Source organism: Camellia sinensis, chromosome 1, assembly GCF_055761805.1.
Source record: "Camellia sinensis isolate YWXY chromosome 1, ASM5576180v1, whole genome shotgun sequence".
Lineage (NCBI taxonomy): Eukaryota > Viridiplantae > Streptophyta > Magnoliopsida > Ericales > Theaceae > Camellia > Camellia sinensis.
Genome location: NC_138961.1, coordinates 231300307 through 231444485, shown reverse-complemented (window position 1 = coordinate 231444485; position 144179 = coordinate 231300307). Strand labels below are relative to the sequence as shown.

At 36.7% G+C, this 144179-nt stretch overlaps 6 protein-coding genes across 34 annotated transcripts in view; 2 read left to right on the top strand and 4 right to left on the bottom strand.

Annotated features, from left to right (window-relative positions):
• LOC114286217 (DNA-directed RNA polymerase 2, chloroplastic/mitochondrial) overlaps positions 1–8562 on the top strand; it is an 11449-nt gene extending 2887 nt beyond the window's left edge. Inside the window, exons 5-19 of one of the 2 annotated variants that reach the window (XM_028229341.2) lie at positions 1–18; positions 995–1112; positions 1264–1377; positions 1509–1640; positions 1725–2141; positions 2606–2656; positions 3210–3280; positions 3404–3488; positions 4622–4774; positions 5628–5702; positions 5904–5993; positions 6108–6155; positions 6702–6816; positions 6901–7004; positions 7635–8562. The exon at positions 1–18 is cut by the window's left edge and continues 41 nt beyond it. In XM_028229341.2, the coding sequence (XP_028085142.2) occupies positions 1–18; positions 995–1112; positions 1264–1377; positions 1509–1640; positions 1725–2141; positions 2606–2656; positions 3210–3280; positions 3404–3488; positions 4622–4774; positions 5628–5702; positions 5904–5993; positions 6108–6155; positions 6702–6816; positions 6901–7004; positions 7635–7745 (1702 nt within the window). In that variant the 3' untranslated portion in view covers positions 7746–8562. Of the gene's footprint in view, positions 19–994; positions 1113–1263; positions 1378–1508; positions 1641–1724; positions 2142–2605; positions 2657–3209; positions 3281–3403; positions 3489–4621; positions 4775–5627; positions 5703–5894; positions 5994–6107; positions 6156–6701; positions 6817–6900; positions 7005–7634 lie in introns of both variants that reach the window. The other variant, XM_028229339.2, reaches the window with a different exon arrangement.
• Positions 8563–9017: 455 nt separating this feature from the next.
• On the bottom strand, positions 9018–23782 carry LOC114286218 (SMAD/FHA domain-containing protein). Its single transcript, XM_028229342.2, has 12 exons — positions 23079–23782; positions 22332–22417; positions 16587–16666; positions 16207–16262; positions 15007–15055; positions 13654–13800; positions 12733–12828; positions 11932–12045; positions 11655–11788; positions 11086–11327; positions 9382–10179; positions 9018–9269 (listed from the first exon to the last, which is right to left on the bottom strand). Exons 1-12 carry the CDS (start codon positions 23483–23485, stop codon positions 9220–9222), a joined length of 2259 nt encoding a protein of 752 aa, XP_028085143.2. The 5' UTR covers positions 23486–23782; the 3' UTR covers positions 9018–9219.
• A 4095-nt stretch (positions 23783–27877) lies between these two features.
• LOC114286214 (uncharacterized) lies at positions 27878–46894 on the bottom strand. 21 transcript variants are annotated; one of them, XM_082897764.1, is made up of 10 exons: positions 45281–45600; positions 44250–44291; positions 44106–44147; positions 40434–40947; positions 40183–40303; positions 31910–31968; positions 30770–30885; positions 29829–29965; positions 28537–29091; positions 27878–28312 (listed from the first exon to the last, which is right to left on the bottom strand). In XM_082897764.1, exons 1-4 carry the CDS (start codon positions 45452–45454, stop codon positions 40696–40698), a joined length of 510 nt encoding a protein of 169 aa, XP_082753890.1. In that variant the 5' UTR covers positions 45455–45600; the 3' UTR covers positions 27878–28312; positions 28537–29091; positions 29829–29965; positions 30770–30885; positions 31910–31968; positions 40183–40303; positions 40434–40695. The 21 variants fall into 21 exon arrangements, with proteins under 21 accessions (XP_082753890.1, XP_082753891.1, XP_082753908.1 ...); XM_082897765.1 differs by having other exon boundaries at positions 29829–29952; XM_082897782.1 differs by having other exon boundaries at positions 28537–28951; positions 29829–29952.
• A 145-nt stretch (positions 46895–47039) lies between these two features.
• On the bottom strand, positions 47040–50996 carry LOC114263655 (biogenesis of lysosome-related organelles complex 1 subunit 2). Its single transcript, XM_028204240.2, has 2 exons — positions 49436–50996; positions 47040–47518 (listed from the first exon to the last, which is right to left on the bottom strand). The coding sequence occupies exons 1-2, from the start codon at positions 49532–49534 to the stop codon at positions 47252–47254; spliced, it is 366 nt and encodes a 121-aa protein (XP_028060041.2). The 5' UTR covers positions 49535–50996; the 3' UTR covers positions 47040–47251.
• Positions 50997–53186: 2190 nt separating this feature from the next.
• LOC114286211 (uncharacterized) lies at positions 53187–71726 on the top strand. 6 transcript variants are annotated; one of them, XM_028229314.2, is made up of 18 exons: positions 53275–53512; positions 53884–53995; positions 56931–57078; positions 57293–57338; positions 57449–57521; positions 57605–57662; positions 58583–58678; positions 59664–59781; positions 59856–60122; positions 61090–61191; positions 61362–61719; positions 61817–61930; positions 63244–63866; positions 63963–64159; positions 64605–64827; positions 66019–66138; positions 67300–68073; positions 68443–71726. In XM_028229314.2, exons 1-18 carry the CDS (start codon positions 53417–53419, stop codon positions 71506–71508), a joined length of 6591 nt encoding a protein of 2196 aa, XP_028085115.2. In that variant the 5' UTR covers positions 53275–53416; the 3' UTR covers positions 71509–71726. The 6 variants fall into 6 exon arrangements, with proteins under 6 accessions (XP_028085118.2, XP_082753853.1, XP_082753846.1 ...); XM_082897724.1 differs by lacking the exon at positions 53275–53512 and adding an exon at positions 53722–53752; XM_028229317.2 differs by lacking the exon at positions 53884–53995 and having other exon boundaries at positions 53187–53512; positions 56960–57078.
• A 1138-nt stretch (positions 71727–72864) lies between these two features.
• On the bottom strand, positions 72865–78063 carry LOC114286213 (amino acid transporter AVT6A). 3 transcript variants are annotated; one of them, XM_028229325.2, is made up of 6 exons: positions 77849–78063; positions 76382–76885; positions 76059–76211; positions 75314–75517; positions 74232–74697; positions 72865–73305 (listed from the first exon to the last, which is right to left on the bottom strand). In XM_028229325.2, the coding sequence occupies exons 2-6, from the start codon at positions 76815–76817 to the stop codon at positions 73167–73169; spliced, it is 1398 nt and encodes a 465-aa protein (XP_028085126.2). In that variant the 5' UTR covers positions 76818–76885; positions 77849–78063; the 3' UTR covers positions 72865–73166. The 3 variants fall into 3 exon arrangements, with proteins under 3 accessions (XP_028085126.2, XP_028085124.2, XP_028085125.2); XM_028229323.2 differs by having other exon boundaries at positions 77525–78048; XM_028229324.2 differs by having other exon boundaries at positions 77754–78048.
• Positions 78064–144179: the final 66116 nt, after the last annotated feature.

Sequence of the window (144179 nt, the reverse complement as noted above, 5' to 3'; positions counted from 1 at the left end):
TCCAGTCAAGTGGACAGGGTTTGTAATTTAATTTTTTATGCTCTTTAATTTTTGTTTCATTTTAATTGGACTTCTCATGCTTTGATTAATCTTTAGTCAGATTTGGATTAGTTGATTGAGCTACTTGCAATGGTGCGCAAAAGCTTTTAATTTTTTTTTTTCTTTTTTCTTTTAATCTGGTGAAGCAAAATCAATTCTTGCCTAGGAAAGCTTCTTGGGGCACAACCATATATCACACACAAGTTTTTGAAGCTTTTTCACAGTTTTTTGTATGCCTTTAGTACCCCTGATCAAATAACTATTCTGCGCTTCTCTTTTACATTGCTGTAAGTGGAATACTCAGATCATATCTGCTTCAAACTTAAGTAACTGCCATGATTGTCTTAATTTGGTTACTCTATATATATGGTCATGCAAGTGGGTTACTAGAGGGTACCAAGCTAGACACTTCCTTATTGTCATAGGTGCAGGAAACATTTATCTAATTTAGTTACTAGTTAGATGCATAGGGAAGTAACAACAATAATTCAAGTAAACATTCTTCAACTTTACTAGAAAACTAGCCTTAGTGTCATAAGTGCACACAAAAATTCCATGGTAGGCTAAGTAATGATCCAGCCAGTTTGGATGTAGAATGAGAGAGTAACAGCTGACAGCAAGGTAAGCATACTTGAACAACTAAGTTCAAAAAATTATTATTATTATTTTTGTCTCATTCGTGATAAAAAGGCAGAGAGTGAATAAATAACAATATCAACAATATCCTCAACTTTAAGAGACTACTCCAGTCTTTGGTTAATGTTTTCGTTGTGTTCATTGTGATTGAAGATGGATGGTCTAGTGTAGTAATTACAATGCAACTTCTTCTAATTAAACTAAATGGTTTACCAAAGTAGTTTTTAAGTTTTCAACATGCTTCTTACGTATTCTTTGAAGAAGTAGCCTGGTTTAGAGTCTACATTCTTTTGGGTTTTATGATATTGCCCTTGTGCAGTTTTGACAAGGGAGCACACTTATTCTTACCATCTTATGTCATGCGCACACATGGAGCAAGACAACAACGTGACGTGGTGACGAGGGTCCCTAGGAAGCAACTAGAACCAGTTTTCGAGGTTTGAGAATATATTTATTTTACATTTAATGTGATTTCATAGTTTTATGCAGAAGTTGTTTTTAGCCATCATCTTTAGAAATGATTTTTTTTTTTTTTTTGATAAATAAATAGAAATGATTTTGTAATCATTTTGTTAACAAACTGACCAGGCCCTGGATACACTTGGGAGTAATAAATGGAGGGTAAACAATAAGGTTCTTAATGTTGTGGATAGAATATGGTCCAGTGGAGGTCGTCTTGCTCACTTGGTTGACCGCAATGACGTGCGTATCTTTGTATCTCTATCTTAAAAGTTTCATCATACTCCACTTGTCATTTTTGCTTTTCCCCAACTAATTTATGCCATGAGGGGTTTTCATTCATTGGAAAAAATTAAGTAAATGTTTTACTACAGATCCCTTTGCCGGAGAAACCAGATACGGAAGATGAAGCACTGCTCAGGAAGTGGAGGTGGAAAGTTAAATCTGTGAAAAAGGACAATAGGGAGAGACATTCGCAGCGGTGCGATGTAGAGCTTAAATTTGCTGTAAGATCAATTTCACTTTCTGTAAGGTTGTAAACACAACACATTCAAGTTGGACCATGACAACTCTTCTTGGTTGGCGAGCAGGTAGCACGGAAAATGAAAGATGAAGAAGGTTTCTTCTACCCTCACAACCTTGACTTTCGAGGTCGTGCGTACCCCATGCATCCGTACTTAAACCACCTTGGTTCAGATGTGTGTCGTGGTATTCTGGAATTTGCAGAGGGACGTCCTCTTGGAAAGTCAGGGATACGCTGGCTAAAGATTCACTTGGCTAATCTTTTTGCTGGTGGTGTGGACAAACTATCACTTGAGGATCGAATAGCATTTACTGAAAATCACTTGGATGATATATTTGACTCTTCAGACCAACCTCTAGAAGGAAGGCGCTGGTGGTTAAAAGCAGAAGACCCATTTCAGTTCTTGGCTGTGTGCATTAATCTCTCTGAGGCTCTGAGAAGCTCATCTCCTGAAACAACCATGTCTCACATTCCTGTGCACCAGGTAGTACTTTTATAGAATGCACTAAATTTTAGTCTTTTATTATTTAAGGTTTTGTTTTGATCAAATTTAAGTCACTTTGGAGAATAACAGCAAATAAAGTAATGTGTTTTCTGGAAGTATGAATTCCAACCATTTTACTTGTAAAATTGAAATTTTTAATAAATAGAAAAGATCAACATGGTGTTCTGGCCAGAAGGTTTTCTGCCCTATCTAAGAATAAAGTAGATAAGTTTATATAATGAAATAATCTTGTTTTATAGGACCTTTTTTAGTTGATTGCTATGTTAAACAGAAAATGTGTGACCTGCAACTTTAAAACTGTTTATGTATACACTGTACTTGCCGTTCAAGCTATTCCTCACATATAGCTGTCATTATGAGTGTACAATATTTTTCAAATAGCTTGTTCTGAGGTTATTGTCTTCCTTTCTCTCTCTTTTTGACTCTTTCACTTGATTTTCTAGGACGGTTCCTGCAATGGTTTACAGCATTATGCCGCCCTTGGAAGAGACAAGGTACTAAGCTTTTTCTTTTGTTGCGAGTAAGCATTGGGTTGTTTTTTCACTTCTCATATATGGCAACCCACAAACCCGATCCATTTATTAGTACCACCTGTTCCCTGACTACCTGAAGTGACAGTCCAGAGATATTAAGTACTTGAAAACTTGGGAAAAGATGGCTCATATGCTATGTTGGCACTTTAAATTTGGGGTGTTGCGAACACGTTCGCTTTGCTATGATAGGACTTGAACCCACTCTCTTATGCTTGATAGGTTGTTTTGTTCACTTCACCAATCAATCAACAATCCCATAAGCTTTTAATAACTGTATAAGAAGCTGAGACCATTAGTTATGAAAGTTCGTTAAATATTCATTGCTTTTACGAAATTTAGCAACAGTTACAAACAAAGTAAATGGAGAAATATAGCCAGAGAAATGTCATCTTTCATTTCATTGGAGCTAAGAAAAAATGTAAACTTTTTATCCATTCATGACCCCCAAAAAAAAAAATTTGTTTCCTGTTTTGTTGCCTATCTCTGGCTTCTCTGATGGATTTTTTTCTTTCAGTTGGGAGCAACTGCTGTCAATTTGGTTGCTGGAGAAAAACCTGCTGATGTTTACTCAGGAATAGCTGCTAGGTAAGTAGCTTTTTCACAATGCAAGAAGCTTATATCTTTTCGTTCAGGTTTTATAGATATTAACAGAGTTAAATCACCTCAGTTGACAATTGCATGTTAAAAAATGCCATATTTGCCATGCAGAGTTCTAGATATAATGAGGAAAGATGCTCAGAAAGATCCTGAAGTATTTCCAGATGCACTGCGTGCAAGGCTTTTAATCAATCAGGTTGGTACCACTACCACGTCTACTATGACTACTAATCATTATTAGTGAAGTAAATTACATTGACCTCCTTGAGGTTTCCAGCCATTTCCTTGTGTTTTTGAAATATGCCCTCTCTTACTTACATCTAACATAACATTATGTATATACCTCCCCCCTGTTGACATACCATCAATGAGAATGATGGAAAAAGATAATGTCATCACTTTGTTAATTTGTAATGCCAATTTTACCCTTATTCAGTCAATGCAAGCAGACATTGTCAGGTATACCCACACCACTTGTCAAAGGAAAATATGATACTACTACAAAATTCATTTATGCCACATCCCATGAGAAAAAGGGAAATATGATACTACTACCAAATTTAATTTAATTGAGCATCTCTCTCTCTCTCTCTCTCTCTCTCATTTGAAACCCAGCTGCAGTGATTGAACCCAAACACCATAATCCACCACCCCGACACAGAGAGAGATAGAGAGCAAGGTTGAAGAAAGCAACAGAAACCTTGCTTTGTGACGAGTTGCTTGTTTCTCTCTCTTATTTTTGTCTTTTATTTTTTTTGGTTTGGTTTTGGTTTTTTGATTGCTTCTTTCTCTGTATTGTTCTTGTCATCACTGAATCTAGCTGATCAATAAACTTCCAATCAATATTCATTTTGTGTTAAGGGCTGTTAGCCGACCATTATGATAGGGGAGGTTTGTGTAATTTGGGAAACCTGAGAGAAGCTCTTTCTATTCGTTTAATACCTTACAGGTTAGTGGGAACAGTACTTATTAGGGTCCACAAGACCCAACAGGAAGTACTCTCTAAACCAAAAGAACAAAGATCTCAGCATTGATTTCTTTGACTTTGTGAGTGGGAAGCACCACCCATTCCTTTCCCTCAACCACATAAGACAAATAGATGCCACATCCCAAACAGCTTGAACTCTTCTCTGGGAGCAATCCTTACTCCGAATGCCCAACATATTAGACACTGTCATTTACTTAGTATGCTATTTTTATTTACTTAAATAAAACCGGTGATATTCTTCACTGTGCTTTTCTCACTGCACATTGACATCTTTCTTAATTATCCCAATAGTTAGTTATTTTCTATGAGTGACGTTGGACTGATAAGTGGCAATAATCTAGGTGGACAGGAAATTAGTGAAGCAGACAGTGATGACATCAGTGTATGGTGTAACTTACATTGGTGCTCGGGATCAGATCAAGAGAAGGTTGAAGGAACGTAATGCCATCGCAGATGATACAGAGCTCTTTGGTGCAGCCTGTTATGCTGCAAAAGTAAGGGCAGGATCATTGACAGTTCTTCAGTCTTGCATCTATTTATAGAGCATAACATTTGCTCCATGGAATAGCCTTTTGTATGCAATGCATTTTGTGTATATTAACATCAGACTGGACCAAGCATGGACACGGACAGGTGACATGACCCCGACAAGACGACACGGAAATTTTCAAAAAATATAGGACATGTGCAAAATATATAATTTTGTATATTTATTATATGACATATAAGAATAAAGAATTATTAAATGTCATAAATATGATTAAATAATTCAAAGATAATAATTTTTAAAGTCTAAAAGAGGAGAATAGGTGTAAATTGATGTTTTTTTTACCTTTTATCTTTGGGTTTCATGTTGTTTTATTCATACTTATAATGTGTTTCATGTGTGTCTAAGAAGTAGACACGTGTTTCTCAAGTGTATGAAGCACTTCCAAATATAGAAAATTTTTGAAATAGTTGGACATGTTTGGATGTGTGTCTAACAGGTGTCGTGTCATGTCATGTCAAAACCTTCTTAAAAGTGTCCATGCTCAACAATTTTTTGTGGGATCCTTGTTTTCTCAAGTCATCTGTCTCATGGATTCACACATGCCAGATGTCAATTTTAAGTAGCCAATAAAACAAGAAAGTCACATGTCCTCATGTTAGGAAAAATTTAAATAGACTATAACTTGGACTGTAGCAGGGGCAGGTTGCTAATTTGATGCATCATGTATGCCATGCGTAATAGCATGGGAGGTTTTTCTTTTCCAATGTCAGTCCAATAAAGACAACTCATATTTACGTGGATTCATTCATGTAGCTTTAATTTCATCGTAAGAATATTCTTCTTTTCTGGTTGAGCAGATCACATTGACTGCATTGGGAGAGATGTTTCAAGCTGCTCGTAGTATCATGGGCTGGCTCGGTGACTGTGCAAAGGTGGTACCATATCCTCTATAATCACTTTTGATTGCTGTAATAACATGTTAAATATACATCAGTACATGGCAATTATTCTGAAGGAATTTGATTTGTTTTATTTCTTGGCCCTTTTTTCTTTCCTTAATTTGAGGACTCAGATTTGATTATTCCTGCCTCTTGCTCCTTGGAACTTTAATGTTTATTGATTAGTGTGAACAGATTATTGCGTCTGAAAATGAGCCAGTGCAGTGGACAACTCCACTTGGACTTCCTGTTGTGCAGCCTTACCGTAAACTAGGAAGACATCTTGTGAGTGTTAAATTTTGAAGGCACATATCTGTTGTCAATATCCTTTTACCATTTTTGACAAACCATGAAATCATTTTCATGTTGGTAAGCTTCTATTCATTGTTTTGTATGTAGGTTAAGACTTCTCTTCAGGTTTTGACACTTCAGCGTGAAACAGAAACGGTAATTCTACCTATCTTGTCAAGTTTTCTGCTATCCTATTAATGTTCTTCAGTGTTAGTATCCAACCTAGGCTTATTTATTAGTATGTTACATGGACTCTTCTGAATATTTGAAGTACCATGTCGGACACTTGACACTTATGCAAAGGTATGGGATGTGTCCTACATGTGTAGTTGGCCGTTCACAGTAATTCAAGTGTACGTTTACCATAAAACTATACATACATGAATGCATTGTGGCATATTGTGAACACCATTTTACCGTAGAAAATAAAATAAATATTTTGCCACGTTCCTGTATCCTTGGGCATGGGAATTAGATGAATTTGGATAACTTAATACAGTACATGTACCCAATAACCGTACCCGAGTCCATGTAACATAGTATTACAAATGAATTGCATGCTAAAGTGATATATTTTAGCCTTTGGGATAGCTTCATCTCCAGCTTCGAGTTTATCTTTTTGTGACTAATATTTTCAATGCAAAAATTGTTAGTTTTCTAGACCCAAAATCTCAACCTTAGTGGTTCTCACTACTATTACAGATCATGGTCAAGAGGCAGAGGACAGCTTTTCCACCAAATTTTGTTCACTCCCTTGATGGTTCGCATATGATGATGACTGCAGTTGCCTGCAAAAAAGCAGGCTTAAACTTTGCAGGTTCTTTTAATGCTTCCCTTTTGTTTCAAAATTCCTCTCTCTCTCTCTCTCTCTCTCTCTCTCTCATTGTTTTATTTGTTGCAGGGGTTCATGATTCATATTGGACACATGCTTGTGATGTGGATGAAATGAACAGGATATTACGAGAGAAGTTTGTGGAACTCTATGAAACACCAATATTGGAGAATGTATGTTACACTGCCTTCACTTCTGAAATGCTTCATTTAGATTTTGGTAGGAGGCGCTTTATATAGTTGAATATCGTCAATAACCTCAAGAATTGGTGATCTCTAAATTTACACATTTAGAGCTTGTCAATTTCTCCTCAAATATTCAATTGACGCTTTTTTTATTAGGAAAAAAAAGAAAAAAGAAAAAGAAAAAGTTGATGGGAATTTAAATACAGTCAAATTGGTTCATAATATTAACTACATTCATATATATTCTAAATGTGTGAAATACCCATACCCATCCAATGTGTCTAATTGGTCATGCACCCTGTACACGTCAATAATTGAGTTGACTTCATAAAAATTCACATTATTCATAAAATACTCTCTATGGCTTTATAATATTTAGAAATATGAATATTGTCCTTAGACATAGGAATTGGAAATCCAACTGACACTACACATCAGTATAATGGATGGTTTAGTGTATATTCCGACTCCAAAGCAATCAGTAAACCCCATTTAGATTATATTTCTGAAGTAACAAGTGTTTTACTACTCTGCAAAACTAAGTTGCTTTAAATGTTGAAATATAGTGTTATATACTTAGCCGCAGCTGATCTGAATTGTTGTACCTTTGTGTAACAGTTGTTGGAGAGCTTTCAGAAGTCTTTCCCCACATTATCTTTTCCCCCCTTGCCCGAACGGGGAGACTTTGATCTCAAAGATGTATTAGAGTCACCCTACTTCTTCAACTGATCTGAACCAAAAGCAACTCCTTCTCTTACTTGTACAGTGACATGGTGACTTTGATCTGAGAGATACACTACGGTCACCCTACTACTACTGATCTGAACCAAAACCTACTCTTCCTCTTACGTATACTGTGACATGGTGCCTCTGTGCATGTTTCACTGTCTCTGGTCTTTCTGTTTGCTACCGTATATGGGCATGGCAAAGTAAGAGGGCAATCTCTGCTTATAATCTGGTAGCAGACTTGAGGCATGGATTGTTTGAGCATTGAGATGATCTCTCCAAGGTACAATACTACTATATACACAATTCAATCTGCAGCTGCAAGCTCCAGTTTTCCCAGTACAGTCAACAAAGAGATTCTTTAGCGGTGCGTGCCTGCTCTGAGATGGTTTAGAAGATTTTCTGAAGTAGATTCATTGTGCAAGAAGCTTCAAGAGGTTGCCAATGTACAATTTTGCAACAGTACACATTCTTCCTCAGCGAATCATGTCTTCGAACATGAAGGATATTAAGCTTTCCAATGGATACAGATCTATAGAATCGGGCTGACAGGAGAAACGCTGAAAGTTGCAGAACCCATTCAGGATAGCTGACCTTGCATACACAGATGAATTACAATTTATTGTCTCATGAGGGGTTTTTGTGTGAAGTATGGTCCATATGGCTCACTAATTGTAATATTATATGCTTCTCCTATCATGTAAATTTGTGTTAGTATTATGTTAATTGAAATTAATAGTTTCGGTAATGCAATTGTTGCCAGCAACATTATGTATTAGTATTATGTTTTGAAAAAAAAAAATTCTCATTTAAACTGCAATGAAATGAAGAGCATACACAATCTTTTCAACCCCTTCCACTCTATAGGTCTGCACATCTTTTGGGGCACTCAGTCAACGTAAGTTACTAGCCAACCAGGAGCTAAATCAGATTGATGAGGAAACCTATTTAAACAACTCTACCAAGAATAAGTAATCAGACGTAAGCAGAAATTTTTATTCAGTGGAGCTCTAGGTATAAAATGTCCAAGCTTAATTCTAAATATAAAATGTTCAAGCTTAATTCTAAAACTCATTTGATCAGAATAAATTTTTATTATGTGTGGAGTTCTAGGTATAAAATGTTCAAGCTTAATTCAAAAAATCATTTCATCAGAATAAAATGCTGTGGGCGGAGCTCTAAATGTAAATGCAATGACAATTTAGTTCCGCAGAAAAGCTAAAAACACAGCACAAAACATAATTCTCGTCGGTCATCATGATCAACACAATGAGCTGAAGAAAAATTGTGAAATATATACACTAAGCGAACAATAGTTCTAAACATCAAAGTTCACAGCCTAATAACTCTGACGAGTGATAATTGGCATAAAAGCCGATACACCAAAAAACTCATTTTTATACACAGTAACCAAGTACAACAACTAAGCGGCATATAACCCTCCCTTATAGGAATTCCTTCCTCTGATGCCGAGATTTCAGTAACCAAAACGATCATTTAGTGAAGTCCGTCCATCGCCTGATTGTCCTGGATGAAGCATCACAAATATTTGATCAGCAACAATAACATTAAAAATAAATAAATAATAATAAAAACTCACAATAAAGTGATAATCAATAAACCAAAGACAGTAGTTCACCTTTAGGAGGCACCCAGGATTCATAATCCATTTTACTGTCAAGAAATGAAGGTCTCTCTGGTCCAAGCACTCCTTTCGGCATTTTATCGTCTTCAATGTTATGTCCTGCCTCATCATCAGCTGCGTGGTACCCTCTTTTATGTTTCAATAACAGTGCCACAGCATCTTCTGCCCCGATTTCATTTCCAACTGATGAAATTGTCGACTGTTCAGAAGCATTGGTTTCACTGACATTAGCCTTCTCAACATGCTTTCGCTTCCTTATTATTAGACCTGGGGCTGCATTTTCAAGCCCCAAATCCACATTCACTTGGGCACCATCTTGATTTTCCAGAACCTTCTTTCTGTCTTTATAGTCGACAAACTGATCAGACTCCTGCATATCCACCAGGGCTTCTTGATGGGTCTCTTTTGTCTCCACGGTCTGTACAGCCCCAAGCCATTGGGGCTTAACAACAGTATAAACAGTAGTTTTGCTTTCTGTTGCATCAACTACAACCTCATCTACCTCCTGCTTCTTGCACGATTCCATTGTCACATCAGTAGTTACCTGTTTCTTAACAGAGACGCGCACTGATTTTTCTGAGTTGATTTTTTTACTCGGCTCCGATGGAGTTTGCTTCAAACTTGCAGAACTGGAGACTTTGGACGGATTAGGTTTTGGATCTTGTGATTTTGATTCCCTTTTCCTAGCAGCTTCTCCAGCTGGGTCGGCAATCTTCAGCAAGTAGAGTATCCTGCTCAATTCTGACTGAAGAGTCGCCAACTCCTTCTGAAGCTGCTCAGTTTTATCGTGCACTGGCATTTGATAATACAGGAAATAAGCAAAAAGAAAAAATAATAATAATTAAAAGAAAAGAGTCCTACTGATTTTGCTGAAGACTGGGATATTCTGCAATCAGGAAATAAATAAAAGCTCGGATGAATTTCAAACAAACAAACATGCACAGGCCCAACATCGGTCAACGCAGAGTTTAACCAATAGAAGGGCATCTATTCTTAGAATCATAAAGCAGTCGTTACCCTTGTTGAGAATCATTGTGGCTCTTTTGGTGGTTGGGATCTATTTCATTGTACTCTTTTTTCTTTTTTTTCTTTTTTTTCTGGATATGTAAGTAAAATTGTAGGACTGCTGCGTTTTATTCTTCACTTCCATGACAACTTTTCTTCTACGCTGTGTTTGGTTCATCAATTTGAGGAGGCATTTGAAAATGGAAAAGGAAAGGGAAAGGGAAAATGTAAGTGAAATGTGAATAAAATATAACTATATTTCACCTACGGTTCACATACCTTTTCTCTTTTCATTTCCAAATCACTCCCTAAATCCATGAACCAAACACAGCCTTAAGCATTTTCACTAAGAGGAAACATTTATCATCCTTCTTCACCCCTCTATGCTCTCGTTTCTCTTCAATATTCTTCTCATTTTTATCAAAATAAAATAAAATGGTGCTGCCTTGGATATTCATTTCAACTTACTAAATATACTGTGTTTTAACATTTAAAGTAGAATTTGTAATTTAAAAGGAGGATGAAATTGGATGGATGAACAGAGCAGTGAGTTTCATCAATTTCCCAACAAGTTCTGATAAGCCTTGCCAGAGTTTCTTATATCATATGCCCTCTTAAAATCTCAAAAATGGTAGATTTAAATGTCAAATGAACAAGATATCCTGAGAATATATCACCAATAGAATGGCTCACCTAGTTGAGATGATAAATCAGACATGTAGGCATCTAGTGCGTCTCCAGCATCAGTTAGAACTTCATTTTCTGATGCTATTCTATCCTTCTCCTCCAAAAGCAACTTTTTCTTCTCTTCCATTTCTGTAATGATGGCATCTTTCTTGTCAAGTAGTGTATCAGCTGTTTCAATTGACTGGTTTTCACCACCCTTACGGTTGGAAGTCTTTTTCTTTGTCCGGTCATAGAACTCATCATCATCACTGGACAGTTAGAAATGCATAGTATGGAGTTTAAGCAATTCCAAAGCAATAAGTTCATAACATTATATATTGATTTTTTAGCGAAATTGTAAGTCTTATATATATCGTTGCTTAGGCATGAATTTTTAAGAGTCATAGAGACATCCAATATATGAAAGAACCATCTGGGTGGGTTCACAAGAAATTTTAAGATAATGACAATGAATTGGATAGCAAATTAAGTAATCATGTAATATTTTAGTTTATTTATATGTTTAGCATTTCTTAAATGTACGTTTTCATTTTCCACAAAAAAAAAAAAAAAAGATGTTTGCAATTATCAGGTACCTCAAATATTCTTCTTCATCTTCTTCTCTTGCTCCTTTCTTCTTAGTGTTGGGCATCCTTCCAATACATGCACCTAAGCTTTCTCGGATGCTTTCATTTAGAGTCTCTTCCAAGTTTTCAAGCTCCTCCATAACCTGAGAAAATTCTGACATTAATTACCAAAAATAAAGAGAATAATATAAAAAAACTATGCTAGATTCCTTGATGAAGAGAACTTATACTGTAATACACCACGGCAAGACTAGAGAAAAACCACTCTCTCGTGTTGACATTGTACCTGAGATATTCTCTGTTCATTCCGAGCGATCTGAGTCTGTTGCCCCTGTGTCAACCCACCTTGAGAAATATCCTTAACACGAATAGCATCTATTTCTTTCTTCATGTTAGCAATCTGTAGCCAGATAACATAGCATAAACTGTAAAATTTATAATGGAAGGCAGAATGATGGAAAACTGGCATTGACCAAATTTCAAAAATTAAAACATAATAATAAATAATTTCCATAGTAGGTAAAAATCAGATGAGTCAATTTGGAACCACCAATGGAAAAGAACATAGCATGGTGATTTATTCAACTTTTTATCACTTTCCCATTTAATATCACTGATGCATTATGACTTCTGCAATCCATGGCAGTGATTGACATTAACAAAAACCATAGTCAACTATGTTCCCAACTGCCACATAATTGGAACTCCACTAAACAAGACAGAAAATACATGAGAATGTCTCAAAAAAAAATAAAAGCAGCCAGATAATAAACAAATAAAATAAAATAAAATAAAAAAACAATAACAAGGACACAAATTGACTCAAAAGTTCTGTGAAGGTTCAACCAGATAAAAACAAAATATTTGGCATTATTTACACAAAGCAATTGCTCTCTGACTCAAACCCACACTTCCACTCTTCGCCGCCCAAGCTTCTACAGTTGCACCAGAATATGTGAAATTAAATAACTTCAAAGTTAAATTTGAAAACACGAGATTAAAAGCAATAAAGAGATCCAAGACATTAAAAAATTGCCTGTGTTAAAGAATCCATTAGTAGAAAATGATTAAAAAGAAAGACACTTACCTTCTCAAGTCTTTTTATAACTTTATCACGTGTTTTTTCCTGCTTCTCTGTAAGCTGCCCCTTGAAGTTTTGCCAAGTTATTTCATCAACATCATCCTAAATATCCAAGGCCACTTTGATTAGTAGGATAAATAGACAAGATTTTCTTTAATTTTATTTCCCATGAGAAAAGAATTTTTTTTTTTTTTTTTATGATGACCAAAATTTTATTAACAAAAATGCCATAGAGGGGAGCTTAACCATGTACAAAAAGCCAAAGCCTTACATCCACTGGCAGATACAAATCACATATAAACTACAGAAAAACAAAACTGAGAAAGGATAGTTGTTTGAGCTAAAATGGGTAACTCCTCAAAAGAACTCAAATTACGCTCCCTTCAAACTATCCACAATAAACCTAACCCAACAAGCAGGGAATTACCCATGGCCTTTCCACAGATTAGGCTCCCCATCGGCTTCTCAGTGCAGAGCTACTCTGACTATAGTAAGGCCAGTAATATGAAACAGGCCTATTTGCAACAAGACCCAAGTAATGGCCTTGTCCCCACACAAAGACACCACCTCAAGGTCTACCCCCTCTTACTTTTTTATTTGGGGGGGAGGAAGAGTCTTTCAACTTGTACAGTATTGTTTCTCATTTTAAAGAACATCCAAATCAAGTTCCTTGTTGTCCCTGCAAAAATAGTCATCAGTACCAAAATTGGTTTACAACTCACTGCCTGCTTCTTATGTATATAGTCGAATTTTTCCCTCCTCAAAGCTAAGGAATGAATTGGCACTCAGATATTAATGGAAGCCATGTTCAGAAAAGAACAAACTCATAGCATTTCCGCAATTCTTGGAGAACCATTAACATGCAAAACTACATGTACACAGCTGAAGAAGGTTTCCTAAAGTTGAAATGATAAAAAGTGTGCAAACCTCAGTTTCTTCTATAGCATCGTCACGCATTCCCCAAGATATACCATCAGCACGAGAGGCTTCAAGTTTTGCTCGTAAAAGTGAAGCTTCCATATCTTGCATCTCATCTCGCATCTTTGCATTTCTGATTTTCTTCAAGTCACTTTCCTTCAATACAAGCCACACAATAAGCTGTTACATTGGAAAATATGCACATGCACAAGCACGCACACAAACCCACAAAAATGTATGCACAGTAGTAGTAGTAGTAGTAGTAGTAGTAGTAGTAATAATAATGTTAGCCAGAGTTTTACACAAAAGGTCAAGCATTCAAAATTTCCTGTTTTTGTTCTCAGCATAAATACAAAATTTGTTGCTGTAATACTTACAATTTACAAATGTAACAAAGGGAAGACAAAAAAGTGAGTTCAGGATTCAGATGAACCGAACAATCCTTGTCATAAATGGTCTATGGAACGGTCACTAAAAGATGGAGTTCAGCATGCTGAATTCTTTTCCAGATTATTATGATGACAGTAGTTTACAGTTTTCAGATGGCAAGTACCCTTCAAACTAAAAACACTCTCGTATGCTTCCTAGACTATTATGCCACCCATCCTAACATGCCTCGGTTCTCATGGAGGAGGAGTAGCTTAAGAGAGATTTTAAGTGTAGGAGTTTGAAGAAGTTTAGCTCATCTGGAAAATCATTGTATGAATACATCAAGACAGACTCTTCATCTTACAGAAAAAGCCTGGATGGTAGCATAAAAAATTTGTGGGCCACATTGCCAAACTATCATGTCTCTCATTATAGTACTTATTTTTTGTTATCAACAAAAGTGGAAGCTTATGAGATATTTATCCATTAGAAATAAAGACAGATCTAAGAAGAAATATATTCATAGTAAGAATGTGAAAGCACGAAACAATTTTAAAAAAAAAGGGAATATGCTTATTTTAGAGCATAAATCAAACTGCATGGCACAAAATATATTTGTAACTAGCGAAGTGTGGGGTACAAGAATCAGAAGGTTAGGCTCCTGCCAAACGAATCTCATGACTCATGGTCTAAAAGAGTCATCAAATATGATAATGACATAATAACACAGATGATTGATTGTCATCCATTGAACTGATGATTTCTTATAGGATTAGAAGATGCATGGATTTATTTGACAGATATGGGGAATACCTTGTTGGTTAATCAAACAAAATTGGAGGGTAAAGAAACTAGTGTGTACGGTGGTGAACATATATGATTATCTTATTCAACTACCAAATCTCAATAAAACACCAATCATATATAGATACCAAAAAGGTCAAACAAAACAAAGCAGAAGAAGAAAAAAAAGTGGTGATACAACAGTCTCACCAGTGGCATCAACTCAGATGGTCCTTGGAATATGTGTAATCGAGACGAGCTGTACAAAAAAACAAACAATGAGCAACAACAGAAAGTATACACATCAAAAGCATACAAATTATGATTGCACAAGAATCTTAAGACCTTAACTAATAACTTTATTTCTTCCCAAGAATCTAGCATGCCCTCAATATAAACAAATATATATATATATATATGGAGAGAGAGAGAGAGAGAGAGAGAGAGAGAGAGAGATGATATTTGAAAGGAACACTCAACAGAGTGACCAAACAAAATTCAAATATGAAGCAATTCTCCAAAGAGGTGGTGCAGAGGAGTAATTGCAGTCAGGTGTTAGTGATGAAGACCTGTGACTAAAAATAAATGGAACCTCAAGACTTGTATGTGAAAAGCTTTATATAAAAAATAAAAATAAAAACAAAAAATTCAGATCTCTTGATTATCTACATAATCAAAAGGCAATGGCAGTACTTTCACCCCCAACCTATGAAGCACATATACCTCTCTGGAGGTCACGTACCGATATCCGACGCGTCCGACAAGCTGGAAGAATCAGACACATGGGGATACGCTGAATAGCATACCCAAGGTTGATAAATTTGATGAGAATAATATTTGGCAGAAAATAAATATATAATATTAGAAAAATGGAATATTATAAATATATAAAATTATATGTTTTGCACATTGCCCGCATGTCACATCCTACTTTTTTTGAAAACTTACGTTGTCACTAAACTCTTTCAAACGGCTATTTTCTATGCCCAGCAAGCAGCAAGTTAATTTTGTGTCATGGTGAACAGGATGATTAATTTCATATTAAACAACAAAACTCCTGAAGTATACAATTAATGATGTCATCAGGAAAAAATGTCTAACTTTAAATTTTACATAATAACATACAGTATACATGCTTCTGGATGTATAGTTCATACAGTCTTTGTTTCAAGTGTTCCTTTGTGGCAGTATTCTTTTTACTAATTTTTTTGCTTATCAAATAAAGAACACATAGTAGATATCAAACATGTTATGACTTCCTGGATTGTCGTCACCTAATCTGTGGGATGGATCACCTAGTACATTAAAAATAAAGATAAACAGTGAAAAATATGAAAGAATATTTGTCAAGGAAAATATGGCTGGGCAACTAGCATGAAAGAAAATGAGGAAATTGCAACAATTACTTACTGGCCAAATCGAATCACATCACCGACACGCAACTGTACATAAACCTTTTTCTTCACCTAATAAATTGGCATTGTCAATCCATCAGGAAAAATTATGCCTCAAATTCATAATTGTTGGTATATGGTACAACAAATAGATAATAATTTTTACAACATAAACACTAAATGGTGGTACCATTAATAGATAATAATTTTCATTACATAACCATTCTCGGGTTGCAATTATTTGTTCAGTGAAAAGGATAGCAAATATTAAGCTATTCAAAGATATAAGGTTCAATGGTCTTTTTTTTTTTTTAGGCATCAAATGAATATGCTTTGAATGAAAAATAATGCCATGCATTTGAACATATGCTAACTTGAGTAAACAAATCAAGATACCTGATTCTTGTTTACAAAGGTCCCATGTGTACTACCGAGATCATAAAGATAAGCGTCTGCATTTCTCTTGAACTGAAGAACTAGCAAAGAGGGAAACATTTGATCAAATAACAAAATGAAAATCGTTCACATCATTAACTAACTATTGCAAGTTTCCAAAGACTTTATATTTGTTGTGTAACAGAATGAAAATCAAATAACAATAATGTAATCCATAAATCATGTACATAAGTAACCAACCATTTGATCTTCATATTAACAAAAACGATATTTCATGCATCAAAAATAGTATATTGCCAAGCACAACCAAGCTATAATAATGGCTCAGGTTGACAATAGAAACTTAAAACTCTCCATCAATAAGAAATTTGTATGTATTATACATAACTAAGATGGCCAAAGTATCAATCAATTCTACACAAAAAATAAGTTCTTGCTCAAGACACTACGTGTATTGCCATGAGTAATTTTCCTGTAATGGAATGATTTTTCAAAAAACATTGATCTCCTCAATTAATAGAAAAGAGACATAATACTGCAATATTGTGCAAGCAAGGAAACATTTTTGGGTTCTAGCTGTCACATATATAGCAGAAGCCCTCAAAAAAAAATATTGTAAACCAATGCACATGGCTGCCACTTAAGGGTCTGGGAGATGTAGCGATCCCGATTTTGACCCGGTCAGCTCACCGAAAGCAAAAATGCAAAATGCATTCAAAATTGCTTACGAGAAAATGTATTTCACGCTCGAGCGGACCATGTTATATTAGTCCATAAGGAGAGATTTCAGATCACTTTTTCAGTTCTCTCTCTCTAAAACTCTCCAAAATTTCCAGATCTAGAGCTTCTCTCTCTAGAAGTCATCTTCTCTCTTTGATTCCTCCAAATCCGTTGGGAGTTAGGCCTCGTTTGGGAACAGGCTAATTTAGTAATTTTTTGGCTATTTGGCTAAAAAGATAGCTAAAAAAAATTCTATATTTGGGATGACTTTTTGGCTAATTACGAAAAGATGTGCAAAAAGTAGAGAGAAAAGAGAATCTTTGACTTTTTTGTATGAATTGTTGGCTTTTTAGCTAATTTTAGTAACTTTTTGACTTTTAGGCTAAAAAGATAAGTTCCCAAACGGGGTCTTAGACCGAAGTTCTTCATCAAAGTTGTGTAACTTCTCGAGAGTTTCGTTGTGTGCGGTGGAAATCGAGTTTCGACACCGTAAACTTTGGGGTTTCATCTCATTTCTTCTTCAAAACTTGAAATAAAGATTTCTTGAATTTTATATATATATTTTTGCAAGATCTATATGATTTTCGAAATCATCTTTCGATAGCTTTGAAAATTGATTGTTGATTCAAGAAGTTGAACGATTTTGAAAGTGAGTTTGTCTCTTATTCTTTTAAAATGATCTTGTGGGTTTTAATCTTCATTAATTGAAGAAAAGATGATTTTGAAAAATTTTCTTTAAAAAGATTTGAGTTGTATAATTTTGGTGAGAAAACCTAGAATTTGAGAATTTTTTTTAGAGACTGAAAATCCATGAATGATATTGTTATATTTATTTTGTATGTCAAAATAAATGGATGTTTGAAAAATCTCTTATTTATATTTATATAAATGATGAATTTCAGGAAATATGAGAATTATTGTTCATTTTGGAAATTATTGTTCAAAACATTAAAATAGTCTTGAAATGACTAATTGTTGAGGATACTTGAGAAGAGAGAATTGTGTTATTTCTTAGATGATGAATTGGAATAACAATATTTATATTCATCTTGTGTTATTGGCATATCAATTCATTTGATTACATTAAATTTTGAAAGTTGATTTAAAAACTTACATTGAGAAAAGAATGTTGAGAAACAAGTTTTCATGAAATAATTTTGGGGTAAATACGTTGGTAAGTCTTGATAGGTGGTGTAGATGATATTGAATAAGTTGGCCTGAGAGTCCGGGGTGAAAGACCGAAAATCCGCGTGGATAAGTGTCGAGCCTTCCGGTTAATACCGGTAAAAATGACAATTTGGTAGTACTTGTATAGTCTACTTGCAGACACCGACCTAAGGATTACCAGAGTCGTATTTACTGCCCTTGAAATAAATTGTTAAGTTTTGAACAATTGAAATTGCATGACATCATTGAGCATGATGCTTTTCAAAAGATAAAAATGTGATTTATTTTCAAAAGAGGCATAGCATGGCATGTGCATTTCACCTCTTGAAACTTGTATAAAATGTATATACTTTGTTAAGGATTTCCTACTATGCTTTATGCTCACCCTACGGGATTTTGTGCAAGAAAAGATGTGGTAATGGCGCTTAACTAAAGGCGAGGAAATGTGTGTTGAGAGTACGAGACTCTCATTTTGCTGTGACTCTGTGTGTAAGCCAAGGACTGTATGTGTGTGGATTTGAATAACCGTTTTGTGTAACCAGACTCAAGCCTTAAAAGCTTGTAAACCCTTGGGGGTGGTTATTTGTTTATTTACTTGTTGTTGGATTAATGTATTGTTGCATGAAGAACTATTGTATCATATAATGTAAGTTTGGAGATTTATATTCGGTTTTCCTTGAAAGAGTCATGATTGTTGTATTATCATTTGGGCTATAAATTTGGAGCGTTACAGGAGAGGTAGTAGCTAGACAGCCTTCCCTCCAGTTTGTGTATGATGGTGTCTAGGATGACTGGTATTGAGGTGATCTAGGAAGATGGTAGGCACGCACTTAGCTGTTAAAAAACCACTGGAGGGGGAGGAAGAGGGAGCCAAAGGCAGCCTTAAGAGAGAGAAAAGATGACAGGTGAGAGCTTTGTGCTTATGCTGGACAAAGGAGTGTCATCTTGTGTCTTCCATGCATGGGAAGGATCCCTTCTATAGAGAAGTTTTGCTGTTGACGTCAACTAAAGGGAACAGGTGGCTTAATTCCCTTGATGCGACAACCAAGGATCTCCTAACCTGATAACTTTGTCTTGATTGAGATCTCCTGTCCAGGGATCTTTTGTCCTATGATTTCCCAATTTGGGGATCTTTTTCTCTTGGCCTTCTTTAGCCGACAACATACGGAGGTTCCTTACACTTGCATGTCAAGGCATCTTAGAGGTATCAAATGTATCAGAGTATTCGATAGCTTGGTCAATCAGCACTTATCTCTTTCTAAGGTTGGTTAAGGGGGACCACCACAAACAGGTCAGTCAAGCACCCTTGACAATCCATTGACTCTAGCCACCACCAAGCCACAATCCTCAGATGATCTCTTGCAGATATCCTATGCCTTAATCCCAACCTAAGTAACTTGTTTCAAGCCTAAGTGTTGGGTAAATGGAAGATCACAAGGTGCGATTGATCTCACTTTTCAACGATCTTGGAGAAGTTAGGGAGAGAACCAATTTAGAGATCAACTTATGGAAGTTGCAGAGGGAGATCTTGGTCGAGCCAAGTGAGACGATCTCTTCCAACCTCAAGAATTTTGGACATTAGAAAAAGATGTGGGTACATTTGAAAATATGTTATTGACCCATGTGCCACCGTGTGAGGCTGACACATGACATCATATCACTAGGATGCCAATGTGATGCGGCAATCCACATAGGAGGAGTAAATGCGCACCCAGTGTTTTAAAAAGCCCTAGGCGCATCGAGGCGCCAAGGTCACCTGGAGCTTGAGCGCCGAGGCGCGAGGCGAGGCGCGCGCCTCACCAAAGCGAGGCGCAAGTTATAAAAGTTAAGCAAAATATTAATATAACACAATTTTCAACATAAAAAGTATTTAATATGTATATTATTAATTTTTTTAATAAGAAGAGAAGAGAAGAAAAAAAATAATTAATTTTTTTAATATATATATTATTTTATTTATTTATTATATTTTTTACATAATGTGTTTTAATTAATTTTTTTTATTTTATTTTACATACATGTGTTTATTTTTTTTATTACTATAAATAAGTATATATTATATTTTATATATTATATAAGTATATTATATATTATATAATAGATATTATAGGTATTATATAATATTATATATATATATATGAATCAATTATATATTATATATAAGTATATTATATATTATATAATAGGTATCACTTTTTGCTCTCTTTTGACCATATTTGGTCATTTTATATTGAAAAGTTTTGAATCCCTATAGGCATGCCCACAAAAAAAGCACTTCTTTTTTTTTCCAAAAAAAAAAAAATTAAAAAAAAAATTTAAGGTAAAGCCCATGAAGCCCGCGCCTCGAAAAAAAGCCCTCGCCTTAGCGCCTAAGTTGCGCCTCACCTCTTGCGCCTCGCCTCGACCTGTTCGAGGCGCAAGGCTGCGCCTCATTGTGCGCACCTATGCACTTTTTTGTTGAGAGGCTAATTTCCATGACTCAAACAAACCCACCCTACTTGAGTGGGACACGAGACTTTGGTTTGGTTTGGTTTAACATGGAAATATTTCTAATCATAAGAAAACATTTTTCCTTTTACATCAAGTAAATTAATTTGTTAAAAAGGGGGTTGTACATCATGATTCATGACAACTCCGCATTAGCCTTTTCACCAACAGATGCAACAAAAAATATAACCTACCTAGGCGCATCCATAGACAAGCCACCTACCTAACAGGCTTCTCAACAAATAATACCATACCATCTGATTCTGGATTGAATCAGCGCCATGCATAGTTTGACGTTGAAATCCACCATTGCTCAAGAGTAGATTCACTCATTGATTTCTTCATCCAAGTTATGACCATACTACAAACTAGGTGTATGTACTGATTGTTAGTCAACTACTTTCCCACTCTATTCATTTTATTAATATTATTATTTCAAGTTTTAAACTCTTTTTCATGTTTGACCACATTTTGTTGACATAAATGTTGTTTAGAGAGCAACTCTTATTCTTTTATTAATAACCAAACCAAACCAAGCCTTAAGTCCCGTCAAATGGGGTTAACTACATGAATCCTTCTTCTCCATGCAGCCCTATCAAAAGCCATTTCATTAGTCAAATTAAGTAGATTCATATCTCTATTTACAACGCTAGTCAACGTCAATTTAGGCTTACCCCGTCCCTTAACACTTCCATCTACCGTTACCACATCGCATCTCTTCACTACTGTCTCTGTTGGTCTCCGTTGAACATGACCAAACCATCTCCATCGATTCTCTCTCAACTTATCTTCTATCGGTGCTACTCCTACTCATTCTTGAATACACGCATTCCTAACTCTATCTTGTCTAATCTTACCACACATCCACCTTAGCATCCTCATCTTATCTATATATTGTTTCTTGGTTGCCCAACACTCCGTCCCATACAACATTGCTGGTCTAATAGCCGTTCTATAGAACTTACCTTTTAGTCTAATAGGTATTCGTTTATCGCACAATACCCCAGACGTACTTCTCCACTTACACCATCCTGCCTTAATCTTATGGGCCACATCTGCATCAATCTCCCCCGTTGTTATTCTTTTATTAATATCCTGGAAAAATCATTTATTTATTTTGGCAGCCTGGTTTCTTAGAACATGATTTGTTGTGTATGCTTGACTCATCCTCCACTCTTTACGGTTATATTAATGTCACTTGTCAAAAAGAAAGAAGAAAGAAAAAAAGAGTTTGACAGTAATACATAAAAAATTAATAATAATAATTCCCCAAAATATTTATTTCTAACATACCAAAAGAGGCCAAACAAATAAAAATGAGAGCAAAAGGAAACAAAAGAAAAGAGAGAAAATGGAGAAGATAACACATACCAGCATGAAAGCGAGAAATGGTTTGGTGCTCGAGGACAAAATCACAGAGGTCTACGCGCCCAAACATGTAAGCCCCCTTCTCATGTCTAGACAATAAACAAATCAAATTGCATTTCAATACAACAAAAATATAAAGAACAACAACAGTTTCTCAAGAGATAAGCTAGCCATTCAAAATGTAATGTTGAATTCAAATGCAAATTGCAATTTTCAATTCACAACTTGATAATTATACAACTCAAATTTTAATTTAATGCACCATTTTATAACCGAATTACAACAACTAGTAAAGTTTACTATTTTTTCAAGTCAAGAGACAGGAATTCTACCCAATAACCAGCATCTACTTTTCTTAAAGGGGGCATATATGCAACAAGTCGCAAAAAATAAATAAATGGGAAAAATCACTTTGCACCCCTATGGTTTACATAAAATCCAATTGTGTCTTCACTTTTTAATAGTCTTAGTCAGTCCCAGAAATCGATTGAAGTTTCAATTGGGTCTATTTGTCCCTTTTATCAATATTTCACTTTACTTGCTCTAATTTAGCCCTTAGCTTAGAGCCATTATAATTTTATCAAAACCTCACTTTAATCCCTCTACTTTGGAAACCTCCTTGTACAACTGGGTCCAATTGTAACTTTAACTCCAAGTTCAGGGAGTGAAATTGAAATTGTATGCAAAGATTAATTTGGCCTAAATAAATAAACGCCAAAAGCACATTGAACTTGAACAGACGAGACTTACACATCGAGTTGATCAATGATGGAGCCTTCTTTGAGGACTTCCAAGAAAAATTTGTGGCGAGGAGGTCCGCTCCACTCAGGAATCGTATAAGGAACTGCAATATTTGGGCGTTGTTGGTCCTGTTTAACATCGACACTCTGATTGGGTGTGGTGTTTTCGGCTTGCAGTGGTTCGTCTTGGGGAGGGATTGGTAGGGAATCCTGATGGCCGTTGGATTGGGATTGAACGGAGTCGGATTGACCCATCGCTGGTGCAGAGGAGGCTGAAGGTTCGTCTAGGGTTTTGGTTAGGGGTTCTGTTGAGAGGGCTTCTTCGGAGGTGGAGGTGGAGGTGGAGGTGGAGGTGGAGGTGGAGGTGGTGGTGGCGATAGGGTTTTTGGGAGGCGGAGGACCCATGTCAGTCGTCATTCTGGAAGCAACCGATTCAATCGAATATTTTCTGCAAATTGTAAAAAAACTGCACGCTACACCATAGACCAGTTTGTTTAAAGGGATGGAAAGTCCACCAATCTCATGTTTTAAAATTATTAAACATCGTATGAGCTCCGTTTAGGAAGTTGGTTCAGAGGCGCTTTTTTTTTTTTTTTTTAAGTTAAAATGGCCATAAAAAATAAAATAAGTTTTTTAATTTAATAAGATAAAATATTACATCTAATTTATAATTATTACATTTTTTCTTTTATAAAAAATTCAAAAAAATCAAAAGTCTTTCCCAAATCAAGTTTTTTTTGCCCCAGACTAAAATAGTTAAAAAAGTTAAAAAGTCAAAAAATCAACTTACTTCCCAAACAAATTTGTAGGGAATATTTTTAAAATTTTAATTTTTTTTTATACTTTTTTAGATGTATCTTACTTAAATGTATCTAAATGATAAAATATTTGTGAAAAAATATTTTAACAAATTAATAAATACACAAAAAAATTATAAATTTTTTTTTACTGAATTTTAGTATTTTTTGTATTTTTTGATATTTAGTGTATTTTTTAAATATTATTTTTACAAATATTATACTTTTTAAGTATATTGTTGTTAGATTTGTCTAAAAAAAATTTTTTTAAATGCTTTGAATATTAAAAAAATTCAGTGAAAACATTAAAATACGAAAAATAAAAAAGTGAAATTTTCTTAAAACTGTTTTCTGAAAACCAGAACTAAACAAGCTGAATATTTTTAGAATTCTCTCATCAAGATCTATCAAATGAAATCCATGTTGACTATTAAATTCTTAAAATAAAATAAAAAAATTATTACCGCTAAAATTTGTGTAAACAATAACATGTTACTATATTTGATAATAATATTTTACTTTGTCTTACAGTAACATATTACTCTGGTAATATTATATATTTTTTTCTTTATCTTTCCTCAATTATGTGTTTTATTCTTAGTAAACTTATAAAAAAATAAATAATTTAAGTTGTTCGGTGTTTGGGAACTTGGTTTTGGAATTTTTTTTTTGTTTTTTTTTTTTTCACTACAAGACAAATGTTTTACAAAACTAAAAAAACAAATTCAAACAAAATTTCACATCAAACCCCATAAATCATTTTATTTTTTCTCTCACAAATATCACATTCAACCACAAAAAACCCAACTATCTTTCCAAACACAAAAAAAAATTTCTCCAATAATATCCTACAACTAAAAAAACCTATAAAAAAAACCACTTCCCAAACACCTACTAAATTTCCTTACTTTATTTAAACATAGAAAACGTGTGTTATAGATATCAAACATGTCTTGTAAGAGATAAAATTACCAACCAAAAAAAAAAGAAGAAAGGATTAAATATTGTGATGTCTTCGTAATCATTTGTACATTTCTAGTGATTCCAAACAAGCACACTAATCAAACGAAGATATCGATCGGTTTTTCATCATCGTTTTCAAATTAACATTTCTTGACAACCAAAGCGAGTAAAAACAAAATTTTCATGCAACACACACTACTAAAAATTAGACTTTTTTGCGACGGACTCAAACGTTGCAAAAGGTGCATATATCGTCGCAAAAAATCTTTTGCGTTGGAACAGGGACGGGAAATGGAGGGTGGCGGAAGGGGGCGTGACAAAAAATATTTGCGACGGTTACAAACCGTCGCATTCTTGTAGCAACTAATCAATGATTTTTGCGACGGTTTAACCTGACACAAAAAAGGGAAAAAAACTTCATTATTAGTGACGATGTTGGTTGTCGTCGCCAAAACTTTTTTAGCGACGGTGTTCAATGTCGCAAAAACTATTATTAGTGTGGTTTAAAACGTCGCAAAAAGTAAAATTAAATTAATACCATATTTGCAACAGTTTAAACCGTCGCTAGAGATTTGAACTAATATGTATATGCTACAGGTTAACCCGTCGCTAATAAAATATAAGGAAATGATGATTACATTAGCAACGGTTATTATTGTCGCAATAAAATTATTTTTATAAAATCAATATATATTTTATTAATTCATTCCCCGTACAAATTATTAATATTTTTTAAAATAACAACACTGCTACAGACCCCCACTGGGGGTCGACCCCCAGTGACGTGGCGCAACGCCATTCGCCAGTTTTTTTTTTTTTTTTCTTTCTTTCTTTCCTGCCAATCACCCACAGCCACGTGGGCTGGGGGTTGCCCGCATTTTCCTTAAAATAAAATGCATCCACATTCACACTCACATTCACAAAATTATACGTATATATGTACCCTATAACAATTATCAACCAAATATTCTTTACTAAAATATATAAAACATTCTCCAACAATATTAATAATTTTTTATATTCAAGAACTTAAATTTTTGTGTATAAAGCAAAACAAAAGTACTGACAATGCAAATACAAAAACATATATATTATAGTTTGTTTTAATATCAACAATGAGCTCTAATATCAATATGCGAAGATATCATCACGTACTCAAAAAGGGTTGCATATGTAAAAAGAAACACACACACAAAAAAAAATCATTTACAATATAATTAATTTCAAGCTTACAAAAAATGTAAAACATTTAATATTTATTTCAAAAAATAAATAAATACAAAAAAGATTGTAAGCTGCAATATCGGCATGCGAAGATATCATCACGCATTCAAAGGGTTGCATCTGCAAAAAGAAACCAACAAAACAAAAAAAATCATTTACAATATACTTAATTTCAAGCTTATAGAAAATATAAAACATTGGACATTTATTTCAATAAATAATTAAATACATAAATAAGATTGTAAGCTCCAATATCTTCTCCTATAAGTCACTTGTGTCTAGTATGTCGTATGTGTCAAGTTTCGTTGACATCTAAGCTCGTTTGAGCATTTTAGTGTGTCAACCGGTTCGAAAAAAAGTTTGTAAGGAATAAGTTTTCATAAATAGAAATTAGGCTCTAGATTTAAAACCGGAAATGGGTTTCGAGTCCTGTCTTCACCTACAAGTCACGTGTGTCTAGTATGTTGTGTGTGTCAAATTTCGTTGACATCCGAGCCCGTTTGAGCATTTTAGTGTGTCAACCAGTTTGAAAAAGAGTCTATAAGGAATAAGTTTTCTTAAACGGAAATTAGACTCTAAATTAAAAACTGGGAATCAGTTTCGAGTCTTGTCTTCTCCTACAAGTTGCTTTTGCCTAGTTAGTCGTGTGTCAAGTTTCATTGACATTCGATACCGTTTGAGCATTTTAGTATGTCAATCGGATCGAAAAAGAGTTTGTAAAGAACAAGTTTTCATAAAAAACGGAAAATTAAGCTCTAGATTCAAAATCGAAAATCGGTTTCAAATCCCGTTTTCTCCTACAAGTCACATGTGCCTTGTAAGCAAGTTACACTAAATATTCTACCACAAATTTTCAAAATATACATATATATATATAATTATAAGAAGCCCTAAAAAACTAACACTAAACCGGACCTTAATGAGGATTTCAAAGACTTGGTATGAGTGGGTAAGTCGCACAGATATTGGGACAAGCCTCATTACCTAGGCTCAAGTAAGCACTTTCACAACAATCCCGTGAACATATTTATCTTACTAGTGGTTTAGAAGGCAATATAATAAATAATAAAAATACATACAATTACCAACCTTTCAGAGGCATAGGAAGTGGCAAAGTAGCTCATTGGCAAAAGACTGTCACTACCAAAAATCGGAGTTTTTGCGACGGTCTTAAACATTGCAAAAGGTTCACATATCGTTGCAAAAAGACTTTGCAACGGAGTGGCGACGAAAAATAGGGGGTGGCAGAAGGGGCGTGACAAAAAGTATTTGTGACAGTTACAAACCGTAGCTTCCTTATAGCGACGGTTAATCAATGAATTTTCCGACGATTTAACCTGACACAAAAAAGAAAAAAAAACTTCACTTTTAGTGACGATGTTGGTGCCTGCACCAAAACGTTGCTTTTTTAGCAACGGTGTTTGACGTCGCAAAAAATATTATTAACGACGGTCTAAAACGTCGCAAAAAAAGTATAATTAAATTAATATTGTATGTACGACAGTTTAAACCGTCACAAAAAAATATTATTAGCAACGGTTTAAAACGCCACAAAAAGTAGAATTAAATTAATATCATATTTGTGACAATTTAAACCGTCGTAAAAGATTTGAACGACGATATATATGCGACAGATTAACCCGTTGCTAATAAAATGTAAGGAAATGTTGATTACATTAACAACGATTTATTTTTGTCACAATAAAATTATTTTCATAAAAACAATATATATTTTATTAATTCATTCCCTGTACAAATTATTAATATTTTTTAAAATAAAATACATCTGCATTCACATCCGCATCCATACATATCCACATTCACATTCACAAAATCATACATATATATGTAACTTGTAACAATTATCAACCAAATATTCTTTACAAAGGATGCGTGAAAGTCAATGGACAGGAAATCTACCTAAGGAGAATTGTCAATTATAGCAATTTTTGCAAGATCAACACCCAAAATTGTTAAGTCCTCGGTGTAACTTCCATCTGAAAAAATGCTTGACTCACGATAAGCTCGATGAGAGATAAGTGTTTTCTATCTGGATCCAGTATATCCAGAAGCTGTTTTGCATAGATGCTTTGACTGGCTGTGAACAACACAATTTCATACATCTCAGCAACCCTCTCTAGGAACATTTGAAGGTGAGGCCTCTGTTTTACATTGACTCTGTGCTCTTTCATGTTGAAAAAGACTGGAAAGCTAAAATCTGCATCTTCACAATGTTCCAACATAGAGTGGACAAGTGTTTCTGCACAAATGAAAGCTAGTGTGACCAACCTTTGGAAGCATAAACTTATGTAAAAATTCTTTAAATTGATTCATAGAAATACAAGTAGACCCGAAGTTGAAAGTTCACTATAGGTGTGGATCATAAATATTATATTGACATAACCGAGAAATAAACTAGATAAGACAAAATGAAATAATATCAAGATTAATAGTAAACATATCAAAGGAGTTCAATTTTCTTACCATCCAAATCCAGTACTAGGGTAATGGACTTCATTTTCTGTGTTTCATTTAGCAATGTAGTGGGGTGAAAATTTGGCGCCACATCTGGTGGGTCAGGTAGATTTCTGATAAACGTGTGGATCAAAGCACTCTAATTGATCTGAATCTGAGTAGGGATTCACATCAGGTTCCTCATTGCAGGATCTCAACTGATGGATTGCAAGATACAAGCTTGAATCATCTGAATCTATAATGGCGTCCTCACATGTTCTGCCATCATGATTGCCACCTGCCTCCATGGTATCCTCAAGGAAAGGCAGTATCATGTATTCCTCAGCCACGTCAAAAAACGTACTTGGCTCATCACATTTGTAATCAAGCAAGCAACTAGCTTCTGTGATGTCATCATAAATTGAGTTGCCTTCAATGGGTAAGCCTGCAGCAATCATGTCAGAAATGTAGAAATCTGAGACATTGCAAGTTTGATATTCACTAGAGCTTCTGCTGTTATCATCACTGTCACCAGCTCCCAAAAGCGGACCAGTTCAAAACTGAACGTGAATCTTCTGCTTTGCGCTGTCATATGCAGAAGATGGTTTATATTTCCAAAGCTAAGACATGTGCTTGAAATATTTTATCAAAACATAATCCAATAAGAAAAATCTATGTTTTTTGACATTCTTTACAAACGTATGCAAAGATTTATACTCCTATCTCCAACAAAGAACTCTTCATGGATCAAGCAAAATTTCATCATTATTCATTCAAGTGACACATTAAATAAGTTGGGAATGTAAGTGATAAAGAATTAAACTGGTGTGCAGGCAACAAATGAAATGAGTTTGAATGCAATGCAAGCATTGGGGGTCTAGTAATTGCTTTTTGGTGATCTTCCAAAACAAAATGTGTTGCTCCTTTGTTTTGCTCATCTTACAATTTTCGCACTAGTCAAGGATGTTGTAATTTTTTAAATATGTGAACCCAATCTCTTTAAAGTGCCTTTGAGTGAAGGAAATTTTGAGTTATGGGGAGCTTTAGCTGATCAATATTGTATTCAAAACCAAAAGAAAGAAACAGATAAATTATGTTAGATACATACAGACCATTTTCTGGAAGCATGAAGCAGTGACTTCCAGCATTTTCATTTCCACCTTTTTTAGGAGGGAATGAAGCAACACTCAAAACAAAATTTCTCAAAAAACTTCATCTTCATGTCAAAAAGTACACATGCTCTAGCGACAAATCTCTAACTAAAGATAAAAAAAAAAAACCAATTCCCAAGATAGCATAAACAGAAAAATTCTAAACTGTACCTGCATCATTGTTGATCTCTGGTTCACTGTGAACTTCATTTGACTCACCAAAAATTGTCTCCAAGTTTGATGCACAGGTCGGTGGTGTAGATTCTTGCAATCAACCATCATTTTTCGCACATAACTATAGTAACATTCTAGGAATACATTGTCAGACTTTTGAAATATGGGGAACAGTTCGAGTAGCAAAAACAAGAGCTAAACCGCTGAGTATTTTTCAATCTAATTATCTGTTCTAATTTATCAGTAAACCAATTTGGCAATCTACATAGGCCCATCTGGCCACCAAAGTTCATATTCTGCAAAACTCTACAACTTCAGTTGATAGAAGGAAATAATGACTCCGACGGAATCCATGAGAAAACTAAGAAAATAAGAGAATGGCTCTCAATATGCCAATCTGACTAAAGAAAGAAAAGAGATTGGTGACAGTATGGAAAGACATTAGAACATTGAAAGCCTCAGTAAGAAGAGGCTATTAATCGACATGTATGTTCAAAATCTCAATTTCAAAAGCTAAATTTAAAAAAAAAAAAAAAAAAAAAGAAAAGGAAAAACACACACACACACACATATTTTACAATTGGCGCATTGTTACCATTTGAAGCAGTTCTTAGCATTCAATCAACTCCAATCATGTTAGCACTTCCCTCCAAAACCACTATAATAGTTTCACTAAGCGAAACAAACTGCAAACAGAGAATATCATTTGCCATTGACTACTACTCAATGAACTTAATGCTATTTTTCCTGAACCTGGAATGTGAAAGGAAAGTTCTCCACACAAAATAGCACCAAAAAATGGCATGAGATAAAAGAACATGCAGCAAATAGTGTACTGTATTAGATATCATAAAATGACAAGCTTTTTGAAAAGAATAACAGTTATTGGACAGCTATCCTAATATGCAATAAAGTTGAATATTATAATTTCTCCTTACCATTCTCCCAGCAGTCGCAGAATTTAACTGAAGATTTTCTTCATCGATCAATTCATGATAGTCAATAGCTTTGTCATCTTCAATCTCCTGAGCATATACTTTATTGCACAGAGAAACTACAAGAACAATAAGCGTGATTAGAAGAGGTATTTCAAAAGCAAGCAACAACCAAGAACAGCAAAACCGATAACAACCAAGATCAGCACTAAACAGATAACAGAACAGCAAAACAGATAACCAATCCTGATGAATACAGAACCAAACCCGAAGGAACAGGGCAACCGAGATAACCACTCAACCAGCAAAAGCAAGACCAATATGCCACCATTCCAGAAGCAAAAGATCAGCAATAGCTCAATCCAGTTTGTAATCCAGGACATTCACAGAAAAAGATGACAGATCACTCACAGAAACAGAACAGCACAGATCAAACACCGAAACGGGAACCACTCACACTGTATTGTAAACCAGAACATACACAGAAACCTCTGACAGCACAAACCAGATCATGCACTATCCTCAGTAACCAGACCATACACTAGCTCAGCCTATACACTAGCTCAGCCACCATTCCTGATGCAACACAGATAAACACTCAAAACAGATACATACTCAACCACCATTCCTGAGACAAAACTTGACCTGCTGCAGATTGTAAACCAGATCATTCACAGAAACGTTCACAGGTAATGGCGAGGCCTTGACCCACAAAGCTACTCTATCTTTCACAATTTCACATAAAGCTTCAAAGTCTGGTTGAGATCCATTGAAAACACACTCATTTCTATGCCTCTATGTAGACAAAAGAGTTGCCAAAGGGATGACCATCCAGATTTACTTCACTAGAAAACTTTATGAAATTGATCAGTACTTTATATAATTCAAACTGTGACTATTAAGCTTCTAATTTTATCCATGCATTTTATTTAGATAAAATTATAGAAAAAGAAAAGGCTTGATTTTAAATCACTTCGGGAAGAGAAAATTGCATCTGATTGAATGATAAATTGCGCATTCAGAAGTTCCTATGTGGATTGGACAGATGGTAGGGCCATCACTCAAGTTGCATGTGCCTTTAATTTTCAAAAAGATAACGAGCAAAATGGTCCAATAGCAAGGATATCACCAATTTATCAGTACCTCAATAACATGAAAACTTGTTCTTTTACACAAGCATAGATAGCTGCAGACTTCCCACTCTGCATTTAAAGAGGCATAGTTTTAGCCACCAAAATCAAAATTGCACATATATTTAACTGATAAAAATAATTGGCAGTAATACTTAACAGAACCCTACAACAGTGCAGTAACATGATCTTTTATTCAATCAAAGAAAACTTAATGGAAAAATATGTAATTTTTAAAAACTAATATGATCTATTCCATTGGATCAAAAAAACCGCTTCTAAAGAAACCATTTGAGAAATCACTCAACAAAATTAAGGAGAGGAAGATATGCATCAATGGATGATTACAAAAGACTTTTTGCATTAACTATCTTATCATATCAAAGAGTTAAAGAGAAATTAATAAATGTAAAAATATATCTTCTTGAAAATACTTGGAGAAAACACAAAGAGTTAAACATTGAAGTATATACGTGGAGAAAATACTTCGATGCAAAATGCCTATGACAAAGAAAAAGGGAAAATGTCAATGTAGAACCATGATTGTCACACCCCGAACTATTTGCTAACTTTGAAAATTAAAAACTAGATCATCGTGATTTGTGCCTAGTTCTTAGGCATGATTTGCCGTCGCTACAAGTCATTGGTGCTTAGTTCGTCGTGTGTGTCAAGTTTCGTTGCGTAGGAAGCCTCTACCTCCTTGGGTGGGACTTGAACCAAAGTTCATCACTCTCTTTCTCTGTCTCTCTCTGAAATTTTCACCTCAAATTGCATAATCAACAGCAGTAGCAAAAAATTGTCAGGTGGAGAAAACCTTCTCTTCATCATTCATTAGTTCTTTAAGCTTAACATAAGCAGGCATAAAAACCAAATGCAGGGATTAGATTTGTTAAATCTCTTTGTATGTATATAATATGTAAAAATATATTGATAGAGAGAGAATAAAAATATATTGATAGAGAGAGAATAAATTGTATGTATTATTGATTGATGTATGTTATATCTATTACAAATGGTGAGGGGTTCCTTATATAGGAGATGTAGTGGAGTAGGTGGAGTAGGTGGTAGTGGTAGGTGTGTAGTAGGTGGTAGTAGGTGGTGGTAGGTGTAGTAGGTGGAGTAGGTGATGGTAGATTTTAACAGCCCCCGCAAACTCAAGGGGGATAGGAACTAACCAACTTGAGTTTGGAGAGAGTAACAAAACAAGAAAATAATCTGAAAAATAAAAAATGGATAGGAGACACTGTATGGTCGTGTCAGACCGTTGTAGAAGACTGTATGGTTATGGCAGACCGATGTAGAAGACAGTTTATGGGGTCATGTTGGACCGTTGTAGCAGACAATGTTGTGACAGTTTACGGAGTCTTGCTGGATCCTTGTAGAAACTAACCGGAATCAATGTCGGGACAGTTTACAGAGTCTTGTTGGACCCATGAAGGAGCTAACCGGAATCAATGTCGGGACAGTTTACAGAGTCTTGTCGGACCTATAAAGGGAGCTAACCGGAATCAATGTCGGGATAGTTTACAGAGTCTTGTCGGACCCATGAAGGAGCTAATTGGAATCAATGTCGGGACAGTTTACAGAGTCTTGTCGGACCCTTAAAAAGTCGCACCCTCAAAAGGTGTGCCCAATCTATCAAAAGGCGTGCCATCAAAAGGCGTGCCCAATCCATAAAAAGGCGTGCCATCAAAAGGCGCGCCCATGTTGTCGTCTAGCGCCGAGCGGCGCATGATGCGCGTGTCTGCCTCTTCATCATGGTCTTTATAAACTGAAGCGGAGGCTGAGGTTTGGAAGCATAACAAACCAGTTGAAACCTCTTCGTTCTCTGAGAGCTTGTCGCTAAGAGCTGCAAATCTTGAAACACTCTGTAAACACTCTGTAACCAACCCTTCTCTGAAACACTCAGTAACCCATAACATGGCCTCGTCTTCCCGTTCAGCTACCCAGAATATGGCCTCTTCGTCCCGTGGTCTGCTCACTCTCTTTCCCGACCTCAACAAGTCAACAAGAGAGATAACTGGTGCGGTGGCCAGTGAACCTCAACCAAGCGCCTCTGGTTTTGCTCCGTTGAACTTTCCGATGCGGTCAGTGGAGCAAAAAATGGCGGTGCAAATTGATATTGAGGCCAATCAGTATACTTTAAAGTCGTGTGGAGACCATGACGGCGGTCACAAACCTGTCGCACCGGCTGCAGAGTAGGACAAATGAGGTGCAGCAGTTAAACGCCCAACTGGCTCTGCTCCAGCGCACGTATAAGGATGCGCGAGCAGAGATAAGTGTGCTAAAGGCGGAAAATAAGGAGCTGAAGCGGAAGGCCACCGTGATGTTCCGATTTGGAGGTCCGCTATATGCTGCAGTGGAGAAGCAGGGAGTAGTGATCGTGCCCAGTGGAGTGGGAAACGCGGAGGCAGCACCGGCAAGGGCCGCTCAGGACGAAGGCAAGAAGAAGAGACCGGCGGCAGAGTAGAGAAGAAAAAATCCTGCCTGTGGATGTGGTTGTTTTGTGTGTTTTTTTTTTTTTTTTTTTGGTGTAAAATGCTGATCGGGGTTGATCCCTGAGATGAATAAAAGAAGGTAAGGTTTGGTGTGCAAATCTTTATCACACGGATTCGTAACAAAACAGTAATGGTTTTTTTTTTTTTTTTTTTTTTAAGAATAATAATAATAATAATAATAATAAGAATAATAATAATAATAATAATAATATAAAGATAGGTGATAAAGAAAAGAATAGTGGTGGATATGATGAAAGGGGATCTGGTGGATGTTTTTGGGATAATATTTATAATAGTATTGGAAGCTGTGTGGTGTTGTGTTTGGTGTAAATGGATGAAAAGAAAAACTAATAAAAGAAGAAAAGTAAAATGGGTCTGTGCAAAACTCTTCTCTCCTTTCAAGATGGGAAAGTTCAAGCTCTCTCACAGGGTGGTGCTGGCACCAATGACTAGATGCAGAGCACTGAATGAGATTCCAGGGGAAGCCCTAGTTAAGTATTACGTTCATAGATCAACAGCCGGTGGATTTCTCATCACTGAAGGCACTTTGATCTCTCCCACAGACATAAGATGAGATGAGACAATTCTCCATTTGAGGCCTGCCTTAGCCCTAGTCAGACCACCAATCAGGTCCATCGGGCTTTTTCACAAGGATCTGATTGTATTCCGGTCTAGCTGTCAGATCCTTGAAGTTGATAAAAGCTACAAGGAAGAAGAGAACGAAGAGGATCTCGAACTCGGCGAATCGAACGAAGGCGAAAACTGAGTTGACCGACCGAGTCAAGAACGATTCTTTCCTTTTTTCGATTTCCAGCTTGTTTGGGCATCTTTGCTTCCACCTGCAACTATGTATGTTGTCTTTCACCAACAATTTCAAAGATTCAGATTCAAACTACAACGACCGACAACAGAGAGAGGTTGCCGCTGTTTGGTTGGAGAGAAAGTTGCTTTCCACTGAGCCGACTGAGTAATGCCACGAATCGCCAGATCTAACCTGGTCTGGAGCGATTTCACACGGGCTGAGTCACGCTCGAGTCGAGCTGAGGTCAGTAACTTGTAATCCTTGTGCTGAGCTCTGTAGTTTTCTGGATCGAAGCTGAGACATCAAGGAGTGTAGCTCTGGAATCCACTGGCAAGCTTCGGGAGAGAATGAGAGTGAAACAGAGTGCGGAGAAAAGAGGAAGCTTCAAGGAAGAAAATTGGTGGCGATAGGTTGACTGGGTGAGTCGAGGACAGCAACTCGAAGGAGTTGGTGTAAGAATTTATGTATTATTGATTGATGTTTATTGATTTATTACAATGATTCATGATTCCTATATATAGAAGAGGGTGAGTGTGTAGTAGGTAAGGAGTAGGTGAAGTGGAGGTGGTAGTGGTGTAGTGGGTTAGGTTTAGTGGAGTAGGTGAGATGGTAGTGGTGTAGTGGGTTAGGTTTAGTGGAGTAGGTTTAAGTGGGTGAAGTAGGTGATAGGTTTTAACAGCCCCCCGCAAACTCAAGGGGGATAGGAACTAACCAACTTGAGTTTGGAGAGAGTTACAAAACAAGAAAATACATAAAAATAAAAGAGGATAGGTGACACTGTATGGTCGTGTCAGACCATTGGTGAAGACACTGGATGGTGGTGTCATAACGTTGTAGAGGACACGGTATGGGGGTGTCATAACGTTGTAGAGGACACTGTATGGTGGTGTCAGACCGATGTAGAAGACAGTTTATGGGGTCATGTCGGACCGTTGTAGCAGACAATGTTGTGACAGTTGTTGTGACAGTTTACAGAGTCTTGCTGGACCCTTGTAGAAACTAACCGGAATCAATGTCGGGACAGTTTACAGAGTCTTGTCGGACCCATAAAGGAGCTAACCGGAATCAATGTCGAGACAGTTTACAGAGTCTTGTCGGACCCATAAAGGAGCTAACCGAAATCAATGTCGAGACAGTTTACAGAGTCTTGTCGGACCCATGAAGGAGCTAACCGGAATCAATGTCGGGACAGTTTACAGAGTCTTGTCGGACCCCTAAAAAGTCGCACCCTCAAAAGGTGTGCCCAATCTTTCAAAAGGCGTGCCATCAAAATGCGTGCCCAATCCATAAAAAGACGTGCCATCAAAATGCGTGCCCAATCCATAAAAAGATGTGCCATCAAAAGCTGCGCCCTCAAAAGGCGCGCCCACTTCATCAAAAGTCGTGCCCGACAGAAAGCGTCGAGCCATCAAAAGGTGAGCCGGAGACGCGGCGAGGCACGTGAGCGACAGAGTGGCGTGTCGGCCGCGTCGTCAGTGTCGATATAAACCAATGCGGAGGCTGTGCTTGAGGCAGAAGCGAAGACAAAAAAACCTGGGAAAAAACTTCTGAAAAAACTCTTCATTTTCTGAGAGAGATATTCGTTTTTCTGAGAGATTGCCTCTAAGAGCTGCAAATCTTGAAACACTCCCCTTCCGAACATTATCAGTCTGAAATTGCTATTTCGCTGAAACACTCAGCAACCCAAAAAACATGGCCTCTTCTTCCCGTTCAGCTACCCAGAATATGGCCTCTTCATCCCGTGGTTTACTCACTCTCTTTCCCGACCTCAACGAGTCAACAAGAGAGATAACTGGTGCGGAGGCCCGTGAACCTCAACCAAACACCTCTGGTTTTGCTCCGTTGAACTTTCCGATGCGGTCGGTGGAGCAAAGAATGGCAGTGCAGTCGGATGTGAAGGCCAATCAGTATACATTGAAGTCATGTGTGGAAACCATGACTGCGGTTACAAATTTGTCGAACCGGCTGCAGAGTAGGACAAATGAGGTGCAGCAGTTAAACGCCCAACTGGCTCTGCTCCAACGCATGTATAAGGATGCGCGAGCAGAGTTAAGTGTGCTAAAGGCGGAAAATAAGGAGCTGAAGCGGAAGGCCACCGTGATGTTCCGATTTGGAGGTCCACCGTATGCTGTAGTGGAGGAGCAAGGAGGAGGCAACTTGCTTGGTGGTCTAGGAAGCACGGAGGCAACACCGGCAAGGACCACCCAGGACGGAGGCAAGAAGAAAAGACCGGCGGCTGAGTAGAGAAGAAAAATCCCACTGTGGGTGTGGTAGTTTTGTTTTTGTTTGTGTGGGTTTTTTTTTTTTTTTTTTTTTTTTGATGTAAAAGTGTGATCGGGGTTGATCCCCTGATATGAATAAAATGACAAGGTTGTGGAATGTTGTTGGTGTTATTTTGTGGTGTTGTTTTGTTTAATAAGAAAAATAAAATAAAAGAAAATAATGGAGAAAGAAAATAGAGAAAAATATTTGTGGATGGATGATAAGAAAAACAGTAGTGTGATTTTTTTTTTTTTTTTTTTTTTTGGTGGAATATAAAATAAATAATAATAAGAGAATGGAAAACGGGTGATGCTTACTAACAAGGGATAGGGAAAATATATTATAATAAAATATATATATATATATATATATTAAAATAAAAGAAAAGGGTGAAAGAACGTGGATGAAATAAATTAAGAGAAAGGAGAGATATGATTAAAGTGGGTTTGAAAGTGGGAAAAGATGAGAGAGAGGGAGATAGAGTGGGTGCATGATGATGATGTTGGGTCCATGGAGAGAGAGAGAGAGGGATGTCCAAGAAGCTTGTGCTTTTGATAGTTACACATTACCCAAGCTGTATGTGAAGATGCATGTTACTGTCTTACACTTCTGCAGGCTTGGTATTCTTTGTGGGGCACTTGCAACACGTGACATTGAAAATTGTATTCGAAAATGATGACATCTCCAACATGAAACGTCTTGGAAGCAGCCCAGGCCTTGTAATCAATATTCCCAATGATGGTTCAACCAGCGGAGTCCCCAACCTTGTACACTGCTGCCATTGAAACCTTCAAGCCAGCAAACATGGCTACCAACAACAGAGCCACAGCTCTACACCCCACACCCAAATCCATGGCTAAGAGAGAGAGAGCAAATCGGGAAAAAAAAAACAGCAGTGACGAGCAGAAAAGCAGCGCCAGAAACGCCAACGACGACGACGAGTAAGAGTACAACCACGGATATGTGAGAGACGAGGTGAACGGCGATAGAGGCTAGACGATGATGCGGGTGCCGCCGCCGACATAGCGGAGAAGGGGTGTAAGAAAATGTTGAAGAAGTCAAGGTATGTGTAGAAAATAAGCGGAATAGGTTGAGGTCCGGCGGGCGGCCAAGGCGAGGTTGCCGCCCGCCGGTGAAGCGAGAAATACTAAGGTCTTAACCTTGCTCTGATACCATGTAAGAATTTATGTATTATTGATTGATGTTTATTGATTTATTACAATGATTCATGATTCCTATATATAGAAGAGGGTGAGTGTGTAGTAGGTAAGGAGTAGGTGAAGTGGAGGTGGTAGTGGTGTAGTGGGTTAGGTTTAGTGGAGTAGGTGAGATGGTAGTGGTGTAGTGGGTTAGGTTTAGTGGAGTAGGTTTAAGTGGGTGAAGTAGGTGATAGGTTTTAACAGTTGGGCGTGAAGGTGGTGGACTAGAAGAAATTTCAAGGTATGTGTAGGAAATTTTTGCGGACTAGGTTGAGGTCCGGCGGGCGGCCAAGGCGAGGTTGCCGCCCGCCGGTGAAGTGAAAAATATTAAGTTCTTAACCTTGCTCTGATACCATGTAAAAATATATTGATAGAGAGAGAATAAATTGTATGTATTATTGATTGATGTATGTTATATCTATTACAAATGGTGAGGGGTTCCTTATATAGGAGATGTAGTGGAGTAGGTGGTAGTGGTAGGTGTGTAGTAGGTGGTAGTAGGTGGTGGTAGGTGTAGTAGGTGGAGTAGGTGATGGTAGATTTTAACATAATATACATGTAGTAAGACTAAAACACCAAAACTGGATCTTGGCATTGCAATTCAAAAGATTTTTAATCTATCTATCTATATGACCCCACTTTGCTAAACTCTTTGCTATGTTTTATTGCGAGTCTACAATGAATAATATCCCCCAATGAATACACTTTTTTATGAAAAAATTCTGTTAAAATAGATTTTATTGTCTGGAATATTTATTTGGCACTTAAATTAGATTGACTTAGTTTAATATATTATTATTTCTCTCAAATAAACAAAATCAAGCATGAGAATTTTTTTTTGTGCAGACCAAAATATCAGGTGATTAATATCAAGAGATTAACCTAATAGATATTAGATGAAGTGTACTAGACATAATGTCTAAGTTCAAGTTTTATTGTTGTGAATGCACCTTCTCCTCTCTTATTCCTCTATTACTAATTGGATTAAAAAAAAAAAATGTAATTAGTTATTTGTTTCCTAAAATTTTGTAAAAGATTAACATAAGGTCAAAATCAGGATTAATTTTTTTATTTGCATAAAAATTAATCATAAAATCGAATATAATTATCTCTTCTCGTATGGATGTAAAATTCACAAAAAAATAAAACCTCCCATGAAGAGATTGTGTCCAGTTTTGAGATGAAACTCTCTCTTACAAACCACACCAATGATGCATGAAATGAACAAAAGTAAACTAACGAGGAAGAAGCAATATAAAGAAAAACTGTAAAGAATCAGGCATTAATTAAACACAAAAACAAAATTATAATTATCCCTTCATACATATATACACTTCTTTGACAATTTACAAACATAATTAGAAAGAGAAGAGGATGATGAAATTGATTAGTCATTTCTATTTCTTCTATAAAATTTAATTAACACTAACTTTTTTTTCATTACATATATATATATATATACATAAATACTTTGCCCTTTACCAATAAAAAATGATAGGGGGTTCTAAGGGGGTCTCTGTTTTACCTAAAATACTATCAAACAACTTAACAAGCTGCTGATGGGTAGAAGGGATTGGAGAAGTGAGGCTTTGGAGCCATTGAAAATGGATTCCGATATGCCAGTGTTCATGCTCACTTGGGAAGAACTGCCAGTAGAAGAGATGATGAAATCAAGATTATTACTAAAACCCAATCGAAATTTAACAAAAATAAACAGTATAAACAAGACTGATCAGAGTTCAATTGGTCAAATAGATCAAAAACTGAGAAACCTACCTCAAAAACAAGTTATAATCAGATGCAAATTAGCCATGGGCACGGCTCCTCGAATAGAGATGTACCTATGGGGAGAACATGGGTGAGGCAGCGGTGGCAATGAGGCCATGGATGGGCAAGAGAAAGAGACGGAGGTGGCGCGGGTGCTGATCGATGTCCCAATACCAATTTGATGCCCTCTTGTGCAGAGGTGGCGCTGGGCAGAGATGGAACTTCTGGCCGCCGTTAGTCACTCTCGCTGGCTTGCTCTCTCTCTCTCTCCCTATGTGGCTTTTGATGTATTAACAGTGAGAGCGAGAGGTGTTAGCGCTGGTGTTGTTGCCGCTGCGTGACGTGGCGCTGGTGTTGTTGCCGCTGCGAGAGAGAGACTGACGACTGGGCGCGCGCACGTGCGAGAGAGAGAGAGATTTGCAATTCGCACCTCCAGAAGATCGTCGATTGTCGATTGAGAACAACTTGAAGGAACTTGATCCAGAATAGAGATTCGCTGACTTAGGGCTTCAACAACAAGGATCTAGGGTTCCAAAAAAGAACTAGTAATTATTAAACTATTCAAAATAAAATAAAATAAAATTCAGTATTCAACAAATCGAATCAAATACGAAAAGACATGAAATTCAAATGTAAAAGATCAAACTAAATCAAACAGAAAAAATATAGAAATCTATATGAGCTTTTCATAAATAGAGAGAGAGAGAGAGAAACTTAGATACTGATCGGGCTTTGCTGTACTTTCTTCTTGAATGATCATCGGTGGGATGGCGTCAGAGGATGGTGGAGTGGAGTGACACTGGTGGGAGGATGGCAGAGTAAGGCGATGCCAATGGGAGGAAGAGATATAGCGTAAGAATGAAATAGAGGGAGTTAGGGCTCGTATTATTTGTGATGGACAGACAGATGCACAAAAACATAAAACTATATCTTTTTAATTATTTTTTTTGCCACAGTTTAGTATCTGTTACAACTGATGGATCATTTTGCGACAGATAATTTGTTTCCATCGCTAATGATAACGCCTTTTTGTTTATTTATCAGCGACAGTCATTTTCTGTCTCAACAAATACTATTAGCGACGAATTATTTTATCCGTCTCAAATGTGAAGCTTTTGCGACAGAAATCAATCCATTGCAAAAAGTTTTGCAACGGCTTCATTTGCCGTAGCAAATATTTGCTTTTTGCGACAATTTTTAAACCGTCGCAAAAAGTTCCTTAGCTAAAGCTCCCTTTTCTAGTAATGTGTTCGCCCACTGTAACAACCACAGAGGAGAAAAAAACCAGAGTCCATAAAAAGGGGGAAAAGAAACGTTGAGTTAAATGTTGTTTGATCTATATAGAAGAATCCTTTAGTTATCAGCAATCCCAAGTTTGAAGGAGGAGAGCCACCTCGTGAATAATACGTCAGGGTTTATGTTTTCAGTAGCACCTTAGATGATACATCTTAAGCACATAATGCACTACTTTTTCATTCTTCCTTCTATTATAATCAGATGATAGAATTGAACTCACATCTTCTTCTTTATTGAGTCCACCACTTAGAATCTAGCTACCATGAGAACTGAATTGCGTAGCTATATAGTTCACTTTTCAAACCAATCCAATTTTTAGGCTGTTCACCAAATCTTTCCTTGGAATTGAGGGAACTATCAAGTAGATCCAATCAAGTATAATAAATATACACTACAAGAAAAATATGATTCAGTGGCATTTTCCAGCAAAAAGTGCGACAAAAGTAATTTACTAGCATGTTTTAAAACATGCCACTCAACCATTATATATTTTTCAGTAATATTTGGGATCTTGAATTTGTGGAGGGATTTGTAAAAAAGAGAAAAATTGGAAACTCTGTTCCCTTTCTTTTTCTTCTCTCTCTGTAAACCTCTACAAATCCAAAATATAAACAAAGCCTTAATGGAATTTCACTTAAGATGCCACAAGAAAAAAATTGTTTCTTTTTTGGGATAAATTATTTTTTTCTAAATCTGCTTCCCTGCCATTGAAACCCTCATTTTCATCCTCCCCATCTCTCCTTTCTCAATCTCACTCGCATCACACAAGATTAGAATTTTATTGTGAACTGAGTTGGCTTTCATAAAAGTATATGCTTCATGTTCATTTACTAAATATTTAAACAAAAAGTTGTGATTTGCTTAAATAGCATTGCTCTATTGGTTGTCAACATGTATACTGCACACTTTGAAATAGAATGTGACAGCACAGAATACCTCACATGGCCAGTTTTTTCCATGAATGCAAGGACCGTGTTATGATGTTCTAAGCAGAGATGATTCACATCTCAGAGTTAGGTGGGCTGATGAGCACATTCAACTAGACATGTGGATGACTGCCCTCACAGCCCAAGCACAATGATGCTATTTTCAGGGATGAAATCTTCGTGAGCTAATAACCTGTCATGTGAGCCTCCCACTATCGAGTGCATGCGAACGCAATCAACAAAATTCACAAGAAAACATTATGCGACTTCTAAGTGCCTCATTCATAATGATTCTGACAATACATTATTTTTTATGCACTTTTTAATGATTTTTTATGTACATGTAGTATAATTGAAACAATATAAAATATCAGCTACAACATTATCTAGAAACCTTTAAAACTATTATGGATTTGGGTAGAGATTATTAAAAAATAAAAATTTAAAATTAAAAAAAAAAACTTATATTTCATTCACCTTTCCTTCACCTTTTCTTTTCCTTTCCAAATTCCTAAACAAATCCATGATTCAAACATAAAAGAAATTGATGTGGTTCAGACTTGTTTCAAAGAGCACAAGCAATTTATCTAGAAAAGCACATAGAGCTTTGATTACAAGCTACTCCAAACAATGCTCAACAGAAAAGATGTAATTTGAAGATTATATATATAACTGCACTTTTGTTTTGAGTAGTTGACAAGTACATTTAACTTTCCATTCACACACAAGAAGCTAAAGCAAATATTTAGGTTGAGTTTGGATCTTGGATAGGGAAAAGTAAATGAAGTAAAAGCTATAAAAAAAAATTGTTGCTTTTCCCTTACTTTTACTTTTCCCTCCACAAGTCTAACATCCAAACACAACATAAGTTAATTGCAGGTTTCAGTCATTTAGAGACAGCGAGAGATAGCCCACAGGGACATGTTAATCACAACGGATACAGATCCTCTCCATTACACCATCCAATGGTTGTGAAACTACCACCTCAATGGGTGTAATGACTTCTTTTTTGAAAAAAATTTGAAATAATGATAAGTTTGTGTGACAAATTTATAGCCATTAGATATGTCATGGAGAGGGTCTAGATCCAATCACAATTGCCATATTGCCTTACTATAAGAGACAAAATATTACAACATTCTGAATATACCAAAGATACAATCACCGCGATGAGATTGTTAAACATAGCATGAAAATGCATTAAAATTCTTATTCATTGACCGAACTAAACAAGCCTTAATTACTTACTTTGGGGTCACCTACATTAATCTGTTTTCTCTAGTTTGCTTTATCCATAACTATTTCCTTGATTGAAATTATAAAACAAGCTCCTCTATAACAATTGCCCATTTATTTGACTTTAGAATATTGAAATTAAATCATTAGAGGTACATATCAAAGGGAAAATCAAGATTAGAATTGTAGAGAGATTTTAAAAAAACGATAGATTGATGATTACCTCCTCTATAACAATTTCCCCATTCATTTGACCCTCTTTTGCCTACAAAGTAACAAATCACAAATAACAACCATATCCCCAAGAAGAAGAAAATGGAAGAGAAAATATAAAGAGAATATAAAAGTGAGAGTGATTGATGGTTACCTCCTCCATAACAATTTCTCCATTTATTTGATCCTCTTTTGTCTACAAAGTAACAATCACAGGAAATAACCATATCCCCCACAAGAAGAAAATAGAAGAGAGTTATAAAAATACATGAGAAAAGAAGTCGTCATTATTTACACAATGGTATGGATAATAGAAAAGAGCTTCTTTATATATCACCAAAAATAAAGTGGTAGACGTAAAATCATAAATTAATACGTTGTCATCATAAAAAATAAAAAAATAATCAATTTGTAGACATCCAACAAACACTAAAAGACAATCATCAATGGGATACCACCTAGCCTGTTAAGTTAATCACTAAAGGCAGGTTCCTCAATCCCCCAAAAGAAAGCAAGATAACATAACATTCCATTCAAACAATCGATTTTGATCTTTACAATCAACTCAATTCATTTGTATAAACAAATATCAAAGAGAAGAAATAATGTACTGCACCAAAAATCTTTGTAAATAAATTGAAATTCAATTTGATTTTTTACATGAAAGAAATTCCTAAGCAAGGTCACATGATGCAAAAAGAAGACATACATGCAAGGTGACCAACTCTAATCGTTATCTGGCCCTTTCTGGTTTAGGAAAAACAAGGATCTAAAAATGCATAAGTAAAATATGCTATAAAATCTGATGCACAGAAGGCATTGGAACTATGATTATGGTGGATGGCAGGGATTCCCCAACTAGAGGACACATGGCAAGCAGATGCCTGAAGCCCCCCTGATGGCATGGGTTAAAATGGTGTTACTCTTGTCCATCAAAAGTGCAAAAAGCAACTAAGATATCAAAGACGCAACTATTAATGACCGCCAATGGCCAAGAATGATGGGTAAGAGAAACCAAACCAAACCAAGCCTTCCGTCCCATCGGGTAAGAGAAAGCACAAACAAAAAAAGAAAAGAAAGAGAGAGAGACGATTACCCAATGTCGGACAAAGCACAAATTATTGATTTCAAATTTATAAACAAAGCTCACGGTAACACAATCTAAGAATGCAATGTCTTAATTACCGAGTTACCCTCATCAACAAAGTCAAGACCATGCTCGACTATGGTGTCCACTTCTCTCACTAGCAAGTCATCTGGTTGAGCTCTGTCCACCACTAAATCCATCCCATGGCACCTCTCCTTGTAAATCACCTGCAGAGGAACAGAAAACTCAATGATTCGCATATATAGTGTCATATATTTATAACTTTAATTTACCTCGCCACGTCCATAACCACCAAGCTCCTTTTCTCGCTTCTCCCTCTCAGTAATTTCTTCCTCACCCCATGAGGACAAGCAGGGAGCAACAATGGGGACCGATTCACAAGGCCCTCCAACAGAGATTCTCTTCTCTCATAGTAGAAAAGCTGTGAACAACTACACAGATAAAATTCTAATCCAATTGTTTGGTTGCATTTTTGTTTTCTGTTTTCAATTTTCAAAAATCATGGAAAACTTGTTTAGCGCACTATTTCCGAAAAATGTTTTTTAGAAAATTTTCAGAAAACCTTTTTTAGGAAATACTAAAAAATTCTCAAACTGGACAAAGTAACAAGTATCTGGAATAGCAAGCTTTCAAATCTAGGAATGTAAGTGTCCAATGGCAATTTCATTGTCCCCAAAAGACACTCCATCCTCATTTTCCTTGGCACCATTTCCTAAAGTTGCCTTTAAGGCAGTTGCCAGATTCTAGTGACCGGAAAATTCATGTAGCCTGGACAAGCGACCGATGTACTTGGTCTTGAATACAAGTAAGCAAGGAACAACCCAAGATGGGCTCAATTGAAATTGGGAATATTTAGTACATTTGGGCTGGAGGACTTGCCTAACACTAGCATAAGAAGCCATGGCTTCTCCTCAGAATCTGGAGGACTCTAGTTTTTTATATAACTTAAATCTATATAAAAAAACCAGAGTCCATAAAAATACATTCAATTAAGTATTGAAATAGATAATTCTCATCTCTCAGTATTTAAAATTTAAGCCATAAATATGCCAATATTAAGTTTTATATAGATTTAAAACTAGGGTTCCAATCCCCCCTCTCTCAATCTCCAATCTCTGCACCATTTTCTAGGGTTCCAATGAAGAGGGTTTGATTCCAATGAAGCCAAAAGAAGAAAAAAAGAAGAGAGAACAGCAGAGGAGAGATACTTGGATGTCGGAGCGAGAACCGGTGAGAAGTCGTTGTCGCTGCCGCTGCTACAGACAGACTGTGAGGATAACGCGAGAGCGAGAGCGAGAGCGAGAGAGAGATTGTGAGGGTCTGTGCGAGCGAGTGTGAGAGGAAAGAAAAGAAGAGGGGAGGAGGGTATCTCACGCTGGTGCTGTTGGGGCTCCGAGATGGAAAGAGACAACTAGGAGGAGGCAGACAGTTTCTTTTCTTTTTTTTTTTGATCTGAGAAGAGGATATTGAAAGGGTATATGGAAGACAGGGCAAAGATGAAGGGCGAGGGAAGCAAAAAGAGTTTTTTTTGCGACGGAGGAATAAATAGTGTCGCAAAAAATATAAACAATTCCAAAAAAAAAAAAAAAGACGGGTGACAAATCGTCACGCAAAATACTCTTTTTTGCCACGGTCTTGGATTTCTCATCGCAAAAAAAATTATTTGACGACGGCATCATTTACCGTCGCAAAAACTTGTTTTTTGCGACGATTTTCAAACCGTCGCAAAAAGTTCCGTGTCCAATACTCACTTTTCTAGTAGTGACACCTCTTGTATTTCAGCACAACTATTGCCATCTCTCTGGATTGCACATGAAAAAATAGCAGATGCATTCATACAACAACATAAATGATTGCCTTTAACCGTAGGGTATACAAGATAGAATCATCTAACTGTGATAGGCTAGGCTTTCACAATCTGGGAAGCATACATTTCAAATAGAACAGAATGGAATTGGCATGCATATGCTGCACACACAAAATATACAACACATCGGACACAAATGAATCAAGATGTCAAAATAAAATTCAGCAATGAGAGCCTATGTTTACGAAGGTGGAACTTGGAAAACAGAATGCACTTTTGATTCTAACAAAGAAACATATTTGTCAAGCATCGAAATTACAGCTTCAAATTCTGTCACTTGCTGCTCTATCGCATCAATTTGCTGAACATACTCATCAAAGCTACCACTTTTGGACTTGAGCTGCTCCACGAAGACCCTTAACCCAGAAGCCACATCACCATACCCTTTATACTCTTCTGCCACCCTGAGATTCATCTTCTCCAAAAGTTCTAGTACATTGCTTGACCCCTGAAACAAGATGAACAATTAAGTGTCAAATCCACAAGTGTGTACAGTCCTCCATACTATGAAGGCAATAAAAAATTGGCATAAAAATCAGAATCACGGCCAGGAAGCAAGCAAATTTGGTGCTATGAATGTGTACAGCTCATTAGTAGAAAAAGCCATCAGTCAGCATTTGATGCCACTTATACCTTCATTTTTTTGCACTATTTTCCACAGTAATGAACTTTTACAGTTCATATGCAAAATCCACGAGAATTTTCCACCATTGCTGGTGATATGGAAATTATCAATTTATTTTTATACGGTAAGTGATATTCTTCTAATAACCAAAGTTAAGATGCTAATATCTGACCAGAAACTCATGATGCCAGTACACACATGTATGAGAATATAATTATAACTAGGGAAGTGAGTGAGTGAAGGAAAATAATATTAACAAAGTTCAGACTTTTCTTAATAACGGTCGGGCATGCAGTTGCGAACTTTTATAATTTGAGATGAGTAGAACCCAATAAAAAATAAGGGGACTTATCCATAGATCCTAATAGATATACTTATTATTCAATAAGTCTTATGATAATTAATAGTATTTTTCATTAAACACTATTAAAAAACGTTACTAATTGTTAATTTTCAGCGACAGTTTGAAAATTTTGTCACAAAAAATATCACTCTTTATAAGTTTTAGCAACAGTTAAAAAAAAGTCACTAATTTTCAACGACAGTTTGAAAATTTCATCACAGAAAAAGTCACTAATTGTAAGTTTTAGCCACAATTTATAAAAATTGTGACAAAAAAAATCGCTAATTGTCAAATTTTAGTGACATGTAAAAAATCGTCACAAAAAATTATTTTTAGCGATGCTTTTAGGATGACTTACTTTTAATAAACCTTGATGGGAATTAAGTAACTATTAAAACGTTTACCCTAAAAATATGATTGAAAGTTGACACAACTCATATGAGTAAATGCATATTATATATATATTTTAATTTGTAAAGCATTACTCCTAATAAGAAAGTGGAGAGTTTTATAACTGGTGCAAGAAATAACCATTAATTTATCTTTTGACAATATTACCTTGGAGACCTAATGGATACCCAAAAATTCTTCAGATTTATAAATTGCAGTTAATTCAAACTTTACAGGGTAAAAATAAAAAAAAGAAGAAAAACAAGGATCTTTTCTTTCGTCAAAATCATATTATTTATTACTCGACTAGTGGGTCAGCTTATGCAGACAATCCAAGAACTATCATTGATCTAAATATTGAAGAGAACAACAATTTAAAAAAATTGTTCATGTTTATGTATATATTTTTGTTTTTAAAATTATGTTTATGTCTTCGCAAAAATATAAAGAAAATCAGATTTTTCATAGAAATCAGACTTGTAAGATCTGAAATAAAATCCTCTAACCAGTCATGCATTTCAAGATTTGGATTTAACATCCTCAGGACTACGTTTGGATCATGAAATTGTAAAGGGATCTGCGTAGGTGAAATAGGGATATGTACGACCCTTTCAAATTGATGGAAAATGTCATGGAGTGAACTACACTTGAATCAACTGAAAAATCCCAATGAATCACCAGACTCCAAACAAAATTAAATTGGGTATTCCTGAAAATTCTCTCAGATCGGTCAAGGAAAGGAACAAAAATGCCTCATACATGTTTCCTTTTCATCAATATCATAATTATAAAACAAAACTCAGAAGAAGAAGAGGGGGAAAATACACTAACTAGTAGTGAAGATAATCAAATCACAGACAATGATCGAAGCTATAATCGGCTAAGTGCAGTGATTCAAAATCCGATGGCGAACCATAGAAGACGAGTCGAAAGAAACTAGATAGAGAAAGTGATGAGCGAGAGAGAGAGAGAGAGAGAGAGAGAGAGAGGGAGAGAGAGAGGAGTACCTGAAGCTCGCCTTGGACCATGGTGGAGAGATTGGTGAAGAGATCGTTCAGTGACTCAGCTAATTCGTCGCGCTCTTGTTTCTCGTCCTTCCCAGCCATGATGCTAGTTAGGTTGCCAAAGTGACCGAGCCACTGGTTTTAGTCAAACTCCGCATCATGGTTAATTACATTTTACACTAGTTTGTCTAAAACTTCAAACTAGTCGTTTTTCGAATGAGTTAATCATCACAAAGTTCTATTTATAAATATTATAGTAGTTTATGTTTTATTTAACAAAAAATTAATTAATAAATCTTATTTAATAAAATTAAAAATATTATTGATTTTTTATTTTTAAAATTAAAAATATTAATAATTTTATATAATAATAATCTAAATAATTGTTTCACTAAAACAAAGCGTTAAATTAAATAATTTTTCCCTTCTACTTATTGGTTTGATTCAACTATTCAATAAAATCGATAATATTAACAGTTTTTTCAGTTTTAAAATTAAGAATACTTTCAATTTTTTCATTTTTAAAGTTTTTTTTATATAATTTTGCACATCAATGTTATATCATCATACTCATTTATAGACACAAAATTTTAAATTTTGCATAAAAAAATAATTCAGCTTTTTAATTTTTTCAAAAAACATATCGGTGTTGTGGGTTTAATTTTCTGAAAATTTAGTTTCTTTATTTTTAGTGAATATTTTTTAAATTTAAGCAATTGTTTTTTAAAATTTTTTTAGATACACCTTATTTAGATGTATTTAAAAAATAAAATATTTCTTAAAAAATAATAAATACATAATAATACAAAAAATGTATTAAATACGAGTATTTTTTGTATTTTTTATGTTAAGTGAATTTTCTAAAGATTTTTTTTTCACAAATATTATATTTTTAAAGTGTATTTATGTTAGGTGACCTAAAAATTTAAAAAAAAATTCTTAGAAATTTTTTAAAAAATCAATGAAAACAAAAAATAAATAAATAAATAAGCAAAAACAAAAAATTTCAATTTTCTAAGAAGTGAATCCTGAAAATAGGAATCACACAAGCTGATTAGTTTTTTTTTCCATATAAATTTTTTATTATAAGTTTATATTTTAAAGTTTTGAAAATCAAAATAAATGTCAAATTATCATGTTCCTTTATAGATAGTATCATTGTTTTAAGGACAATTCCGACTATTACAAATTTAATAGGACTTGAAGGTCTAAAAAATTTTAGTTTGACTTAATGGAATATAAGTTCATAAATTAGAACTTTTGTGTAAATACTCCTTTTTAATTATTATTATTATAATAGTTAGGATAAATTACATTTTACCCCCAACTATGGGTTATTGCCATCGTTTAACTAAACATTGTCACTTTTTCTCATAATCTTCTAATTTTTCTTTTCAAATTCAAATTTTAATTGAGATTTTATTGTGAAGATATAATGGTAAAATGCCATATGGGTTATACACACAAACTTTATAATTTTTTTTTTAAATGTTCATTTAATGTGAAATATTTACACATATCTCACGTATAATAGGGACACAACTATGCTAGAGACCCCAGCACCCCCACTGGCATTTTATTAGCCAAATTTTTTTTTATTTTTTTTTCAATCACCCACCTCCACGTGGGGCTGGGGGTCACTGGGGCTGGGGAAGTACAGGGGGTTTGGGGCCTTCAATAGGGAAATTTGGAAAAATAGTTTTTGGCTAAAATATTCATTAAAGAAAAAATTAAAATTAAGATAGCTAATAAGATAAAATATCATATTAAAATCATAATTATTTCATATTTTCTCTTACAACCATCAAATAAACTAAAAAAAAATTGTACCGCAAAAAATGTGCACTGACTGTTGTATGCCCGATTTGTAAAAGCGAACCAAAGTTAGTGGAGCATATTCTGTTTACGTGCCATTGGGTTAGGGCCGTTTGGTTTAGGAGTTGTTTAAATTTTAAAGTGGATCCTCAATTGTTTCTTTTTGTGGCTAAATGGTATTGCACTGTTGTGAAGTTGTTCCAGAATAATTCAGATTGTGTTGAGTTCTTTAGTACAGTGGCGTGGATTAGGTGGTTTATTTGAATGGATAGAAATAATTTAATTTTCAACTCCAATATTGTTGGGCCGTTGTCTACACTCTTTCAGGCAAATCAAGCAATGGCGAAATTTCTTATGGTAGCTCTTTCCACCTTCAGTCGGTGCTTCTAGATGTCCATCTCCATCTTGGAACCCTCCTTCGAGGGATCAACTTAAATTAATGTGGCTGTTAAGAAAGGGTCTTGTTAAGGTACAATTGTTATTCTTCTTCGGAATTCATTAGGAAATCTCATTGGTGGAATAGCTAAGTCTATGGCTATAACTTTTGCCATTCGAATATGGCTTGTCTTATGGCCAAGGCACTCAACCTTCCAAACATTGAGATTGAGGGTGATAAGAAGCAAGTTATCATTCTTTTGTGCCTGAAACAGGTCTCCATTGGGGTGTAATACTATCCTTCATGATATTTGATGTATGGCAATGCAAGATAATTTATCTTTTGACTGGAGCCCTCATTCGTCGAACAATGCAGCTTATTGGATTGCCCAAGCTTTAATTTTATACGTAGAGAATTGCCTGTCAATTGGGTTTATTTCCCTCATCATGCTTTAAGGGAGGTTTATCTTTGTAATGTTGTTTGGGTCGCTAGTTTTCTTAGTTAAAAAAAGAAAAAAAAAAGGGCCTAACAAATAAAGCACCTATTGAATAAACATTTTTTACATAAAATTTCCTTTTTTTATTTTTTTTAAAATTTTTTATATTCATAACAAAATGTGAAAATTGAGATAAAAGAAATAAGGGAATTAAATGTAATAACTTTTAATTGTATATAATGTTATAATGATGTGGAGATAAAGTGCAATTTTTCTTAATAATTAATTTTCCATTTGATGGCTAGCTATAATATTAATCTTATTTGAGTTCTCATTACATACATTAATTAAAAAAAAAAAAAAATGATCACACGTGTTTGTACGCATTCATAGATAGCTTGACATGGATATTTTTTCATTGCCATCAACCCATATTTAGCAACAATAGTGTCGCCACCAATAAACTCTGCCTCATTTTCTTTATCGTTCTATAATTTGTTTATTTTTAGTTTAAAACAAAAAAAGGTAGGTTATGTCTTGTTTGAGAATAAATTATTTTAATATTTTTGTTTACTAAAAAATATACAGAAAAATAGAGAAAACAGTGTAATAAGTTATAATAAATTTTTAATTAAAATATTTAGTTGGTAAATGAGGTCTAGTTGTCAAAATTTGATGTCAATTTGTAGAAGTGAAAGACTGAGGTGAGAGAAAGTGGAGAGATGGCAAGGGAAGGTAAAATGAGACATGGTGAAAAGGTCGTTACAACAGTAGCAGCAGGAGATGAAGAGAAATAATAACAGAGATAATAGGAAGAAAAGTAAAAACAAATTGGGATGCCTTTATAATTATTTTTGCAATTTTTTTTGTAGTGTAATTTTCAAATACTAACCTCTTATGGAAGATTTTTTCAAACCATAAATTAGTATATATTTTGGGGTAATTATCGCACGAGCCAATTAGAGTTTGGGGTCTTTTGAAAATGGGTTATAATCCACTCCACTTCTCTCTCTCAAAAAAAATAAAAAATAATTATAATTAATTTTTAATCAACTTTCAACCCAAAAAAAAAAAAAAAAAAAAAAACTGACTATAAGTATATTATCAAAATAGCCCTTATTATATTACTTTTGTCAAAACAAAATATGCAAAAAGACACCGAGCGAGCGAGGATGTTTGGTTTCGTTGTAAAAAGTTACATTGCCTAATCAGATCGAACAACGACAGATCTCTACAGCGCTGGGTTTCTTCTTCTTCTTCTTCTTCGTGCTACGGGACAGCGAAAGATTGGGTTTGCGACTATGTTGGGTTCGGAATCGAACTTGGAAGCTCAGTAATTGTCATTGCTCCAACAAAAATGAAGGCTGGGAGTGCTGCGAAGCTCATCGTCGATGCTCTGCTACAGCGCTTCCTCCCACTTGCCAGGCGTCGCATCGAAACTGCTCAGGCACAGGTAACAATTTCTGATGCCATTTTCTAGACTTGTACTCAAGTTTATTGGTGGATTTGACATGTGCTTATTTATTTATTTTTTCTGGAATTTGGAATTCCTAATTTCAGTTCAAAATTGTATCTGGATACGCGTGACGGTGAAATGTAGATTCCAATTGTATTTTTTGTTGGTATACAAAGCAACCCAACACATGGAACTGGGATTACAGGCGAATCATTTTTACCCGAAAACGAGCCAAGGGTATAGATTCAAAATTTAGAATACACATTTCATTGTTGTGTTGATTAACATTAAAACAATGGAGTGTAATAAAGAGAGGATAAAGAATCATTTTAATCAGCATAATTTGTCTGAAAGAAATTAGTTTTCAGTGTCTACAGACTGCTGCATCCAGGAGGGGGGAGAAATTCAACGGATTCACTTCTCTTAGGCCGTGTTTGGTTCAAGGATTTGGGAAGGGATTTGGAAAGGAAAAGAGAAAAGGTAGGTGAAATGAGAATAAAATATACTTATATTTTACTTAATTTCACATCTTTTTTTCCCTTTCCCTTTTCCTTTTCAAATTCCTCTACGAATCCATGAACCAAATACATCCTTAATGTTGTATAAAACTAAATTTCATACTTACTTATTTTGTTTTTTTACATAACGGTTCTCATTAATGCATTATCTAGATGAAAATTTTGAAATATTTGATTATTGCGTGGTTGAAAAATACTGAGGCGTCAGTGGCGACCTATGTTAGTGGGAGTGGGGATATCGTAGTTTGGGGTATTTGATAGTAGTGGCAGGTCCAAGATTGGGAGGTTGGGCAGTTGGTGGTTCTTTTGGGTCTCTTGTATGGTGTGCGGGTTTGGGGGGTGGGGGAGGATGGTTTGGTGTGGCGCTGGCAGGGAGCAAAGGGTGTTTTTTTTGGTTTCCTTGTTTTATCGAGCTTTGAGTGGTGGGGTGGGCAGGGTGTTTCCTTGGTGGAGTATTTGGATTCCGAGTGTCCCATCTAAGGTGTCACTTTTTGTTTGGATGGTGGCTTTTAATAGTATTTTGACAATTGATAATCTAGTTTGTCGACATCATATTCTGGTAAATTGGTATTTTATGTGTTGTGAGGATGCGGAGTCTGTTGATTACTTGCTCATTCACTGTTTGGTGGCTTATTGGCTGTGGGTGTTGCTTTTTTCTACCTTTGGTGTGGTTTGAGTTTAGCATCGGGGTGTGTTGGAGGTCCTTTAGAGTTGGGCTGGTGGTCGGGTTGGGAGGCGGCGCCGAAAGGCTTGGGCACTTGCTCTCCTATGCGTATTGTGGCTAATTTGGTTGAAGCGGAATCTGCAGATCTTTTAGGGGGTTACCTGGCCTGGTCCGTGGTTAGAGTCTAGGTTGTTGACAGTTTTTATAGTTGGGTTATAGGTAGGGTGGACTTGGATGTGTTTGCTTTTTTGGATGTTTTGAATGACTTGCTTGGTTAGGATTCTATTTCTCTCTTTGAAGCTTATCGTTTTGTATTCTTTTGCATCAGCTTGATTCGGTTTCTTTAATAATATTGTATTTATTTATCAAAAAAAAGGAAGAAGAGAGAATCTCATTGGTCGATGTTGAATCACACGGGTAAGAAATATATGAAAGAACACACGAAGAGGAAGCCAAAAAGGAAAACCATTTTTTGTGTAAGTTAAGAAGTGAGCTAAATATGATGATGCAATAACTTATCAATTTTCTTTCCATGTATCATTGAAAAGCTTGTTGGCTTTGCGTGAAGTATTGCTTAGATATTCAAAAGATATTATATCAGCACAATACATTTCAGAGCAATGTTCAGTTTAAGTGACAGTCTGATAGACAAGGTACAAAAAATATGACAATAATCATCCTAAATTTTCTCCCTTGTAGGTTAAAATAAAATATGAAAATAATCCTCCTATTTTTATTGTTATTTTTTCAACGTGGCTGAAAAAAAAAAGAAGGGAAAATGGTATCTCAAATTAGTAATTTTCCGTGTTTTCCTCCTATTTTCTATTCATTCTTTTACACGTTTAAGGAAAAATGGTATCCTTTGGATTTTCTTTCCCTTTCTCATAAAGTCATGAAACAAATGTTCCCCACTCAGCTTTGATATGTACTAGTTCTCTGTCTTTTTGATCCATTCTTCCCCACTCATCTCCACGAGAGTATGAATTACCTGCACATTTTCCTTTTCCTCTTAATGTAATAGGGTATCGAGTTAAAGCTGCCTGCTAATTTAGTTGGTAAGACCTGTTGGTGGTAGTACAATGTGCTTAAGTTTGTGTCGGGAGCTTGAAGGCCAACTTCCTGTACCCTCTTGGTGATTGCTTTAGTTTGGGTCTATATTTAGCTAAGGAAAGAAAAAAACAAATACACCTACATATACACATATAATAAATCTTCTTGATAAAAAATATAAATATTAAATAAAGAATTTTAGTATTTTCATATTCTTGAAATTGCAATTATTGTCGAGGGAAAACTGTGTCATACGAAAGGGCCTATAAGAGTTATAAGCTTGGCATCAAATCAATGTTCATTGATTACTCAATTGTGTGTTATCTTTATTTATATGGCACGATACCAAGCACAAAATGTTTTTCAAGAATTTATTGAGAAAGAGTTAAAATTTACAAAGAAAGCCTGGCCCGTTTGTTTTGGGGTATGAGAGGAGGATTGGGATTAGGATAGCTGTGGGTCCCATTTGATGTGCTGGTTGTTTACAGAGTTGAGGAAGGGATTGCTAAGTCGAAGGGCTTAGGATAGGCCTTGCAGATGAGATTCGGATGGGCTTCCAGGACTTAGTATTAGAAAAATAGTCCGGCAGACTAGAAATTTTTTATTTTATTTTTTACATGCCGGGCATTTTTTTTTGAACATTAATGTTTAATTTTTTTTTTATTTTTTGTTAAGTAAAAATATTATTTTATTTATTTTATTTTTTCTGAAATTTTTTTGTTTTATTTTTATTTTTTTTTTAAATTTTTTACATGTTGGGCATTTTTTTTAAAACATTAATGTTTAATGTTTTTGTATTTTTTTTATTTGTTTTATTATTTTATATTTATTTTATATAAAAATAATTTAACAATCCATACACTAACAACTATCATCAAAACAAACACAATTTTACTTAATCCCCTCATTATCAATCCCCTCCATCCTACCTCTGAAAACAAACAGGGCCTATAAGAGTTATTGGAGTTGGTCTTATGTTTTATCATTGGTTGCTCAGGTATTGTTTTATTTTTAAAAAAAATAATGCTATGTTAATCAGGTTTTGTCGGATATTATGTAAATATCATACTAGTCTTAAATTATGAATAACTATTTTTTTATTCTACATCATGGTTGTTTTGGTCTTTTCCATTTGTTTCAATGTTGTTAGTTTTTTATAATCTTCACTAATAGTTTGCAATAGCTTCTTGCCTTGGCCTGCGGAATAAACAGGATGGACAATACCTTCGACCATCGGACCCCGCCTATGAACAAGTATTGGATTCCTTAGCTATGGTGGCACGACATACTCCCGTACCACTCCTGGAAGCTCTTCTTAGATGGAGAGAAAGGTGGGTCTTTGTACATTCTAAACTTATATTCAAGTTATATTTGCCCATAAAAACCTTATATTCTTTGGTTCGGTAGTTGTTGTCCAAAAGATGCAAGTCTTTCTCTTCTATGGTGTTAAAAAGAGAAACTGTATTGTTTCATTGCAGTTTAATATCATAAAATTGAAATGGCACTTGTATCTTTATTATGTTGTGTTTCTGGTTTCTGTTGCAGTGAATCCCCAAAGGGTGCAAATGATGCATCTACATTTCAGAGAAAGGTTTGTAATAGATTAATATTTTGATAGTAAAAGACTTGCTATCTAATTAATTGCTTGAGGAAATCTACTCAAGTTATTTGAAGCTTAAAAGTGTTTTTACATTGGGCCAGCTTGCAGTGGAGTGCATTTTTTGCTCAGCATGTATTCGATTTGTGGAGTGCTGCCCACAAGAAGGACTAACAGGTTCGGTGATTTTATTGTTTTGCTGACTTTTATTTGAATTTGAATATTTCTAGTCAGATGAAATTTGCTTGTCCTTGCTGCAGAGAAGCTGTGGGTTGGGCTTGAAAATTTTGTATTTGACTGGCTAATAAATGCTGACAGGTAAGCCTGGTCATGATTGGTTTAGAAACTTGCAAACTGAACATGGGTAATTTAGTTATGTTGGTGACTTGCAAATTATATTTATCATGTGGTATGCCAATAATATATATATATTTTTTAATCATGCGGTATGTTACAATTCAAGTTTTTCTCTTTATTTGGCTAAATCTAGAATTGTCTATACTCTAAAGAACATATTTGGTCTCCATACTAGGTCAATCATCTTTTGCAACTAGTGTGCCTGTGAAGGCATCAGTAGGAATGGGGCTGATTTTAGTAGAATGTAGACTGTAAACTACCAAAATTTTGTGACTTGAATCTACAATATGAATGATAAGTCTTCTTCGAGAAATAGTGCATAATATATATTCATTGAGATGCTCAAACATTCATTTAGCACATGAAAAGTCAATGCCTGCATCATGCTGGCATTTATTTTGAAATGAGCCCATTGCATTCTTCTCTCTCTCATTCCTGTTTTTCTTCTGGTATCTCAATTCTAATGGTTATGTTGGCATGTTATTTGGCACAGTGCACCTTATTTGTCATAATGGTCCAAATTGGAATTAATTTTCATTGATCTGTACCTTGATATGATCTCAAGTAACTTTTGATTTTAACTGGGGATTGTTTCTTAATATATATATATATATATGTCTAAAAGTAGTGCTAAATGGTTTATTATGTTTTTGAGTGTTAATAATGACTTAGATGTGATGATGTCCATAATCTAGCCTGAAGAATGTAAAGCAGAAAATGAGGACCTGGTTGCTATACTCCATTATGAACCATGAACCTTGATGAACTATCACTTTTTAGGAGTTGGAGAGACATGTGATCCATGTTCAGTAGGAATAAGCTTGTTCTCTCATCTACCCGTATATTATACTTGGTATCCACTCAATATCTACCAAATGCAGGGTTGTTAGCCAAGTCGATTATCCTTCATTGGTTGATTTGCGGGGCCTACTTCTGGACCTTGTTGCACAACTCCTAGGTGCTTTGTCTCGAATCAGGTAACTGATAAGTACCTACTGACATTTATTTGATAAACTACAATATTATTTGAAGCTGTTCAACCACTGTGAATTTGTTTTATTTATTATTTTTTTTTAAGTGTCTATTTGCTCATATATTTCGCGATGTCTTGGTTTTAGTATAGGTTTCAGTTAGCTGAATATATTATAATGATCTTAACTAGTGTCATGATTAATTAGTTGTTTCTAGTTGATATAGTATTGGTCAAGTTTGGTTACATTTGCTGACTTCCTTGAGGCTCTAGTGTCCCCATTCCTCAGGGAAGCCTGCTGGAGCTGTTCTTCCAAATTACAAAATCATTCACACCGCATTATCTAATTGAGCATTCATTTTTAAGTACATTGGTTGAAATCATCAAACCCTTTTTCACCTGTATGTTCACAGGGTCTTGTCAGTGCATCATGTGTTAGTATTACTGACATATACGAAATAGAGCTGTAGCATATAGGCAGTCTCAAATGTGATGATCATTCTATTTTATTTTTGTGGTTCTTTGGTAAGTGATCAACATGAACCCTGGTTATCTGCTACATATTGGCCCTGACTTTGCTGTGTCTTTGTTTTTCCTTGTACAACAAGTCTTTTTAAGGTGGATCCTATCATGCTGGCTGCTGACTTGCTGTTTATGTTTTTTTGTTTTGCCTTTTTACTTTATTGATAATATTGCGCACTTTCTTGGTCTGTTTATATTCTCATCAATGAGTTCAATTACCATGTATGGTAGGATCAGTGATTTAGCTGATTTAAGTGATTAAAATTGGGAACTAGTAATGATATGTATTATAGGTGAACAAATATTCACACTTCTATATGACTTCTCAGCCATTCAAAATTTTTAATTTTTAATTTTTTTTGGGACTGGAATGGTATCTGGAGTGGCATTTGTGCTTTGTTCTTACTAATTCTCAGCCAGTATGGTAAAATCTTGGTTTAATTTTTGGTAACACTTCTTTTTTTTAATAGGTTTAGTCCTGTGACTGAACGTTTTTTCATGGAACTCAATACTCGTCGGATTGATACTAGTGTTGCTCGAAGTGAAACACTTAGTATAATTAATGGAATGCGCTATCTGAAACTTGGGGTATGTATGAGATTAAAAATCCTTTAGTGAAATTTTGTATGAAGGCAAGTATATGATAATAAGGTGATTGCCAGGTTAAGACTGAGGGTGGACTGAATGCATCAGCTTCTTTTGTGGCAAAAGCAAACCCTCTTAATCGTGCTCCCCATAAAAGAAAAAGTGAACTTCATCATGCTCTATGCAATATGCTTTCACATATTCTAGCACCACTAGCAGATGGTGGAAAAGGCCAATGGCCTCCTTCTGGAGTAGAACCTGCACTTACCTTTTGGTACGAAGCCCTTGCACGAATAAGAGGGCAGCTTATGCATTGGATGGACAAACAGAGCAAACATATAGCTGTGAGTAATGCTCAGACACCAATTGTTTTTCCTTTTCCTGGAACTCCAAAGTTCTGGTCATTTTGTAACCTGAAAAGTGAAAAAGAACTCCATTTTATCTTATTGGATTTTACAACCATCAAGAATGTTTTATTCTTAGGACGTGCTGTTATTTCTTGGAACATGGATGATCCAATTTGATTTCAGTGTACAACTTCTAAAGGAGGATATAAATGATTGTTAAATCTATATTATCTGAATATATTTGCTTTCTCTTCCTTTATTGTTTTTTTGGATTTTAGAAGTTTTATTTATTTTTATTTAAGATGATTTTATTAGTTGATTTACCTTGTAATTTTCAATTTCTCTTCAAGTACAAAATATCTGGTTAAAGCTTATCTTCCATCTTTTTTTTCTTTGTCTTGTTTGAATTAGCTGGAGCCTCCATTGTTGAAGGGTCTTGTAAGCAATTGGCAATCTACACCTCACACAGTAGTTCATTTACGCAAATATACAATTATCTTCAGTTAAATTATAATATCAGAACAACAGTCTTGCAGTAAATAACAGTTCAGTTATAAGCTCAAACCAATTTTGCTAGATTCATATGGTTTAAGTTCATTGAGTCCATATCATGCTTCGTCTAAATGACCTTTAATTTGTGAGTTTATCATCAAAATCATATTCAGTCATATATAGAGTGATAAACTATCTGTATGCTCTCTAACTTGTATTTTATTGATGTCCCCCACACGTGAACCCAAAAAAACAAAGACTCTTTAATTTTTAATGTTTTTTTTGCAGTTTGATTAGACTATGGTTATTTTTATAAACTACATATATTTTCTGGTCAACATTTTACATTTAGACCAATTTTTACCGGCATGCATCTTTCATTAGCTGTGTCTTTTTATCCTTAGTGTTTGTTGTTGACTCTTTTCTTGAATTTGTTTTTTTTCCCCCTTATGTAAGCAATTCTTTGTTTTAGGTTGGTTATCCTTTGGTGACTCTTCTTCTCTGTCTTGGTGATCCTAATGTTTTCCTCAGTAACTTTGGCTCACACATGGAGCAGCTCTACAAGCATCTTAGAGTAAGTTTAACTACCTAACAAACAGTGTACATGACAAGCTATCTGACATGGTTGTTCTTGCATGGGTCCTTTATGCCAGGCTTGTTACTTTGTTAATGTGTGGAGATCATATATGTGTTATTTTCTATTTCACAGGTTCTGTATGTGATATAGTGGGCTTTGTCATGCAGGACAAGAACCACCGTTTTATGGCCTTGGACTGTCTTCATCGGGTTTTGAGGTTTTACTTGACTGTTCATGGGGATTCCCAGCCACCAAATCGGGTATGGGACTACCTAGACAGTGTGACCTCACAACTCCTAAACATTCTTAGGAAGGGAATGCTAACTCAGGATGTTCAACATGACAAAATTGTTGAATTTTGTGCGACTATAGCAGAACATAATCTTGATTTTGCCATGAACCATATGATATTGGAATTGCTGAAGCAAGATAGTCCAAGTGAAGCTAAGGTTATTGGTCTTCGTGCCTTGCTTGCCATTGTTATGTCTCCTTCCAGCCAGCATGTTGGCCTAGAAATTCTTCATGGTGATTTATGATTCTTTTCTTAACTTAAATATTCTGTATACATGCTTGATTTTGTTCCTCGAACTTCTCAACTGATCTTCTTGTGTTGCATTGACAGGTCATAATATTGGCCACTACATTCCAAAAGTAAAGGCTGCAATTGAGTTGATTCTAAGGTCTTGTCACAGAATCTATAGTCAAGCTCTTCTTACTTCTTCAAGGACCACAATAGGTAATGTTTTCTGTTTTTCAAATTTTTCATGCTGTATGCAGAATCATTGAAATGAAATAATCATCGTCTTCATAGTGTTACTTGCATGTATTTGTTTCAAAGGATTTACCCGATTCCACTAGGCAAAGAGAAATTGTACATGACTTCACCACCGCCATCCCTAAAAATTCACCCAAGAGTCCAGAATTGCCTAGGGCAGCAACCATTAAAGTAAAAGTTGAATCTGCTACTAGTCTCCATTGTTGAATCACAGTGTTATTTCAAGCCACCCTGTGCTTATGATTCTCCAGTCTGATGATGGACATAGGAACCCAGAACCCAATCGAAGCCTCTGAAATTGAGACCTGAAGAGGTAATGGACTCTATCGTGCACCTTGTTCTCGGGATTATCAGTGCATTGAAAAAATGTACTGACCTTTTTGTAGAATAATGAACCATGAAAGCCAAAAAGTCAACTTTTGAAATAATCTTTTGAAACTTTTAAAGCCATGGAAAGAGACTGCCTCAAAGATAAAGTACATGAGCCTTTCTATACCCAACCGACGTGTTTGGTGAAAGGGCTTTTCTTGGTCTTCTCTTTAGGAGTATTCGTGTTCACTCTATGATGCGTCCACAAAAAAAAAAAAAGCAAGGAAAATCAAAAGTGGAAGCATGATGACAGGAAATGTCATAGAGGATGAACCCATACTTAATGTGACCAGAAAATGTGTGTTTTATCAACAAAAAAAATAAAAAATAAAATGTGAGTTTTCCTCTCCTGTACCCTGTTCCCTAGTTTGCTTAGCATATAGGGGAGGCTTTCCCTTTTAGAGGAAATTCTGAAACAATGAAGTCTTTCTAGAGCAGACTGCATCTTCCTTGCAGCCATTTATGGTTCTTTAGGCTGTCTTAACTGTAAGGACATCACTTTAGGGAGGGAGCACTTCTCCTTTGTTTGGAGAATTCATGTTTTCATTCTTGCCTTCATCCAGAAAGCTCAACTGCCATCAATTCTCTTTTCTATGATGGAAACCATGGTCTCATTTCTATTTGTGGGTTTTGGTCAGATTTTGTGTGTGGAACATTGACTGTGTTGGTCTCTCCTTGTGCCACTTGCATGTCTGCTGCACAATTTGGTGGTTCTGTGATCTGTGATATTATTTAACATTTCTTTTACATCTCAACTTATTTGCCTTCTACTAGGTAATCCATTTATCTTCTGTAGTTTTGTAATTTTGGTTATTGACTAATTGTCCTCTCTAGTGTGATTCTGCTTTCAATTTTTGCTTTTGTTGCTTGAATGCCACATAGTAATGAATTGCATGCTTCTCTAGATGCCGTAACCAAGGAAAAGTCACAAGGATATCTTTTCCGGTCAGTTCTGAAGTGCATACCATATCTAATTGAAGAAGTTGGCCGAAGTGATAAAATCACTGAAATAATACCTCAGCATGGCATTAGTATTGATCCTGGTGTTCGTGAGGAGGCAGTACAGGTACTGAATCGGATAGTGAGATACCTTCCACATCGCCGTTTTGCAGTTATGAGAGGAATGGCCAACTTCATCCTACGGCTTCCTGATGAGTTCCCTCTTCTCATTCAAACTTCATTGGGACGCCTGTTAGAACTAATGCGTTTTTGGAGAGCTTGTCTACCTGATGATAGGATAGACTATGATGCACAAGAGGCAAAGCGTGTGCAGAGGAGTGATGGATTCAAGAAGTCTTCTTTCCGTCAATCAGGAGAAGCAATTGAGTTTCGTGCTTCAGAGATAGATGCAGTTGGCCTTATATTCCTTAGTTCTGTTGATAGTCAGATCAGGCATACAGCATTGGAGTTACTGCGCTGTGTTCGTGCTTTAAGAAATGATATACGGGAACTTGCAATGTATGAGAGATCAGACTTGAAGAATGAGGCTGAACCAATATTTATAATTGATGTTTTAGAAGAGAATGGGGTAGGTTATACTTTCAAATATGTTTTGTTTTTCATTTTTTTTCCCTTCTTTTTTTCGAATGTTGTTGCATCAAACATGAACCTATGAGGTTTACAGGATGACATTGTTCAGAGCTGCTATTGGGATTCTGGGCGTCCATTTGATTTGAGGCGAGAGTCCGAGGCAGTACCGCCAGATGTGACGCTTCAATCTATTTTATTTGAGAGCCCTGATAAGAACAGATGGGCTCGATGTCTTAGTGAACTAGTCAAATATGCTGCTGACCTTTGCCCGAGCTCTGTTCAGGAAGCAAAGTAAGCCTTTACAAATTTGCATTTGTGTTACATTTTAAATTTTTTTTGCTAAATGTTGATTCTCTTGACATATCATTTTTGTTTTTCCGTAGTAAGATTATGAAGTTTCTTATGCAGTTATTGCAGTATCTTTAAAGAAATTAATATTGCAAGGTTCTGCCCCTTGTAAGACGTATATATTTCCTGTTTTTTATATATTTATACACTCACTTGCCAAAAAAATGAATATGTTGACATGTGAGTCGCTATTTTTCTCGATTTTATATATTGTAACTGTTGGTAAATGGTTGTACTAAAAAAATGGAGTGTCTCTCCTGGTGTGTTGTTGGTGTCTTTCAGTCTCTCCAGTTTTTCTCTCCTAGCTATGGGCCAAAATCTCCAAGTTAGTACGTTTTGAAAATTAAAAGAAATCCAAAATCTCATAGTGACTTCATCTTCTTTGCAGGTTAGAGGTCATTCAGCGTCTTGCTCATATCACACCTTTCGAGTTGGGCGGAAAAGCTCATCAGTCGCAGGATATAGACAATAAACTAGATCAGTGGCTTATGTATGCAATGTTTGCATGCTCATGTCCACCAGATAGTAGGGAAACTGGTGGTTTATCAGCATCCAAAGATCTCTTCCATCTTATTTTCCCGTCACTAAAATCTGGATCTGAAGCCCATATAGTAAGTACATACTATCAAGCAATCCATAATTCTGAAGACATGATTTAACTTGTATATTGTTACGAAGCACACAGTTCTTGAAAGAGCCAAAATAATGTGGAAAGGAGGAGAGTTAGTCTTAAAGCTTGAAGATCAGCAGGATTGGAGAATTATGGAATCAAATTTTTACTTTTTTCCCCAATCAGAAACTATTTTCTCCAATTCAGAGAGGAACTGTTGGTCATGTTGACAACTTCGTATAAAAATACATAATTCATGGAGGTTTCAACTTCAGCATTTCAGAGTGGTCCTCTGCAGCCAAATTTATAATGAAATTGTTTATATTTTAAATTAAGATAAACAAAATTGCTAAAAGAAAGCCTGAGGATGGAAGAAAATTGAAGAAACAGAAGATAAGAAACTGAATTGTAGAAAATATGGGACAGATCATAGAAGTTAGATGCAGAGTTGTGATCCTATGATCTTATATTCATGCTCCTCTACATCTAACTTTCAGGCAATTCTTGAATGCAGTTTGGTCCAATTTTAGCGAGTTGCTGGATAATTGTATAAGTGAAAACCTTGCAAAGGAACTTGTTAATAATTGGAAAATGTGTCCTTTTGGACTATGAAGGACAAGCCTTGAAATTTTTTTCTCAAATGTGGGTAATACTGTCTTGTCATATCCTATATGCGTATGATATTCTATTGAAGTTTATCTGCATGGTGTGTAGTTTCAAATTTGGTTCTTTCGTTGGCATGCAAAATAGTTTTACTTTTTAGTATTTCATGAAAATCTATTAGCTTATAGTTTTTTATCAGAGTCCAAAATTTTTCCTGCACAGTCAGTATCTGTTTCACTCTATGTTCCCTAATTAATTAAACTAAGTAACATCACCAAAACCCTGCTTTACTATCCTTTCCTTCAAAGAAATTCTAATGTGATAATTTAGTACTTGTAGAAAAGAGGGGATAAAATGTAGTGTTAATGGGAAAAGATTAGATTCAAACCAGCTAGTAATAGAAAATAGAAAACAAAAATGAAAAAAGATTCGATTGAAACCAACTGGGTTGAGGTTCTTTCCGAAATACACAAGCATCTTTTTGTTAATGTGACTGTTGTTACTAGAAAAAAGTGTTTATTCTTCATCTATTTAGTATTAGTGCTCTTGAATATATCTCAAGTTGGTTGTTTCTCGTTTTCCTTTTCAGCATGCTGCCACCATGGCTCTTGGTCACTCACATCTTGAGGTATGCGAAATCATGTTCAGTGGGCTTGCAACTTTCATTGACGAGGTTTCTCTGGAAACTGAGGGAAAACCAAAGTGGAAGGTATAGTTGATGACTAAATGCACAAAAAGTTCGCCCTTTTTTCTTGTCTTCCTTCTTGGATGTTGGAAGCTTACAATGTGCTTTTATATTGTTTTTTCCCCTTATAGCTCATAATGAGCATCAAACCACTATATCAATTATTCAGTTTATGATGTAATTGCTTATGGGCGGGAAAAATTAAATCCTACAATGATTATACCAATTTGTATGAAGTAACTGAATATATTATGCCAACACTAAACAATGATGGTGGTACTGCTTTCAAAAACTAAAATTTGCATTGTTAATTCCTATCAAAGTATATATAGGAGTTGATATGGCATAACCTTCTTCTGCCTGAGTTTAATGGTGAAACAAGGAATAGTACATCAACAATCCAATGTCATTTCACTTTGATATCCTCATATAAATTAATGCTGTTAAAACCATATAATGGAGTGATCTCCCCATAATTCCTTTTCACTTTGGTTTCATACATGATGTAGAGATCATTTTTGCTATCGTTTGAGTATTAAAACAATAGTGGTAGACCACTTATTTATGAATTTTTATGCCAATCAGCGAAAATTATTTTAAATGGTGCTCTAGTTAATATTATGCTAAGATCTTGGTATACAGCTCATAAACTATGTGAAATAATTGAAACTCAACTAAAAATAATTCCTACAATTCATTGATTTTCGTTGAGAAAAAATATGTTTTTCATATTAACATTGTATGACTCAACAATACTGAAGGTTGCCATCGCTTGATAGGATATGGGCTTTTGTTAAATATCTCTCTTAGCAAATGTTGTTTTTATTTCCTTTCATCGGTCATATCAGAGATATCCTAGCCCACCTTCAGAAACTATTCATGAAACTCTGTTTGATACAGCATGTGGAAAATGGAAAATATTTATATAAAAGAAAATTAATGTTTTGACCATTAGGTCTTTACAGGTATAGTTACTAGTTCACTTCAATTCATTTGTGGGTTCAAATGCCGTCTTTATGTTACCAGGATTACATAGACCATGCATGGCCTAATGTGACATCTTCGGGGAAATTCCTTTCTGTATATGATATTTTCTTTTGTTGCTTTGATGTTTATGTATCTGCAATTTTCAAATTTTGCATTCTGGCCAATTGAACTTACGAAATGTCACTCTTATGGATATAGAGTCAAAAGGCTCGTCGTGAAGAACTTCGTACCCACATTGCTAATATATACCGCACTGTTGCTGAGAATATCTGGCCAGGCATGCTAGGGCGCAAGCCAGTTTTCCGCGTTCATTATTTAAAGTTCATTGAAGAAACAAACAAACAAATCTTAACTGCACCTGCGGAGATCTTTCAAGAAATGCAACCTCTCCGTTATGCACTAGCTTCTGTTCTAAGATCATTAGCCCCTGAATTTGTCGAGTCGAAATCTGAGAAGTTTGACCTTAGAACCAGAAAACGACTGTTTGATCTTCTTCTCTCCTGGTGTGATGACACAGGTAGTACATGGAGTCAGGATGGTTCTAGCGATTACCGACGTGAAGTTGAACGTTACAAGTCCACGCAGCATGTTCGGTCAAAGGATTCTATAGATAAATTTACATTTGATAAAGAGGTGAACGAACAAATCGAGGCAATCCAGTGGGCCTCGATGAACGCTATGGCTTCACTATTGTATGGTCCTTGCTTCGATGACAATGCAAGAAAAATGAGCGGCCGAGTAATATCGTGGATTAATAGTCTATTTATTGAGCCTGCACCAAGGGCTCCGTTTGGTTATTCTCCGGCAGATCCAAGAACACCATCGTACTCCAAATATGCAGGAGATGGTGGGCGTGGAGCTACTGGACGTGATAGGCACAGGGCTGGCCATCTTCGCGTGTCCCTTGCAAAATTGGCCTTAAAGAATCTCCTCCTTACAAATTTGGATCTGTTTCCTGCTTGCATTGATCAGGTATATCTTTGGCATTTCATTTTGTACCACATGTCAATCAGGATATGTAGGCGACCATTTAATTGATGTGAATCACATTCTAATTTTATATGTAATCTTGTGGTGATTATTTGATGTGAAAATGGAACTAGAGAAACAATTTTATTGCCCAATTAAGAGTGATGATCTGATGGGTGGCTTTCGTTGTACATCATTGTTTCATGTTTGAGCAGGTTTCACGTTCTGGTATTCTCTATGTTGCATTGACAACCTAAGTAACATTACTTTGCTTCTGATTGATGTCTCCTATTTAATTTCCAATTTCAATATAAATGACTACTTTTTTGCTGGACTAATTGGCTTAATATATATATATATTTTCTTTTCCAGTGCTACTACTCTGATGCTGCTATAGCTGATGGCTACTTCAGTGTACTTGCTGAGGTCTACATGCGCCAAGAGATTCCGAAATGTGAAATTCAGAGATTGTTGAGCCTGATCCTCTACAAGGTTGTGGACCCATCTAGACAAATACGCGATGATGCTCTTCAGATGCTCGAAACACTTTCAGTCCGTGAATGGGCTGAGGATGGTATCGAAGGCTCGGGAAGTTATCGAGCCGCTGTTGTTGGCAACCTCCCTGACTCCTACCAACAGTTCCAATACAAACTCTCCTGCAAGCTCGCCAAAGATCATCCTGATTTGAGCCAGCTACTTTGTGAGGAGATCATGCAGAGGCAACTTGATGCTGTTGATATAATTGCACAGCATCAAGTTCTAACATGCATGGCTCCTTGGATTGAGAATCTCAATTTCTGGAAGCTCAAGGATTCGGGTTGGAGTGATAGATTATTGAAAAGTCTCTATTATGTAACGTGGCGACACGGTGACCAATTCCCCGATGAAATCGAGAAGCTTTGGAGCACAATTGCTAGCAAACCTAGAAACATTAGTCCAGTTCTGGATTTCTTGATCACAAAAGGGATTGAAGATTGTGATTCTAATGCATCTGCTGAAATTAGTGGTGCATTCGCTACATACTTTTCAGTTGCTAAACGTGTCAGTTTATATTTGGCTCGCATTTGCCCACAGCGTACAATTGATCACCTGGTTTACCAATTAGCTCAGCAGATGCTTGAGGAAAGCGTGGAACATGTTAGGCCCGGTGCAAATAAAGATGGAAATTTCGTGTTGGAATTCTCTCAGGGGCCTGCAGTGACCCAAATTGCTTCTGTTGTGGACACCCAACCCCATATGTCTCCATTACTTGTGCGGGGATCTCTTGACGGTCCACTCAGGAATGCCAGTGGGAGTTTGAGCTGGAGAACAGCAGGTGTTGGGGGCCGAAGTGCTTCGGGTCCACTGAGTCCAATGCCTCCCGAGTTGAACATCATTCCTGTAAGTGCTGGCCGGTCAGGCCAGCTCCTTCCAGCTTTGGTAAACATGTCAGGGCCATTAATGGGGGTACGGAGTTCAACGGGAAGCTTGCGTAGTCGCCATATGTCTCGAGACAGTGGAGACTACCTCATCGACACTCCAAACTCCGGTGAAGATGGGTTGCATTCTGGGGTTGGAATGCACGGTGTTAGTGCTAAAGAACTTCAATCAGCGTTACAAGGGCATCAACAACACTCACTGACTCATGCAGACATAGCATTGATTCTACTTGCAGAAATTGCATATGAAAATGATGAGGATTTTCGGGAGCACCTGCCTTTACTGTTTCACGTCACGTTTGTCTCGATGGATAGTTCGGAAGATATTGTGCTGGAGCACTGCCAGCACTTGCTTGTTAATCTTTTATATTCGCTCGCAGGTCGGCACTTGGAGTTGTATGAGGTTGAAAATAGCGATGGAGAGAACAAGCAACAGGTTGTGAGTCTGATCAATTATGTTCAGTCCAAGCGAGGTAGCATGATGTGGGAGAATGAGGACCCCACGGTTGTAAGACCCGAGCTCCCAAGTGCAGCGCTCTTGTCTGCCCTAGTTCAGAGCATGGTCGATGCCATTTTTTTCCAAGGAGACCTTCGGGAAACTTGGGGTACTGAGGCACTCAAATGGGCTATGGAGTGCACTTCGAGACACCTTGCATGCCGATCACACCAGATTTACCGTGCACTGCGGCCATGTGTTACAAGCGATGCATGCGTTTCACTTCTTCGTTGCCTCCACAGGTGTTTGGGAAATCCAGTACCTGCAGTTTTGGGATTCATTATGGAAATTCTATTGACCTTACAAGTGATGGTGGAGAATATGGAGCCTGAAAAAGTAATACTCTACCCCCAACTTTTCTGGGGGTGTGTAGCAATGATGCACACCGACTTCGTTCATGTTTACTGCCAGGTGCTAGAGCTATTTTCTCTTGTGATTGATCGTTTATCGTTCCGGGACCGAACAACTGAAAACGTACTCCTTTCTAGTATGCCACGAGATGAGCTCGACTTGAGTGTCAGTGACAGTGCTGATTTTCAACGGATGGAATCGAGGAATCTCTGTGAGCCATCACCTTCTGGTAGGAAGGTGCCGACCTTTGAAGGCGTACAGCCTCTTGTGCTTAAAGGACTCATGTCGACCGTTAGTCATGGTGTCTCTATTGAGGTTCTCTCACGGATCACTGTTCACTCTTGTGATTCAATTTTTGGGGTTGCAGAGACACGGCTCTTGATGCACATCACAGGATTACTTCCCTGGCTCTGCTTGCAGCTCAGCCACGATGTAGTAGTGGGCCCCACTTCACCGCTTCAACAGCAGCACCAAAAAGCTTGCTCCGTCGCAGCCAACCTCTCAATTTGGTGTCGAGCAAAATCACTGGACGAACTAGCCACGGTTTTTATGGCGTACTCTCACGGTGAAATCAAGAGTATTGACAACTTGCTTGCATGTGTGTCGCCTCTGTTATGCAACGAGTGGTTTCCGAAGCACTCTGCACTGGCTTTTGGGCACTTGCTACGACTTCTGGAGAAAGGGCCGGTCGAATATCAGCGGGTGATACTTCTCATGCTCAAGGCATTGCTCCAACACACTCCCATGGATGCTGCTCAGAGCCCACATATGTATGCAATTGTGTCTCAGCTTGTTGAGAGCACTTTGTGCTGGGAAGCACTTAGTGTTTTGGAAGCCCTTTTGCAAAGCTGTGGGTCTATAACCGGGTCACACCCGCACGATCCAGGTTTCTTTGAGAATGGGCCGGGTGGGACAGATGAGAAGGTTCTTGTTCCTCAGACCTCATTTAAGGCTAGGAGTGGACCCTTACAGTTTGCAATGGGACCAGGGTTCGGACCAGGTTCAGCACCAGTTGTTCATGGCAGTGCAACGGAATCTGGGATGTCTGCTAGAGAGTTAGCTTTGCAGAACACCAGCCTAATCCTTGGGCGGGTCCTCGACAGCTGTGCACTTGGGAGGAGGAGAGATTACAGGAGGTTGGTGCCTTTTGTGACCACAATTGGAAACCCATAGTTGTATTCAGCGCGTAATTTTAGACTTTCGATACTGATATATTAGCTAATATATGATCTGGATTTTAAAAACATGGATGCTTCCTTTTATTTTTTTCTTGCACATTTATTTTGGTGGATGGAATGCTAGGGTTTGGGGGCTCGTTTGTAAATAGAGATCATAGCCTAGTGGCTGTTTTGGCATGTTTTTATATTAATCAAGTTTTAGAACTTGGAACACCTTTCTCCTTCTCCCCCTACTACTCACCAATGGTCAATAGTTTGTAGCAGTTAACTAATTTCTTTAGTTCTCTAAAAAACTAATTTTTTTTGCTGTTCTAGGAGTGAATTTTGGGATCTTTAATTTCTATTGTTAGCATAATATCATCAAATTAGATAAAGAGTCGTCCGAATCTGAATCTGGTTTATTCGGATCTGACCTATTTTAGTACTTACAAGAAAATCCGAACTGAAAGATTTAAGCGAAAAAAGTAAACTAATTACCATCTCAAAAGAGCAAAACTGGTCATCGCCATGTTCAGTGCCTTCAACCATGTTGAAAGCAAACTTATAGACAACTGGAACATGATCATCGTTACACTAGGTCTTGGTTGTTAAAGATGTGTACAGAATTTATACATAAAAATATATGTATAAAAATAATGTGTGATTTTGATTCAACTCGTGTAATGGAATTTACATCTCAAATGAATTCAGACATATGAATATGTCTAAAAATTTTGTGGCTATTTCTTTCTGCATAAATTTTGTATTTGCACACCATCTAGTTAAAAATATGTGCACGTAATTGTTGTACAGAAATATGATTACAAGTGTAATTCAAATTCAATTCTTATATGATAGAAATTACATCTTAAATAAATTTGGATCATATATTATTATTTTTTTTTGACTCTTTTGAATTCTGTATCCTTTTCAATTCATGACATTAACAAATCAATGTGTGGCACTAAGGCTCCATCTATATATAGGGTTCCTTTTGTATATATATATATAACAAACAATGCTACAAAATTACTTCGAAATTTACACAGAATGTAAATTGTATGGACTAGATTCATTGTTGATTTGGCTCACAACACATCAAGTTCAATCTCCACCACACTACCACACACCCACTTTATGGGTGAATTTATAGGTATTTTTTTATCGGTTTATATATTTTCTGAAAAAGAAAACATTAGGGCTAGCTCAAAGTTATAAAGAGATTGAAGGCTAAATTAATGATTACTTCCCACTTAATGTGGTAAATTCCACAAGGTAGTTTGGAAGTTTAATAGGTGAGAATTCCAGAGCACAGCCTCTCATTCACACCACAAAGAAAATACATACACAGATACAAGAAAAAGGTGCAGAATAAGGAAACAAATCATATCCTACATAAGCATTTGAATTTCTGTAACTACATTCCAATCCACACAACAACAAATTTTATTTAAGCACCACACAATACAACAATGCCCAAGAGAGGGATATATTGAGAGTCTAGAATCGATACACACCTGTATTCACTTTAAGCAAAGCAACTTAACTTCAAATATCCAGCAAAGTGACACTGAATTCGAATGGATTTTTCCTAGCTAAAGGAATCCTGCTTTCTTGGCGCCTTCACGCCAAATGATGCGACACCCACTAATTGATTGTCGTCAACAAGGGAGTTTACTCTCGTGGTGATGCATTCTTCTTGAACAAGGCAAAGGCATCACAGTATATGGCCACCAGGTTTGAAAACACAGCAAGGCCAATCATGAAAACACATAAGATCTTGTCCTTCTTTGTTGCTATGCCATGACGATCCCTGAAGCAGAGCATGCAACATTTATTGCTTAATAACATTAAACTATCGTAGCATGATGAAACAAAAGTTGGAAATTAAGCAAAATCGGAATCTCATACATCTGAAAAGTCTAGATGTCATTGGCAAATTTTCTTTTTCTTTTTTTCTTTTGGGAAGTCAAGGCATAGATGTGAATATTAATCAACATAAAATCAAAAAACAAAAAAAAACAAGGATGAGGGCAAATGCGAAGAATACAGGCCACAGACACAGTGCAGCTTAGATTGAGATCAATCCAATTGGCCTTCACACTGCTGTTGATGTACTCAAGCTGCCAAGATTAGGTACTACAAGAAGGCCAACTGAGATCATTACAAAATTCAATATTGCAAGATACTGAATTTGATACTCAGATCATTTCAATGCCAAACACTTTAACAAGGTTTAGCTTGCAGTATAAACAAACCTTTCATATGTACATTCTTTCCTTAGATACTGCTCATCAGTATCCAATAATAAAGCCTACCTCCAAACTTCACTAGCCCTTCAATCCAAACTTGGCAAGAAAGTCTACTTGAGAAAAAAAGTGTTTCACCCTTGGTTCAAGAGGCCATATTATCACAAAAATAAGGACCTTCTACAATCCACGAAAAGAAAGAGGAAAACTCTTTGATAATGGAAAGAATGTACTTGAATTTTTGGAATAATTTGTTTTTAGTTCAAATGGTAGTGGCAAAGTTGAGTTCTCCCCAAGTTGCAATATCGGAGTCAATAAATGACACGTTATCACCTGGACTATAAATCATTCATGTTGTGCAACATCAAAAGTGCTAACTTCAAATTTCTCCCTTTAAGCCCCACTTATCACCAACAATTAAAGCCTACTTGAAAAAAAATCTATAATAAAGAACTTATAGTTAATTCCAAAAAGGACGCAAGTAACTTACTTGAGAGTAATGGCAGCAGGAAAGATGAAGCCAATGCAAACCGCAGCAGTTGCTCCAGTGAATTGGAAAGCATCCCAAATGCTGGGAATGAAATTTGCACCCAAGAAGATGGTACCAATGAGCCCAAAGCTGATTGATGCAAACCTCAAGTTGTCCAGTGTCAAAGGGCTTGCAGAGGGAAAGAGGAGACCATCTAGGTTTAGCCGTAATGGATAAAAAACAATGGGAAAGACGAGCATGAGATGGACAGCATAGCTAATACGAACTACATCATTAAGGAGAGAGCCATATGGAATGCCAAGGTCAGCATCAAAGTTGGCGAGCACGTCGTCAAGAGTTGCATCACCAAATAGGAGGAACCCAAATAAGCTTGTCAATATGTACACAGTTGAGCAAAGAGCAAGTGAGGATCTCACAACCGCTTTTATCTGGGTATTGTCCTCAAGTTCATTGTCTATTGAGTGAACTGCAAAATTTTCACATTCCCAGAGGGTCAAGCCATTATTTAAGAATTCCAATTTAAAATGTGAAACTAATATGTTTAGGGATGTGATCAAATTGCTGAAGTTGCTCTGCACCTCAACCCTATTTTTAAAAAATCAGTCCTTACAATATAAAGTGATAAAATTGACTTTTTCAAGAAAACATTGTTTCAAAATGCAAGTTTTGAGCGAACCCTCTGTATAGCCAAACAATCTGTGATAGTAAAGTTTTCTGTTATAATTGGATAACAATACAGAAGTCACACAAAACAACTTGATTAAAAATCAGTTCAATCAGATATAAGGTAATTTCAGTAACCCAAAAAACCCAGCCATCAGAAGCATTATTCCAGCATTCCAGAATAAAGACACATAAGAGAACAATTGAGTCGATTTAAGGTTGATCAACCACGATCCCAACCTAAACCACATATAATGGAATTGAATACTGAAATCTGGACAGCTTGCATGGTAAGTCTCCACAATCTCACTTTCAAACACATTAATTTTTCATTATTCAAATCCTAATGCCAAATAATAAAAGATAACATGCTCAGATATTAGCAATCATATAGAATGAAAAGTCTGTAGTCTGCATACCATTGTAGTGGCAGATGAATGCAGTGACGAAAACTGGGACTACAGTGAAGAGATTAATGAATGATGTCAAACCAGTAACATCAGGAAGCAACCTGGGCATCGAAATGCTTCCATTTGTCAACTTAAAAATGGTGATTCCCACTGTAATAACAAGGAACACGAGAGCCAGCACAACTGATAAGGTAGACGTGAAACTCAATGAATCTGCAACCATGAAAAAACACACATGAGGACCGCATCACAGAGTAAAAAACACAACAGGTGAAAGTGCAACAAAATTCACCAATGACCAAATATAGGGAATTTACAACTCAATCAAGATGGTAAACTCAGATTACATGCAAAAAAATTAAAAATAAAAATAAAAATAAAATAAAATAAATAAAAATGTAAAAATAATGAAGTTTCCTCTTCTTTTTTATTTTATAATTTAAGTAATTATAACAACCAGTGTTTCAGCTCTTTCTGGGTAAGTGAACCTGCTGAGAATCTTTGAATCCAGAGGAGTGTAATTATCAGGCTATCCATCAGATCAGACAGACAAAAATACAGTATTCAAGATAAGTATAAACCACCAAGATAATTCGAACAAATGAAACACAATTGAGTGTATTGAGGCACCTTCATCCAAAGTTCAACTTGTGGTGGTTAATTACGAATAAGACACCAGTAAAAGAAATACCAGTGGAACTTATTTCCACTACGAGCTTGCTAATTATATCCAAATTCAAAGAAAAGGACTGACCTATACGCTTTAAGCATGCCAATGGAGCAAACACAGCAAGGGTTACAACTAGAAGAACAAAGGTGCGCCCACTCCACCAGTATGATCCAAACCACCCTTCCAACACACCAGCATGATGAATTCCACTTGAAGTTGTTCCAGAAAGCACATCACCTTCAAAAACAAGTTTAAGTGGAAAAAAAATCACTACTAAACTGCTTAGAGATGTTCTCATAATTGCGAGTACCATAAATTACATACAATAAATATGTTAACTATAACCTTCATCAAGTAGTCATCTTAATGGCAATGAATATAGATGTTAGAAATTTAGTCTTTCTTACCTATAATAATCATGTACACTATAAGCATTCCAACGTTGTTGACTAAAACACATACTTGCAGAGCAATCCTACCACACTTTCCAAAGGCATCCCCCATAACACCTCCATAAGAGGTTGATTTCCCAGCTCTGCTAAATCTAAGTAACATCTCAATTGAAGCTTCTGCAAGGAAAGCCATAAAAATGACCATAGCAATCCCAAGAACAAGGCCCAACGCTTTCATAGTCGCAGGCAAGGCCATAATTCCAGCACCAACGATTGTGGTCGACAAATTAAACACTGCCCCCGTAAACGAAGCCCCATCAAACTCATCAAACGCGGAACACTCCTCTTGTTTAGTGGGCAACAGAGGTGCTTTCTCATCAACAACAGGTTTGCTCTTTCTCGACTTCTTCTCTTTCTTCTCTTTCGCTGGCTTAAGGCTTCCAATTGTCATCCTCAAATTACTAAAATGAATTATATGTGCAACAGCTCAAACTTCTAGGAATTAATTCTCACAAAAACCTATACCAAAGAGAGGGGAAGAGAAACTCATAAGAATCAACTAGGAAACCTCAAGCTGTTGCAACTTTGTTACTTACTTTCTCGGACAATCTTGAATTGCAAAATAAGTAAAAATTAATGATACAATTAATTAAGTTGATTAAGATAAAAATAGGACTTTTTTTTTGGATCAAACATGAAGATATACAGCTCAAAAACCCAAACAGCCAAAACGGAAATCCCAATTTTCCATAACAAATGGCACGGCTAGATCTACCCAAAAACAATTATAAATTCCAATCACAAACCAAGTAAGAAATTAAGGACCCAATTAATAAAGTTGATTAAGCTGAAACTAGGATTCTTTTTAGATCAAGCATGAAGATATACAATTCTAAAACCCAAACAAAAGGCACGGGTAGATCAACCCAAAAACAACTCCAAATTCCAACCAATAGGAAATTTGCAAAACCAGATCTAAAATAATTGAATCTTTCTTTCTCTATTTTAATTTTAATTTTAATTTTTTTTGGTCACATGTTCAATTGAATCTTTGACAAAAAAAAAAAAAAAAAAAAAGGAACTTTGAATACTGAAATTAGAATGTGTGCTAATAAACCCATAAACTCAAAACCCAAAAAAGAAAAAGTCAACATCTACCTGAAATTGCTCGAAAGCAACTGAAAAGAACGATCAATTTACAGAAAACTAATGAAAATGTATGAAAAATTCTAGACCCAGAAACGAATCGATCGCAATCGGGCTCTGAAGTCAAAAGAAAGACTCAAAAGCTGATGATTCCAGTCAAACCCTAAAATTCAGAGACCAAGAACCAGAGAAAGCGAGGATTGTTTCCTTGTGAGTAATGGAGCTTTGGCTCTTTACTTACCCGAAAAAGGAGCTTTGGCTCCGACTATATATAAAGAAGTAGAAAGAGATAGTTTCATTCAACACGTAACGCAACGTTGTTCGATAATCAATTACCAGTATTTTTGTACACCAACAGTTCTAATCTACGATATGACTGAAGAATTTGGTGGGATTTCACCGTAGTTTTCAATGGAATGGAAATTTTTAGGGGTTTTTTTTCTCTCTCTCTCTTCCTTTCACAAACTGCCAAAGTCTCCCTCAAATGGGCCTGCTTATCCAATCAGATCGCATTATCTCGTTCACGAGCCGTTACCATTTTGGAGGGAAACAGTAAACGTGTTATTGTACTGAGGGCTATTTTGGGAACTTGGCTAAAAGTCACTTTTTTTGGTTAGTAGCAAAAGTTAAAAGTTGGCTTTTTTGGCTTTTTTTTCATTTGGCAAGTTGGTTTTTAGCCAACGGTGCAATTACAATTTTACCCCTCATGGGTCACAATGTGTTACATAGGTTCAGTTGTAAATATTTTAAATAAATGGGGGTAGTTTAGTCATTTTATTATGATTTGACATCATAAACAAATATTAATCAAAAAAGTCAAAAGTCACTTTTTACCAACTTCCCAAATCATTTGTCTAAAAAAGCCAAAAGCTTGGTTAAAAGCCAAAAAATTACTTTTTACCATCTTCCCAAAACAACCCTGAAATTCATACATAATTTTATTTGATTTTTTTTAACAGAATTATTACATTTCAACAATAGTTTATATTTGGGTCTTAATTTCTAGTGTTAGTAATAAAATAAAAAAGTCATTAAAATGTCAAAAAGTCAAATAATTATACAAAAAAGTCTCTTTATTTTTTACACATTTTTTGATAAAAAATTAAAAAATTATTCTAAACATAATATTACTAAAATAGTTTATATTCCCAACCCAATCCGTAGACCAAAATTTAGGGAGTTCAAACTAGTGACCTACATATTTTGAAACGTTTATCGTTCTAAAACTTGCATTCAGCTAATCGTTTAGAGTTTTCTTTTTTATTTTCCTTACGTACCATATGCAAATTATAATCTAATTTGATGGTGGTTACAAACTATTATAATATTTCGTTTTTGGGTTATTGTGGTGGTAAGAAAAAAAAATTATCAAATCAAAATTGATTATAATCCATTACGGTATTTGATAATGTTTTAAAATAATATTAATTACGATACATTGCAATAATTTTGGTTATGATTAAAATAAGGATAAATTACACCGACACTCATGAGATATGGTCCAATTATATTATATCCCTTTACGTTTTGAAAATTACTTTCTCAATCTTGTGGTTAATAGTTTCATTTCACAAAACCCCCTACTTATATAAAAGACAACAACTCCTAGCAAAAAAAAGAAGAAATTATATTAAAAAAAAGTAAAGCAAAAGAAAGGAAAAAAATAATAATAATAATGATTGAGACCCTCGCACGACCCCACAAATTTGGACTACTCATGATGTGAATCCCATGCATATATGAGTGGGCCCTACACATACATGGAGGGCCATGATCACTTCGGGGGTGTAGGGGTCATCCCTAAAAGGGATCCTAAACATTTTTCAAAAAAAAAAAAAATAGAGGAAATAAAGCAAAATAATAAAAGAGAGAGCGTATAAGTTCAATATTTTCATTCTTTCTAAATAATTATAATAGGGGATTAGTGTAATTTTCTAAATATCAAAGGGTGATATGTATTAAGCTCAAACGTTAAGGGGTGTAAATGTAATTTACCCTTAAAATAATCTTCAATTATATCTAATGTTAACTACTACCCTATATAATTATGCTTAATGGTCCAATTTTTATTTATTTATTCATGTATTTTTTAAGTCAAAACATACGAAATAAGAGTGGACAGAATGTGTAAGCCAAAATTTCCGAAGATACATACACTTGTGAATTACATTTCTGTAGGCACGTGCTCTACACGCGCTTATAATTGACCCCATCGAATAAACATTTTCTCATTTATTCAATTTTGGTTTGTATGTCCTAAATACTAATTAAGAATCTTAGCCAGCCGCCCACCCCACAACCTACTTTTCAAGAATCCAATTAAAAATATTAAACAAGACAAATATGACGTTCAAAGATTTCAAAGGTTGTATAATTCATCCACTAACATTAATTAAACAATTTAATTAAATAAAAACTAGATTAATGCTATTTTTTCTGGTGTAAAAGAATTATTCAAGGAGTATTATTTTTTTGAGTTACCAAACAAGAATAATAAATCTTTTTTTTTTGTTTTTTTTTTTTTGAGTAATGAGTATTTATTTTATTTTCATTTTATTAGTCAAATCAAACAAAAACAAATAGAAAAATGCTTCAGACCACTAATTCAACACCACTAATACACCACTAATGATGTGACACCATGTGGATCCCACCATGATGTGATAGTTTGGCCTTTGTTTATATTTTTCATTTTTCATTTTTTTTCTTAAACTGCCAGCTCATTAAAACTGACATTAGTGCTCTTATTTTAGAGCACTCAATCATTTCTCAAACAAATATGAGTTCGAAGCTATGAAGCACGGATACCTCTCCGAGGGCTCCGCACCAGTGTCGGACACGGACACCCTTCAGACACGTAGTGGACACGTGTCTGACACGCAACAGAGAGTGACCTATTTTTTATTTATTATTATTATTATTATTATTATTATTATTTTGCATCTGGACACGTTCCGACACTTGTGGGACACGTTTGGGGTCAATTTCAGAATTTATAAAACATCTTTGGGGTCGATTTGTAAAAAAATAAAAATAGAACAATATCTGCCCTAAATCGAGTTAGGAACAAAAGAGAAAGAGAGAAAGAAGAGAAAGAGAGAAGACGAAGAGAATAGAAGAGAAAGAGAGACCTGGTCAATTTTCGGTGGTCGCTTGTCACTCCTTGTCGCTTGTCGCTCCTCGTTCGTCACTCATAACTCGTTATCTAAGGTACACCTTCTTCGATCTTCTTCGTCATTCTTCTGCTTCGATTTTTTTCGTTCTTCTTCTTCTTCTGCTTTTTCTTTTTCTTCTTTTTCTCCGATCTCTCTGTCTCAGTCGCTCTCTCACTCTCTCTCTCACTCTCTCTCTGTCTCAGTCACCCTCTCTCTGTCTTATTTTGTTTTTTCTTTTCTTTTCTTTTTTCGTTTATATGCTGAGTGTATTGTCTCTCTCTCTCTCTCTCTGTCTTCTATTTTTTTTTCCTAATTTCATTTTATATATATATTTTTTTCTCTTTGTGCCTCTATCATTTTAGTATATAATTTTTTTTGTTGATTAGTTTTGTTAAATTTAATAATGTGTGTTTATTAATTTTTTTTAATAGGGTTATTTTGTATTTTTTTTATTAACTTTTAATGATTTTTTTAATAATTTTATGACATATAATAAATAAAATTAATTATATATATTGAACATGTTGCCAGTGTATCGTATCTCCCATTTTTTTTAAAATTTTACGTGTTTACATGTCCGTATCCGCGCTTCATAGGTTCGAAGGTAATTGGTATGATAGATGAGATACTCCCTTATTGTCTAAATTGTTCAAGTCTTTATTTTGAGTAGACCACTTTTCTTTGTAAATTATATATATACAAGCCAAATTGTATGTTATAAATTGTACGGGGAAGAAATAATTTTCCTCGTATAATCCTGTTGACTAAGTCCACGCTCCTCCGTACGACGTCGCTTTATCACCTGAAAACACAAACGTAAGCTAGCCGGCGAGTGTGTGCCGGAAACCTCTCCGATGCCTAAGTCAGAAAACTTGACAAATAGACAAAGCTCAATGTATTCAGGAAGCAAAATTGTATGTTGTGTTATGTGTTACCTCCTCCAAGGTGATGCTTGTGAGCTTTTATAGGTTTCGAGTGGCCCAATCCTAATAAGACTTTTATTTCTCCATGCAGAGTCCTCCTAGGATTCATACTCCTAAAGGATAATGCTTATCCTTTTACACCCCCCCCCACTGTTTAAACCAAGTGGGATGGTTTTTACTACGGCCGAACTACCATTTAACTGAAGTAAACTGGCTAAGCTGAGCCACGAGGTAGGCCGAATTATCCCTAGTTCGGCCCTTCCATTTACTCCTCATCTTGGTTCTCCCTTGCATGAACCATGATATGTTGGGACCGAGCTACCGAGTAGCAAGGTCTTGACCGACCTATCCAGAATACGTCATGACCGGACTAACTCGGAGACCGGACTAACTCAAGTTGTCCAAACCGAAGTAGCTTTACAATTCCTGAGTCGAAGTAACTTCATTTCTTTTGACCGAAGTAACTTTATTTCTCATGGGCCGGAGTAACTTCTCGGCCCATTTTATTCGGTCCTTCGTACTTTGGGGCCATAAAGTCCATTTCATAGCTCGGCCCAATTTTCACCAAAAATTACCCTCTCAATTGCCCCTTAATTCCATCTGCACAGCATGATTGAGATTACCTAATGACCAGCCGAGCTAACGTTTTTAAACCTTTCCAGCCGAACTAAAAAATCGTTTAGCCTCTCCAGCCGAGCTTATTTTACTCCGGCTCTACACGTTCGGTCAAAACGTCTCTTCAATCACTGACTGTAACGCTTCACTTTCCAATGACACGTGGCAGGTTCTGACAGGCTGTGGGCAGCTGTCACGCCGCCCTCGTGCTACCAAAATTTTGAACAGTCCCGCCCTTTTTGCCTCTCGTCCTTTTCACAAAATAACCATTTCATCTTTTGAATCATTTCACCTTCTCTGTTCATCTTCTTCTCTCTTCGTGCCTCTGTTTCCCCATTTCTCCAACCTCTGAGTTCTCCGAGCTCGCGTTCTTTGCTGGTGCTGCTGCCCCCCTTCTTCAGCTTCATCTTCTTCTGGTAAGCCTCAAAAAACCTGTTTTCGTTTTTTTCTTCTTTCTGTTTTCTATGTTTTTGTAAAACATGCTTGTTTATTCTCGTTTTTGCTTCTGTACTTTCATGAAAAAATCAGTAGAACTCATGCGTGTATGAATTATTCTGTAAAAAACTAGTCTTAGATCCAAAATCATGTAGCAATCGAACTAGGATACTGTTTATCCTATATAGGTAGATCTCTTTAGATAATAACCGAGCTAGAACTCCCAGAAATCAGTAGTTTCAGTAGGTTATCAACTCCCGAATAACTCTGGCCGAGATACGCCCACCGAACGAAGTTTGATTTATTAACTAAGGAACCTCGGTTTTCAACCGAGCTAAGCCTTTGGGGCTAAGCCAGCTTTCCTAGTTTCTAAACCAAACTCAGAAAGCTGCCCCTAGAGGCTCAACCGAAATAACAAAACTCCAAATTCAACGGATTTAGGCCTTTGGGGCTGAGCCAGCTTTCTTAGTTTTTTAGACCGAACTCAGAAAGCTGCCCTTAGACTATGAACCGATCTAACAAAATTGTTTCCAAAGCCAGTATGCCGAGATGCCGCCAAGATTTGGCTAATAAGAACCTTGCTCAAACCGAGCTACCAAGCATTTTGCTGAACCGAGATAGAACCCGTCCATAAAGCCGAAGTAGGACTTTTTAACCTCGCTTTTAATTTGTAGCACGGTCCAATGATTTGTGCTTAACCCGTGTTTTCTACTTTGCAGACTAAGGTTGCCCAGGCACTCCTGCGTGCGCTCAACCGAGCTACTGAGCACAATATTTGCACCGAAATAACTTATTCTTAAATTATACGATAGATGGGGAAGTATAGATACTTAGTAAATACTCCGGGCGGCCTAGCCGAATTCAGGAAAGACTACCAAATACCTGACGACGTCCATCTGGTCCTGGCCGAAAAAGACGTCATTCCCTAGGACAATGAAGGCTTCGTCCCCTTCACCCTTTTATCCATCATAGAAACCGAACTACGGTTTCCAGTCCAGCCATTGATTTGCGAATTCCTTAGGCAAACCAGGCTATGCCCAACCCAACTATCTACTAACTCCTACCGCATCATTATGGGGATTGTCGAACTGAACCGCCAAGCCGGACTAAACCTTGGCCTGGCTGAAATTTTCCATCAATATTCCATTGGCTCAAAAGAGGATGGGTGGGTTTATTACCTTAGAATACGTCGCCGCCGAGAGAAGATAATTAAATATACACCGGACAAAGACGTAAATGACGATGATTTTTTCTGGGTCTCTGGGAACTTTGAGGATTTTCAAGCCCAAATTCCTGGCCGACCTATAAATTGGAAAAAAGGAGAGCCCAGTAATTTAACTTCGGTCTTCTTCCTTGCATTTTTTTATTTCGGTTTGTTAGTGTATCAACCGAACTAACAGTTCTTCTTTCGCAGATTCTGCCCACCTTTATTCCTTATACGGTTATCCAAACCTTGCAACTTTACGAGCCGCACTACGATATCCAGGACGTAGCTGGGCCAAATTGCTGCAATTCGAGCCGACCTACCGATACAGCGGTCGTCGGAAAGCCAGAGTAACTGACTTTCTTCTTGAAGACGCCCCAGAACCGGACCCCTCCTTGCCCGAGATCAGACTGATCCCACTGACAGCCGAAGAAGAGATGGCGAAAAAGAACAGAGTCAGGGCTCTTTTAACCGAGACAGCCAGGCCCGAAGTAACGCCACCCAGCCAATCGCAACCTGCTGTTGTGGCCCTCCCTTCTCAACAGCCGTCCTCTTCCCGCCGAACCAAGCGCGCCCGGACTGCTGAAACCGAACAAATTTTGGTTGATGAAGCAAAACCTGCACTTCCACCGAGCTTGCCACCGAGCCCCCAACCGGAACCTTCTGACTGAACTACCGGCAGCTGGGCCCCAAAACTTACTTTCAACGACCGAGACATCCGAGATACAGACTCGGTTGTTGCTGAGAAAGACCACCTGTTGGCCATCAATCTGGCCAAGAGTGTGTGTCTGCCCAAAGACATGGAGCACCACCACAAACAGTTAAACACCGAACTGAAGGCCATCCGGTCTACGACTAAATCCATGATTCTGGTAAGTAACTTCGATTTTCTCTGTCTACTTTCTTTTCTCAACTTTTACTTCGGTTAAAAGGAGATCTTTGCTTTGTCAGGCCATTCAGAAAAATCAAATCACTCATAGGAAAGTGCTGGAGTTTAGAAAAATAACAAGGCAAGCCGTGGCAGAAGCTGAAGCAAAAGCAACCGAGCTAGAGGAGGCTAGAAAACAAATGGCCGAGCTACGAGGTGAGATCGGCAGACTGACCGGACTTGTTAGTTCGGCCGAAGCCGAAAAGCAGAAGGCTGCCATTGTTCTGAAAGACAAGTACCTGCGCGAGCTGGTACAGCTTGAAAAGAAGAAGGACGCCGAAATATCCCAGGCGAAGGAGAGCGCAAAAGAGGCCGAAAAGAAAGGCTTCAAGAAGGCAGAAGATGTATATGTCAAGCAATGTGAGGCCGCTAAGGAGCTGTTATTTAAGTGCGGCTGGAGGGGAGCCGTTGAGAAGCTCGGTCATGATCCTCAGACCGAGGTTTTCAACCCTCCAGCCTACTTCATACCGAACTCCCTTGCGGAGTATGCAAATGCCATGCAACAGCAGTTTCTTGAGGGCTCAGATTCAGATGAAGACTTTGCTTCTGACGATACTCCGGTTGTTGATGTGGATCAGACAGTTCGGTCGGAACCCATGGTGGAAGACCTGACTATTGATCAACCAGGTGAAGCCGTGGTTCCTACCGAAACCACCCTTGTTACCGACACGGAGCTCCCACCTGAAACCGGTCTTCATGCTGATGCTGATGCTGCCTTTGACGCCGAAATTGAAGATCTTTTTTCTTGATTTTGCACTTTTTCCTTTTGTTACTTTTTGTCTTTGTAACCGAGCTATGTCCCTCCTTTGTAATTGCCTTTTGATGAAATGAAAATTTGCTTGAACTCTTACTCCGGTTTTGATGTGTGCTTGCACTTGTGATGTCTTCTATTGTTCCAACTGCCATTCCGGTTTTAATGGTTAAACTAACTATGCTTATCAGCCAACCACTCCTTAGCCGATATAGGTACTTCGGTTGAGGAGTATTCAAAGTTGGTTTACTCCAGCTGACCACTCCTTAGCCGACATAATTACTTCGGCTAAGGAGTACAATGAGTTTGTTTGTAGCCAACCATTCTTCAGCCATACCCATACTACGGCTGAAGAGTACCAAGGGTTGGTTTATTCCAGCCAACCATTCTTCAGCCATACCCATACTTCGGCTGAAGAGTACCAAGGGTTGGTTTATTCCAGCCAACCACTCTTCAGCCATACTCATACTTCGGCTGAGGAGTACAAAGAGTTGGTTTAATCCAGCCAACCACTCTTCAGCCATTCTCATACTTCAGCTGAAGAGTACTAAGAGTTGGTTTATTCCAGCCAACCTCTAAGTTAGTTTTTTCCAGCTATCTTAGAACACTGTTTGGTTATTCCGACCAAACGTCCTGCAGCCTGGATCCTTATCCTGGGCTTAGGAAGGGTGTTGGTTTATTCCAGCCAACCTCTAAGTTAGTTTTTTCCAGCTAACTTAGAACACTGTTTGGTTATTCTGACCAAACGTCCTGCAGCCTGGATCCTTATCCTGGGCTTAGGAAGGGTGTTGGTTTATTCCAGCCAACCTCTAAGTTAGTTTTTTCCAGCTAACTTAGAATATTGTTTGGCTATTCCGACCAAACGTCCTGCAGCCTGGATCCTTATCCTGGGCTTAGGAAGGGTGTTGGTTTATTCCAGCCAACCTCTAAGTTAGTTTTTTCCAGCTAACTTAGAACAAAAGGTTTGTAATATTCCTATCTTCACTAAAACTAACTTTTACAAAGAACAACTCATGCTGAAAAAGAATTGGTTGTTTTATTGAAAAAAAGAAGAAATTACATGTTTGAAAGAAAAAAAGCTAAAAATAAAACAACTTGAGATTGGCCGTGTTCCATGGCCTAGGGATTGCTTTGCCGTCCTTGTCTTCTAGGTGGTATGCCCCTTTGCTTGCTAACCCAACCACTTTGTAAGGACCTTCCCAGTTTGGCCCTAACTTGCCATCTCCTGGTACCAAGGTGTTTCCCATTACTTTGCGCAGTACCCAATCGCCGATCTTGAATTGTCTTGGATGCACCTTTTTGTTGTATTTTCTAATTAATTCTCGTTGGTATGAGGCAATGTGAACCAATGCCCTTTCTCTTCTTTCTTCCGTAAGTCGAGTTCCAACGCTATGGCTTCTCCATTTAAGTCTGGATCAAAATTTTCGCTTCGGATTGTGGGGAGGCCAACTTCCAGTGGGATTACTGCTTCTATTCCATAGGCTAAGGAGAATGGTGTCTCTCCTGTTGATCGTCGAGGGGTGGTGCGGTAAGCCCATAAAACATGAGGAAGTTCGTCTGCCCACTTGCCTTTTGCCTTCTCTAGTCTTTTCTTAAGTCCATCCAAGACGACTTTATTTGATGCTTCTGCTTGGCCATTTGCTTGAGGATATGCCGGTGTAAAATTGTAGAACTCTATCTTGTATTCTTCACAAAAGCTTCTGAAGATTCTGCCGTCGAACTGAGTGCCATTGTCCGAGATTAGGGCTTTTGGTATGCCAAACCGAGTGATGATATTCTGCCAAACGAACTTCTTCACATCTTTTTCTTTGATGGATGCCAATGCCTCTGCTTCCACCCACTTTGTGAAGTAGTCTGTTGCTGCGATAAAGAACTTCCTGTTGCCGGGTGCAGTTGGAAGCGGTCCTACTATATCCAAGCCCCACATTGCGAAAGGCCATGGGCTGGTCAATGGTAGGAGTTCTCTTGCTGGTTGATGAATTTGGTGTGCTAATTTTTGGCATTTCTCACACTTCTTTACATATTTCTCTGAGTCTGCCTGCATGTATGGCCACCAGTAACCTTGTGAAATGGCCCTGTAAGCTAGCGATGTTCCACCTTGATGGCTTCCGCACACCCCTTCATGTATCTCGTACAAGAAAGCTTCTACTTTACTGGGATGTACGCACTTTAGGTAGGGTCCTGAGAATGACTTCTTGTATAATGCTAAGGATGGGGAGAGCCAAAATCGCTGTGATTTCGCTCTTATTCTGTTGGCTTCTTTTTTTTCTTCTGGTAGGATGCCGTCTTTTAAGAACAGGATGATGGGATCCATTCAAGAGGGGCCTAGTTCTGTGCAACTTACTTCTTCCGCTTCGGGGTCTTCTATGCTTGGTCTAGGTAGGTAGTCGATCAGTAGTGGATGGGGTATAGAGGTATCTGCCATGGAGGCGAAACCTGCTAGTTCGTCTGCTCTGCTGTTTTCCTCCCTGCCGATTTGCTCTATCCTTACTACTTCAAATTTCTTGATCTCTGTTCTGACCAACTCTTAGTACTTGGCCATCCTATCATCCTTCGCTTCATAGTCACCATAAATTTGATTTACCACCAGCTGTGAGTCACTGTAAACCATTAGTTCGGTGGCCTTCATGTAGCATGCTGATTTGAGTCCTGCGAGAAGCGCTTCATACTCCGTTTCGTTGTTTGATGCTGGGAAGCCAAGGTTGATTGCTTGCTCTACAATCAGGCCGTCTGGGGAGATGAGGACTATGCCAAGCCCTGCACCATGCCGGTTGGATGCTCCATCCACAAAGAGCTTCCACATCTCTCCAACGAACAACTTCCAGCACGTGGAGGGGTCAGATGATGTCGTGGGGTCAAGAATGGTGTTTTCTTCAAGGTCCATGCTTGCTGTCTGCCCTTCGTCATCTGATTGTACTGTTGGTGAGCCTTTGTTTGTTTCTTCTTTATTGTCCTTAGTCTGGTCTGCCTTGGAGTTTGATTGAGTACCTTCTACTAGGGGTTGCGCTATTCCGGCGTCAACTTCCGTCCCTAGTTCGGTTGTGTCAGTTAGGTCGACTGGGCAGATATGATGACTTCTAGGAGTAAACTCTGCGACGAAGTCTGCCAAAGATTGGGTTTTTATTGCGGTCCTGGGTTGGAACCTGATGTCGAATTGTCCCAACTCTACTGCCCACTTCAAAATTCGCCCAGAAAAGTTCGCCCTTTCAAACAAAGCTTTTAGTGGGAAAGCTGTGAGGACGACTATGGTGTGGGCGTGAAAGTAGTGTGCCAATTTCTTGGAGGCCATCATCAAGGCTAATGCCAGTTTTTCTAGTGGCAAATACCTTGTTTCGGCTCCCAACAATGTCTTGCTGACATAATAGATGGGCAAGTGTTGAATTCCTTGTGCACGAACCAACACTGCGCTAACTGCGTGCTGAGAGACTGCCAGATACAAGAAGAGTTCTTCACCAGGTACTGGGGTAACGAGCAGTGGTGGGGAAGACATATACTCCTTCAAGCTTTCCAGAGCTTGGTCGCATTCTTCATTCCACTCAAACTTGGTTTTTAATGCATGGAAAAATGGTCGTAGTCTGTCTGATGACCTGCTTATGAACCGGTTGAGTGCAGCTGCCATGCCGGTGAGATGCTGCACTTCTTTTACTGAGTTTGGTCTCTCCAGATCTTGGATTGCCTTGATTTGAGAGAGGTCTACCTCTATACGTCGGTTGGTCATGAGGAAGCCCAGGAATTTGCCAGATCTTACTCCGAATGCACACTTGGACGCATTGAGGCGCAACTTGTACTTCTTCAGGATCTGGAACATCTCGCCTAGGTCCTTAAGATGGTCATTCTCATCCTTGCTTTTGACCACCATGTCGTCGATGTAAGCTTCCATTGTTCTGCCTAACAATGGTTCAAACATCTTGGTGACCATCCGTTGGAATGTTGCCCCTGCGTTCTTCAGGCCAAAGGGCATGACCTTGTAACAGTATAATCCTCTTGGAGTTGTAAAAGACGTGACCTCCTGGTCTGGTTCATGCATGGCGATTTGGTGATAGCCTCTGTATGCGTCCAGAAAGCTAAGTCGATTGTGCCCCGCCGTTAGGTCCACTAGTTGATCTATCCGTGGTAGAGGAAAGCTGTCTTTTGGGCACGCCTTGTTGACTGTTTTGTAGTCGACGCAGACTCGCCATTTGCCATTTTTCTTTGGCACTACGACTGTGTTGGAGATCCATCTTGGGTAGTGCACTTCTCTAATTGCTCCTGCCTCCAGCAGGTTGCCTACTTCTTCCGCCACTATTTCGGCGTGGTGGAGTGCCGATCTGCGTGTGCGCTGAATGACCGGTCTGGCGGATGGGTGGATATTGAGTTGGTGACTGATGAAGTTTGGATCAATGCTTGGCATGTCGTAGGGCGTCCAGGCAAACACTTCGATGTTAGAGTTCAAGAATTCCAAGAATTCCAAGACCTCTAATCTCTCAGCGCTGGACAACGATGAGCCAAGTAAGAAGAACTTATCCGGGTTCTTCTCATCTATTTTTACCTCCACCAAGTCCTCCACCGCTTTTTGATCAGCCTCTTTGCCGACGTCCGCGAATAGTTCATTGCTTTCAGGTTCTTCTACCGAATGAACGTATCCTATGGTAGCGCGGCTGCCATTTACCATGGCGAAACATTGTTTTGACATGATCTGATCTCCATAGAATTCTTTAATTATACCGGTGTCATTGGGGAACCACATTACCTGGTGGTAGGATGACGCCACCGAACGCATGGCGTGCAGCCACGTTCTGCCCAAGATGATGTTGTAAGTGGAGGGGACCTTCAATACCCAGAACTCCACTTGTTTTGTTACGCTTCCTGCTCTGACCGGAAGAATTATCTTGCCAACGGGCCATTCTGGCATGGAGTTGAATCCAATTAAGGGAGATACGGCAGACGCCAAGTCTTTGTCTTGTAGCTTCAGTTGTTTGAATGTTTCGTAGTACATGATCTCACATGAACTACCCTGGTCAATCAGAATCCGCTTGACGTCAAAATCCTTGACTCGGAGAGTGACGACCAGAGCATCATTGTGAGGACAGTATATTCGATCCAGGTCCTTATCCGAAAAAGACATGACGTTTGCTGCCTCTGTCTTTTCCTTCTTGATGGCAGGTTGGGCACTTAACACCTCTCTAAAGTGCTCTGCCTTTTTGATTGATCCCCTGAGCTCGCATACACGCTCAGGTTCAAAGACTCCATGTATTACATTGATAACGCCTTGAGGCGGGGCGTCAATTGGCATTCTGTTGGGGTTATTGTGATCATGGGGGGCTGGTTGCGTTCCTCCTTCGATGTACTTATCCAAGTGGCCTGCTGCCACCAATTCCTCCAAGTGTTGTCTCAATGGTGTGCAATTCTCAGTGCGGTGCCCTTTTTCTTTGTGGAAGGTGCACCGTGATCTCTCATCATAGTCCTTCTGAGTTTCTTCTAGCTTGGCTGGCCACTTGACGAAAGGCTCATCTCTTATCTCACTTAGAATCCGGTATATCGGTTTTTTGAACACCGTGGTTATGGCAGTACGGATTCTCAACCATCTTTTATCCGGGTCTTCTCCGTTATCTCATCTGCCACGTCCGTTTTTGTTCTGACGATCTATTGTATTGACCTTTGCTGAGGTCTTCTTTTCTGGTACTGCGGTCGCACTAGATTTTGCTTTGGCTCGTGCGCCATCCTCTTCTACCCTGATGTGCTGATGCACTCTTTCCATCAGGGCTTCCATAGTGAGTGGTGGCGTCATAGTGATCGAGTCCCTTAGTCTGTTCCCAACTGGAAGGCCTCTTTTATACTGTGCAATGGCGAGATTGGTGGGGCATTTCCCAATTTGATTGAACGTCTCCCAGTAACGACTATTGTAGGATCTAAGCGTCTCTTTATCCCCCATGTCGATGGAGAGTAGCTGGTCGATCTCCACCGGTGTTTTAGTGTTTGTTCGGAACCTTGTTACGAACGCTTCTGCCAATTGCGCCCAAGAGGCTATGCTGCCCTGAGGAAGTTTCTCGAACCAAGTCAAGCCTAAGTCGCCAAGGCTAGACGGGAAGAGTATGCACATTAAGGCCTCGTTTCGCCTGTACACAGCCATGACCTGGCGAAAGTGGCTTAAGTGTGAGTACGGGTCCGTCTTCCCTTCATATGTGGTGAATTTCGGCTGAAGGAAGCCTGATGGTAGGGGCGCGTTTTCGATCGTTGGAACAAATGGTGAAGTCTGCAGCCTTGCTAATGCCTTGTCCGTCGGTTCATAGGCAGGGTGCGGTATTGGCATTCCAACCTCGACGCTTCCATGCGTCCGAGGAGCCAACCGCTGCAAGGCTGAAACTCTATGTGGATCCCTTGCCCTGGCATCCTCCTTGCATCGTGCTTTCTCTTCGAGCACGGTTCGTAAGTCGGATGATCTGGGTAATTCCGTCTATTTAGATCTGGTTTGGTGCGAATGCGAGGGCCAATATGTGCTTCCTTCAGTGTATGACCTTTCAGATCTCGTCCTCTCAGACCTGGAGTGACGAGTTCTGGAAGACCAGGATTGAGCGTCGCCTGTCCTGAGGCTTCTGCTCTCTCCTTGCGAGGGTGTAGTATTCCTACTACGATTTTCTGAGTGGCGAGGGGGGGTCTTGTTTTTGCGCCCCTCTCCTGTCGCCACTTCTTTTTTCTTCATCTGGCGTTTCAAGGCCTCCATGTCCACCGCCATCTTCTTTATCAATTCATCTTGCTCTTTCATGCGATCTTCCAGAGCTTGAGGGTCAATCCTCCGTCTTTGCCTGTCCGGACTTTGAGAATGGGATTGACAGGGGCTGTGAGTCCGTCTCCCCCTAGCATCCCTCCTGGAGGTATGTCTTTGGGGCTCCAAGTCCGTCATGGGAGGGACAGAAGGTAATCCTTCACGCCTTGCGCCCCCTTCTGGAGTTAGTCCGTCGACGGCGGACTGCGGCAATTCTTCAATGTGTGCCATTGAATGTAAAGGTGAGAAGCTTTAATCAAGAGGTTTTGTTCTGTCTGTTCTTTCCCACAGACGGCGCCAATTGTACGGGGAAGAAATAATTCTCCTCGTATAATCCTGTTGACTAAGTCCACGCTCCTCCGTACGACGTCGCTTTATCACTTGAAAACACAAACGTGAGCTAGCCGGCGGGTGTGTGCCGGAAACCTCTCCGATGCCTAAGTCAGAAAACTTGACAAATAGACAAAGCTCAATGTATTTAGGAAGCAAAATTGTATGTTGTGTTATGTGTTACCTCCTCCAAGGTGATGCTTGTGAGCTTTTATTGGTTTCGAGTGGCCCAATCCTGGTAGGACTTTTATTTCTCCATGCAGAGTCCTCCTAGGATTCATACTCTTAAAGGATAATACTTATCCTTTTACACCCCCCCACTGCTTAAACCAAGTGGGATGGTTTTTACTACGGCCGAACTACCATTTAACCGAAGTAAACTGGCTAAGCTGAGCCACGAGGTAGGCCGAATTATCCCTAGTTCGGCCCTTCCATTTACTCCTCATCTTGGTTCTCCCTTGCATGAACCATGATATGTTGGGACCGAGCTACCGAGTAGCAAGGTCTTGACCGACCTATCCAGAATACGTCATGACCGGGCTAACTCGGAGACCGGACTAACTCAAGTTGTCCAAACCGAAGTAGCTTTACAATTCCTGAGCCGAAGTAACTTCATCTCTTTTGACCGAAGTAACTTTATTTCTCATGGGCCGGAGTAACTTCTCGGCCCATTTTACCCGGTCCTTCGTACTTTGGGGCCATAAAGTCCATTTCATAGCTCGGCCCAATTTTCACCAAAAATTACCCTCTCATAAATCTAATCTAATTGTTAATAGTTGGGTCATGTTTGTAACTGTTTTATGGTTTGTCATTAAGGTAAAATGTAATTTTTTTACATGTTTTGAAACACATATATTTTAATATATATTACATATTTTTTTACATATATGTGAGACTAATGACTCCCCATCCAACCATTGGTAGTATTTTACTTGAAGGTTCACTTTTTCTCCTTTATTGAAACGCAATTCACTGCTTAGGCTAGCTTTAATGCATTAAAAATGACTTATTTTATATTCTTAGAATATCATGGGTCATTATTTACATAAATTTTTAGTTAATGAAAAATCACAACATGAACTAAGTAAATTGTCATTTATTTTCTAATTGCTTAATAAAATTGAGTATGTCCCATTCATATATATGTTTTTATTTTTGTTATTTTATTAAATTGATTTGAAACATTATATAAATAATGTCGCATAATACTTAAGATTATATATAATTTTCTGAATTATGGGAGGTTATATATAGTTATTGGAATCACTATAGGCCTCACCATTATTGGCTCTAATTGGTTTGTCGTGTAATCATAGTTAGGCACTAATAATCAAAATCATGTCACTATATGTCACGACCCAAACCCGCCCCTATGGGTTTAGCACCGTAACCGGCCAGTAATCCAAGATTACCGAAGGCCTACTTAACAGTAATACAGTAAAACAGAGTACAGGGGCATGGCGGAAGCCAAAACAGTAAATAAACAATGTCCAATGAGCTGTGACAGTCTGTATGCCAAAAAGACTTTTATACACATATACATGAACAGTACAGAACAGTATGTACATATATACAATCATTCAGTTCAGGGGCCTCATCCCTATTAAACAGTACGGTAACAGTCTATACAGTTATACAAAATAGATACAGAGACAGATGGGAAAAATTAAAACACCCCTAAGCCATAACTTGATAGGCTCGGAACCTCGCAGTGAGGCACAGTGGTTGGCTTGACAAAACTGGAGCTTAACCCTGACGCTTCTAGCCGCGGTCTGGTGCCTGTACACCTATATATATATATGAGCAGTGAGCTAAAGCCCAGTGAATAACGTAATGCGTAAAGAGGTTAAGAATGAATGTCCTTACAGTAATGAAAACAGTTCGTTAATTCAGTATATCAGTCATTCAGTCATATGTGGTACATCCATTAGCATAACAGTACAGTAAATAGTAGGTCTTAAAAGACTGAACAGTAAATGATGGCCATCGATTAGTAAACTGTAGTGGTTCCAACAAGGGAACCGATAGAGATCTCTGTAACAGTAACAGTAAACAATAGTTGCTAAGGATGCCATAGTACAGTTCAGAATATAGGACATACATTCATTTAATTAACAGTATTAGTTCAGAAAGCAGTACAGTTCAATTGTTCAGAAGATAATCATTTTGAACATATCTTTATATAGTTGTTACTCATAGAGTTCTGGGTTACAGTAAAGCTAGAGCGCGTCCCCAGTCGCCAACCCTACACAGTTATAGATTGAATACATACTAAGCTACACAGTTGGGAAAGATAATAACTTAATTCCTAATTTGCCTCGGTGTGTTCTACATCTCTATCCTCGTTAAGATGCCTTAAACTAGGTCTAATAATGCCTAGGATGAGATGAGGATGCAAAGATGCACTTTAAAAGCATTTCCAGAATTTTCAGAAAACAGGGGTCACGCTCGAGCGTAGGTTACTCCGCTCGAGCGGACATGCAGACAAAGGTTTCCGCTCGAGCGTAGACTTACCCGCTCGAGCGTTATGCAAAACAATCAAAAGTGCTAGATAGGTGAAAATCACGCTCGATTGGGCGCTCGACACCCGCTCGAGCATGAGACACAATGTCCCGCTCGAGCGTCAATTATTCTGCTCGAGCAGTCTTCAAAACAGTGCAAAGTACTGAGAGCACGAATTTCACGCTCGAGCGCCAGTCACCCCGCTCGAGTGTGAGTTCAAAATCTGGAATTCCCAGATTTGAACCTCAAGCTCAAATTCAACTTTTGAAACATAAATTTCGATCCTCATGGGCCAATTTTTCAGAAAACATCCCAAAACTCATAGTTTAACATGATTCCAAAGCTCAATTGTAAAATTAAAGCCCAAGGGTGTTTCAAACAACTCAATTTCAAACCAATTTTCAAGAATATGAAAAACATGCAAACATGCATGAATTTAAACCATTTCAAAGCTTTAATTTCATGCTCTAATGAGCCAATTCTTTCAAAGACAAGGTGAAAACATGGTTTATGATCAAAACATAGACATGCATGTGGCAAATTCATGAAGAACAAGCTCTAAAATGCAAGAGTATGCCATGCATGCAATAATTAAGCTTCAATTCAACACTATTGAACCAATTCTTGACTTAACTCTTTAAACAACCATGATTCAGGCTAGAAGGAACTTAAATACACAATAAGGAGGATGAAATTCATACCTAGGTTCCTCAATTACAAGTCTAGAGGCTCAATTATGCACTTAAGCTTTCAATTCCCCTAAGCCTCCAAGCAAAATCAAGATGAAAACAAGTTGAACTCACTTCTCTCACTCTCCCTCACTCTCTAGTCGGTTATGCACTCAACAAGGCTGATGAAATGTTTTGTTAGTGCTGTGAGGCTCAAATGTAGTCTAGGTAGTGGGCCACTCATGTGGCAAAATGGTAATTAAAGCCAATATATGTAATTTATCAATATTCAACCTAATTTAATCGTACCAAATCACATTTCAGATAAATATACTATAAAATCACATAAATCCTAATGATCATAAAACATAAATCGATTTCAGATTCGGCTGCCGATAAGGCATTCAATTCGCAATTTAAACACAGAGGCATGAATAGATAATCAAATAGTCAATAGATAGACATACAATTAAACAGATATACTTAATCAGTTCAGTTCCAGATTTTAGTCAGTCAGTTCAGTACTTCAATCAATTCAGTTACCAATCATAATCAGTCTCAGTTTAGCAGTAACCAGTGGTTAATCGGTAAACAGTGACGAGGGTTGTTACAGTCTCCCCTCCTTAAAAAGAGTTTAGTCCTCTAAACTCGAGTTACCTTTGTTTTGGAAGAAAACAGGACTCAGTGGAAACAGTTCAGGATATCTTTTAGCCATGTCATCTTCCCTCTCCCAAGTGGCATACACGCCACCATGGTTTTGCCAGTCAACTTTCACTAACGGGATCTCTTTGTTTCTCAACTTTTTGATCCGTTTGTTTACAATCTGAATAGGCCGTTCCTCGTAAGTGTAGTTATCACTCAGCACTACACGAGTAGGCTCTATTACGTGGAAAGGATCCCGGAGGTAGTCCCTCAACATAGAAATGTGGAAGACGTTGTGCATATGCTCCATTTCAGGAGGAAGCGCAACTTGATACGCCACCGGATTGATTTTCTCAATAATCTCATATGGTCCGACGTATCTCGGCGCTAACTTGCCTTTGACTCCAAAACGAGTTTGGCCTTTCATCGGTGTCACTTTCACAAACACGTGATCACCCACTTCATATTCTCTGTCTCGTCTTCTGACATCAGCATAACTTTTCTGTCTGCTCTGTGCGGTTTTCAGTCTCTGTTGTATCAGTTTCACTTTCTCAATCATTTCATATACAATCTCGGGCCCAAACAACGGCCCATTTCCAATTTCTATCTAGCAAATTAGAGATCTACATTTTCTGCCATACAATGCCTCGAAAGGCGCCATACCAATACTTGAATGATAGCTGTTGTTGTAGGCGAATTCAGCTAAGGGCAAATGACTTTCCCAATTTTCCTGAAAATCAAGGACACACATTCTCAGTAAATCCTCCAAAGTCTGGATGGTCCTTTCTGACTGGCCATCGGTCTGAGGATGATAAGCACTACTCAGTCTCAATTCAGTACGCAATGCAGTCTGTAAGCTTTGCCAAAATCTTGATATAAACTTCGAATCCCTGTCAGAAACAATGGACACAGGCACTCCATGCAGTCTAACAATTTCATCAATATAGAGTATAGCCAATTTGTCCGCATTATAAATTGTCTTAACAGGTAAGAAGTGAGCAGATTTAGTCAGTCTATTAACAATAACCCAAATTGAGTCCATACCTTTACTGGAGCGAGGCAATCCCATAATAAAACCCATGGTGATATGCTCCCATTTCCACTCCGGTATTGGTAAGGGCTGCAATAAGCCCGCGGGTCGTTGATATTCGGCTTTAACTTGTTGGCAATAAAGACATTTCGATACAAAATCAGCAATTTCTTTCTTCATTCCCGGCTACCAGAAATTCAGTTTCAGATCTTGATACATTGTCGTATTCCCTGGATGGATAGAAAATTTTGAATTGTGGCCCTCTTGCAGAACTTTTCTTTTCAATTCAGAATCATTTGGTACACACAATCTTTCTTGAAATTTCAGCACATTACTTTCAAATTTGAAACCCGATCTTGGTTTAGTTTCCCTTTCTTCGATGATCTTCTTCAAGAAGTCATCCAGTTGCTGTTTCTCTTTAATCTCTTCAATCAGTGCTGGTTGAGCAGAAATAGTAGCTAAGGTTCCACCTTGTTCTCGCAAAACGATTTCAATTTCAGATTTTTCAAGGTCACAAAGCAATTCCTTCTGCCCGGTAAGCAAACAGGCTAAATTTCCAATCGATTTCCGGCTCAGTGCATCGACAACGGTGTTGGCTTTTCCCCGATGGTACAAAATCTGTAGGTCATAGTCTTTAATCAGTTCTAGCCATCTCCGCTGTCTGATGTTCAGTTCTTTCTGTGGGAAGAAATATTTCAGACTCTTGTGGTCGGTATATACTTCACATGTCGCCCCATACAGATAGTGACGCCAGATTTTCAGTGCAAACACTACTGCAGTAAGTTCTAGATCATGGGTCGGGTAGTTCTTTTCGTTCGGTTTCAGTTGTCGGGAAGCATAAGCAATAGCTCTCCCATTCTGCATTAAAACACATCCCAAACCTTTATGAGAAGCATCACTAAATACAGTATAACCATTCGTACCTGAAGGTAGGGTAAGAATTGGTGCAGTTACAAGTCGAGTTTTCAACTCTTGGAATGCTGATTCCCTTTGGTCAGTCCAGTCAAATGATATCCCTTTCTGAGTTAACTGAGTCAACGGTAAGGCAATTTTGGAGAAATCTTTGACAAATCTTCTGTAATACCCGGCTAGTCCCAAAAAGTTTCGAACTTCTGTCACATTTGTTGGTCTAGGCCAGTTTACTACAGCTTCAATTTTCTGTGGATCAACAGAAATTCCATCTTTGCTAACAACATGCCCCAAAAACATAACATGATCGAGCCAAAATTCGCATTTAGACAGTTTAGCATAAAGTTTCTGTTCTCTTAGGGTCTGTAGGGCAAGTCTCAGATGATGTTCATGTTCTTCTATACTTTTGGAGTAAATCAGTATGTCATCAATGAATATTACAATAAAGTCATCAAGGTATGGTTTAAAGATTCTGTTCATGAGGTCCACAAATGCAGCAGGTGCATTGGTAACTCCGAAAGGCATAACTAAAAATTCGTAATGTCCATACCTCGCTCGAAAAGCAGTTTTGTCAATGTCTTCTGGTTTAACTTTCAACTGATGGTATCTTGATCTGAGGTCGATCTTAGAGAACACTTGAGCACCCTGTAACTGATCAAATAAGTCATCAATACGTGGCAATGGGTATTTATTTTTCACAGTTACCTTGTTCAGTTCACGGTAGTCAATACACAGTCGCAGTGAGCCGTCTTTCTTCTTCACAAATAAAACAGGAGCGCCCCATGGCGAAGTGCTAGGCCTAATGAACTTCTTATCTAACAGTTCTTGCAGTTGCACTTTCAATTCCTTCAGTTCAGTTGGGGCCATTCGGTAAGGAGCTTTAGATACTGGCCGTGTTCCCGGAATCACATCAACGGTAAATTCAATCTCCCTGTCAGTCAAATCCCCTGGCAGATTATCTGGAAAAACATTTGGGAATTCTCTGACTATAGAAATACTGTTCACGTTAGCATTATCATCAGTAGATACAGTCAATACAGAACACAGATATCCCTTACACCCCTTTCTAATCAATTTAACAGCTTTCACAGATGAAATCAAGTACGGAGGAGGTACTATCCCAACCCCATTAAACACAAATTCGGGTAAACTTGGTGGACGGAAAACTACTTGTTTCGTTACACAGTCTATGGTGGCATGGTATTTCGTTAACTAGTCCATTCCCAATATTACATCAAAATGATCAATGTTCAGGGGCAGTAAGTCAATAAACAAATGTGCATCTCCAACAATAATTTCACAAGTAGGGTACATATATGCACATGTCATAGATCCCCCAATGGGTGATGATACAGCTAATAGATAATTCATGGGTTCTAATGGTCTATTCGGTTTTTGTGAAAAAGCATGCGACACATATGAATGCGTAGACCCCGAATCAATCAGTACATAAGCATTTTAAGTACAAATAGAGAGAATACCTAACACAACGGTCTCGGTATTCTGCATGTCTCCCGGTACTAGGGCGAACACTCGGCCCTGCCTCATAGGCTCTTTCCCGGTAGCTTTGGGGTTCGGTTTTGGTGTAATAGTTGATGCTGCCACGCTTGGTGTAGCTTTACTATTGGCTTATGGAGCAGAGGGGCAGTCTTTAACCATGTGGCCCACCTTGCCACACCTATAACAGGCTCCAGATATTTTGTAACAGACCCCTTTGTGCTTCTTGCCGTACTCAGAACAGGGCGGTATGAAACCACTCCCTTGGCTGGGGCTAGTTGTTGACCCTGTATTCTGTTTCTTGTTCAAAGGGTTATGCTTGCCTTTCTTGAATTTAAAACCCTGCCTTTTACCATGCCATTCAGACGCTGGTGTTTCAGTTTTCAGTGCTTCGATGTTCAATTCAGCCATCAAGGCTCGGTCAAGAACATTTACATAATTTGGTAATTTCAGAACATTTATTCTGTCGAGTATTGCAACATTAAGGCTGCCTTCAAACCTTCTGGCCTTCTTGTAGTCAGTGTTAACCATGTGTGGTGCATATCTAGTAAGCTCGGTGAACTTCGTTTCATATTCAGCAACGGACATTGTGCCCTGTCTCAGCTGTTCAAATTCAGTTACTTTTCTGTCCCTAACACACTGAGGGAAGTACTTTTCAAAGAAGACTCCTTTGAATTGAGCCCAAGTCATTACAGTGTTGTCATCATGGATAAGCATCCACCATTTTCTACCTTCTTCTTGTAGAGTAAAGGTGGCCAATAGCACTTTATGTGCTTCGGAGCACGGAAAGACCTCAAACAATTTTTCTGTCTCGAGAACCCATGCTTCAGCTTTTAACGGTTCAAGGCCTCCCTGGAAGAATGGCGGTTTCATTTTGCTGAACTTATGGGTGAGAGCAATTATGTCCCCATCATTAACATTCACATTCTTCTCCGGCTGTACCGGAGGAAGAGGTGGGGGCTGTTGGTTCTGTTGTTGGTTCTGTTGTTGATCTAGTCTCTCAGTTATTAGTTCCATCATTCTTTCCAGCCTTGCCATTCTTGCCTCAGAGGATGAGGATTCAGATTCATTTACAGTTCTCGCATTATCCATTTCACTATAGGCAATTATAACAGTTATCAACATAGGCAGTCATTTGTTTAAACAGATTAACACATTAGCATATATTCAGTCATGTCATAGCCACACACTTATCATGCTCATGTAATGCCCTAATCGCTTTTCTAGGACATCCTATAGCTCATTGGGACACGTGTGTGCAGTATAACTCGTGGTAAGTATCGCTCTGATGCCACTCTGTCACGACCCAAACCCACCCCTATGGGTTTAGCACTGTAACCGGCCTGTAATCCAAGATTACCGAAGACCTGCTTAACAGTAATACAGTAAAACAGAGTACAGGGGCATGACGGAAGCCAAAACAGTAAATAAACAATGTCCAATGAGTTGTGACAGTCTGTATGCCAAAAAGACTTTTATACACATATACATGAACAGTACAGAATAGTATGTACATATATACAATCATTCAGTTCAGGGGCCTCATCTCTATTAAACAGTACGGTAACAGTCTATACAGTTATACAAAACAGATACAGAGACAGACGGGGAAATTAAAACACCCCTAAGCCATAACTTGACAGGCTCGGAACCTTGCAGTGAGGCATAGTGGTTGGCTTGACAAAACTGGAGCTTAACCCCGACGCTACCGGCCAGTAATCCAAGATTACCGAAGGCCTGCTTAACAATAATACAGTAAAACAGAGTACAGGGGCATGACGGAAGCCAAAACAGTAAATAAACAATGTTCAATGAGCTGTGACAGTCTGAATGCCAAAAAGACTTTTCATACACATATACATGAACAGTACAGAACAGTATGTACATATATATACAATCATTCAGTTCAGGGACCTAACCCCTATTAAACAGTACGGTAACTGTAACGGCCTAAAACGCATGTCACAATTATCCATAATTAATTATACGATAATATGAATTAATTGGAGAATATTTGTTTGAATTGGAAAAATATCTGTTGGGACTACAACTTCGGGACTGAAATTGACGACCATAATGGGTTCGGAAAACGAAATTGAACATGCCTATGTGTTACCGGGAATTTTTAGAGCCATTTCAGAAATTTAATTGAGAACTGATTTTCGTCTGATTCGCTAAGCCATGTTTGGCTCAAGTTTTTGGCACAATTATATATATGATGTATAGATAAAGATAAGGACCCTTGTTTGACTCAACAAAAGAAGAAAAATCTGGGAAAGAGAGAGAGTTCTAGAGAAAAGAAGAGATCAAGAGAAAGAAAGGGTTTGGGCCAAATCTTCTCCAATTAGCTACCTAAGGTAAGAATCTTCTTTTAATTTCTTGAAATAGGGTTGATACACCCATGATCTCATGGTAAGTCAAGTGAATTAAGGGAAAATTATGTCTAATTGAGAATATTGTGATGTATTTTAACCTAGGAAGCATATATGAGCATACATGGCATAAGATTATGAAATTCATGTTGATAATCATGTTTTCCTTTCATGATTGGCATATTGGGGAGGAAACTCCATGGATTTGAGAAATGAAGCTTTTATGTGCAAGTTATATGATTTTTCATCTTAATTCAAGGTTTAAATCTTTACATGATGCATTTGGATTTTTGTTTGGAAGGTATGATTTCTATTTGAAGCTAGAAATTCAAGTTATTTTCAAGTGTTTTGGGCCTTGATTTCATGATTGTGAAGTTGTTTTTGTAAAAGAGGAAGACCCACGGTTTAGCAGAAATTCGGACTGGTTTTCCACCCAAACCGCTCGAGCGGCCTGGGCCACCGCTCAAGCGGCCAAACAGTGTTTTGGCTACTGTAGTTCCACCGCTCGTGCGGCCTAGGCCACCGCACAAGCGGCCAAGCCACCGCACGTGCGGCCTGGGCCACCGCACGTGCGGCCAAACAGTGCACATTTTCCAATTTTATTTTTGTCTCATTTTCTGACTTCCGGGCTTTCATTTACTTGATTTTCACATGTTATATGCATCCATTAGCATCTCATAAACATGAAATAAAGTAAAAAAAGAATAGAATGGCATTAACTAATTGATTCGATGGCAAAATGTGTTAAGGAATTGTGTTATAATGTTGGTATTTGTAGGTAAAAACTCGAAGACCGCGCAACCGGTTTTGGAAACCCACGGTAAGTAACATTTATGTAAAGATATGTTAATATGAACTATGTTCCAAATGTGATACGTTAAGTTATGTTTTTGAAATGTGATTTTGATTCTGTGAACGAATGTCCTATTTGTGAATCTAGTATGGCATCTACAGATAGTTCCAAGTCATGGGGGACGGCACATTAGTGCGGGTCCATAACATACACGTGATACGAGATCTCGTTAGCCACTTGATTGTGGTGATATGTGTTAATCGGTATCCGGAACCGATTCTCTAGTCGGAAGACGATATGTGTTATATCCTGTGAGATGTACCATTATGTTATGTTCTGATATGAATGATTATGAATGATTTGTTTTACGAATACGTTATATGTGGAATTCGTTCACTACCCCTTTACTTTAATGTTATTCACTAGGCTTTAGCTTACTGTTTTTATATATGTATTTATAGGTGAGCGTTCTGGGAGTTAAGCCTAGGCGGAGTCTTGAACCGAGCCGCCGTTTTGAAGCCTACTAGGAGTTTTGGGTGCCTCCGAGTTGGGGCTAGGCCTGGAAGGCCGATAGCAGCTTTGTTTTTGTTATACACTTGTGGCACGTGCCTATGTTTTGTATATGATATTTTGTTATATGTTATGTAATGTAAGTGGGTAAATTAACATTTTTTTGGCATGTATATATTTGTTCATATAGATGCACAGCTCTTTGGACTTATGGTATTTTGTCTTTGCTTCCGCTAGCCCCGATTATTTACGTTTTGTACAGGAAGGCCTATGGTAATCTTGAATTACTGGCCGGTTATGATGCCAAACTTTTAGGGGCGGGTTTGGGTTGTGACAGAATGGTATCAGAGCACGAGTTAATTTACCCACACACGTGTCCATATGAGTTGTAAGGTGTCCTAGAAAAGAAATAGGGCATGGCATAAACATGTGTGCATGTGTGTGTGTGTTTTTGAAATATAAGAAACAAGAACTGTAAATGATAAGACAACAGAGGAAACACTATGTTGAGAATAAAATGCTCTATCTGCTATGGGTTCTATAGACCAATGGAGACCACCAATGCAAGGAATGTAGGTGAGTCAGAATCTTCTAATGCCATAATAGATCGGTTAGAAAGAATGGTGGAAGCTTTAACTGGGTTGGTGAGACAACAACAAGAGCAAAACCAACAACAACAGAGACAACTATTTCCGCCTTCTCCTCCGCCACCTGTTCAAATGGAACCGATCAATAATGATGACATTATCACTCTTACACAGAAATACGAGAAACTGAAACCACCAGAATTCGCAGGGGGTATTGAACCATTAAAAGCGGAGGCATGGGTACTTGAGACTGAAAAGATTTTTGAAGTGTTTCCGTGTACTGATGCGTATAAAGTTTTGCTAGCAACATTTACTTTGAAAGAAGAAGCTAGAAGATGGTGGATGCTCGTTCGAGATGAGAATAGGGATTTGACATGGGATCAATTCAAAGAAATGTTTTATGAAAAATACTTCCCACAATGCATGCGAGATAGGAAGGTATCTGAATTTGAATAGTTGAAGCAAGGTACAATGTCGGTAGTGGAGTATGAAGCTAAATTTACTGAATTAGCCCGTTATGCTCCTCATATGGTTGATACAGATTACAAGAAGGCAAGGAAATTTGAGGGTGGCTTACATGTCAAGGTGCTTGACCCGGTGAATGTTTTGAAATTGGAAAAGTATGTCGATGTACTTGACAGAGCCTTGATGTCTGAAAGAAATATTGCTACCTTGAAAATGTCCAAGTCAACAATAATGACTGAAGGAGAAAGTAAGAAATTCAAGAAACAGAAAGTGGAAATGGTTAGTGAATCAATGACCTCCGTGAATGAGAATTTGAACTCAAGTATTGGTGATAATACAAAGAGGGGAAGTAGTGGAAGTGTTGGTATACCCACTTGTAGGGAATTTGGAAGGCAGCATTGGGGCATTTGCCGCCGCGTATCTGGAGCTTGTTTCAAATGTGGACAGAAGGGACACTTGGCCAAATCTTGTCCACAAGCTTATCCAAGCAATGAGAGACCTGTTACTAGTGGGGTTAAATCAACAATGACACCGAGGACAACCATGACATCTACTCCCGAGGGGAACACCTTGAGGCAAGGAAGGGTTTACACCCTAGTTTCAGAAAAGACGCAGAATATTGGAACAACGAATGCAGGTACGATTTTCCTATCTATTGTTATGTTGGCAATGTTACCTATGCGATGGAAAATATTGAACATGTGACTGTGATGGAACAAATTAAAATTAATAATTAATTTTCATGCTCATACTATGTCAGAACAATTGAATATGAGTTATTATGCTTGACAACTTGAATTATGATCTCCGAAACCAAATGTATCCTAGGCTTTTGAAGTACTGGACTATGCTACTAAGGAAAATGACAGATTAAGGCCGTATTTGACCACTTGGAAATATATGAATCACATTACTAATTGAACTCGTGGACATTACCTTTGCTATTAATTATAAGGAATGGTTACATTTATGTTACTACCTTTGCATTGAACGCTATGAAACTTGTTAACAGTAGACTTCGGGTTGAAACCTCAACTACTGGGTGATATGTTATTTGTGTACATTCTTTGATTGACTACATCGGTCTTACTTGATTTTGGGGAAATGTTATTCATTATGTATTTGACTGCTATGATATTGCCTTCACTGCTACGAGATGGATACAAGAACTACTTTGTCATGCTAAATAACTGAATAGAATCGTTGAGTTGTTTTCTTTGTATGATGATACTTCGTGAACTACTGAATGGCTGCAGAATGGATAATAATATGTGACCGGGATTTCCGATTGAGATTGTGCCAGGATAAGCTAAGTTTGGAGGACCAAACTTCCTAAGGTGGGAAGAATGTAACGGCCCAAAACGCATGTCACAATTATCCGTAATTAATTATGCGATAATATGAATTAATTGGAGAATATTTGTTTGAATTGGAAAAATATCTGTTGGGACTACAACTTCGGGACTGAAATTGACGACCATAATGGGTTCGGAAAACGAAATTGAACATGCCTATGTGTTACCGGGAATTTTTAGAGCCATTTGAGAAATTTAATTAAGAACTGATTTTCGTCTGATTCGCTAAGCCATGTTTGGCTCAAGTTTTTGGCACAATTATATATATGATGTATAGATAAAGATAAGGACCCTTGTTTGACTCAACAAAAGAAGAAAAATTTGGGAAAGAGAGAGAGAGTTCTAGAGAAAAGAAGAGACCAAGAGAAATAAAGGGTTTGGGCCAAATCTTCTCCAATTAGCTACCTAAGGTAAGAATCTTCTTCTAATTTCTTGAAATAGGGTTGATACACCCATGATCTCATGGTAAGTCAAGTGAATTAAGGGGAAATTATGTCTAATTGAGAATATTGTGATGTATTTTAACCTAGGAAGCATATATGAGCATACATGGCATAAGATTATGAAATTCATGTTGATAATCATGTTTTCCTTGCATGATTGGCATATTGGGGAGGAAACTCCATGGATTTGAGAAATGAAGCTTTTATGTGCATGTTTTATGATTTTTCATTTTAATTCAAGGTTTAAATCTTTACATAATGCATTTGGATTTTTGTTTGGAAGGTATGATTTCTATTTGAAGCTAGAAATTCAAGTTATTTTCAAGTGTTTTGGGCCTTGATTTCATGATTGTGAAGTTGTTTTTGTAAAAGAGGAAGACCCACGGTTTAGCAGAAATTCGGACTGGTTTTTCACCCAAATCGCTCGAGCGGCCAAACAGTGTTTTGGCTACTGCAGTTCCACCGCTCGTGCGGCCTAGGCCATCGCACGAGCGGCCAAGCCACCACACGTGCTGCCTGGGCCACCGCACGTGCGGCCAAACAATGCACATTTTCCAATTTTATTTTTGTCTCATTTTCTGACTTCCGGGCCTTCATTTACTTGATTTTCACATGTTATATGCATCCATTAGCATCTCATAAACATGAAATAAAGTAAAAAAAGAATAAAATGGCATTAACTAATTGATTCGATGGCAAAATGTGTTAAGGAATTGTGTTATAATGTTGGTATTTGTAGGTCAAAACTCGAAAACCGCGCAACCAATTTTGGAAACCCACGGTGAGTAACATTTTTGTAAAGATATGTTAATATGAACTATGTTCCAAATGTGATACGTTAAGTTATGTTTTTGAAATGTGATTTTGATTCTGTGAACGAATGTCCTATTTGTGAATCTAGTATGGCATCTACGGATAGTCCCAAGTTATGGGGGACGGCACATTAGTGTGGGTCCATGACATACACGTGATACGAGATCTCGTTAGCCACTTGATTGTGGTGATATGTGTTAATCGGTATCCGGAACCGATTCTCTAGTCGGAAGACGATATGTGTTATATCCTGTGAGATGTCCCATTATGTTATGTTCTGATATGAATGATTATGAATGATTTGTTTTACGAATACGTTATATGTGGAATTCGTTCACTACCCCTTTACTTTAATGTTATTCACTGGGCTTTAGCTTATTGTTTTTATATATGTATTTATAGGTGAGCGTTCTGGGAGTCAAGCCTTGGCGGAGTCTTGAACCGAGCTGCCGTTTTGAAGCTTACTAGGAGTTTGGGTGCCTCCGAGTTGGGGCTAGGCCTGGAAGGCCGATAGCAGCTTTGTTTTTGTTATACACTTGTGGCACGTGCCTATGTTTTGTATATGATATTTTGTTATATGTTATGTAATGTAAGTGGGTAAATTAACATTTTTTTGGCATGTATATATTTGTTCATATAGATGCACAGTTCTTTGGACTTATGGTATTTTGTCTTTGCTTCCGCTAGCCTCGATTATTTACGTTTTGTACAGGAAGGCCTGTGGTAATCTCGGATTACTGGCTGGTTACGATGCCAAACTTTTAGGGGCGGGTTTGGGTCGTGACAGTAACAGTCTATACAGTTATACAAGTAGATACAAAGACAGATGGCGAAATTAAAACACCCCTAAGCCATAGCTTGACGGGCTCGGAACCTCGCAGAGAGGCACAGTGGTTGGCTTGACAAAATTGGAGCTTACCCCAACGCTTCTAACCACGGTCTGGTGCCTGTGCACCTACATATATATATGAGCAGTGAGCTAAAGCCCAGTGAATAACGTAATGCGTAAAGGGGTTAAGAATGAATGTCCTTACAGTAATGGAAACAGTTCATTAATTCAGTATATCAGTCATTCAGTCATATGTGGTACATCCATTAGCATAACAGTACAGTAAATAGTAGGTCTTAAAAGACTGAACAGTAAATGATGGCCATCAATCAGTAAGCAGTGGTGGTTCCAATAAGGGAATCGACAGAGATCTCTGTAACAGTAACAGTAAACAATAGTTGCTAAAGATGCCATAGTACAGTTCAGAATATAGGACATACATTCATTCAATTAACAGTATTAGTTCAGAAAGCAGTACAGTTCAATTGTTCAGAAGATAATCATTTTGAACATATCTTTATATAGTTGTTACTCATAGAGTTCTGGGTTACAATAAAGCTAGAGCGCGTCCCCAGTCGCCAACCCTACACAGTTACAGATTGAATACACACTAAGCTACACAGTTGGGAAAGATAATAACTTAATTCCTACTTTGCCTCGGTGTGTTCTACATCTATATCCTCGTTAAGATGCCTTAAACTAGGCCTAATAATGCCTAGGATGAGATGAGGATGCAAAGATGCACTTTAAAAGCATTTCTAGAATTTTCAGAAAACAGGGGTCACGCTCGAGCGTAGGTTACTCCGCTCGAGCGGACATGTAGACAAAGGTTTCCGCTCGAGCATAGACTTACCACTCGAGCGTTATGCAAAACAGTCAAAAGTGCTGGATAGGTGAAAATCACACTCGATTGGGCGCTCGACACCCGCTCAAGCATGAGACACAATGTCCCGCTCGAGCATTAATTATTCTGCTCGAGCGGTCTTCAAAACAGTGCAAAGTACTGAGAGCACGAATTTCACGCTCGAGCGCCAATCACCCCGCTCGAGCGTGAGTTCAAAATCTGGAATTCCCAGATTTGAACCTTAAGCTCAAATTCAACTTTTAAAACATAAATTCCGATCCTCTTGGGCCAATTTTCCAGAAAACATCCCAAAACTCATAGTTTAACATGATTCCAAAGCTCAATTGTAAAATCAAAGCCCAAGGATGTTTCAAACAACTCAATTTCAAACCAATTTTCAAGAATATGAAAAACATGCAAACATGCATGAATTTAAACCATTTCAAAGCTTCAATTTCATGCTCTAATGAGCCAATTCTTTCAAAGTCAAGGTGAAAACATGGATTATGATCAAAACATGGACATGCATGTGGCAAATTCATGAAGAACAAGCTTTAAAATGCAAGAGTATGCCATGCATGCAATAATTAAGCTTCAATTCAACACTATTGAACCAATTCTTGACTTAACTCTTTAAACAACCATGATCCATGCTAGAAGGAACTTAAATATACAATAAGGATGATGAAATTCGTACATAGGTTCCTCAATTACAAGTCTAGAGGCTCAATTATGCACTTAAGCTTTCAATTCCCCTAAGCCTCCAAGCAAAATCAAGATGAAAACAAGTTGAACTCACTTCTCTCACTCTCCCTCACTCTCTAGCCGGTTATGCACTCAACAAGGCTGATGAAATGTTTTGTTGAAGTGTTGTGAGGCTCAAATGTAGTCTAGGTAGTGGGCCACTCATGTGGCAAAATGGTAATTAAAGCCAATATATGTAATTTATCAATATTCAACCTAATTTAATCGTACCAAATCACATTTCAGATAAATACACTATAAAATCACATAAATCCTAATGATCATAAAACATAAATCGATTTCAGATTCGGCCGCTGATAAGGCCTTCAATTCGTAATTTAAACACAGAGGCATGAATAGATAATAAAATAGTCAACAGATAGACATAAAATTAAACAGATATACTTAATCAGTTCAGTTCCAGATTTTAGTCAGTCAGTTCAGTACTTCAATCAATTCAGTTACCAATCATAATCAGTCTCAATTTAGCAATAATCAGTGGTTAATCGGTAAACAGTGACGAGGATTGTTACACTATAATTACTTAAAATTAAAATAATGATCATATTAATTAGACCACCTATTAATTTATAATAAACATGAGGTTATAGTTAAGCCACCTATAAACATGAGGTTATAGTTAAGCCACCTATAAAGCTGCTGACCTCTTTCAAAATATTATAATTATGAATTTGTCTCTCTCCTTTCGCAAAGATTAATAATTGTTTTATTTTTTTGTTTTAGAAGCAAATGCTTTGAAACAGATGTTTTTGTTATTTACGCTGAAGTGTGGTGTGGGTGTCCTTCACCGCAAAAAAATAAAATGATAATAATAATATAACAATGATATTAAATTATTTTTGACACTTGTTATTACTGTTTATAATAAAATATTGAATGCTGTTATACTTTGCCAAATTATATTACCAACTTTTCATCTTTGATATTGTTCCTTTATGTTCTTACCAATGCGTAAGCATTGTAGATCGTACAGGTACAAATAATTTTTAATGTATAAATACATATAAAAATAAAACAAAAAAATGAAATAAATCTGACAATAAATAGTATTTCTCTAAATTAGTGTATATATATATATATATATATAAAATGAACTCTATAATGCAAAAGAAAAATTATTCATCCTCCTAATTTTATCCCTTCAATTTCACCCCCACAATGTAGAATTAGAGTGAGCTAAAGATAAGAGGGGAAGAGTATGAGACCACTTTACATGGGTTTTAGTCATGTCATTGGGGTGAAATTGAGAGATTAGGAGATGTAATGGGACTGTATGCAAAAAGTGATAACTATTGGATTGTGTGGGTGTTTTTTCTTTGTTTTTTAGTAATTTTTTTAATTATTTTTAAATATTTTCAAGTTTTACTTGTCTACATGAACTAGAAAAAATAAAAATAAAAAAATTTAAAAAATATTAAAATTTTTTTGGTCTTTAATGAACATTTGAAAAAAAAATTCATTATGTTTTTAGATTTTTTTACACTTGGACATGGATTGAAAAAGTTAGAAAAAAAAATTTAACAAAAATTTATATAAAAAATTAATGAAATCTTTTAATATATATATATATATATATATAATTTTTTTAACAGAATGCAAAATGACTCTTAAAATTTAGGAATATTTACCAATAAATCTCATCTCACAATTAAATACTTCATTTAGCCTCGAATTTTTTTGTATTGATCTGTTAAGTCCTATTAGTGGATAATTTATTTCCGTGTGGTCCTATTTTTTATTTTGGTAGTGTTTTAGTGGATAACTATACCTTTTTATTAATGTGACAAATATAATGTGATACTCTAATGTGACATATATTAATGTGACACTCCAAAAAAATTAAAAACTCTTTAGTTTACTTTTTTTTTTCAAATGTGACAACATGACAGGTATGATGTGACATTGCAAAAAAATTAAAAACTCCTTAGTATACTTTTTCCAAATGTGACAACGTAACGGGTATGATGTAGCACTCTAAAAAAAATTAAAAATTTCTCAGTGTACTTTTTTCAAACATGACACGCGGCACGTGGCACTCCAACGCGATAGGTATGATGTGACTCTAAAAAAATAAAAAAAAAATTTAGTGTATTTTTTTCAAATGTGGCATTCTATCGTGCCGAGCATGATGTGACACTGAAAAATTTCTTAGTATATTTTTTTCAAATATGATACTCTAATGTGGCTGATAAATGAGTAACACATCTAAAAGAACTAAATAAATTATAAGAAAAAATATAAAATTATATAAATTATAAATTTAAAATATGAGACTTATTTTTCAATCTCCCTAAAATTTACTAGTTAATTGAACTCTTGCATTTATTTGTTAAGGCTTTGAGTTTCTTCCTCTAAATAGCAACTTTCGATATAGAGTTGAATTTATAATTTTTTTTTTTTAAAAAATATTTTTTCTGGAAGTTGAATTCATAATTTATTGTGATAATTTTACTATTAAATAATAAAAATGATACAATATTAAATTTTCGCCCATACATGTTTTAATGTGGTATTGAGTTGGGTTGTGGGTTGCAGGTCAAGGGTAGGAGGATGATGTTGAATTCAATGGGGGTCATTGGCCCTGTTTGGTAGAGCTGTGGGAAAGTACTTATAGCTTGTGCCTAAACAGCTTATAGCTTATAACTTTCAGCTTAAGCTGATTTCCAGCTTATTCTTAAAGCATCTCCTGCCCCACTTAAAGAATAAGCTGTTTTCTGACTTCCACAAAGCTATAAGCTATAAGCTATAAGCTAAATCAAACACATCAAAATAGTTTAAATTAAGCTGAAAGCTGAAATAAGCTAAAATTAAACTGTACCAAACAGGGCCATTATCAAAGGGCCCCCTTTTTCTGGGTGGATGCGGCGCCATTCTAGTCTCCTTCCTCATAAAAGGAAAAAAAGGAAAATGTATGGAAACTTTAATTAGAGCTATCACTAATGATGTGATAGTAGATTTTATTCATTATTATAGTATATATATTTTTTTTGCCGCCTCATTAGTGGTAGATTTAGAGCCACTAAATTAGTGGTCTCTAGCACCACCGAAAAAAAAAAAAAGAGATTGCCAGTTGGCAACCGACATATGGTTGATTGTGGATCAAAAAGTCATAGAATCACAAAAATAATTAACTCCTTAATAAAATTGAAAATATTATTTAGTGTGGTTGGTTTTAATTTTTTGAATTTCATTTTTTAGAAATTTAATTTTTAATTTTTTGTATTTTTAATGAATATTTTAAAAATTTTAAGTAATTTTATTTTTTATTTTTTTAGATACACCTTACTTAGATGTATTTAAATAGTAAAATATTTGTAAAAAAATATTTTAAAAAATTAATAATACACAAAAATACGAAAAATGTACTGAAATTTCATATTTTTTTTTTATATTTTTGGTATTTAGTGAAATTTTTATAGATTTTTTTTACAAATATTATACTTTTTAAAGTATATTTATGTTAGCCGTGTCTAATAATTAAAAAAATAGCTAAAAATATTGAAAAAATTTATTAAAAACAAAAAAATACGAAAAATAAAAAGGTAAAATTTTTTGAAAAGCGTTTTTTGGAAACTATAACCAAACAAGTTGCTTAATTTTTAGATTTTTTATTGATAAATTTTATTTAGAGGTATTCTAACTCAATAAGTCCACCAAAGAAAATTATAACGTAATTAGTTCTATGTATTTATACTTTTATTTTATGAGGTCCTTTTTTCTTGATTTATATTATTTGTTGAACTATTATAACCTTATGTTTATTGTTGATATGTATTACATAAAAAGATGATATACACATTTCCTTTTTGTTGCTACCTTCATTTTAGTAGTTACCATTATTCATGTTTTTCTTTTTTATTAGTTTCATTCACATTTGTAATATTGTTTCATTGTGCTAGGATTGCCAAACTTTCTATTTGGTAGGGTTTAAAAACTCTAGTTTACACATGGTAGTGAAATAATATTATGTTCCTCCATTGTTGCGGTAAAGCTTTGTGTTCGTCTATTGTCACTTTGTGTTTCGAAATTCTGTATCCGTCCATTGTTGCTCTGTGTTCGAAATTCTATGGTTGTGTTTGGTTATGTGTTCTAAACACATTTCCACCCACTAATTTGAGTGTGATGTTTGTTTTGAGCTTTCAAATTATAATTCCACACCCACTTTTAAAAACTTATTTCTAGGCAGGAAAATTTGGTTAACCTGATCGTTTTCTCAGACATCCCCCCGGATAATCGACTGGTTGACCGGAATAGTGGTTGGTTTTTTTTTTGCACATGTTATTTTTATATTGTAAATAAAAAATATTTTTGGAATTTTTTAAATTTTTATATGAGTTTTGAATCGAATTTTGGGTTTTGTATTTGGTTATGAGTTGTAAGTTTTTGAATCAAAACTCAATTCAAAACTCTTTTCAAAACTAATAACCAAACAAATTTTTCATACTCACATCATAATTTTAAAACTCACAAACTTAAAATACAGCTCCATTAATAATCATATTTAGAAAATTCTACCAAATGCTACCTATGTTTCTCCATTGTATATCCAATTAATTTTGTTACAAACATATTTTTCAAAGGTGAGTTTGGTTTAATTTGGATTGGTGGAATAGTGAAATTGCATAGATTGTTAATGATAGTGATAATGATAAAGATGATGATGAAGATGAGGATGTGGGTGATATTTTTTTTGTTTTTAAAGTGAGTTTTTTTTTTTTTAGATTTCCAATTCTATTACTACCATTGTTTCTATTTTTTTGTCAAGCAGTGTGAATGTTCACATTGCACATTGTTTGAAAGTCTGAAAAATAAGTGTTAGAATATAGATATAGACATAATTATATATTTTGCAAGATGTGAATGTTCACATATCATTGGTTATTTGTTACTATACTTGTTGTTTAAACAATCATTTTTTGTTACCATTAAATAATTGAAATAGTCATTTTTTTTTCCTTTCAATTTTGTTTCATGTTACAGTGTGAATGTTCACATTGGTATGAGTTTATTTTTTCGGAACTGCTACGTAGCTCGAATTGTCGAGCTCGAAATTGGCTCGAATCCAATTTCAGAAGCAGAGAAGGAAAAGAGAAGGGAGGAGGAGGAGGACTGGACGGAGCATAATCACAGGGGGAGAAGAGAAGGAAGGAGGAGGAGGAGGAAGGAGGAAGGGGAGGGGCTCGGCCGACGGCAGTGGTGCTGCGATGAAGGGGAGGGGCTCGGCGGGACCGGAGGCGACGGCGGTGGTGCTGCGACGATCGCTGGTGCTGCGACGAAGCGGAGGTGCTCGGCCGACGGCAGAAGCGGAGGGGCCCTCTCTTCTCTCCATTCCCTCTTCCCCTCCTCTTTCTCTTCTCCTCTCTTCTCTCCCTCTTTCTCCTCTGTTTCAGACCACCCAAAACGCCCAAAACGACATTCGAGCCAATTTCGAGCCAAGATTTTCGAGCTACGGCTCATTTTCCTTATTTTTTTAAGGTTAGTTGTATATTAATTATAAATTGTGAACATTCACATTGTATTTTGGTATGAGTTTATTTTTTTTGAATTTTTTTCGAAAATTAATTGTATTTTGTTGTTGTTGTTTTTATTTATTTTATATTTTATTTTTATTTTTAAATTTTATTTTATTTTATATTTATTACGCTTGTTGGTTGAATAATTATTTTTGTTACCATTGAACAATCAAAATAGTCGATTTTCACTTTTTTTAATTTTATTTTAGGTTTTTACATTGTAGTGTGAATGTTTACATTGGTATGAGTTTTTTTTTTTAAAAAAAAACTAATTGTATATTAATTGTAAATTGTGAACATTTACATTGTATTTTGGTATAGGTTTTATTTTTTTGAAAGTTAATTGTATGCCTGTTGTTTTTGTTACTATGCTAATTAGTTGAACAATTATTTTTGTTACCATTGAACAATTGAAACAGTTGATTTTCAGTTTTTTTTTTTCAATTTTGTTTTATGTTTTCATGCTGCATTGGTATGTATTTTTTTTTTAAGGCTAGTTGTATGTTAATTATAAATTGTGAACATTCATATTATGTTTTGGTATGGATTTTATTTTTTCAAAAGTTAATTGTATGTTTTTTTTTATTGTGAATATTCACATTGTACTTTAGTATATATATATTTTTTTTCAAAAGATAGTTGTATATTTGTTTTTTTTTGTGAACATTCACATTGTATTTTGATTTTGATTTAGATTTTTTGTTGTGTTACTTTTAAAATTTTCAAATTACAAAAAGATTCAAAATTCATAATTTGAGATTCTTTCAATAGAATGTGGGAAAGTTTTTTCCCTTAGAATAAGGGAAATATTTTCTCCATAGAATAAAAGAAAGATTTTCTGTGTTTAGAATGAGGGAGGTATTTTATCCATGAAATGAGTGACTGTTGTTATGTATTAATTTCAAAATAGAAATATGTGCAAAAAATTAGAAATAATGATTTAGTCATATTACATAAAATAGAACTTAATGGAATACTAAAAAATAATATGGGTTAAATAGAATAAAACACTTAGAAAGATGATTTATCAAAAAATGACCCTTAATTTTTAAAAATTTAAAAATTAAGAATATTATCAATTTTGTATAGTAATGTTTCAGATAAGTGTTTCACTAATTGATAAAAAAAAAAAACAAAATATGAAATGTTTTTGTCCTTTTACTTATTAGTTTGATTCAAATATCTAATAAAATCGAGAATATTATCAATTTTTTTTTCAGTTTTTAAATTGAGAACATTATCAATTTTTTCATTTAATTTTTTTTTTCCAATTTTGCACATCAATATTTCATCATCATGATCCTTTATAGACACAAAATTTTTAGTTTTGTACAAAAAAATAATTCAATTTTTTTATAAAAAAAACATTAGTTCTTTTTTCCACATAAATTTTTTTTAATTTTTTTTTTGAATTTTAAAGTTGATATTTTAAAGTTTTGAAAATCAAAATAAATGTCAAGTCATCATGTTCCTTTATAGATGATCATAAATGATGAATAATCATTGTTTGACGGGCAATTTCGACTATTAAAAATTTAATGGGATTTGAAAGTTAAGATTTAATGGAGTATCAATATAATAAAGCAGGATAGTTTTTGAATTTGTCCTACATACATTTGTCCTATTAGAACATTTAGACGGCTCAAATCTATTCAAATTATAAAACAATGGCTAAGATATATTTTTCAAAAAATATCCTATATGTAAATTTTCTATTTTCCCGCTTCTCTCTCTCTTACTTTTTCCTTTTTCTCACCCATCCTTCTATGATCCTGCCTTTCTCTCTCTTTTCTTTTTTATTTTTTCATTTTCTCCCATTTTTATTTTTCTCTCTAATTGTTTTATTTTTATTTTCTCCTTTTTGTTCACTTATTTTGTTCATATTATATGGAAAAGTTTGCGATCCCATAATAAGGAGCCAGATTTTACTGTGTAGTGGAGATTAAATTAAAGAATTTTATAGTCCACAAATTAAACAAATTTGAACAATTAATTATTATTTTTAAATATATTGAATACCTGATAGATTTCATAAATTTAGACCTCATATGAATCTTCAACATCTATATAATAAAGTAGGATGTTTTTTGAATTTGTCGTACACACATTTGTCATAGTAGGACATTTGGACAGCTCAGATCTATTCAAATTATAAAATAATTGCTGAGATATATTTTACAAAAAATATCCTACATGTACATTTTTTTATTTTCCCTCTTCTCTCTCTTACTTTTCCCTTTTCTCACTCATCCTTCTATAATTCCATGATCTCACACTCCTCTCTCTTTTTTCTTTTTCTTTTTCTATTTTTTAAATTTTTTCCCATTTTTATTTTTCTCTCTAATTGTTTATATTTTTATTTTCTCCTTTTTGTTCATTTATTTTTATTCATATTATATGGAAAAGTCTACGATCCCGTAATTTGAAGTCAGATTTTACTGTGTGTAGTGGAGATTATATTAATGAATTTTTTACTCCACAAATTAAATGAATTTGATCAATTAATTATTATTTTTAAATATATTCAATACCTGATAGACTTCATAAATTTAGACCTCATAAAGTAGGATGGTTTTTGAATTTGTCCTATACACATTTGTCCTACTAGGACATTTGGTCAGGTCAGATCTATTCAAATTATAAAATAATAGCTAAGATATATTTTTAAAAAAATATCTTACATGTACATTTTTTATTTTCCCACTTCTCTCTCTTACTTTTTCTTTTTCTTACTCATCCTTCTATAATCCCATGATCCCATATTCCTCTCTCTCTTCTTTTTATTTTTTTATTTTCTCCCATTTTTATTTTTCTCTCTAATTGTTTATATTTTTATTTTCTCATTTTCGTTCACTTATTTGTATTCATATTATATGGAAATGTCTGTGAACCCATAATTAGAAGTTAGATTTTACAGTGTGTAGTGGAGATTATATTAATAAATTTTATAGTCCACAAATTAAATGAATTTGAACAATTAATTATTATTTTTAAAATATATTGAATACCTGATTGACTTCATAAATTTAGACCGCATATGAATCTTTAACATCTATATAATAAAGCAGGATGGTTTTTAAATTTGTCCTACACACATTTGTCCTACTAGGACATTTTGACGGCTCAGATCTATTCAAATTAAAAAACAATGGCTAAGATATATTTTTCAAAAAATATCCTACATATACATTTTCTATTTTCCCAATTCTCTCTCTTACTTTTTCCTTTTCTTACTCATCCTTCTATAATCCCATGATCTCACATTCTTCTCTATTTTCTTTTTATTTTTTTCCCATTTTTCTTTTTCTCTCTAATTGTTTATATTTTTATTTTCTCCTTTTTGTTCACTTATTTTTATTCATATTATATGGAAAAGTCTGCGATCCCAGAATTAGGAGTTAGATTTTACTGTGTGTAATGGAAATTAAATTAATAAATTTTTTATTTCACAAATTAAATAAATTTGAACAATTAATTATTATTTTTAAATATATTAAATACTTGACAGATTTCACAAATTTATACCTCATATTAATCTTCAACATCTATATAATAAAGCAAGATGGTTTTTGAATTTATCCTATGCACATTTTGTTCTACTCGGACATTTGAACGGTTCAGATTTATTCAAATTATAAAACAACGGCTGGGATATACTTTTCAAAAAATATCCTATATGTACATTTTTTATTTTCCAGCTTCTTATTCTTACTTTTTCCTATTCTCAGCCATCCTTCTATGATCCCATGATCCCATCTTCCTTTCTCTTTTTTTATTTTTTTGTTTTCTCTCATTTTTATTTTTCTCTCTATTTGTTTATTTTTTTTTATTTTCTCCTTTTTGTGCACATGTTTTATTCATATGATACGGAAAAGTCTGCAATCCCAGAATTATGAGCCAAATTTTACTGTGTGTAGTAGATATTATATTAATGAATTTTTTAATCCACAAATTAAATGAATTTGAACAATTAATTATTATTTTTAAATATATTGAATATCTGATAGACTTCGTAAATTTAGACCTCATATGAATTTTCAGCATCTATATAATAAAGAAGGATGGTTTTTGAATTTGTCTAACACACACTTGTCCTACTAGGATATTTGGACAGCTCAGATCTATTCAAATTATAAAATAACGCCTGAGATATATTTTCTAAAAAATATCCTATATGTACGTTTTTTTATTTTTCCGCTTCTCTTTATTACTTTTTTCTTTTCACACCTATCCTTCTATGATCCCATGATCTCACCTTCCTCTCTTTTTTATTTTTTATTTTTTATATTTTCTCTCATTTTTATTTTTCTCTCTATTTGTTTAATTTTTTTTATTTTCTCATTTCTGTTCACTTATTTTTATTCATATTATATGGAAAAGTCTGTGAACCCAGAATTAGGAGCCAGATTTTACTCCGTGTAGTGGATATTAAATTAATAAATTTTTTAGTTCACAAATTAAATGAATTTTAACAATTAATTATTATTTTTAAATATATTGAATACTTGATAGACTTCATAAATTTAGACCTCATATGAATCTTCAATATTTATATAATAAAGCAGGATGGTTTTTAAATTTGTCCTACACACATTTATCCTACTTAGACATTTGGACGAATCAGATTTATTCAAATTATAAAAAACGGCTGAGATATATTTTCTAAAAAATATTGTACATGTATATTTTCTATTTTCCCGCTTCTCTCTCTCTTAATTTTTTCATTTCTCACCAATCCTTCTATGATCCTATGATCCTACCTTCCTCTCTCTTTTTTTATTTTATTATTTTTTTATTTTCTCCCATTTTTATTTTTCTCTCTATTTGTTTATTTTTTTTATTTCTCCTTTGTGTTCAATATATTTTACACATATTTCCACACAATGTATGTATGCCCGTAATACACTAAAACATTACGAGCGTACATACAATTTTCATATAATTATATAAGCAAAAACAGTATTGTATGTATGCCCGTGGAAATTATATGTATGCTAGGCATATCTATCTATCTAGCTATTTATTATATAAACAAAAATGAGTTTTTGTGAGAACTCCAAAATTTTATAATAAATTTATGATTTTATCAAATTAAAAAATAAATTTAAATTGTTGGGATTACAATTAGTGTGTTTGGTTTGAGTTTTTTTAAAAACTCAGTTTTTTGGTTTTCGTATTTTTTTTAGTGAATATTTTTAAAATTTTAAACATTTTTTTTTTTACTTTTTTAGATGTACCTTACTTACATGTATCTAAAAAGTAAAAAAATTGTGAAAAAATATTTTAAAATTTTAATAAATACATAAAAATACAAAAAATCTATTGAATTCTCGTATTTTTTTTTTGTATTTTTGGTATTTAGTGAATTTTTAAAAGATTTTTTTCAGAAATCTTTTACTTTTTAGGTATACTTATGGTAGGTATATCTAAAAAGTAAAAAAATTTGCTTAAAATATTAAAAAAATTCAGTAAAAACAAAAAAATACGAAAAATAAGAAAGTAGAATTTTCTGAAAAGTGTTTTTGAAAAAACACAACGAAGCAAGCTGAATTATATTCTAATCCTAATATTATTTACACCGTACCTTTAGGCACGGGCATACGCTAGTAAGTTCATAAATTAGGACTTGTGTGTAAATGTCCCAATTTTTTTTTATTAATTTGTAATTTTTTTTCACTCATAGAGCTCGTTTGGGAAAGAGGGTTTGGGGTTTTTTTTGGCTAAAATAGTCACAAAAAAACAAAATAAGTTTTTTAACCTAATAAGACAAAACATTACATCCAACCCATAATCATTACATTCTTTCTTTAAAAAAAAAGTCAAAAATACCAAAAAGCCCCTCCTAAACGAGGTTTTTTAGCCCTAAACTAAACTAGCCAAAAAGTCAAAATCATGAATTTCACATCTATAAAATATATTTAAAAGTTGTTACGGTGGGATCACATTTAAAATGAATTTTATTCATTAATTATATTAATATTGTGATTAAATTTTATTCATTAATTATACTCCATCCGTCCATTTTTCATTGTCCCAAAATATTAGTCCATTTTCAAAAGTCAAGTACAAAAATAATATAAATTTTTTATTTTGCTTTTCTTTTAAATTCATTAACAACATAAAAAATACAATTATGACATTGATATTTTCCAAAAAAATGTACTATCAAAGGGTAATTTTGAAAAATTAATTTTTTTAAAGTGCAATAATTGTACTACCCAAAAAAGTTAAATTTTTTAAAATGGACCATTATTTTGAGACGGAGAGAGTATTAATATTGTGATTGATAGAGGGCATGGGTTCATAATTTTGTGTTGAAAATGGATATAATATTTGTTGATTGATGAGTGACATAGTTAGAACACTCAAAAAAAAAAAAAAATTTCCTTTCGATTTTTTTTTTTAATAATCGAGTGTCTGGCCCAACTTATATGTATTGTTTTTTTTTATTTTTTTATTTTTTTTATTTCGACATTGTTATGTGGTGTTTTAAACTAAGTATGGTTAGTTTACATGATAATACTCATTATTTTTGTATTGTGTATGGTAGATTATGAGTGGTGTGATGTAATATTTCAAAACTACTCAATTTTTTTTTTTTGATGATTGTGTGAATGCATGGGAACGCATGAAAATTATTAAGTAATCTATCTAGGGGTATTAAGTAACATTATTTATCTGATATTTTTGATAAATAAAAAATCAAGAAAAAAACGATAAGTGATCAATCATTTTCATAATATTTCTTATTAGAGCAAACTTCACTTTACCCCCTTATGATTTAGGCCGGGTACGGTTTATCTCCTGATATTCGAAAATCACCACATAACTCCCTTGTGGTTGATGGACTAAAACGCATAGTTAGCTTTTCTGTATAAAATACCAGAATGTGAAAGTCGTGCGCCCCTATAGAGAGTGAGTCTGTTTTTTTGATGAAAATACCCTTTCTACCTCTTCAAATTTACAAAAGATGCCATTCTATTTTCAACCTTCTTTTTCTTCACCTCTTCTCTCTCTTTCTCTCTCTCTCTCTCTCTCTCTCTCTCTCTCTCTCTCTCTCTCTCTCTTTTTCCTCCTCTCAAACCGCCACCCATATCCATCACACCACCACCGCAGCCCTTCCCCTTACACGCCATCCTTAAATCTTCTCCCACATCAAATTGATTCATCCCCAAAATTATATTTTACACACACACACACACACACACACACACACACACACACACACATATATATGTATAGTAAAGATGAGATTGCATATGTATAAACTGAAACTGGTTCAATATTTCTCACCAAATCACTTGATTAATTATATTCATCAAATAAATAAATCATAGAATTTAGATCAAACCATCTTTCATCTTTTTTTTTTTTTTTTTTTTTTTTTTTTCTAGGTAGAAGTTTATAGATCTGGGTATTGATGACATTGTTTATAACTTCTGAATCAAACTTTATATATATATACAACCCAATCAAACGTTTTTTTAGTTTTATAACTTCCGAATCAAACTATACATATACAACCCAATCAAACTTTTTTTTAGTTTTATAACTTCTGAATCAAACTTTATATATATATATATATATATATCTTTTTTTTTAGTTGTATAACTTCTGAATCAAACTTTATATATATATATATGCATATACATACAACCCAATCAAACTTTTTCTTGATCCCATTTTGGTTCGAATATGAGGCAAATACAATTAAAAAGTGTTTGTATAATCTCTCAAGTAATAATTAGATTACCCTTTGTACGGGAAAGAAATAAACCTTTTCGTATAATCCTGTTGATCAAGTCTGCGCTCCTTCGTGCGACGTCGCTTTACTCCCTGAAAATACAAACGTGAGCTAGCCGGCGGGTGTGTGCCGGATACCTCTCCGATGCCTAAGTCAGCAAAATAGACAAATAGACAAAAGCTCTGTGTATTCGAGAATCAAAGTTGTGTTACCTCTCCATAGGTGATGTTGTGAGCTTTTATAGGTTCCGTGTGTCACAATCCTAGTAGAACTCTTACTCCTCTCTGTAGAGTCCCCCTAGGAATCACATTCCTGAAAGATAATGCTTATTTTTTAACACCCCCCTCACTGCTTAAACCAAGTGAGATGGTTTTACCATGGTTGGATCCCCATATAACCGAGGTAAGCATAGCTATGCTAAGCCGCAGAGTAGACCGAACTAAAGCCAGTTCGGTTTCTTCCATTCAGTACTCTTACCTCGGCTTCTTCTCTACAAACCATGGTGTGTTTAGATCGAGCTAAGAAATAGCAAGGTTTTGACCGAGCTAACCGCAACATGCCACGACCGGGCTAACTCTGAGTGTGGTGACCGGGTTGTCTGTAACACTCTTTTGGACCGGGATAACAACAAGGCCTTTTTGGGGACCGGGCTAACGCCAAGGCCTTTTTTACTCCGCCCTTCTTACTGTGGCCCACAACGGCCCATTACCCAGCTCGGCCCAATTTATGTATAAATTACCCTCTCACCCTTTATATATATATATATGTATATTATTGGATATTATATCATTAAATTTAATGGGACGATCTTAATTCTCTGAACCCATATTTATCTTTGATTCAAAAAGTAGAGAACCCAAAAAAAGTTTGTGATTATTATGGGTTTTAATAAAGGTGTTGAAGAAGATGAAGATGAAGATGAAGATGAAGATGAAGATGAGATTGTATATACATATATATATATATGTATATGCATGTATACATATAAAGTTTGAAATGAAGAGAGAGAGAACTGATTTCCCCTGAATTCTATATGAGGGTATAATTGTCAATTTATAACTTCTGTTAACAGAAGTTAGTGTGCGTTTTAGTCTATTAACCACAAGGGGATTATGTGGTGATTTCCGAATATCAGGAAGGTAAATCGCATCCGACCCAAACCATAAGGTGGTAAAGTGAAGTTTGCCCTTCTTATTATTCAAGGATGATCTCTTGGAGGCCACTTAGATCCTAGTCTGACCGAGGAGAGCTCTTGTACTTCAACCGCATAACATCCTTACCTTTATCGTCAATATATACATGTATGAAAATTTATTTATAAACATAATTTTTTATTATTATTATAGAACTTATTCATATTATTTTGAGTTACATCATTGTGCTGACTGTTACGAGTATAACTTTTGTCACACTGCTACAGTAGGCTGTAACATGTAATTGTATTATTGTATCCACTGAAACCATAATGTACATAATGATGTTACGTAGCAATTTTGGCTATTTTTACAATCTTGTGTTCTTGTTCAATTTGAAATCTACTACCAAGCATGGCTTGAGGCTGCAAGCCAAGCAACGCCCTTTACCTAATTGAGTCAGAACTTTGGTTTTGATGGACTTTGGTTTTGTGTTCATCACATTACTATATTTATCAAAATTCAACATTTCAAGGATTATGAGAGCATTATGAAGAATCATTTTCCTACCTAAAAAGCATGCAACCATTTCTCCATGTAGTAATCCATTAGAAACAAACAAAATACAATACCCTAGCCTACCATACCTTCAAATACATTCCAACTTTCAAAACACCAAACCAGCAATAAGAGAAATTGAATACTAATAGTCATGTAAGATAGCACAGTACAAATGTAATTTGCACGAATATAATTATATAACTAATCAAATTAAAAAAGAAAACCATGTAAAAGGATCCCTCTTAAAATATAACTAATAAAGTTGATGTCATAAATTAAAAGACAAACAACATCATCATACCCCTACCTCACACCCAACTATTCTTAACAACCATCATTCAAGTATCATTACAAAATATCAACAAGTATTTTAAGGAGGGGGTGGAGAGAATTTATTAAGTGAAATACAAATGAGTGAGAAAATTTGGGGAGTAAGCTTATAGCACAAGACCGTGCCAGGAACCTAAGGGTTGATCAACAATGTAAGTACCACAACACACCATGGAAGCCTCCAAGGTGCCTTCATCTTTGCTAAGGCCGCGAATAAGCTTAGAAACTTGAAGCTTAAAGCAACAATTTTCTAGCGATCTTTCCCAATAAAATCAAAGGTAAGAAGACAGAACTTCTTTCCCCCCAAATGAAGCAATGTGGGTTCAAGATCAGACCAATTTTGGTACTTTCCAATCCTGTTATTCTTACAGTGGTGTGTGTGTGTAAATTAGCAAAATAAAATAATTCAGAAAATAATTATATAAATTAAATTCCAAATTAAATGCTTACAGAAATTAAATCGAGGCTTGTGTTGGATACAATTTCCTTAAAGTAGATTTCGCCCTCGCTCCGATGCTTTGAGTTTTAAGCGTCGTCTACTTCCCAGGATGCAACGACTAACACTTGAATTTGCAGCATTACAAAATCAAGTCTGGTCAATCAAAACTCTGTTGTGACTGTTTCTCTTTCTTCCTAAAAATTAAATGCAGAACAGATGAGAGAAGAACAGAAAGAGAAGGACGAAATTCTGAAGGAAAAAATTGATCTCTGAATTGCTGGAAGGCTGGCCTTTTATAGGAGGAGTGGTGGCTATTCGAACAGGTGCCAACGGATAGGTAATTGTTTGGACAGATTCAATAATAGTTTGGACAGATTTAGTTTGAATTCAATATTTATGAACCTGTTTTGAACCCTTTGAACTTATTCGGGTGGGTTTGAACTCGTTAGGAATCTGTTTGGGTGAAGGAAAAAACCTAGACCAATTTATTTTGAATTTTGAAACCAAAATTAAAAATAAATAAATAAATTACAAAAGTTTTTGGCCCCAAAAGATAAGTATTTGGCCGAACAAGCCCAATCCAACCTCACACTACATACTCGCGCCCAAGCCCAATTAAAAATAAATAAATAAATTACAAAAGTTTTTGGCCCCAAAAGATAAGTATTGGGCTGAACAACCCCAATCTAACCTCACACTACATACTCGCGCCCAAGCCCAAGCCTAGGTGCCCAACTGATCGGACGGATTACGGCGAAGGCACGCGCATGTGGTTCTTGTTTTGGGTCCAATGGGTCTAGCCCACTTTATCCATAACCTCACCCTTCCACAAACTTGGGTACCCCTTGGGGCCCATCCAAAGTATCCTAAGCTAGAGTATATAAACCCACACAAATTTATAAGCCGTTCTAATGGGGGACAAGCACATTTAACAAATGTGTAGGAAACCTACCTGAAGTCATTTTCACGAACTCGAAAACGTGCGTTGAATTCTCATTCATCCGGAAATAGTTTTGAGCAACCAAATACACAGTTTTATTCACTACACGACATTAAACATGAACCCAATGAAAAACGTTAAAAATAACGCTTGGGTTCCACCTTAATTAATGCTTAAAGTTAGCAAAAAATAAGGATTTTTCAAAGCCATTTTCCAACAATCCTCCACATGAATAGAATTCACGAGAATGGACTCGTAATAAGATGCAGACAAAGAAAGAGTACATTAAGACGATACACCACATCGAGATAGGTAGCTTTTGGCTTTAAACCTCCTATAGTGAGAGCCTATCGCACTTACTGGCTAACCAGTAGATGCGATGCCTTGAACTGTTCAACTGTTTGTGTAAGCCAAGACAATAAACTACACATAGTGTATCCTCAAACACAGTTTGGTTCTTACGGTTGTGTTCATTTTGGCCCTGAACAACACCTGGTAATTCATGAGTGCTCTAGAGAATTTAGTCTTCTCAATTCACATAGAACCGGTCCAGTTTACGCTCATATAGGTTATTTCTTATTAAGAGGATTTTGCTATACCCCACTTGGATGTCCAAGCTATAAGAATCATTAAAAGCAAAGCTTATCTTACTAACGCTATAGGTATCACTCTTCTTATCATAGAAATGGGTAAAAGTAAACCTCCTTAGTGATACTTGAAGTCATCCATAATTCGGTTGTTCCTTTGAACCTAGATCTTGAGATCTTCAGTCAATTAGGTTGGGTTGCCATTATGACGACTTTTAAGTAATAGACTTTAATCTCATTCCTCTCGATAAATGGTACACTTGCTCTCTGGCTAGCCCTTTAGTCAATGGATCCGCAATACTCTCCTTTGACTTTACATATTCTATGGAAATTATTCCATGTAAGAGCAAATGCCTAACGGTATTATGTCTTTGATAAATGTGTCGAGACTTACCGGTATACATATGATTTTGTGCTCGCCCTATTGTTGTTTCACTATCACTGTGAATGCATATAGCTGGTATAGGTTTAGGCCACATTGGAATGTCTTCTAAGGAATTACGAAGCCATTTTGCTTCTTCTCCTGTTTTATCTAATGCGATAAACTCAGATTCCATTGTCGACCTTGCTATGTATGTCTACTTGGAGGATTTTCAAGAGACTGCAGCACCTCCCAGGGTAAAGATGTATCCATTAGTGGATTTTGAGTCTTTAGTATCCGATATCCAATTTGCATTGCTGTACCCCTCGAGTATTGCTAGATATTTGGTATAATCTAAGCCATAATTCTGGGTATGTCTTAGATACCTAAGTACCCTAATTATCACTTTCCAATGATCGGACCCTGGACTACATGTGTACCTACTCAATTTGCTTACATCATAGGCTATATTTGGCCTAGTGCAATTCATTAAGTACATCAAGCTTTCAATTATTCGAGAGTACTCTAATTGTGATATGCCTGCACCTGTATTTTTTGACAAATGAAGACTAATGTCAACATGTGTTTTAGCAGGATGGTCGTCATGCTTTCTAAATATCTCCAGAATCTTCACAACATAGTAAGACTGAGATAAAGCATATATTCTAGTAATTTTTATTCCTAGAATTACATCTGCTACTTCCAGATCTTTCATATCAAACTTTTTGTTCAACATTTTCTTTGTGGATTTAATCATGTCATTATTGTTTTCAATAATGAGCATGTCATCCACATAAAGACAAACTATGACATAGCCTTTGTGTCACGACCCCAAACCGCCCCTAGTAGTTATGGTGCCGTGATGGCCAGTAATTCGAGATTACCGAAGGCCAATTTTCAAAAATCCACACACAACAGAGTATAAATATATGGGGCTCACAAGTACGGAAGCAATACATACAAACCAGATTAGTCCATAAGAGCTGTGCGTAAGTCAAATGAAATGGAAAACATCTTCACATGGGTTACAACTTAATACAAATGAAGTAAAGTACTTAATACATCTTGATCAAAAGGCTTCTCAAGCCGACGTGTGCAAAATACAAGTATTACAAGTCGAGAAGCATGATTTTCAAGACTGCTGAGATGAATACAAGTCAAGCCGACATAACAAAAATCCAAAAACAAGTTCACGAACCACATCTAGGCGTCATCGTCTTCTTGCTCATCACCTACATATATATAGAGAGGGTGAGCTTGGATACTCAGTGAATGATATAAATAATAAAGGGTTTGCATGAATAATGGCCGAAGTCTTTCCAAAACGATACATATCAAAACTTTATATAACAAGGGATGGACCTTGTCCATCTAGCAAATCTCTAAAGCTTCAAGGGATGCTTACTAGCATCGACATATTACAAATGATGACATTCCGGACAAACAACCCACGCGGTAAACCGTCAGTGACAAAACAAGACAAAGCAAGGGAGATATCTCAAACAAGGGTGCTACAAAAGTTTAGAGTCCTCTAGCACAAAGGACCTATGTTACAAAGGCCCATAGCCCGTTAACACGAGAGTACTGCAAAAGTTTAGAGTCCTCCAGCACGAGGGACTTTCAAAACAAGATGTGCAGTTGCATTATAGTCCCCTGGCACTAAGGACTTTCCGAGAATGTCATCAAAACAAGATAGTGCTTGATATACAAAATAGGGACAATCATTCATGCTTAACAAATACTTTTCAAAACAAAGTAAAGCAAAGTTCATCAAAACATTGATAACATAGCTTTATTAAAAATACCACTCACATAGTTCTTCAAACATCGGGGTCAAGGCAAGTCCCAATCCTACAAACACATGGCAAAGTCTATTGAATGCACTTCTCAAAACAAGTCTTGCATGCATGCAAATGACCTCGACATTCTTCAAAGACTAAGTCAAATCAAATCAAAACAAGGTTTCTTATCTCTGGAAAACATGCTGGGCAACTACCAGGTCTAGGCCGAGGTCCCACACCTCTTTGCCGAGGTGTGGCCTCGATGGCCACACTCAAGGAAATGAAGTCGGGAAAATTTGGGTCTCCCTCTCTTGAAGAACATGACGAACATGAAGGACATGAACATGAGGAAGTTGAATGCAAAGATTATAACTTGCTATTACAAAATCTGAGATTTCATGCTATGAATTCGAAAGCATTAATGCAAACTTTCGGATCAAACAAGGTTTTTTTTTTTTTTTTTTCTTCAAGAACACATGAAAACCATTTTCTCTTTCTAAAACCAACTTTAAATCAATGCCTGACGTGCAGAACAGGTTTGATCGTGCAATGCAGCTAGATGATCAATAAGAACAACAAGAGGTGATTAAGATTCTAACCTCAGAACTCGAATCTAACGGTTCAACTTCAACGATCAAGTTTAGAAGTTCACTCTCTTACTCAAAGGCTTCACCTTCTTCTCCCTAGAGTCTCTCTCTCTAAAGGCAAGATTTAATACAAAATGATATGTTTCTCTCGACAGCCACTGACTTAACCCTCTGCTGGGACACGTGGCATCGGCTGATTGGCTCTACTCAAAAAGGTGACTGGCTAATAAGACAAGACTATGACAAAGTGTATTCAACAAGCTAGACGGCAAGAGCACTACGACAAGTGATGATCTCGGCTAAGGGCAAAGCTTCGGCAAGTAGGGTGACAACGACATCGGCTTGGAAGGACAACACTTGACTAAGCTGTGCCACACCTTGGCCTAGATGTGCCACACCTCGATCTAGGTCACACCATTCCAGGAACAAAATTACTGAGTGCAAGGATCAAGGATCTAGAACGCCTAGATAATAACATCTCGGCCTAGGCGACGGGCACCTCGGCCTAGATGGTGACATCTCGGCTAATATGCCAGGGTGAAGATGGAGGTCGACCGAAGTGGTTCCAAGATAGTTCTAAGTGTGGAAAGGTTCCAAGGTGTCTAGGCTTAAGATGACCTCGACAACACACCAGGCAAGAACACAGCATGCAAGCAACACTCAAGCAAAACAAGACAGGATTTGCAAATGCACATAGCAAAACAAGATCATACATAAGTGTATGCAAGTATGACTAAGCTGAAGGGAGGGTTGTTACATCCTACCCCCCTTAAAGAAGTTTGGTCCCCAAACTTGAGTTACCTTGTTCCAGGAACAATTCTGGATGTCGGACTTTCATTTCCTCTTCCATTTCCCATGTAGCATCCTCACCGTAATGCTCATTCCATTCAACTTTCACCATTGGTATCGACTTACTTCTCAACTGTTTCACCTACCTATCGATAATCCGTATCGGCTTCTCTTCGTAGCCTAAATCCTCATTAACTACAATTCCGAAATAGTCAATCACATGCAGTGGATCTCGAATATACTTCCTCAACATCGAAATATGAAACACATTATGGACTTGGCTCAATTCTGGCGGCAAAGCAAGTCTGTAGGCAGCGAGCTTAACCTTCTCAAGAACTTCAAAAGGCCCGATGTAACGGGGTGCTAACTTACCCTTATTTCCAAAGCTTGTGACTCCCTTCATCAATGAAATCTTTAGGAATACATGATCCCCGACTTCAAATTCCAACTCTCTTCTTCTCTGGTCGACATAACTCTTCTGTCGACTCTGTGCGGTTTTGATTCTTTGCTGGACGAGTTTAATCTTCTCGGTTGTTACTTGAATTAACTCGGGACCGAGCAGAGCTTTGTCTCCTACCTCGGTCCAACATATCGGCGACCTGCACTTTCTTCCATACAGTGCTTCATACGGCGCCATGCCAATGCTAGCTTGATAACTGTTGTTGTAGGTAAATTCCATCAATGGCAAATGTATTCACTAACTTCCTTGGAGGTCCAATACACATAGTCTAAGCATGTCTTCAAGTGTTTGAATCGTCCTCTCTATTTGCCCATCAGTCTGGGGATGAAAAGCTGTGCTAAACCTCAACTCGGCTCCGAAGCTCTTTGTAGACTCTGCCAAAATCTGGAAACCAACTTCGGATCTCGGTCCGACACAATTGACATCGGCACTCCATGAAGTCTAACAATCTCATTCACATACAACAAAGCAAGTTTATCGGCGTTGAAGGTGGTCTTAACGGGCAAGAAGTGTGCTGACTTAGTTAGTCTATCCACGATAACCCAAATCGAATCCATACCCTTTTGTGTCTTCGGCAAACCAACCAAAAAGTCCCTGGAGATGTGCTCCCATTTCCACTCAGGAATCGGTAAAAGGTGGAGAAGTCCTGCTGGCCTTTGATGTTCTGCTTTCACTTGTTGACAATACAGACACTGGGACACGAACTCGGCTATTTCTTCTTTCATATTCGGCCACCAAAACGTCTACTTCACATCCTGGTACATCTTGGTGTTCCCTGGGTGAACAGCAAACTTGGAACCATGAGCTTCTTGCAAAATTTTTCTTTTCAACTCTGGGATGTTGGCCACACACAATCTTCCTTCAAACTTGAGCACTTGATTTTCTATGGTGTACCCTGATCTCGGCTTTGTGATAATCTCATCAGCTACCTTCTTGAAGAATTCATCCTCCATCTGTCTTGTCTTTACTTCCTCAACAATAGTCGGCTCCACTGAGATCGTGGTTAGACATGCCAAATTTCCAACCATTTTTCTGCTCAAAGCGTCGGCTACGGTGTTAGCTTTACCTGGGTGATATTGAATTTGCATGTCGTAGTCTTTCAACAACTCAAGCCATCTTCTCTGTCTCATATTCAATTCTTTCTGAGTGAACAAGTACTTTAAACTCTTATGATCTGTAAAAACCTGACAAGAAGCTCCATACAAGTAGTGACGCCAAATCTTTAAAGCAAATACCACGGCTGCTAGTTCTAAATCATGGGTGGGATAGTTCTTTTCATGTGGCTTCAATTGACGAGAGGCATATGCTATGACCTTACCCCCTTGCATTAATACACAACCCAGACCTTTATGCGAAGCATCACTATAAACATGAAACTCTTCATTACCTGATGGTAGTACAAGAACTGGTGCTGCGACTAACCTCGTCTTCAACTCCTGGAAGGCTGCTTCCCTATCCTCAGTCCATTCGTAAGCCGCTCCCTTCTTAGTCAGTTGTGTCAACGGAATTGCAATCCTTGAGAAATCCTTCACGAACTTTCTGTAATAAACTGCCAATCCCAGAAAACTACGAACCTCGGACACATTAGTCGGCCTTGGCCAATTCATAACGGCTTCAATTTTACTAGGATCGACCGAAATACCATCTTCATCAATCACATGACCCAAAAATGAAATAGTGGAAAGCCAAAACTCACACTTGTTAAACTTAGCATACAATTTCTGATCCCTCAAAGTCCGTAAGGTAAGTCTCAAATGATCCTCGTGTTCGGCTTTACTCTTAGAGTAGATCAATATATCATCGATGAAGACAACCACAAACTCATCTAGATATGGTTTAAAGACTCTATTCATCAAATCCATAAATGCTGCAGGGGCATTGGTCACTCCAAAAGGCATTACTAAAAACTCGTAGTGGCCATACCTCGTCCAAAAAGCGGTCTTCTCAACATCCTCGGCTTTAACCTTAAGCTGATGATAACCCGACCTGAGGTCAATTTTGGAAAAGACTCGAGCTCCTTGCAACTGATCAAACAAATCATCTATCCTCGGTAACAGGTACTTATTCTTAATGGTTACCTTGTTTAGTTCCCGGTAATCAATACAAAGAAGAAGTGTACCATCCTTCTTCTTAACAAACAGGACGGGTGCTCCCCAAGGTGAAGTGCTCAGCCTAATAAAACCTTTATCTAGCAACTCTTGTAGTTGAAGTTTCAATTCCTTAAGCTCGGCGGGGGCCATCCTATAGGGTGTCTTAGAGATGGGCTGGGTTCCCGACATGATGTCAACAGTAAACTCTACCTCTCTATCGACTAAGTGACCCGGCAAATCATTTGGAAAGACATCGGGGAACTCATTAACAACTGGGACGTCAGCTAACTCAATACTTCCATTCAAATTACTTAGTATACAACACAGATAACCTTGATACCCTTTTTGGACCAACCTATAGGCTTTTATGGATGAGATTAAGTAAGGTAGGGATACTACTCCTTTACCCTGAAACGTGACCTTGGCTAGGTTTGGGGGTTTTAACGTGACACTTTTAGAAACACAATTTATAGATGCGTGATTTGCCACTAACCAATCCATCCCCAATATAACATCGAAATAAGCTATGTCCAATGGCATTAAATCAGCTAACAATTCAACATTCCCAATCACAACACATGCTCGATAGATGGATGCAACATTCATAGATCTCCCAGATGGAGTAGATACAAATAACACATAATCAAGGGGTTCTAGTTTCCTATTAATCTTCTCGGCAAACTTAGCAGAAATGAATGAATGCGTAGAACCCGAATCAATCAATACATATGCATTTTGAGAGCAAATTGGGAGTATACCTGACACCACTATCTCAGCATTCTGAGTGTCTCCTGGTACCAGTGCAAAAACTCTGCCTTGCCTCATCTGTCCCTTCCCAACGTTACCTTTCTGTACGGAACCTGAGGTATTCTCATCTTTCTTACTATCTTCAGCCCTTGTTTTTGGACAGTCCCTCACAAAATGACCTATTTCACCACATTCATAACAAGCTCTAGACGCCCGACGACAGACCCCGAAATGTGGCTTCCCACAACTTGAGCATGCCGGCTTAGTACTACTTTCCTGCCTTGGGTTGCTTGAACCGCCAACATTCGCTTTCTTCTTGGTACCAAATTGTGCTCGGCGGTTGTCATAATTCTGCCTCTTCCTTTGGCTCTCTTCCAAACTCTAATATCTGTTCAAGTTAGCTTCGGCCAGAATGGCTTTGTCCAGTACTCTGGCGTAAGTCGACATATTGAGCATGTTAACTCGGTCTTGTATCGGTCCACGAAGCCCACTTTCAAACTTCCTAGTCTTCATATATTCATCGTTGACCATGTGGGGTGCATACCTCGCTAACTCGGTAAAGGCACGGTCGTATTCAGCCACTATTCTACTGCCCTGCATCAAAGTCTGAAATTCGGTAATCTTGCGATCTCGAACACTTAGGGGAAAATGCTTGGTGTAGAACAACTCCAAAAATTGGGTCCAGGTCAAATCTGGATTGTTTTCTCGAATCATCATCCACTATCTGCGAGCGTTGTCATCTAGTGTAAAGGCTGCTAATGTCACCTTCTGGGTGTCAGTGTTGGGAAAGATCTCAAACAACTTCTCCATTTCCAAAACCCACGTTTCGGCTTTCATCGGGTCTATACCCCCTTGGAATCTCGGTGGCTTTATTTTCTTGAACTCTCTGATCAAAGCTATCGTGCCGTCCCCATATAAAGCTGGTTGTGGGGGCATTTGTGGTACTGGAGGAGGTGGAGGTGGAACTGCATTTCGACCGTTTGTCTGTTCGGCCTGAGTCGATGTAGCACTAGCATACTGCTGTCTTGTCTGCCTTAACTCGCGGGCCAAACCTTCAACTAACCTTTCCAGTCTGTCTAATTTGTCCTCGGACTGATCTCGGCCAACTAGAGGTCTACCTCTCCTCATGATGCTATGAGTATGCAAAATGCGACTTTAAAACAAAATGAACAAATAAACACGTAGGCAAGCAACAATTAAGCATGCCGAGACGATGCACACCTTGTTCACATAGCAAGCAATATGATGCAATCCTAACATCCTTCTAAGGGGAAATCCTATGCTCTTTAGGACTCAAAGTGTGTGAATAATGTATACTAAGGAACTTGTGCTCTGATACCATTCTTTCACGACCCAAAACCGCCCCTAGTAGTTATGGTGCCGTGATGGCCAGTAATCCGAGATTACTGAAGGCCAACTTTCAAAAGTCCACACACAACAGATTATAAATATATGGGGCTCACAAGTACAGAAGCAATACATACAAACCAGATTAGTCCATAAGAGCTGTGCGTAAGTCAAATGAAATGGAAAACATCTTCACATGGGTTACAACTTAATACAAATGAAGTAAAGTACTTAATACATCTTGATCAAAAGGCTTCTCAAGCCGACGTGTGCAAAATACAAGTATTACAAGTCGAGAAGCATGATTTTCAAGACTGCCGAGATGAATACAAGTCAAGCCGACATAACAAAAATCCAAAAACAAGTTCACAAACCACATCTAGGTGTCATAGCCTTCTTGCTCATCACTTACATATATATAGAGAGGGTGAGCTTGGATACTCAGTGAATGATATAAATAATAAATTGTTTGCTTGAATAATAGCTGAAGTCTTTCCAAAACGATACATATCAAAACTTTATATAACAAGGGATGGCCCATCTAGCAAATTTCTAAAGCTTCAAGGGATGCTTACTAGCATCAACATATTACAAATGATGACATTCTGGACAAACAACCCACGCGGTAAACCGTCAGTGGCAAAACAAGACAAAGCAAGGGAGATATCTCAAACAAGGGTGCTACAAAAGTATAGAGTCCTCTAGCACAAAGGACCTATGTTACGAAGGCCCGTAGCCTCCTAACACGAGAGTACTGCGAAAGTTTAGAGTCCTCCAGCACGAGGGACTTTCAAAACATATAGTCCCCTGGCACTAAGGACTTTTCGAGAATGTCATCAAAACAAGATAGTGCTTGATATACAAAATAGGGACAATCATTCATGTTTAACAAATACTTTTCAAAACAAAGCAAAGCAAAGTTCATCAAAACATTGATGACATAGCTTTATTAAAAATACCACTCACATAGTTCTTCAAACGTCGGGGTCAAGGCAAGTCCCAATCATACAAACACATGGCAAAGTCTATTGAATGCACTTCTCAAAACAAGTCTTGCATGCATGCAAATGACCTCGGCATTCTTCAAAGACTAAGTCAAATCAAATCAAAACACGGTTTCTTATCTCTAGAAAACATGCTGGGCAACTACCAGGTCTAGGCCGAGGTCCCACACCTCTTTGCCGAGGTGTGGCCTCGATGGCCACACTCAAGGAAATGAAGTCGAGAAAATCTAGGTCTCCCTCTCTTGAAGAACATGACGAACATGAACATGAGGAAGTTGAATGCAAAGATTATAACTTGCTATTACAAAATATGAGATTTCATGCTATGAATTCGAAAACATAGACCTGGGTACCCATATTCACGGATCATATGAAAACAAACACAAAAACATGAGCCTTAATGCAAACTTTCGGATCAAAGAAGTTTTTTTTTTTTTTTTTTTTTTTTTCCTTCAAGAACACATGAAAACCATTTTCTCTTTCTAAAACCAACTTTAAATCAATGCCTGACGTGCAGAACAGGTTTGATCGTGCAATGCAGCTAGATGATCAATAAGAACAACAAGAGGTGATTAAGATTCTAACCTCAGAACTCGAATCTAACGGTTCAAACTTCAACGATCAAGCTTGGAAGTTCACTCTCTTACTCAAAGGCTTCACCTTCTTCTCCCTAGAGTCTCTCTCTCTAAAGGCAAAATTTGATACAAAATGATATGTTTCTCTCAACAGCCACTGACTTAACCCTCTGCTGGGACACGTGGCATCGGCTGATTGGCTCTACTCAAAAAGGTGACTGGCTGACAAGACAAGACTATGACAAAGTGTATTCAACAAGCTAGACGGCAAGAGCACTCCGGCAAGTGATGATCTCGGCTAAGGGCAAAGTTTCGACAAGTAGGGTGACAACGACATCGGCTTGGAAGGACAACACTTGACTAAGCTGTGCCACACCTTGGCCTAGATGTGCCACACCTCGGTCTAGGTCACACCATTCCAGGAACAAAATCACTGAGTGCAAGGATCAAGGATCTAGAACGCCTAGATAATAACATCTCGGCCTGGATGATGCACATCTTGGCCTAGGCAATGGGCACCTCGGCCTAGATGGTGACATCTCGGCTAATATGCCAGGGTGAAGATGGAGGTCGACCAAAATGGTTCCAAGATAGTTCTAAGTGTGGAAAAGTTCCAAGGTGTCTAGGCTTAAGATGACCTCAGCAACACACCAGGCAAGAACACACATGCAAGCAACACTCAAGCAAAACAAGACAAGATTTGCAAATGCACATAGCAAAACAAGATCATACATAAGTGTATGCAAGTATGACTAAGCTGAAGGGATGGTTGTTACACTTTGTTTATACTTTTAACATAGACGCATTTGTCACATTCGTTTATCTTAAACCATTCGAAAGCATAGCGTGATCAAATTTTTCATGCCATTGTTTTGGAGCTTATTTTAATCCATAAAAGGGATTTGATAAGTTTACAAACCTTTTTCTCTTGGCCGGGAACTTAAAACCCTTCCGGTTGTTCCATATAGATTTCCTCATCTAACTCGCCGTTCGAAAAATCTGTTTTAACATCCATTTGATGTATTTCCAGATTATACAAAGCTGCAATCGCAATTAACATGTGAATAAATGTTATTCTTGTCACTGGTGAATAGGCGTCAAAATAATCAAGGCTTTTTTTCTGCCTGTATCCCTTAACAACAAGCCTAACTTTGTATTTATCTATTGAACCATCTGCTTTCATTTTTCTCTTGAATATCCACTTATATCCAAGAGGTTTACACCCTGGTGGAAGATCCACCAATTTCCAAGTATGATTTTGCAGTATTGATTCAATTTCACTATTCACAGCCTCTCTCCACCATGGAGCTTCAGGACTTGACATTGCTTCCTTGAAGTTTTGAAGGCCATTTTCTAATAAGTATGTTAGAAAATCTGGACCAAATGATTTAGAGATCCTAGCCCTCTTGCTACGTCTAGGTTCATCTGCTTCATTATCATTGTGGTTTCACTGCTTCCCATAGTACTATCAAAAGTTCTTTTATTTGAACTTGTCTCTTTAGTTTCCTTGCATGGAAAAATGTGTTCAAAAAACGACGCATTCTTTGACTCCACAATAGCGTTTACATGCATATCAGGATTTTCAGATCTATGAACTAAAAATCCGTATGCACTATTATTATTTGTATAACCAATGAACACACAATCAACAATTTTTGGTCCTATCTTAGTCGTTTTGGGACTAGGGACTGCCACCTTGGCTAAACACTCCCACACTTTGAGGTAATTGTAGGTAGGTCGTCGACTTTTTCATAATTCATAAGGTGTTTGATTGAGTTTCTTGTGGGTTACCCTGTTATGGATAAAATTAGCAGACAAAATCGCCTCCCCCCACAAGTTCTGAGGTAACCCCGAACTAATCAACATGTCATTCATTATCTCTTTAAGAGTTCGATTCTTTCTCTCAGCAACTCCATTTGACCGAGGAGAATAGGGTGCAGTGGTTTGGTGAATAATACCATATTCAGAACAAAATTCCTCAAATGGTGCATCATACTCACCATCTCTGTCACTCCTTACTACCTTAATAGTTTTGCCAAGTTGATTTTCAACCTCAAGTTTATATTGCTTAAAACCTTCTAAGGCTTCATCTTTACTTCTCAACAAGTAAATATAGCAATATCGAGTGCAATCATCAATAAAAGTAATAAAGTACTTCTTATCTCCTTTAGTTTGAACAAATTTTAAATCAGAGATATCTGTGTAAATTAAAGTTAGAGGTTCAGTACTTCTTTCTACTTTATTAAATGATGCCTTAGTGAGTGTTGCCTCAGTTAGTTTTACCTCAATACAAATCTCACATTCATAATTAGGATCAAACTCTAAGTTTGGTAAACATTCCAAAGCAACAAGTCTACGCAAAGAATTAAAATTAACATGTCCTAATCTACCATGCCATGAAAAAGAAGATTCAGCAATATAACAAAATATGTGTTCTTATTATTAATAGCCAAATTTGGTACAACAATATTTACATTGAGCTGAAAAAGCCCATCACTCATATAACCTCGCCCCACATACATGCCACTTTTGGAGAGTACAACCTTGTCAGATTCAAAGACTAATTTAAACCCATTCTTGATTAACAATGACCTAGAAATCAAATTCTTGCGAATCTCTAGCACATGAAGTACATTGTTAAGAGTGAGTTCTTTTTTCGAGGTTATTTTTAGCATGATCTTTCCTTATCCTTCCACAGTTGAAGTGGAGGAGTTTCCTATAAAAAGCTGTTCCCCATTTTCCACTACTTTGTAGGTTGTGAACATATTTTTATCTGCACAAATATGGCGAGTTGCTCCAGTATCCACCCACCACTCCTTGGGATTGCCCACCAAATTTGCTTCAGAGACTACTGCAGCAACATTGATGTCTGCCACTCCATCGGAAAGATAAAAATCCTCGGCTATGTTGGCTTGTGCTGGCTTTTTGCTTGAACTCCCTCCATCCTTGAGAACGTGGCAATCCTTAGCGCGATGTCCATCTTTGTCACATACAAAACACTTTCCTTTGAACCTCTTGTTGAACCCATTGTTGATCTTACTAGTGGATCCTTGTTTGGGACCATTGCCAACATGCTTCCGCTTCTTGTTGTTGAACTTTGACCCTTGTCCATGTTCCACAACATTTGCTTTAGCCTGCATGACATGGTTTCCTAACTTCTTGTCGAAACCATGGTTGTCTTCCTTAATCCCGAGCCGCACTATCAGTTCCTCTAATTTCATCTCCTTGCGCTCATGTTTCAAATAATTCTTGAATTCTTTCTAGGATTATGGCAATTTTTCAATGATTGCCGCTACTTGTAAATATTCAATAAGAACCATCCTTTCCGCATGTATGTCATAGAGAATTAATTGGAGATCTTGAACCTGGCTAACAATTGTCTTGGAATCTATCATTTTAAAATCCAAAAAACGACTGACAATAAATTTTTTTGTACTGGCATCCTCTGTCTTATATTTATGATCTAGAGATTTCCACAATTCTTTAACAGTGCTTTTGACACTATACACATTATACAGTGTATTGTTCAACCCATTGAGGATATAATTCCGACACAGAAAATCACCGGTTGTGTTTGGTAGAGCTTTCTAAATATGATTTGAAAGTGAGAGTTGTATTTTGAGTTTGCGAGTTTTGGAATTATGATTTGAGTGTGAAAAATTTGTTTGGTGAAAGAGTTTTGAAAAGAGTTTTGAATTGAGTGAGGAATTTTTGATGTGATATTTGATACAAAAACTTACAACTCATAACAAAACATACAACTCAAAATTCTATTAAAGCACATAATTTTTTTTTAAAATTTTGGAAAATATTTTTTAAAATATATAAAAATTAACATATGTCAATTGCAAAAAAAAAATAAAAATAAATAAATTTTGTACTGTTCCGGTCAACCAGCCGAACGACCGATGGGATGTCCAGTTAGTCCAAATTTTCTCGCTTTCTATCGCGTTTTCAAAAGTGAATGCGGAATTATGATTTGAAACACCTAAACAAACATCATATGCAAAATAAGCTCTGGAACATTAGTTCCAAAGCTGTACCAAACAGAGCCACCATGTTTCCATGCATCGACTGCGATAACCACTTGCTGGTCAGTTTCTCCTTCGTTCAGTACCGGTGCTTTTTCATGAGTGAAGCGAGCCAAATTCAATGTAGTAAGATAAACATCATCTTTTGTTGCCATTTTTTAAAATAATTTCCATTGAATTTTTCTGGTTTCTCCCAATGATTTACCAATATTGCTGGAGTCATCACTGGCACAACAGGTGTGGAATCAGAGTAATTACAGTCTCAGTACCGTTTATTTCAGTTGCCATAATTCTGACGAAATAATAAGACACCAATCACAACTTTATACAAAAAAGAATTTACAGAATTTACACACAAAATATACAGAATAATATTTTGTAATAAAATTTCAATGATAAACAGTATATTGCTACTATGTTATCAAATAAATCATTAAACATTATATTACTATTATTTAATTTTCCGAAACAAAATATTCGTCTGCCTAACACAGAAATAAATGAAAACCGAAGAATCTACTTTAAGATTGTTATTCCCACAGTGGTGTGTGTGTGTAAATTAAATATATAAAATAAACAACAAAATAAAATACTTCAGAAAATAATTATATAAATTAAATTCCAAATTAAATGCTTACAAAAATTAAAATCGAGGTTTGTGTTGGACACAATCTCCTTAAAGTAGATTTCGCCTTTGCTTCGGTGCTTTAAGTTTTAAGTGGCGTCTACTTCCTAGGATGCAACGACTAACACTTGAATTTGTAGCACTATAAAATCAAGTCTGGCAAACCAAAATTCTGTTGTGACTGTTTCTCTTTCTTCCTAAAAATTAAATGTAGAATAGATGCAGAAACACATAGAAGAATAGAAGGAGAATGACGAAATTCTGAGGGAAAAAATTGATCCCTGAATTGCTGGAAGGCTGGCCTTTTATAGGAGGAATGGTGGCTGTTCGAACAGGTGCCAACGGATAGGCAACTAGTTGGACAGATTCAGTTTCGAGTGGGTCTGAACTCGTTAGGGATCTGTTTTGGTGAAGGAAAAAACCTAGACCAATTTATTTTGAATTTTGAAACCAAAATTAAAAATAAATAAACAAATTACAAAAGTTTTTGGCCCAAAAAGATAAGTATTGGGCCGGACAAGCCCAACTCAACCTCACACCATGCGTCTAGGTCAGGCCGCTCGACTAGATGGTGGTGGTGCGCGTGTGGTTTTTGTTTTGGGTGCAATGGGTCTAGCCCACTTTACTCGTAACCTCACCCTTCCACAAACTTGGGTATCCTTTAGGGCTCATCCCAAGTATCTTAAGTATCCCAAGCTAGAGTATATAAACCCACACAAATCCATAAGCCTTTCCAATGTGGGACAAGTATATTTCAGAAATATGTAGGAAACCCATCTAAAGCCATTTTCACGAACTCGAAAACGTGAGTTGAATTCTCATTTGTCCGGAAATGGTTTTGAGCAACCAAATACACGATTTTATTCACTACGCGATATTAAATATGAACCCAATGAAAAACGTTAAAAATAATGCTTAAATCTCACCTTAATTAATGCTCAAAATTAACAAAAAAATAAATTTTTTTCAAAGCCATCTTTCAACAGTTAATTAATCCGGGGTAGCATTTCCTATATGTGTCCAGTATAGGAAATTGCCAACCCTAGCTAAATTGTCACGACAGTAGTAGTGCAAATTTGCATTGTGATGTTCTTCCCAAGTGTTGCTATTCAGATGGAAAACATATTTTAAATCGGAACTCAATTAGTGTGTTTTGTTTTAATTTTTTAGAAATTGAATTTTTTATTTTTTGTATTTTTTTATTTTTAGTGTGCGGGGGTGATTTCTGCACTATGAAGAAGGGTTGAACTTTGTGGATGAACAGCAGGCTTTGGGAATTGAAGATCTGCACAGAATAACAAACGGTGAGGCTGCCCGATCGGGGTTTGGTCGGAAACCCCTCCGATGGTAAAGTCAGGGACTTAGGGAGAGGAAGAAGAGAGAAGAGAGAATACAAAGAGTGTATATGTGTTAAGTGTGTGGATTTCGGATACCTTGAGAGTGAATAGTGTTCACCTTTTATAGGAGAAGGTTGTTTGTCGTTCAAGTCCTTCTCTCTCCGCCATCTGTCCAATGTGTCTTATTCGTGGTCGTCTCCCATTGGAAGAGGACGACCACTCCGCCTGACACTCGGGTATAGGTCTATTTTGTTTGTCTCATTAGCGGACATCTCTCATTAGAGGAGGACGACCACTCCGCCTGCTATTCAGATGCAGGTCTGTCATATATGTACCTTGTCCCTCTGCATCTCTAAGTCTCCACGTTCTGTTCATACAGAGGGAGAGGAGTAGAGTTGTTTGTCTCTTGTGGGCCCAAGAAAGATCTTCAGTGAATTGGCCTTCTTTGAGTTGGCCTACTCTAGAATGGTTGTCCAACCAGGAGGTCCAACATGTTGCTCAGCCCACTTCGGAGTGGTTGTCTGTCCATCCAGGAGGTTCAACATGTTACTCAACCTACTTCGGAGTGGTTGGCTGTCTGTCCAGGAGGTCCACCGTGTTGCTCGGCCCACTTTGGAGTGACATTCGTACATTTGGTCGAGCTCCTATGATTGTCTTGCTTCGGAGCAAGTGTTGGCCATAGGGTCGAGGTCCAACCTAGCTCAACCTCGGAGTGAGCATCGCATTGGGCCTAGCACCAAGACTTGATTAATTTTTAGCCACTTCATTTGCCCCGAGGCTTGCGCTTACGTTTGGCGAAACGAAAGCCAATTCTGTCACAAACTTCGAAGTTTGGTTGATCACAACTTAATTTGAGCTTCGTGAGTTGGATTCAAAATTATTGTTTGGCCCAACGTTTGCGTCTGCCCAATATTTCGTAGCTCGGTTGTGCCCCCAAACTAAACGTGTATCTTCACTAGCCTTGTAATTGTCTAGCTTGGTGCTCTTCAGTTGGCTGCGCGTTGTTGCTTGACTTAGAAAAAATATACATATACAAAAAAAAAATTTATTTATTTATTTGTTTTTTTAAAAAAAATATATGTATACTCAAATTTTTATTTTATTTTTAAAAATATATATATGCACAATTTTTTTTTAAAATATATATATACACAAAAAATTATATATATATATATATTTTTTAAAAATATATGTATACAATTTTTTTTTATTTATTTATTTTTTATTTTTAAAAACATATGTATACACATTTTTTTTTTGATATATATATATATATATATATTTCTAAAGTTGGACAACTGAACCGAGCAAAACAACGTGCTTCAAAGTAAGCCAAGCGTGCCATAACATAGTCAATTTCTAATTTGTTCTTGATAATGTTGATGGGTAATGTTTTGTGGGCCCTACCTTGATGCCATGCATGGTAATAACACATAAATATGATTTGCTGGGGACTTGACATTGTGTTGCTCTTGGTGAAATTGGCGTAGGGCCTACAAATTTGGTGCTCCACTTAATCAAACTTTTAAGCTTGCCATGGAAAAGTTTGGTGGACCATGTGCTGACTTTCATGCTTTGA

What these genes read in the sequence shown, in the direction of transcription:
- LOC114286218 (XM_028229342.2), bottom strand. Translation starts at nt 23,485, where the DNA reads ATGACGACTGACATGGGTCCTCCGCCTCCCAAAAACCCTATCGCCACC. An exon ending in GATGAAGAAGAATATTTGAG is followed by an intron (nt 11,328 to 11,654) that starts GTACCTGATAAT and finishes CTAACTGTCCAG; the next exon opens with TGATGATGATGAGTTCTATG. An exon ending in TGATTTATCATCTCAACTAG is followed by an intron (nt 10,180 to 11,085) that starts GTGAGCCATTCT and finishes ATCAAATGCCAG; the next exon opens with TGCACGATAAAACTGAGCAG.
- LOC114286214 (XM_082897751.1), bottom strand. Translation starts at nt 45,454, where the DNA reads ATGACACTATATATGCGAATCATTGAGTTTTCTGTTCCTCTGCAGGTG. An exon ending in TCTTGACTTTGTTGATGAGG is followed by an intron (nt 44,292 to 45,288) that starts GTAACTCGGTAA and finishes GTTACTTTGTAG; the next exon opens with ACAAAAGAGGATCAAATAAA. An exon ending in CTGCGACTGCTGGGAGAATG is followed by an intron (nt 29,922 to 30,769) that starts GTAAGGAGAAAT and finishes GTTGATTGCAAG; the next exon opens with AATCTACACCACCGACCTGT.
- LOC114263655 (XM_028204240.2), bottom strand. Translation starts at nt 49,534, where the DNA reads ATGGCTGGGAAGGACGAGAAACAAGAGCGCGACGAATTAGCTGAGTCA. An exon ending in TGGTCCAAGGCGAGCTTCAG is followed by an intron (nt 47,519 to 49,435) that starts GTACTCCTCTCT and finishes ATCTTGTTTCAG; the next exon opens with GGGTCAAGCAATGTACTAGA.
- LOC114286211 (XM_028229314.2), top strand. Translation starts at nt 53,417, where the DNA reads ATGAAGGCTGGGAGTGCTGCGAAGCTCATCGTCGATGCTCTGCTACAG. An exon ending in CTGGATCTGAAGCCCATATA is followed by an intron (nt 64,828 to 66,018) that starts GTAAGTACATAC and finishes TTTCCTTTTCAG; the next exon opens with CATGCTGCCACCATGGCTCT. An exon ending in AGGGAAAACCAAAGTGGAAG is followed by an intron (nt 66,139 to 67,299) that starts GTATAGTTGATG and finishes TTATGGATATAG; the next exon opens with AGTCAAAAGGCTCGTCGTGA.
- LOC114286213 (XM_028229325.2), bottom strand. Translation starts at nt 76,817, where the DNA reads ATGACAATTGGAAGCCTTAAGCCAGCGAAAGAGAAGAAAGAGAAGAAG. An exon ending in AGTGTACATGATTATTATAG is followed by an intron (nt 76,212 to 76,381) that starts GTAAGAAAGACT and finishes TTGTTTTTGAAG; the next exon opens with GTGATGTGCTTTCTGGAACA. An exon ending in GGCATGCTTAAAGCGTATAG is followed by an intron (nt 75,518 to 76,058) that starts GTCAGTCCTTTT and finishes TCATGGTTGCAG; the next exon opens with ATTCATTGAGTTTCACGTCT.